Source organism: Lutra lutra, chromosome 1 (genome assembly GCF_902655055.1).
Source record: "Lutra lutra chromosome 1, mLutLut1.2, whole genome shotgun sequence".
Lineage (NCBI taxonomy): Eukaryota > Metazoa > Chordata > Mammalia > Carnivora > Mustelidae > Lutra > Lutra lutra.
The window spans coordinates 59,407,088-59,537,593 of record NC_062278.1 but is presented as its reverse complement, the minus strand read 5'-3'; the positions used below and the strand labels follow the sequence as shown (position 1 = coordinate 59,537,593).

The window sequence follows — 130,506 nt, the reverse complement described above, 5'->3', positions numbered from 1 at the left end:
CACAGAGGCGGCAGAAATAGGGGGAGTAAGAAGGCTGAGAAAGGTGAAATATATCATATTTGGATGACAACCTCTAGGATGGTTTGTTTCAGCAGTTACATAATGATTTACTTACACACCTCTGAGCCCCATCTTACAGGGGAGGGAATAATGATGATTTCTATTTGTATTACTCAGGTATTTGAAACCTTCTTGCAAATTCTTTGTCCCATTTGATCTTCACAGGACCCCCATAGGGCAGGGCGGGTGGTGGATAGGATGCCCTTTTCACAGATGAAATGGAAGTTCTGGGGCGTTCAGAGAGCAGCTGGCGCTATTTGGAAATGCCATTTTAAAAGGAAACCCTCAAATCCAGAGGTCTGTAAGCACACAAACTCATTTCCCTGCTTTCTTCAATATTCCCTACTCCTTCAAATGGTACTTTTTTATGGTGGTGTACTATAGGGTCTCTAATGGTATGAGAACTTTGCACAGCAATAATCAGAAACATCCTGGCCAACAGGCAAAATCAGAACGCCCCACCCCCACCCAGGACCTTGATAGTGGGGTCCTGGAGGGCTTCAGGTCAGGCAGCTCCTGGGTGACTCAGGAGGGGCTTATGTGAAAAGCAAGCAGCAGGCTTTGCTAAGAGAAAAGTGAAGGCTGACATCCAATCACTGACCAGCCCACTTCAACTCCAGGGTAACTCCACAGGCCCCTGCAATGCCTGTGCCCTAGGCACCTCTCAATGCACATAACTCCTCCTCATATTGTCCCTGTGGAGGCCAGGAAAAACAAGGCTTGTACCCACCTCGAGTCTAGCCCTGACATAAGTACAGCCATCTTGATGTTCCAGATTATCAAAATATTTCTTGGGTTCTGACCTACTCAGGTTAGCACTTTAAACAGTCCCTCTCTCCTTTAATAATTGATTTAAACCCCTGGACTCAGCTGCCTCTGTCTTTCATAACTCCCCTACACATTCCCCAACTGATCAATGTTGACCCGAGTAGGTAGGGACAACTCTACGCCCCTACTCAGCAGGAAGAAATTCCAGAAGATGAGACCTTCCACCTTCAGCAACCTTAAAGATTTAAGGGTCAAAATTGTTCAGGGGGAAATGTGGAGTCCGAGAAAATTAAGGCCATCCCACCTCAGGTTTAGCTGATGTGGGAAACAGAGGCAGAAGAAAATCATTAAAATTCCTTACCTACTGACAAGCCCTTGAAACAGAGTGGCTCTCCCCTGGGGACTTAACTGCCCTCACCTTGAGGTTTTGCTAAGGACAATCCTAGCCTGACCAACCCTCTACCCCAACAGGTCCAACCAGGATCCTGTAAGTCTACTTTAACAATTCCTTTATCTCTAAACCTCCAAGATAGTGTCAAGAATCATTCCCAAGTATATGGCCCACTCATATACATCTAAAGGGTCTCTCGAGAAGACTTTTATTATTGGTAATAAATAACCCTTCTCCCAACAATAGCTAGCCCCCCAAGGTCCTGGAGACCTTGCTTCCAAAATTCCTTAGAGACTTGCGCCATCCCTAATCCCCTTTGTCCTCACCCACCGCCCAGTCCACCCCTACTCTGCCTTTAAAAACTCTGACTATAATCTGGTTCGGGGTCCAAGTCCCTACTCCGCTGTGTCGGGTATACTTGGGCCCAAGCTTAAGCTTGTCAAATAAACCCTCATGTGATTGCATCAGTGCTTGGCTCCTTGGTGGTCTCTCAGACATGAAAACTCGGGCATAACAGTCCCCTTTTCCTCTTCCAGGTTATCCTTAACATTCATTTGAACCTGCTTTTCAGTCCTTTGAGCTGCCTGGTATTACAGGAAATTTTTGTTTTTGTTTTCCTGGAGGAGTATCCCATCGTTAATAAAAAGAAAGTGTTCATCACGTATCTTCTGGTGTTCAAAGGGCACTTCAATATAGTGCTCTTTTTTCCAAGTACACCATGGCACGTGTTTGAGTTCACATTTAAAAAAAATTTTTTTAAAGATTTTATTTATTTATTTGACAGAGAAAGACACAGTGAGAGAGGGACCACAAGGAGGGGGAGTGGGAAAGGGAGAAGCAGGCTTCCTGCTGAGCAGGGAGCCTGATACTGGTCTCAATCCCAGGACCCTGGGATCATGACCTGAGCAGAAGGCAGATGCTTAACCACTGAGCCACCCAGGTACCCCTAGAGTTCACATTTTTTATTCCTCATAGAAAAGTCACTCCGTAAAGAAATATCCCAACATCTACTTTTGAAATGTCACCTTTCTGTGTTTTTCTTGAGTTTAACACCCTTTTAAAAATTCCTAAATGCAAAATTTTATTGAAGCTGGCTAAGGCAAGCAAAATGTGTTCTTTAAGCTCTATGGTGGTATGTTAATTTCAATGCAATTTTCCCCTTGATTTTTTAGCTCTTAATGGAAGGAGTGAGCATATTAAGAAGGCATTAAAGGTGGGGGGGACTTGGTGGCATGGTCAATTAAGCATCCAGCTCTTGGGGTCATGATTTCAAGGTCTTGAGATCAAGCCCCACTTCAGGCTCCAAGCTCAGCTCGGAGTCTGCTTAAGACTCTCTCTCCCTCTGCCCCTCCCCCTCCAATAAATAAATCTTTTTTAAAAAGAAAACATTAAACTTTAGATTTAGAGATATCACTGTGTGAGAATTCAGAAACAAGAGAGGTGGAATCACTTAAGACTAGAAGTTTTGTGTCTCCATGAAATTGGCAGCTTTTTTGATCACAACGACTTGACTTTGCCAAGAAAACAGTTCAGAAGAAGCCAGCGCTCTTCTTCATAGATTCTTGGGTCATCCTGGGAGAAATCTTGGAGATGAAATCATAGCGTGTAGTACAGTTCTTGGCATATAGCAGGTGCTCAATAAATGTTTGTGAGAAGGAGACAGATGCTTGGTAAAACATGCTCCGTGGGGTTCTAGGAAGTGTCTGAGAGTAGGGTTTTTAAAAACATTAATGTGTAAATCCATCATATTTGGGTTGCATTGTTCTGAGATGGGCTCAGATTCTGCATTCCTAAATTTCTAGCTGTGCTGGTTCAGACCACACTTGTAGGTAGCAGTGCTTTAGAAAACAGGCTCATGTTTCATAGATGGGTCCTTGTATTGCTTTTTCTCTTCATTTTCCAGGGTTTTATTATATTTTTACATCACTTTTATAATTTAAAAAACTTGCATTAAGAATCTCAGCTAAGGGGGTGCCTGGGTGGCTCACTAGGTTAGGCATCTGCCTTCGGCTCAGGTCATGATCCTGGCGTCCTGGGATCGAGCCCTGTGTCAGTCTCCCTGCTCAGTGGGGACCCTGCTTCTCTCTCTCCCTCTGTTTCTGCTCCTGTGCTCTGTCTCTTGCTCATTCTCTCTCAAATAAATAAATAAAATCTTAAAAAAAAATCTTTAGCAGGTAACCCACCCACTAAGGGGCGCCTGGGTGGCTTCGTCGGTTAAGCAGCCTACTTTGGATTTTGGCTCATGTCGTAACCTCAAGAGCCCCATGTTGGTCTCTGCACTCAACCTGGAGTCTGCTTGTCTCTCTCCCTCTGCTCCTCACCCCTCTTGTGTGCTCTCTTGCGCGCTCTCTCTAAAATAAGTAAATACAATCTTTAAAAAAAGAATCTCAGCTAAGAATCTGTAAGTAGAAGAGAATAATTTTTCCTCTCAAATAATGTAATGGAAACCAAAATATTGGTGGGATTTTTATACTATGCCACAGATATTTGGGGAAAATGATTTTAAAATAAAAATAAAATTTAGGATTTGGTTAAGTAGTATTTTCTTACATGCTGGATTATGAAAGTTACTGAAGGGTTGTGGGCCTAAACTAACAGAAGGAGTAAGATAATAATTACAATGGATGGGAGTGCTTATCATGTACCAGTCGTTGTGGTAGGTGCTAGGAATGGAGGAAAAGTTAAGTGAAAGCCGGCATCTGAGGAACCTCAGATAGAATATAATTCAGGAGAAAAGAGAGCGAAATATGTGAATTACACATTGTGATGTGAAGTGGGAGGAAGGGATAATACAGACATGTAGAGATGGACAAAGAGGTGCACATTTTGATGGGGGTGGAGAGGGCCAAGGGACATGTTCTCAGAGGAGGCATTCGAGCCCAGACTGGAATTCTGAAAAAGGTCTGCAGGTGGAAAACGGGCAGGCAGTTTTGGCGTGAGAAAGAGATGTGCTCTGGGGAAAACAGCAGCAGCAAAACTGTGACTGTGAGTAGGAAATGGGAAACAGGAAAGCTGCTAGAAGGGCAGCTCGAGGGATAGGTGGGAAATAGGTCTCATTCATTCTTGCTGAACCTTCACAAGAGGCCAGTGAGTTAGGTACTATCTTTATCCATATTTAAAGTGGATGCTAAAGCTTCAAAACGACACAATTCTGCCCAAGATGTCATAGCTAGTTAGTGGCAGAGCTGTGACTCTAAGTCTCTTGATCATAGTGCCAGTGACTCTCACTAGGGGTTACCTGTTCATACTGTAAACTTAGTAGAGTTTATAATAGAAATATATTAAAAAGTTTGAACCTTTTCTCCCCCATAGACAAAACAGGCCATTGAAGGTTTTGAGAAGAGACTCACGTTGTACTTTAGGAAGAATGCTTGGAGAAATACAATCCTTTAAGGAAATCACTGAAATCAGTTATCTAAGCAAGAAAAAGGTAAGAGAGCACGGGGAAGCTCTAGCACACAGAGACTAAATGCATAGACTTTCTTAATGACAGTGCTTGCTTCCCATCCCCCCTTCTCACCTCCATGGACCCTGAATTCAAGAGCCCAAGTGGCCTAGCTCTGAAATTATTAATCACTTGCAAGTCTCCTTAAATTGTTCATGCATTTCTTGTTATATACAACCAAACCTGTTTCTAGGAGAATCTCTACAAATTAGTTTTCTTTTCTGGAAATTTTTCTATTACTTGATCAAGGACACCACTGAATTCCTGAACAGTTGACTGCAGGCTTTGCCCTCTTTGGGAGGCTACATTATATTTTGGCAGTGTCTAAAATGGCTCATGTTCTTTGGAATTGTGTCATAAATGAATAGTCGGGTCCCAGAGCCAGCACCCCAAAGAACTTGCCATTTGGGCATTTCTGATTGGCAAGGCAAGATGGCCTGGATTTTAGTTGATTGAAGGCACCCTAAAAGCCACAGGGGAAACACACTAATTTAATGACAGTACATCCAGGGCTGTCTCTGGCCCCCCAAATCTAACACCCGATGCTATCTTACCTCCCAGTCTATGTGCTAGATGGGAAAGGAACAGATCTCAGAGAGAATCAGAATCCAGGCACTTGTTTGGTCCAGGGACATTGCCTAGAGGAGAACGAGGAGGCGACAGGATGCTTTGAGTTCCACATTCACAATGTTTTTCCCCCTCCTGGCTGGTGGGTGTGGGAGGGTGAAGGACGGAAATGAGGAGGCGGGTAGACGCACGCACGGTGGGATGTAGCCTGCTTTGTTTTGTGTCTCACGTCAGCAGAGTTTATCCCTCGTCATCTCCGACCTTCTTTTCCCAATTTAAGCCAGAAAATTAGACGACAAGGATGGGAGTAGGATGGAGAAATGTCCCCAACATGGGTGGTGCTGGGGACATGATGACAGCAGCAGCAATTACCTCCAGGAAGAGTGACATCATTGCAGGAGCTTGAGACATTCAGGAGCCTGCAAGGAAAGGCAGGGAACCAAGAACACTGCCTCGTGAGCAGACTTGGGAGGGCAGAACCAGGAGCTGGGGATCCAGTTACTTAGTTGATTAGGGCTGGAGCCAGACTTCGTGGCACTAGGACCAATGCCCTGCGAACACACAGGTGAGTGTCCTTGAACTGGGGAGGAGAGCAGTCAGCAGAAACAGGAAGTGGTGGCATGTGCTTATCATCTCCTGCCTGTAGGGGGTTTATGGCTCCCAATGGGGATCCTGGTAATGAGACAAAAGAGGATGGCAGGTAGGAGCTGGCCAAAGGTTGTTTCTCCCAGGTGGAAAGGCTTGGGGTTCCAGAAGATGCTGAGAGCCTCTGAGTCTATTCTATTTATCCAGGTTTTCTTAGTTTATTTAGAAGAAAATGTACTTAAACGACGACACGGTGTCTCTACAATCATTTTGAGAGGAGCTAATAGCAAGTGATGATCGTAAAATTAGTTTAATATCCCTTTATTCCTCCTATCCCACCACACTCCTTGCATCTTCTTCTGCTCCCCTTTCCACCCCTCCCTTATCTCCGAGAAAGTAATTGAGAGAAAATAAAGACTCCGAGGCCAGTTTTCCAGCTAGTCTGCTAGTGGCTGAATGCCTGATTTAATATGTTATAGAGCCACCTTCTGGTGGTAAAGGTACATTTCACGCACACAGTACAATTCCTTTCAGTTTCAATTACCCTAAAAAAATGTTCCTCCAGCACTGACACCAGTAAGACCACTGGGGAATTTATGCAAGAATACGGATTCCTTGGTCACACTCCAACCCTAATGAATTAAATCCCCTGGGGGTGACACCTTTCTATTCCATCTTTTTAAAAAGGTCCCCAGGGGATTTTAATGTCGCGAAGGTTTTATTTATGTCAGGACTTTGAAATGTCGAGCAATTTCTCTTTCGTAAAAAGTTGGAATAGGAAGAATGGCAAAGTAAGCAACTCTTACCCATGTTGTGTGTAAATTTATGCAATTAGAGGAGACTGTTTTGGCAGAAATTCTTGATCTCGGCTGAACTGGCAGGAAAACCAAACGTTCTCCTTATTTGATCCACCCCAAGGTTCCTGGGATCGAGAACGACATCAGCTATGAGGAAAGCTTGTGTGTACTCCTGTATATTAGTAAACACTTGACCTTCGGTCACAATTAGAATGACTTCTCTACATTCATTGTTCATTGGGCAAATTCGATCTTGAAAAGAAAAGCATTCTTTTTTAATGACCTGACTCTGTGTTTGGGGTTGCAGACATCATTTGGAAATAGCATGATGGCACATTATCTAAGGAGTAAATATCGGAGTAATTGAGAACAGATATGATCATTCTCTGCCAACTTTATTACTAAAATCATAAGTTTGAGAAATTGACTTCAACCAATAAAAGTCATTTTTTTAAACAAGGTAACCAATTTTAGTGTAAATAAAAATAATGAGTCTTTAGTGTTTTTCCCTTAGCAACTCTCTCTGTATGGTAGGTTATAGTCAAAAGCTGTTAGCATATTTCTCTGCAGTTTGATGATTTGGTTTCAAAGGATTCTGATCTGTTGAAGTTTCTGCAGGTAACCTCTCAACTCAGACACATGCATTGCTTCGTGGAGGAAGTCATAGTTTGTCTTAACAATCTATCAGTGCCCACAGCTTCCGCTTCCTCTCAGTAGCAGAAGTAAGAAAAAAAAAAAAAAAAAGCAAAGTCTATCCCACAAATCTTTGTTTCACCCACGTATAAAAATGAATGTTCTAGGGCTCAGAGTTAGGCAACAGAATGCAACAGAGGAAGATAGGAGTCCCTGCAATGGAAATATCCAGCCCAAGTTTGGCAACAAGAAGATAGTAATGTGGTAGAGGTGGGGTTGAACGAAACATTTGCTCGAAGATTACACTAGATGAGTTTTATGGTCTCTTGAACCATCTTGTTTCCCCCATCCCTCCTCCAGCTGTAGATCCTTTTTACCTTTTCACAGTTAGGCCTTTCTTTCCTCTCCTCTTTATTATCTTTTCTTACTTAAATCTTCCACTACTTTTGCTGGAACTGGGTCCAATGGAATGTCTTCTATATAAATATGGACCTGATATTTTAAAGTTTACTGCTACCAGCAAAACCTTGACACTGTGCTTTTGGGAGTTTTCTAATAAAGACTTTACATTTGTCACACACTCTCACCTGTGGGACAGCTCAAAATATTCTCTACACCCTCCTCACATTCAGTACCCAGGATGAGATGCTCGGACCTCAGGAATTGAGGCTCAGGAAACACTTACTAAAAGTTCTCAGAATGAGGAGTATAGATGGCCTGGATGGGAGTCACCTCTCTGTGCTCCCAGCATCCTCACAGTGGTAGGACTAGTGTGTGTGTGCAGTCCTAGGGCAGAACTTCTCAACCTCTCCTCCTGAGATGCCCCAAGCATGAAGAAGAATAAATGCACACTTTCCAGAGCCCTATATGGCCAGCACTGAGCATAGCGTTTCTTTCAAGTGGCATGGTTTTTGTTTTTGTTTTTGTTTTTACAAACCCATTCAAATTTTGTTACATATGTATATATAATTTGAATAAAGTTGAGATTCTAGAGGTGCTATGTTTATCTCGTGGCTTTGAGTCCTACCTGGTGCACATCCATATCCCTGGGCATTCATGTTCCCTAATGTGAAAGTCTCAGGTCTGAGAGAAATGCACCATGAATCCAATTATACACAGTGAAGCTCTCTTGGTTTAGTCTCCAACCTGGTTCAGCAAAGTACAAGACTACAGGTGGATTTGAGGCCAAAACCTGAAATAGTGCCCATTTTCCAAACCTTGGGCAAAATGGGGCAACACCTGGCTGCGAATCGGGGACATGGGCCCAATTTTTCTTGCCACGAGAGACTCAATTATAAACTTAAGAAGAGTAGAGGACCAAAGACTTCCCATCTGAGACTTAACTCTCTGCTCTTGACTTGATCAGGAAAAAAACTTCACCCATAGAACTGACCCATACAACTTTGACCCACTGAGATCCATTCTTGTTCTTAAAATTTCAGACCAAAGGAGGGCTCAGTGGGTTAAGCCTCTGCCTTTGGCTCAGGTCATGTTCCCAGGGTTCTGGGATCAAGGTCTGTATCAGGCTCTCTGCTCAGCGGGGAGCCTGCTTCCCCCTCCCCTCTCTCTGCCTGCCTCTTTGCCTACTTGTGATCTCTCTCTGTCAAATAAATAAATAAAATCTTAAAAAAAAATTTTCAGACCATGGTTCCTCACTGGGCTAAGTGGGGTTCTTCTTTGTTTTCCAGGTTTACTGAGATATTACTAACACATAACACTGTATAAGTTTAAGGTGTATGATGTAATGATTTGTGAACATGTATGTCCGGGGAAATGTGGATCACAATAAGGTTAGTTAACACACCCTTCACCTCACATAGTTACATTTTTGGTGTTGGTGTGGTGAGAACATTTAAGATCTGTTCTTTCCACAATACAGTATACAATACACCATGCTATTTGCTAGGTCCCCAGAACTTATTTCTCTTACAGCAAGAAGTTTGTGCCTTTTGACCAACATCTCCTCATTTCCCCTCACCACCACCCCTGGCCCCAACTGTGGTGTTTGTGTTTACTTAGTCTTCACATTCCCAGGACCTGGCCTTTTCTCAGCACCCATGGATACAGACCTGATTCTACCAATCTGAGAGAAACTTTGACACTGACCCAAAGGCAAGTTCAATCTAAGGCATCTGCCAAACCACCCAGATTTGGGTCCTTACCTGACTGACTTGCCACAATAAGATTTTGAAGAACACAGATGTCAAGGAGATGTATTCATTTATGACACAGATTGAGTGAAAAAAAAAAAAAAATCTCAGCTCACCATGGTGAGTGAGAGACTGTCACCTGTCTCAGCTAAACCCTCTGTTCCATGAGGCATTTTCCCCTCTCTTATGCACTCACTGGCCATCACCAGTCATTCACTCACACAGTACTTGAGCGCTAACTTGTCCCAGGCCTCGCCCTCCTCTGAGGGTGCTGAGGTGTACAAAGCTACCTGACACCCTTGAGGACATTCCAGTCCAACAGAGGAGTCCTTGGCCCTCATTTCCTTAACGGCAAATTTTCACTGAAACATTACACTAAAGCAAAACCAGCAAACGAAAAAGTTTGGTCTCAGGAAAATACGAGAGTATCTTCAAATTCACTGTTTATCGAATTAACACATACCGGTCAAGCTATTTATTGAAAATTTGGGGAGATGGACAAAGTATTCTAGGAGGGGAAGGAGAAGTGATTGCTGAGCCTTCTAGCCCCAGCACCTGATTGGGGAAGCCGACATGGGCTGCCGCCCTGAGTGCTGGATGGGGAGGCAGGGCCTGCTGTAAAGCATACACTGTTTCCGTGACTTTCAGTAGGGTGTCGACAAAAACTGCTCCCCGAGAAGCTGTCTCTCTCTTGGGTGATGTCTGGAGGGACACAACTTAGTCTCCTTTGACATGAAATGGTTTAATGGTGAGAGGAAAAGCTTACCCTGGAGTTCTAGGAAAATCAAAGGGCTCTATTCACTTCCTTAAGAAAGAAAAATTGATTGAAGTTTTGGTGGATCCCAGCCAGTACCCAAGGCAGGAGAAGACCCAGAAATGAAACAAAAACAGCCAGCTTGCATGATGAATCCTCATTTATTTTCTCCTGAACTTTCAGATTAACTAAGTCCCCAGAGAACAAACAAAACTCCCTTGAACGAACAGATCTTTGCCTCTTCTTTTTTTTTTTTTTTTAAGATTTTAGTTATTTATTTGACAGACAGAGATCATAAGTAGGCAGAGAAGCAGAGAGAGAGAGAGGAGGAAGCAGGCACCCTGCGGAGCAGAGAGCCCGATGTGGGGCTCCATCCCAGGACCCTGGGATCATGACCTGAGCCGAAGGCAGAGGCTTTAACCCACTGAGCCACCCAGGCACCCCCAGATCTTTGCCTCTTGTCATACCATCTAAGGGTTGCAATGTTTGAAAAAATAGGCTCGTTTGAAAAAAAAATAGGCTGGTTTAGAGTCAATTACGCATTACTTACTGGGATCTTACTTAAGCACTTAAAAAAAGTTATATTTGGAAATAATTTCAAACATTAAAAACGATTGCAAAAATAAAAACAGAAAAAACCCCCACATACTCCTTTTACCTAGATTCATCTGTTGCTAATATCTCCACCATCTGTTTTTCTATGTATTCGTGTATGTGTATGTAATATACGTGTATTGCATATACACTCACACCCATTTGAGAGTAAGTTATATATATCATGGTCATTTACCCCTAAGTACTTCAACCTGTATTTCCCGAGAATAGGAATATTCTTTTACGTATAGCCGAGTTACCAATACTTTTATCTAGTCTTCTGCCCATATTCCAATTTTGTCAGCTGACCTGACAAATGTCAGATCTGATTGGTCAGATTTTCTTTGTAGTTTTTCTTCCCCTGCAGTAAAAAGGATCCAGTCTGGAGTTAGATATTTGCCATTGTCACTTTTAACTTCCTTTACTCTGGAATATTTTTAGAGCCTTTCTTTATCTTTAAGGCATTTTTTATTTTGTATTTATTCAATGTCTCTTTGTGACTGGATTCAGTTTATTTGTTCTCTGCCTTAATACTGCACAGAGATATTGTGTCCTTCCTGGTAGGACACTGGCGGGGGGTGGGGGAGGGGGTATTCATCTATTCATCTATTCCTCACTGGTGGTGTTCATTTCGACCAATCCTTTGGTCAAGTTGTTCTCCACTACATAATTACCGTGTCATTTCCCTCCCTTGTCACCAAAAAGCATACTTCTGGCCGATCCTTAGAGACCATGAAAATATCCTGTCATCAAACCTTCCTGCTTGATTTAGCTAGCATCTGTTGATGAATCTAGCCTGATCCCATCTTTACTACAATTCCTCCCCCACCTCTGCTTTCTCTTTTTCTCTGTCTCAACTTACCTATATTTTGAGCACCTATTTCTGGTAAGGACTCATAAATTCCTGCTTTTTTTTTTTAAGATTTATTTAATTTTGAGAGAGAGAGACAGAGAGAGAGAGAAAGCATGAGCAGGAAAGGGGGAGGGGCAGAGGGAGAAGCAGACTCTCTGCTCAGCAGGGAGCCCCCTGCGACACTGGATCCAGGACTTTGGGATCATCACCTGAGCCTAAGGCAGACCCTTAACCGACTTGAGCCACCCAGGTGCTCAAAATTCCTGCTTTCTTTCAATGGTTTCTAATTTATTAGTGTACTTAATTAGGTTGGTGCTCAAATTATCCCAGATTTAGCCAGTAGGAGTCCCTTCAAGTGGACTCTTGCATCCTCTGATAAACCCCAGCATTTTTGGAATAAGTTATTATTTTCTGACATAACAAAATATTTCGTCTCACACTACATCATATTTGCCCTTAATCAGAGATTTCTTTGAAAAATTCTGCTTCCTTTCCACAGGAAATTATCTTAATGAGCAAGATCTGACCACCAGCTGTGCTCTCTGCTACTGGAATATCTTTGCTCCTTGTTCCTTTCAAAAGACGTATCTGGGGGGCGCCTGGGTGGCTCAGTGGGTTAAGCCACTGCCTTTGGCTCGGGTCATGATCTCAGGGTCCTGGGATGGAGCCCCGCATCGGGCTCTCTGCTCGGCCGGGAGCCTACTTTCCCCTCTCTCTCTGCCTGCCTCTCTGCCTGCCTCTCTGCCTACTTGTGATCTCTCTCTCTGTCACATAAAAAAAAAAAATTAAAAAAAAAAAGACGTGGGGCGCCTGGGTGGCTCAGTGGGTTAAGCCGCTGCCTTCGGCTCAGGTCATGATCTCAGGGTCCTGGGATCGAGCCCCGCATCGGGCTCTCTGCTCAGCAGGGAGCCTGCTTCCTCCTCTCTCTCTACCTGCCTCTCTGCCTGCTTGTGATCTCTCTCTGTCAAATAAATAAATAAAATCTTTAAAAAAAAAAAAAAAAAAAAAAAGACGTATCTGGGAAAGATAGGCATGTATGTATATAGACTTACAGTACAACACTCACATACATAATCAAAATTAACATCACCAATAAGAGACAGTTGGACATCATATTATATAAATTATATATATTTGTAATTTTTCCTTATTTCTTACACTGGTAGCATATTCTATAGTCTTTGTACTTTGCTTTGCTTTTCCTTCTTAATACTATCTCCTGGAAATCACTCCATACCAGTCAATGGAGACTTTTTTCTTTCCTATTTTGACGGCTGTACAGTCTATTTCCTATTTTGATGGCTGTACTTACTGTAGTTTATTCTACCAATCTCCTATGTTTGGACATCTGGATAGTTCTCAATACTTGGCAATTACAAATTATGCTGCCAAGAATAACTTTGTGCATATAGTGTTGGAGGTAGAGCTTCAGGGTAAGTTCCTGAGGAGAAATTACTAGGTCAAAGGATAATGTAATATGCAGTTTTATTAGATATTGTCAAATTCCTCTTCATAGTGATTGTGTCATCTTGCATTCCTTTCAACAACATATGAGGGTACCTGTTTCCCCATGGCCTTGATAACAGAGCACATTGTCAAAGGTCTGAAATTCTTCACAAGTGGATGAGGAAGAAATGATATCTTAGTGAAGTTTTTTTTTTTAAAGATTTTTATTTATTTATTTGACAGACAGAGATCACAAGTGGGCAGAGAGGCAGGCAGAGAAAGAGAGTATGAAGCAGGCTCCCTGCTGAGCAGAGAGCCCGATACGGGGCTCGATCCCAGGATGCTGGGATCACGCCCTGAGCCGAAGACAGAGGCTTTAACCCACTGAGCCACCCAGGCGCCCCGTCTTAGTGAAGTTTTAATGTGCTTTTCTTTTCATATTATTGATTGAATTTTTTTCAAGTGTTTTAAGAGTTATTTTTTTATTTTTATTTTTTACGAGATTTTGTTTATTTGCCAGAGAGAGAGAGAGTGCGCGCACACAAGCCGGGGGAGCAGCAGATAGAGGGAGAAGCAGGCTCCCCACTGAGCAGGGAGCGTGAGGTGGGGCTGGATCCTAGGACCCTAGGATTATGACTTGAGCTGAAGGCAGACACTTAACTGACTGAGCCACCCAGGTCCCCCTCCATAGGTTTTGAAAGCTTATTTATCCTCTTTGTAAGTTCTTTATCAGCTTTTATCTGTAATATATGTTGTGAGTATTTTCACCTAGTTTATCATTTGCCTTTGACTTTGCTTTCTTGCCATGCAAATTGCTTTTATTTTTAAGTAGTCAAATGTATCCATCTTTGCTTTCCTTGTATCTGGAGACACACTCACACACACACACACACACACACACACACACACACATATAGAGAGAGATTTTATTTATTTATTTGTCAGAGAGAGAGTGCTTGTGCACAAACAGGGGGAGCAGCAGGCAGGGGAAGCTGCAGGCAGAGGGAGAAGCAGGCTCCCTGCTGAGCAAGGAGTCCAAAGCAGGACTTGATCCCAGAGCCCTGAGATCATGATCTGAGCTCCTGAGGCGAAGGCAGGTGCTTAACCTACTGAGCCACCCAGGTGTCCCTGGACACATATATTTGTAGAGTTATATTTGTAGGAATAGTTACAGCATGTATGTACGATGACTATAGTGTATATTACAGCACATATATATCTGTGTGTGTATGTACTGTAGTATATGTATATATATATAACTAGTTATAATATCTATATACTGCACTAGTGTATGTATATATGTTATATATAAATACATATATGCACATACATATTATGTATAAACATATAGTTAAGACAATATACCATTTTCTCAAGAGTTTTTATTAGGAATGGGCACTGGATTTTGCCAAAGACCTTTTAAGCATCTTCATCTTTTAAGATTAATCGTATGCTTTCCCTCCTAAGCCCTAATTATATGGCAAAATATTAAGAGATTTTCTGTTATTGAACCCTTCTTGTGTTCTGGGTATGCATAATTCTTAGGTAAGATTTTCAAGTCGGGTTACTATGTCTCAGTGCCTTTGTCTCTTTGACGGCTCCTTTCTGAAGGCTTCTGAAAATATTTCTTACATTCTGTCTCTGAAATGATACCCTTTTCTTTATTCATTCCTCTTCTTTATACATACTTTTATTTTCACATGTATTTATTTGTTTAAATGCTATCTCTCCCATTAAACTCTACACTCACGGAGGGTATGGAGGGTGTGGTTCTTAGATATTTTTTAGATCAGCTTTTTTTTTTTTAAGATTTTATTTATTTATTTGAGAAAGAGTGAGCAGGGGGCTGGGGAGCAGAGGGAGAAGCAGACTCCCCACTGAGCAGGTAGCCCAATGTGGGGCTCCATCCTAGGAGCCTGGGATCATGATCTGAGCTGAAGGCAGCAGCTTAACTGACTGAGTCACCCAGGCACCTCCATGTTCTCTTCTTTACGTTGTGATCTTGGTTATGTTACTCATATCCTTTAATTTCCCCAGTGTGCCACCATATAATCACAATCTCACAGAGCCTTTGAGTAGACATGAGGAATCTGAGTGAGCAGGCAAGGCAAAGAATATAACAGAAGTTAGAAGACTATAGAGATGCCGGTTGGGGAGAAAAATTGTATTCAATCATTTCAAAGGTGTTCTCTGTCCCTGATCTTGCCCAAGGTCATAATCTGCTCTCTCTGGTCATGGCTTCCTGGCTGCAGAATGCCGCCTTGTAAGTAATCACAGAATCCAGGGAAGAAAGCCCTTTTGCAGAAGCTGGGAAATAAAATGCCCTTCTCTCACCATCTCATCTCGTGTTTCTTCTTGCAACATCAGCCCATTTCTCCAGTTAATGTCTTTTTCTCCCACGGGGGTAAGTTTCACTCACCATTTCAGCTGTCTCTGCTGGACACTCAAGCTTTGGGTGGTCGACATAGCCATGACTGCTGTTATCAAAACTCAGGGAACAAAATTTCTGTATTTCTGCAGATTCAATCTTCAAGTGTAAGTCAAAGCCAACTCTCCTAGAGGGCTGCCTTCAAGAACCTCTTGCTGGCTCTGAGTTTCTGAGACAATGCTCTTTCAGGATCTCTGGCTTTGGTCAGATTCTCTAAACTTCTTTTGGTGTCTGGTCTTGATTGCTCTTTTTACTTTTTCTTAGTCTTTTTTTTTTCCCCCCACACTTTCTTGGCTATTCTACCCTCAGGGGTCAATTATTTCTCCTTTTCTTTGTTTTCTGTCAACAATTTGGGCATTTAAAAAAAATCAATATTTACCTAAATGTACACAAAACATCTCTTGTCTATAGTAAAAAGAGACACCAAAGCAATGAAATATTATGATATAATGGAGATTGATCACACCGTGGACTGGAAATCAGAGATGGATTTCCATCATTTTGGCTCTATCCCTTCTGATTATGTGATGTTGGACAACTCACATTCACATAGTGTCTTAATTCCATTTTTGTAATAGGACCTCTAATGCCCATCCTGGCAAAATGTTAATGTTTTTAAAGACCTATAATGCAAAGTATATTTGGTCAAGCCAACCGTATGTTCTTCAGTTAAAATAAAACTTCTGCTGGATCCAAAAAAAAAAAAAGGCGACTATTCTTGACAAAGGCACATATGAAGCTAGTCTTATTTATTTCTCAAGAATTAATGAGGGGGGCACCTGGGTGGTGGGTTAAAGCCTCTGCCTTCGGCTCAGGTCATGATCCCAGGGTCCTGGGATGGAGCCCCGTATCGGGCTCTCTGCTTGGCAGGGAGCCTGCTTCCTCCTCTCTCTCTGCTTGCCTCTCTGCCTACTTGTGATTTCTCTCTGTCAAATAAATAAAATCTTTAAAAAAAAAAAAGAATTAATGAGGAATGGAGGGTAATTAAGGCAGGCAAACATTAGTTTATTTTTTCCATTCATTGGGCTGTATTAGTTATCTATTACTGTGTAACATGTTATACCTAAAGACAGTGGTGTTAAATAATGAGTATTTATTATCCCGCACAGTGTCTGTGGGTCCGGAAACCAGAAGAGGTTAGCTGAGTGGTTCTGGCTCTCATGAGGTCCCAGTCAAAAGATCAGCTGAGGTGCAGTTAACCAAAGGCTTGAGTGGGGACTGGAGGACATGCTTCCAAGATGGCTCGCTCATATGGCTGGCTAGTTGATACTTGTTAGCAATAGGATTTTGTTCCTTGACAGGGGTCCCTCTCCACAGGGCTGCTTGAGTGTCCTCACAACATGGCAACCAGCTTTTTCCAGAGAGACCGATCAAAGAGAGATCAATGCAGAAGCTACCATGTATCCTATTACCTAGCCTTGGAAGTCACGCTCTGGTGACTTCTGCATATCTTATCAGTTATACTGGGCCAGCAACCGGTACTCACAAGATTGTACAAGTACATGACCCTGGATTTGAATATCTCCTTAAATTTTATACCATAGTTGTCTTCCTTGCCTTACCCTAGTCTTGGCCAGCTATACAAATTAGTTGCATTTGGTATCAGTGGGGACTATATAAGAGGCAAGAATCATGACGGACACATTAGAGGCTGGTCACCACCAAAAATAAGTACCTAACGAAGATTCTGATTAATGAGAAGGGACCTTGACTGGTTCAGCAGTTCTCAACTTTGGCTGAACTCTCAAATCACCCGGAAGTGCTAACGCCTCAGCCTCACTCCACAGGGATTCTGATTTTATTGTTTTTGAGTGGGACAGCTCTGGTGTTTAAAAAAAACTCTCCAAGTTATTCTCACATGCGGTCAGGGATAAGTACACTGCAAATGAACTAAATGTTCCTTTTGAGACTAAAGTCCACACAGCATTTGCCTGTCATATCTGATAGCAACATCTGTTGCTCCTTCCGAGGGTAGGGTGTTTGGGTGGTTTAGAAGAACAAGGAGCATCAGTAATTTACTCACTCAGGAACTCTTGTTGAATACAGAACAGGTGTGGCTAACTAGGTTTCTTTTCCATTACCTATATGTTCTATCTGAACTATTTTATAAAAGAGTGGTAGGAACAGGATTAATTCAACAATGCTAGTATGATTTGAGCCTGCATTTATCTCAAGACAGATAAAAACATGCAGACTGGAGAGTTCCCAGGAGAGTTCCCAGAAGAAAATGAGAATAATAGGATTTGCAGAAATTGGATTGGGGTTAGGGTGCCTGTTTACTCATGTAATAGTTTGACGTACCTATGCACGCACAAACACACGCACGCACACGTGTGCAAGTGCACACACACACATACACACACACACACACACACACAGGTAAAGCTGAGGATGAGACCAGACCACTCTTAGTTCATATCATTTTAGAGGCCAATGAAGTGTTCCCTATATCTACGAGGCTACTTGGTTGCTGGCCAGGTTTCCCTTTGATCCCTCCTCAATCTATGGGGCAGGAGGCTGGGCAGAACATGGTGGGAGGAAGGGGGACTGGGACTGGCATCTTGTGCAAGGTATTACGATTTCCTCTAGTGAAAATAAGCAAAATATTTTCCGTACGAGGACTACTTGCACTTATTTGGAACTCTTTCTAGAACTTTCACATTTTCTTCTTTTTGTAATTTTCCTAGGGAATGCAACAAACCTCAGGGATGATCATACTTTTGGCAAATAGTTCAGAATGTTGGCAGATGCCCAAATGGAAGAGGATCTGGCATGGACATATGCTTGAAACCACTGTCGTCACCTCAGTCAGTGAACTAAAATGAAAAATAAAAACACTGCAAGTACTTTTTTAATAACAGCAGCCTCATTTGCACTTCTTACATAAGCAAGAACATTCCTACAGATCGCATGGGGTATGAGCATGACTTCGCCTCATTCTTGCTCAGTTTCAGGCATGCAGATGAAAGGGGCTGAGTTGCCGGGAAAACAGGTCACTCACTTCTGACATCCACTGCAGCTGCAGTAAAGGCTCGGCTAGAGGACAATTATGTTAATAAAGCACAATATCCAGTTTCTCGCAGGATTCTAGCAGAGTTCTGTGGCAAGTCTCAAGCGGCTCTTAGAGCGTCTCCATCTCGTGACAAGGCAGATCATTTCCCGTGGACTCTTGAATGCAAGTGTACTTGATGGGAGGTGGAGGTGGCTTGAAAGGCGGGGGTCTTTCCATGCTAGGAACAAAACATTGCTCTTTCAACGCTAGGAATGTGAGGTGGTGATTCAAGGATATAGGAAAATAGGACACAGAGAAAGAGACATCCCCACCAGTTCCCTCAGAATTTTTCCTTCTGTTTATTAGCCACGTTATAATAGCATTAATATTTATAGGTATTATATAGTTTGCGAAGCATTTTTATCATAACATTATTTAATTTGCATCTAGGGATTGGACATTATTGTCATCATTCTACTGAGGAGGCTCAGAGGTCTTCAGCAACTTGGTAAAGAGAACCAGACAAGCGATTCTGGTCTTTTGACCAGAACCCATATTCTCCATGGAAACTGTCTCCTAATAGAAGAAGTGTTTCTCTTATGTGGGTTAAAATACTCCTCCAGAGACAAAATCTTTAAATTCTGGGACTAACGACTGAAGGTTTTCAAATAATCCCTTTGCCAACCTTACCCCCGCCTTCACCCACACAGTCACTGTGCACTGTGAGGATAGGGCTGAGATGGGAAGAAAGGCTCTACGGAATCCTTGTATTGGTTGATACTGGGTGGTTAATGTCAGAATCCCTTACATTTGAATCAGTGAACATTCTTAAAGTCATCTTTATATCAAAAGTACTGTTTTATGTTAGCACAACTCTTTGTCTGAAATGCATTAGGCATACATCTGAATTTGGGATTTAGCTGTACAAATTCTCCAGCTCTCTTGATAATCAAGACACAGAAATTCATCTGTGGACAGATGTGGACAAAAGAATTTTTGTCCTTGACTCAAATCTGTAACCCCTTGCTGTGGTATAGAGATAGAGATGGACATGGACATGGAGAAGGACAGAGAGAGAGAGAGAGAGAGAGAGAGATTCTCATCTCTATATGACACAAATACTGGATTACAGAATAATAAAAAGAATCAATTCAAAATTTCAGATTCCCGCTTTCTTCTTTTAATAAAAATATCTAATGCCTATTACCTGTTTTTTCTTTTTTCTTTTTTTTTAAGATTTTTATTTATTTATTTGACAGAGAGAAATCACAAGTAGGCAGAGAGGCAGGCAGAGAGAGAGGAGGAAGCAGGCTCCCTGCTGAGCAGAAAGCCCGATGCGGGGCTCGAATCCAGGACCTGGGATCATGACCTGAGCTGAAGGCAGCGGCTTAACCCACTGAGCCACCCAGGCGCCCCTTACCTGTTTTTTTCTGATGCTTTGATGCAGATAATATATTTCAACAGGTAGATAAAATTCTAAGAAATTTGCACTTCTGTTGTTTCAGGGAAATTAGGAAGTCCTCAAGGTCATATGGTTGCCAAAGTGTAGTCCTTGGACAAGAGTCCAGAATTTCTGACTACTGGTTTAGTGTTTTGTTTTTCACCAGGAAACTCTTGCCACACATGGATATAGAGTCTTCAAGGACAGTTTAAGTAGAAGGTACCGCACAGTGGTCATTGGCATTTTAGACAGTAGCAGTAAGGAGTGGGAGAACATCTCTGTATGTTGTAGGGGTCTCCTCCAATCATGGTCTACTCTGGATCCAAAAGAACCAAGTCAGAAAAGTGAGGCTTAATCTGACATGTCATTTCAGATGGCGGAGTGGAGGGAAAAGATTCTTGGAAGATATTTCAATAAGACAAAAGAGGGGTAACCCACTGTTTACTTTCTTTTGTCCTTGGGGAAAAAGAAAAAGGATGGTAAAAGCCCATTCTGCTGAAAGCAGCTGGGGTTTCTTAAAATTACCTTTCTTACTCAATTTCACACTTGAGCATCTGGGCCCAGCTGGGCCCAGGCAGTTCAGAGATGCATGAAAATGAAAAAGTAATGAAGATTAAAAGAAAAATCAGTTTTAGTGTTTGAGGTGAGGCAAGGCTTCATTCTTATTTCATGCCCACTGACTTGCTCCATCTGACGAGTCACTGACTGAGCAGGGAAAAGGGGACACCAAGGCAGAAGTTGCACAACTCATCCCAGCTGGGTGGTGCTGGGCAAGCTGGGGAGCTTCTCTGAGCTTCTCTGAGACTCTTTTCCTCAGTTCTATATGAGAATGCCATATCCGAGTGATATTTAAAGTGCTGAGTGAGGGACACCTGGGTGACTCAGTTGATTAAGCGTCTGCCTTCAGCTCAGGTCATGATCCCAGGGTCCTAGGATTGCGGGAGGGATTGAGTCCCGCATCGGTCTCCCTGCTCAGCGGGGAGCCTGCTTCTCCCTCTCCCTCTGCCTGACACTCTGCCTACTTGTGCTCTCTCTCTCTCTGTCAAATAAAGAAATAAAATCTTTAAAAACAAACAAACAAAAACAAAGTGCTGAGTGAATATGTTGTGCTGAAAAACTATCTCTGTTCCTGCAGATTCAGGATTATACTCACATTTCCTTCTGGTATTGGCACCACCTTCTCACTCCGAGACCAAACAGCGCTACGCAAAAAGAGAGCAAAGCTGCTACAATCACTGGCCAGGACATTCCATCTTTAGGTTTATTGACCACAATGCCTGCAAAGGACATAATGAGAGATGAACTTTCATGCCAAACTTTGGCAATTTCAAAGCAGCATGACTTGAACCCTCTCTCCTACCTGTTTTCTCCAACGGCCCTCACTGACCACAATCATGCTCTGGGATCATATCTATGCCTTGTTCTCACTTCCGTTTTTGCACGTCTGCAGTTACTATTTATGTGAATGTCTTTCTTGTTATAATGTTCCAGAATGAATCTTTTTTTTTTTCTTTCTTTCTTTTTCCCAAGGCCTTGGACAATTCCTGGCACATGATGGGCAATGAATTTGTAAAAATGAAAAATAAGAGGGATAAGCTCTAAATCTGTATTCCAAATTTACTCCAGTAAAGGAAACTTTATATGTGAAATAATGGCCTAGCTTTGGCTTTGCTTATTCTTTAAGGAGTCATTATATGCTTTATGGAATATTAATGTATTAGGAGGAGGAAAAAAGCATTATAACGTCATAACATTCTGATGCCCTGAAAATCCCAAACTGAGAAGGCCTGGTTAGTACGCATCGAGTTGTAGTGCTCAAAAGATCATCATCCAAGACTTTTCATTTGGATGTCACGCAGGAAATAGTGTCCAGAATAGAGATTTTCTAATCCTTTCTACCACCTCCCTTCTTTTCCTTTCTCTCTCCTTCTATGCATTTCGGCAATAGAAAGGAGAGAAGTGACAAAAGGAGTAAAACTAAAATCAGTTATTTTGCTCTTTCTATGGTCTGCAAAGGGAGGAAGTCCAAGTAAAGGTCTGGCGGGAATTATATTGGTGGGTGATAAGCAGACTGGTTTTTCTTACCCCTTGATTATATCCGCACTCAATTCATTCATTGCATTGCTAGCATTTGTACACCAAGTCAGACTGTGTGAATCAAAGACTTTCCAGTATTGTTGACTTAGACCAGAGGCAATGTAAATATCATATTCTGGACTGTTTTACCTTTTTTCTAACATGAAGGAAGAATTAAGAAAATTAACTCTCTTAGGAAGTAAGATTGATTCTACTGCAGAGAATAAAAGGGAATGTTTATAATTACACAGTTACTTAATATTTTCCTTTTTGAAGAGCATTTTACAATCATGTTAAAAATTCAAATAGTACAGAAATATAAAGCTATAATGAAAAAGGAAGTGTCTTTATGACTTCAGATGCCAGTTATCCATATTAGAGGCAGTAACTTTTAATAGTTAACTATGTATCCCACTAGAAATTTTATACACATATATAAACATGTACATGTATAATGAATATATATCTCTTTTTCTTAGAAATGAGGGCAATACATATTGTCCTGTCCCTTGTGTCTTTCTTAAAAAAAATGCTCTTGAAAAAAAATAAATAAAAATTTTCAAAAAAACACTCTTGGAATAATTTCCATGAAATGGCATAAAGGTAAATCTTTAACTTCTTTGATTAAATGAGTGGCTAGTTCCCCAAAATACAGATGTATCATGGTTTATTTACTCAGTCTCTTGATGTTCAAGGGTTAAATTGTTTCCAGGCTTTTGTTATTTCTAACAACACCCCAGTGAAATTCCTTATACATTATGGATAGATCTTTAGCTCTTCAGATTATGTAGATCATTTGGGCAAAAAGTCGATTTTGTATTAGAATGATTTGGATTCATTTTCTTTTATTGTTTCAACTAGATTGTGAACTGTTTGTGGGTGGAGAATAGGTTTTTAATTTCTCTAATTGCCTCATATTTATTATAGTGCTTTTTATAAAGCAAAGTCTCAAAACACATAAGCCAAAAGAGATGGATTCAAAATATTAGTTACCAAATCTTCTCTATGTTTAACATAGTTTGGACTGCAGCAATATGATGTTGTCATGTTTATGACACACATCCAGAGACCTGGGTTCTTCCTGATGTTCACCCAACCTCAGCCTAGTCTAAGCAGATGCTTAGGTTACTCTGGAAGCCCATGTAGTACTGCAATACATACCCATATGCTATGTTGTATGTGCAGGTGACTAGTTCACACTACTTCACAGTAGCAGTAGAACTGTGAAAGACTAGAGTATTGTGATCATAAAAGAAACAATCATACAGATGATTAACAAGAATACACAAAGTTCTGTTTTAGTCAAGTCAAAATTTACTAGGTTCTACATTGGTAACATGGTGGGATATAATATTTTACCCCTAAAGTTTCAGAGAAATAAAAGAACAAAAGGTTTTAAACCAATGCTTAAAATTTTTCTCCCTACCACACACAGAAAATGAGACCACTGACTTCAGGAATGTCTCAGTGGAGAAGTGGAGCTCCATCTTGCCCCATCTCTGAACTAGGCAGTTTTTTAAGGCACCAATATCTGAAACGCATGGGTAGGACTTCAGTTTGTTCTACTGGGATGTTGTATGCAGGATGCTCCAATGATCTGAGGACTGGATGACCTCTGATACAGAATAAGCTGAGAATTCAAGTGGAGTGTTCACCAGTCAAGAGAATACCCTCTGAAGTGAGTTGACAATGCCTCTGCACTTACAATCAAGATCTGGGTTGGGAAGATCTTGATATCTTATATATAAAACAAGAAATTATACTCAGTATCGATAAAATTTTATTAGTTTAATTACAGAAATACTCTTTGTTCCAACAATCTTTCTTTTTTTTTTTAAGATTTTATTTATTTATTTGATAGACAGAGATCACAAGAGATCAGGCAGAGAGGCAGGCAGAGAGAGGGAGGGGGGAAGCAGGTTCCCCGCTGAGCAGAGAGCCCAATGCGGGGCTCGATCCCAGGATGCTGGGATCATGACCTGAGCCAAAGCAGAGGCTTTAACCCACTGAGCCACCCAGGGGCCCCCCAAAAATCTTTCTTGTCTCAGATATATTTTCATAGGATAAAATGTTTCTCACTTTTTGCCTGGCCAATTTTTATTCATTTTTCAGATTTTAATTTAAATATATCCTTAGAGGATATATTTATCCTTTCCTGTTGCCAGTTAAAATTACGTATTTCTGTTATGTTCTGACAATACCTTATATTATGTCACAGTATATCTGTCACAAATTTATTTAATTATATGATTTTTTACTTAATGTATATCATCTTCAATAGATTATAATCTTCCGAAGGTCAGTGTTTTCAAGGTCTCTCTGTATACAAGACAAGAAAGATCTACTTCTTTCACAGAGTATACCCAACAACTGGTACAGTGTCTGGCAAATGGTAGGTACCCAACAAATATTTGTTGAGTGAGTAAAACACAAAACTGAGAAAAGAGTAAATGACTCACCAGTGATATGGATGTGAATATTTTTAGTAGATCCATTGGTAGTTGTGGGAACTTCTGAAAATGTCCTGATTGTGCTGGTGAAGACACCACCTAGGGATATACAGGGAATATGTGAACTGATCCTAACAGCCATCTCAACCCAATCAAGTGGTGTAAGATGATGATTGGATCTCACTAGTGAAGGAAGAGCTCAATTTTAATGGCCTAAATGCTCCTAAGTACTATGTATAAAGTTTACTAAGGACCAATTTATATCAAGACTTGGACCTTAGAAACTAACAACTACCAAAAAAGTGAAACTCTCTATAGGTTTAAAGAGGAAAAGAGAAGCTGTACAGCATACATAACAGAACAATATTTGCTAAAGAATCTCCATGAGAAATTTACATGATTATAGGAAAATGTCTTATGTTGGACCCATAGAAAAATGGGACCTTTCTGTATTCTCCCAATGAAATACCATTTCTCCCACTGTAATGTGTTTGATAAAGTCAATAAAACTCTCTTTGCAACATTCTAGTAGACAATTCCATGTTGACAAATCATCTCAATTTCTAATGGGAAATAAAAATTTAAAATGCAATTTTAATGGATTTAATTAACCAAGAAATGCTATTTTGTAGATTTCATTTTGAAATAAAATAGAGAAAAAAAATCTAAGACTTGGTCTCTGACTAGCTTCTTTGAGTGACTGTGGCAGGGAGAAGTTTTGGTTCTATTCATTGTCATTTTCATCATCAAGTTGCACTTTTTATACCTGTCTGAGGTTGGTTTCTTACCAGTTCTTGTTTTTCCACCTCTGCCAACACCTTCCCGACCCTAAATCTACCCCCCCCCGTCACTCACCATGATTTGTTGAATTTGCCCCTGAGGGGGATGAACTATATGTTTCACTGGGCATCCATGAAGCTGTTAAAGGAAGAAGATATTAGAAGAATCAACCTGATGTGCTATGAAGTGTGTAAACCTGGAGATTCACAGACCTGTACCCCTGGGGCTAATAATACATTATATGTTAATAAAAAATTTAAAAATTAAAGAAAGAAGAGTCAATCTGTATAAGACTAGTTATTTTATAGCCTCTTCTTGACCTTTAATTGAATCTAATAATTTATAATAAAATAATAAAATGAAAAAAGATTAATGAATATATAAAGAAAAATCACTGAACTATTCTGCAGCACACATTAGAATGTCACAAAATAAAGTGGGAGTTGAGGGAAAACTTGTGATTCTGATGTCTCAAATAGGGAAGATTTTGATTATAGCTACTTAGAAGCAGGAAGAAGGAACAGAAACATAATACTAGGAGAGGTTTTCCCAGCTACAGAGAGTGCGTCGTAACTATTCTTGTGTTCATCCAATACATGGGAGAGAATGAAAGCCCAGGTGTGTTATGGTGGCCTTTAGTCAAGCAGAGGTGCCAAAGGGACTTTGAAGACCTTGGTAGGATATGCATGAGGGAACAAAATAGTGTGTACTTGTGGATAAGTTGATATTCTTGTTTGGCTATGTCAAGTGAACTGTGTCAACAGTGAATTTTCAGACCCTTCTAGTCACAGGCCTCACTAGCTGCTGTGCTGAGTCATCTTGATGGATTCAGAAGCAAACCTTCCCCTTGAGTGGCTGGTAGCAAACTCAGGCAGTACCTATGGCTTTTGGAGTAGATCTATCAACTCATTTTGTCTAGTCCCCCTCTCTGGCAAGACAGTTCCACTTCTTGGCAGGCTCTGCATTTCTGTATTTGACAACAGGCTTATAATGTAGTATAAAGTAAAATAGATATAGTTACGCGCAGTTGCAATCAGTAGAAAAACATTATGCTCCTCTGTTTAAAACATTAGCATGTGTGATTTTCCAAGTTAAGTGCTTTCTCGTGTGTCAAGACCAGAACAAATAAGCAAAACCAAACCAAACCAAAACAAACATTAAAAAAAAAAAAACCCCAAACAAAAAACTCTTAGTCGTTTCTTTCCTTGGTTTTCCCCCTAAATGTCAATGGCAGTTGCAGCTACAGACAAAGGTATGTTATCAGGTCCTTCAGGAGTGGTGTACCTCAATGCTTTCCAGGGCGCTCTCACAGTACAGTTTGTCATAGCTAATTGACTTAGGGTCACCCCAGAGGTAAGGGGAGTTTTACACACAGCAATTTTGATTTGACTAGGTCAGGGAGATGTTCTTATTTTCAGTATAATTATTTGACCCTGAGCATGTGATCTTGACCACTTTTTGTTGGTGCTGTTCTAGATAGAATACCAAGGTCAAGAGATGATGGATTAATGTTTTTTCAAAAGCCAATTTTTAAAGGCTAAGCCTTAGTGGTGGGGATTTGAATAACAAAGAACAACAACTAATTAAAAAGAAATTGGGACTAGGCCTGGATTTAGATAAAATTACAAAGAAGGCAATTTGTTTTGGATAACCTTATAAGATACTTTGTCCAACATGGTGCCTCTACATAACTTGTAATTTTTAGGGCTTGATACCTTTATTTTTTATATTTTCAAAGTCTGTTTGCAAGAAAGGATGTGATAAATTAATTTATGCTAAGATATAAGTAGTTGAACAAATGCTATCCCTTTGCGGGAATTGGGTATTCAATTTTTTTCCATTTCATATTTATCTCATCAGCAGGTAAATACAGAAAATTATTTTTAAAATTTTATTTTTTGATCATCTCTACACCCAACACGGGCTCGATCTTCCAAACCCAAGACCAAGTGTTACATGTTCTACCAACTGAGCCAGGCAGGCGCCCAGATACGAAATGGTCAGTTACATGTGGGTACCAACAGTTTTTTCACCCAATATAGAATGCCAATCTTTTCTTCTCAATATTAATTTTCCCCAGGCAAAATAACCAAGCATAGCACAATTTCAGGAGATGGTGATACCATCAGCAAGATCCACCCAAATTACAAAAATGGCAGTACCTAAAATTTTGTAAATTAGTTGGCCATTTTTAAAATTTTCCTTTTTAGACTTCTACTCCTCAGAAACTGTGTGATAAAATTAAGCTACAGAATCCACTTTGGAAAAGCAGGGAGTTATTTTTCTAGTTTTGGTTTTAAGATTTGTCTTTATTCTGTTAAAAAAAAATATAGTGGGGAGTGTATTGAGAGAGTTGAAGAAAAAGGAGATTCTGGTTGATGGATTCAACATGTCTGAAAATATTTCAGTATTATAAAGAAAAAAAAACTTCAAGAGCAAGAATGTATTATACGTAAGAGTCTTTCAACAAGACAAAGAGATGGGCCATTCTTATATCAATTGCTCCCACAGGAAAGAGGTCTTCCTGAAGAATACTTACTTATAGAATCCTCAGTAAGAAAGACTTCACTACTTCTAAAGATTCCTCTTTCATTAACATAATATTTTTCTAAAAGCCTATCCACTTTATCCAAAGATATCCAATTTTCAGAATGTGCTCCATATTGGCTACTTGATCTGCCATTCTTAAGTCTCCTTGAGAGTCTCTCAGCAGAATTATGTTTTTATGTCTTTTAATTGATTGAAGTATTCTGCGTTCTTCATACCACCATTCTGTTTGTTAAATACATGAGTTAATTCTTCTTTAAATCTTTTGAGACTCCATTTTCATCAAAATCCTTGAATAAACACTACTTTGACATTTGGATGATAAACACCAGCTTGATGGATAACCTCCTTGAATACATCACCATTATCAGCTGAAAATATTAACATCAGGACGCTGTGTTGCTAGAGTTTCTCAAATAAATTTTTATATCCTTCCTGGAGCATAACATTGGATTTTTCTATAATTTACTTAAATTTAGCATTGGGTGAAGCTTATTCAACAAGAAAACTATCTGCTTTAGCACATCTTTCCACCACAAAGGGATATTTTCATCCCATGGTAAAAACAGAATCAATTTTGACAACATAGTGTTTTTCCTTAGTTGGAAAAACTTGACCATCTTTTGTAAACAGTTTACAGTGGTCAGTAACTGTTATGATATGCTGGGCATCTTTTCATTTTGTAGGAAAATCTACTTAGTGTCATACCAAAATCCATGGTTATCTGAAGTTTGAAAGCTCCTTTTCTGATAAAACCACAGATAATTTTTGTTATTCTTATAGAGTAAGCTGAACTTCTCTGGAATTTGGGCATCATTTCTACATGTACATTCTACATGTACATTTACAGAGACTTGTCTCAGTTACCCAATCTTCCTTAAGACATTCTGAGTTCTTCTGTCTCTGATTTTGTCCTGGAATAATGGCATGGGTGGCAAGCAGGACTTGGATACAGGAATCTCAGGGATCTTGGTTTTCTGCACCATCCTCCTCTTCAGGGTGAATATGTACTGGGCCAGCACCACCCCTTACACCAAGAACACGCTGGCATCAGCTACCCTCTTTGTTCTTGCCATGACCACCTCATCTATAGATGGGACCCTCATGCTCTTCCTGACCATGAAAAAAAGATGACACTCATGATCTTTGGATATGCAGGTCTTGTGTGCTAGCTGTGGAGAGACCCAGGAAGCCCCCAGAATTTGGTATTTTAACAGAAAATGGAACTTAAAATCAGAGAAAGAAATCTTGAATTTGTGGTTCACCTAATCAGGAACTAGGTAACAGAATTGGAGAATAGTGTTTTAGAGAAGAGGAACATAGAATGAGAAGTGATCTGAGATACATAAGATTTTAGAATTTGAGATGAAGAGTGGTGAGTTTAGAGATTCAGCATCTTAGCCAACAGGGAGCAGCAGGACTACTGGAAGAGGAGCAGGGCCCAACATTGCCGTAGGTTCTGGCATTGCTATGTCCCTGTAATTGACTCTCAACCCCTCAACTCCAGCCTCTCCATCCCTTCTCCCTATGGAAAGTAGAATGGGTTGCTATGAAATTATTAGGCAGAGCTACCAAGAGCCTGAGAAGATCCAACCAGGACCAAGGACAGGGTAAAAAATACAATTGCAAAATTTATGAAGAAGGGTACATAAATTTTGAAGCATAGGAATGTATGGTCAAAGAATAAAATAGAGACCCTATGTGAGGTTTTTAAGAGGTACTATGGGGTCCCAGGTGTGTATGTGTGTGTGTGTGTGTGTGTGTATGCACGCACTCGTGCACATGCACACGCACAGTGCACACATGCATGGGCACACGTGGTGAGGTAATGATAAGCTTGTTGATTTTGGTAATGGGGCAAATTGGAGGCATAGGGGCCTATGGAGAATCATTTCATTTTTCTGCTCCTCTAACTTAGCCAGACTGACTGATTTCAATGTGGCTTTAGGCTCCACTGGACCGGATGGATGGCAGGGAAAAACAAAGAGAAAAGTAAATAAGCTTCCCTTTTCTGCTCCATGGCCTGATCACCTGAATGTCAGGATGAGAACATCCAGGATGTTATTAGCCTTATACACTTGAGGTATTTAGATGGCCAGAGTTGATAACCCCATTTCATAGGTGGTTAAAGTAAAATATACATTTCTGTTCCAGGCAGTTGGAAACTTGGAAGCTGAACTAGGATTAGATGCTAATATTCTAAAGTTGATAAAATGACAAGAAAAGAATATATTAAAATGCATACTTATAAATTTAATAGAAATGCAATGCACCCAGAATCTTCTAGTGACATCCAAATATATGTGAGCTACACAAAATGCATGTAAAAGCAAATATCCCATTAGAATGTGCTCACAAATAGGAAGAGCTTTAGAAACACTGCTAGTGGGTATATTTCACCAGAAATCCATCCATTATCATTCTTTTTCTATCTGTGAACATTTCATAAATCTCTTGAAATAAACATACTGGAAGGAAAAAAAAATCCCATTACCAATGCCTGTCATGAATCTTGCCAAATACATCATCTAATATTGGATGTCACATTATAGTCCAATCCAACCAGTAGAAACATGTTTCAAAAATAGTTTGGGAATGAGCAATCAATATTAACTTGTTGGATCCAAATGTGTTTTTGTGAATGATTATAAATAGAGCAACTCACTGCAGGGAATTTTTTTTCTTTAAGCTTATGGATAAAAAATGGCAACTAGTAAACAAGATATTCTTTTTTGCATAAGTAAGAATGTGAGTTTTCATGGTGAGGAAAATTTTGTTTGTTGGGTTTTAGAGTCTCTTCCTAGATTTCACAATTTCTAAATCTATTTCGTGGTAGAAATGATAGAGAGATGTCAAGTGGGGAGGACAGAAGATGTGAGGAATTGCATAGTTCATTTTATTATGAAATCCACTAAAAAGACCAAGAAAATACTTGTGTAAATTATAAAGCACTTTCATGCAAGACCTTTCAGTTTTCCAGTTTCTAGGGCAGAAAATATTTTGGGTAGTCTCTTTGCTTCATAATGACATGATGCGTGGGATAAACAGGATTTCTTTTTTTTATTCTGGATACACATATTATTGTAATAACAATTTAAATAAAGCAAACAAAAGGTTCAAAAATTTTATTTAAGCAGATCATTTCTTTTCACTGTGTATGTTTGTGTGTGTTTTCTTCCTTGTCCCTGTCCATATGTACACATATTCTTTCAATTATTCAAGAAATATTTGCTGAGCACCTACTGTATGCCTGCCACTGCTACAGGCATTATGATATTATAGTGAACGAGACAGGAAAAGGTTTAGGGTTCCTTTTCTTGTGTATCTTAGATTTCAGTATAATGTCAACAAAAAAAATCAAATAAATAAAATAAAGGAAATCATTAGACACCAAGTATTATGCTGAGGATGAAAATATGGGATTATATATAATCATAGCATAAATTTAAATTTCAGTTCCATTTTATCCTATAATATTGTTCAATAATCTTTTATTTTTTATTTTTAAAAGATTTTATTTATGCATTTATTTAGAGAGAGAGAGGTGGGAGAAGCAGAGGGAAAGGGACAAGCAGACTCCACACTGATCACAGAGCCTAACACAGGGCTGGATCTCACAGCCCTGAGATCATGACCTGAGCCAAAATCAAGAGTGAGTCAGTGCTTAACTGACTGAGCCACCCAGGTGCCCCTCCAATAATCTTTTATCACCATTGCTACATAATTTCCCTTCATAACCAACAAATATTGATTCATTTATCTATTCAGCAATATTTGTGGAGCACCAACTATATGCCAGACATTACCACAGGCACTGGGGATACAGGTAAGCAACAACAAAAAAGATAAGGAACTTAACTTGTGTTATACCATTGAGAATAAAGAATGGTAAACCAGAGTAGGTAAAGGAGAGTTTCAGCAGAGTTCATTACAAACTTAATTTTATGTTAACACCATATAGGATAAATGTTAATGTATTAAGTATGGACTTTCACCCCCATCTATATAATATTTTTATTTTCAATTTATATCTGATGGGTGAAAATTTTCTAGCCAGTAACCTTGTCTATACAATAAGACGTACTGGCTAGCTTAGTACATTATGGCTATTGTTTGGATTGACTTCATAATATTGCATTGAATTACTATCTCATCCTATTTTACATTCTCTTGTTATTGGATATATTTTTCTTTAACACCCTCTCACCCCCACTCTTACACACAGACTACTGGATTACTGTAAGTAACATTATGTCTTCTGACATTTTAACTTCTAACACATGGCTCATCCCTTGTATGCCCATTCCAAAGCAAATGCTCTTCTGAATGTGTCTATTATTCACTCATTTATATAGTTTTCTAGTTTCTATCACATATTATGCCTAAGCCATATGGTGTTTGGTTGTACTTGCTTTAATATTTGTTTAAAAATATCATTCCAGGGGTCCCTGTGTGGCTCAGTCAGTTAAGCATCTGGCTCTCAATGGAGCCCCATGTTGGGGTCCTCTCTCAGTGGAGTCTGCTTCAGATTCTGTCTCCTTCTCCCTCTGGTCCTCCCCGCAAACCTTGTGCTCTCTCTAAATAAATAAATAAAATCTTTAAATATATATATATATGTGTATATATATATATATATATATATATATATATATATATATAATTTCATATATTGTCACCTGGCATTTACTTTTCTGACTCAAGACAATCTTATTAAGATCCATTCATACTGTTGTATATGGCTATCATTCATTCATTTCTCTTTGCTCTATAATATTATATGACTATGCAATAATTTATTTACCTATTCTCTTGGATATGATGATTTAGATTATTCAGAGTTTTTACTATTATGAATAGTGTTTTCCCCTGACATTTGTGTGCATATCTCCTGGTTACATATATTATTAGTATGTATAGAGCAGTGGAGTATAAATCTAAGAATGGAATTGTTGGGTTGTAGGGTATGAAATTGTTTGGCATTAAAACACCATATCAAGGGGCGCCTGGGTGGCTCAGTGGGTTAAGCCTCTGCCTTCGGCTCAGGTAGATCTCAGGGTCCTGGGATCGAGCCCCACATGATGCTCTCTCCTCAGCAGGGAGCCTGCTTCCCCCCTCTCTCTCTGCCTGCCTCTCTGCCTACTTGTGATTTCTCTCTGTCAAATAAATAAATAAAATAAAATTTAAAAAACCACACACACAACAACACCATGTCAAAATGGTGGAAAGTGATGGTACTAACTTGTACTTTCACCAGCAACATATAAAACATTATATTGATCTATATCCTATCTAACACTTGACAATTCCAGACTTGTTAATTTTTGCTGATTGATTATATGTGAAACGGTTATCTGATTCTCATCTTCATTTGCATTTCCTGATTGCCAGAAAGACTAAGCATCTCCTTGGATGTTATTACATCTTTTGTGATGTTCTTCTCTGCTCATTTTCTAATGCTTTTATATTTTTAAAAATTGGTTTTAGCCACTCTTTATATACCCTTGATATAAAGTTTTGATTCTCTGTCAATTATATATTTCTGATCATTTTTCAATTACATCTGTTGCAAATATCTTCTACACTATAGCTTGCCTTTTCTTTTTAACTTCTGCTAAGGTGTCTTTTGATAGAATTTTCTTAACTTTATGGTATTCTACTGTTTCCACCATTTTTATGGTTAGTGCTTTATTTCTCTTCTTTAAACCCTTCCTCACCTCACAGCCAGAAAGAAATTCACCTTTATTTTATTACGTACTTTTAATGTTTTGCTTTTGACAAAAAGATCTCATACTCTATGAAGCCTATTTTTACGTAATGTGCATGGCAGGCATACATTTTAATACTTTTCTTCTTGTAAATAATCAAGTTTTGCAGATCTATTTGCTGACTGCCTCTTCTTTTCACAGGAATCTGCCATGCCACCTCTGGCATCTCTAGGTTATGCTTATTTGTGGCTCTCTGGGTGTGCTCTCTCTTCTGATACTCCCCTTTTCATCTCTCATATTTGGGCACTGAATTCACAGGTGTCTTTTATATTATTAGCATATTTGTTAAAAGAAATATGTTAAATTAAATTTCAGAGGGTCATACACAAATGGTCAAAGTGTGTCATGAATTAAGGATTATGATTAATCCAGATCTGTGAACTTGAGGTCCATAAAAGAGATAAAATAAATAACTAATGCTACAAAGAGCAATATGATACATGTTCCTCTTTGCTATTTGATTTACTTCCTAAGGACACATTCCCGGAAGTAAGATGACTGAGCCAGCAGGTATAAAAGACTTTCAGAGATTTTAAATGTACAACTGAAATGCTTTCCTAAAAGAGACACATGGATTTACTACTCTTCGTGGCTAAGGGCCTAGCAGCTAAGCCTAGAGTTCTGCACTAGCAGCGTCTGGGATCTTAGCGGCAGCCACATCCCTTGCCACTTCCCTACCATGCAGATCTCCGTCTTGTACCACTAAGAGGCAGTAGACTTTCCCTTCAGATGCTGTGGATACCTGCTAATGCGGTATCAGCACACGCTGCTGCAGGGTGGCCAGATTAAATGGCCACCCCAGCTCTGTGCCTCACACGGGGCTCCCTCTTCTCACTTCTTTCAGTGACGTGTGTATTCTGGCTAGCTCACTCTTTCCTCAGTTAGCCCTTCCATCCCCGTGAGTTATATCTTTACTCAGATGTCACCTTCCTCAGGAAGGCCTTGCAAAACCCCCTATTGAAAATGGCAACCCCCTCTCCCACCAGATCTTCAATGCCTCCCTTCACTGCTGGCTTTATTCCCTATCACTCATCACCATTTGCCTGTCTCTCTTCCCCCAGAATTTGGAACTGTTTTTGGATCTGTTTTTGTTCACAAATATATCCCCAGCAACTACAACAATGCTTCAAACACAGTAGACATTTTGTAAGTATTTGTTAATATGATTATGAGCAGACCACGTCGTAGTTGTTCATTATACATGTTGGATGAATTAATGAGGCCCAGAAGACCCCGAGGGACTCATGGTTACACTTACAGTTTTTGGTATCTTGCCCGCTAGGGGTCCAGGAGTAGTTGAAGCCTTGAGTAGTCACACTGGAATTGCTGGCTGAAAGACAAAATTCTCGGAATCCAGCCTTTTTATACAGCTGTAATTTAACTTTACTTTGATGTGCTGAATTTTTAATCTTTGTGACTTTGGGGAAATCTGAAGTTGAAAATATGCTTTCCTACACAGGAACACAGCTGGCATATTAAGCGAAAGCTCTGTAGTTTATGTTTAATGCCAACTTGTCACTGCTTTTCTTTCTTTTTCTGTTCTTGTCGCCAATTCAGATCACTGGGAGTACTGTCAAGACTACTTTCATGTTATCTTAAAATTCCATGAGAAATGAAAAGTATAGTATAATAATTCACCAACCCATATTTTAAAGATTATACTGATTGTCATGTCAATGTATAGCCACCATTTAGATTACAATTTGCCACAGAGCAACTCAAAACCAAAATACCAACATCAAATGAAAAATACAGCCTTTTGCCAAAACCTCAGTGTTGTCAGAGCTGTAGTAAAGCTTGTGTTTTGTTTCTTTTCAGTCACTATACTCACTTTGAGGGGTGGTATTTGGAGTTGAGGTATCTACTTCTCCAACGGCTATGGAAGATATAGCTGGATATCCTATTTTGAAAAGAAAATTCCCAAATTAAACACCAAACATGGTGTTTACATTCCCATGTTTAATATGCTGCTGTAACTAACAAGGGTGGCATGTAGAGCATAGAACATTAGAGAAGGAAAGAATGTTGGTGAATACATAGTCTAATGGCTTCATTTTATGAAACTGATTCCAAAAGGCATATGCTTGTGGCACCATAGCCAATATTCAATATCATTTATATGATATTAACTCAGCTCTCCTAATTCCAAGTATATCACATTCACACTTTCAAAATATGTTGTGTTAGTGTCTACTCTGTGCAGGACTCCAGTCTACACACAACAATGAAGACAAGGTCCTCACTCTCATGGAACTTACCTTGCAGTGAGTTTTCACAACTGTACATAACATTTTCATATGTGCAATATGGTTACTTATCTACTGCAGTTCTTAGCTTTCAAAATCATCTCCATCTTTCTAGTTCATCATTTTCCATTCTTCTCCTCTCTCCCTCTTCCTCCCAAAATGAAGGACTAATTCATATTCCTTTGAAAATATCCCTAGGGTTGAAGCAAGGCAGATTGAAAAAGAAAAATACCCAATACACTCCATTGAAAACATGGTCATACCTCTTGGAAAACAAATATATTTAAGGTCACTTCCATAAATACTCAATTCAAGAAGATACCAGGAGTAGATAGAAAGGGAAACTAAAGGCAAGGAAAATAGAAAAAGTATGTTGATCCCTGTCAAAATCTGGGGGTGGGGATAGTACACAAAATCCATTTCTTGATGTCCTGTACTCTTTTTTTTTTTTTTAAGATTTTTATTTATTTATTTATTTGACAGAGAGAGAGAGAGCACAAGTAGGCAGAGAGGCAGGCAGAGAGAGAGGGGGAAGCAGGCTCCCTGCGGAGCAGAGAGCCCAATGTGGGGCTCAATCCCAGGACCCTGAGATCATGACCTGAGCCAAAAGCAGAGGCTTAACCTCCTGAGACACTCAGGTGCCCCATGTCCTGTACTCTTAACAGATATGGGTCCCACATTTAGTCGGAACTTTCTGGTAACGATGTTTAAAAATGTTAAGCCATTAATGGCTATCATAGGATAAAATCAGCCAATTTTCAAGAGACACACAGCCTTCTTTTTATTGTGATTAACAACAAATTTCTCCTCAGTCTTTTTTAAAAAATATTTTTTAAATATTTTATTTATTTATTTATTTATTTATTTATTTATTTGAGAGAGAGAGAGAGAGAGAGAGCAAGAACAAGCAATAGAGAGGGGCAGAGGGAGAGGGAAAAGCAGGCTTCCCATTGAGCAGGAAGCCCAAGGCAGGGCTCAATCCCAGGACCCTGGGATCATAACCTGAGCTGAAAGAAGACACTTACTGACTAAGCCACCTAGACACCCCTTCTCTCATCTTTTGAAGAAGTATACTGTATACTGTATCTGATATTCTTAATAATATCCTTATAGTATGATAGTATGCTCACTCCCTGTACGCTTGAGTTAGTAATGAATGGGATCCCACCTTCCCAGGTATCTCAGTTCTGGAAAATGACATGCTTAAATTAAAAAAAAAAAAAAGATAATAAAATCTCTGAAAAAAATATATGTAGGATATATAAATAAATTGGCATGATGGTTTATGCCAATCATCTATAAGTGGTTTACAGAAATGATCAACAATAATCATTTTGCAATGCAGGCTGCTAATGGGCATCAAAGACACACTTTACCTGAGCTCCCAGAATACAGTCAGACATGGGGAGATGCGTTAGAGGCTGCCTCAGATGGTGCTGTATGAGGAACTAAAATGGGCAACCAGCATCAGGATGGCAGATAAAATGTTTTAAATACTGAATATGCACAGCTTCATTTATCCAACAAATACTTACTGAGGCTCAGTGTATTTGAGAATTGGGGATGAAGGAAAGAGAGAAATATTGCTCTTAGCCCCACAATTTAGTGAGAATATAGGTCAGCATGTCAGACTATCAGCTTGTCACCAAACCCAGTCTTCTCTCTGGTACAGATGAACTACATCTCTTAGCCTGGTTGGTGGTTGGGTAGGTGTGGTTGATTAGGTGTGGCCGTGTATGAAGTCTAAGCCAATGGAACATGAGTGGGAGTGATGGTTGTCATTTCAAGACCTGATGTATAAAACCTTCCTGTATAAAACCCTGTAAGATCCTCCATGACCTTTCCTCATATGCTATCTGATACTATGAAGCAGGGGGACTTATAAATCACAACCTAAAGGTGACAGACCTGCTAGAAGCCTGGGTTCTTGAATGACCGTGTGGAACAGAACACTGTCACTGGATCACAGAGTGAATCTGAATTTTATTTCTCTTATTGAGATGGCTTTATCTTTGTCCTTATCTGCAGCAATTCCTTCACTAACCTATTTTATTTATTTTTCAAGTTTTATTTAAATTCTAGTTCATTAACATATAGTATAATATTGGCTTCAGGAGTAGAATTTATAGTGATTCATCACTTACATATAACATCCAGTGCTCAACACCAGTCCCTTCTTAATGGCCATCACCCATTTGGCCCATCCCCCCATCCACATCCCTCCAGCAACCCTCAGTTTGTTATCTATAGTTACGAGTCTCTTATGGTTTATTTTCCTCCTCTCTCTTTTTTCCCCTTTCCATATGTTCATCTGTTTTGTTTCTTAAATTCCACATATGAGTACAAACGTATGGTCTTTCTCTGACGGACTTATTTTGATTAGCATAATACACTCTAGTTCCATTCACATCATTGCAAAATCTACTCTAACCATTGCTATTTAACATAGTATTGGAAGACTTACCCTCACCAATCAGACAACAAAAAGAAATAAAAGGCATCCAAATTGGCAAGAAAGAAGTCAAACTTCCACTATGTGCAGAAATGATACTCTTTGTAAAAAACCCAAAAGACTCCACCAAAAAATTGCTAGAACTAATACACGAATTTGGCAATGCTGCAGGATATAAAATCAACCATACAGAAATATGTTGCATTTCTCTATGCCAGTAACGAAGAAGCAGTAACCTATTTTAAAATTTAAATTTAAAAAAGTTAAAGTTAAATTTAAAATTTAACTATTTTAAAATTTTTGTATTATGTTTTTTAAAGTTACTTCATATCCTTTTATTTTAGTTTATTTTTTTGTTGTCATTGTTTTATTTTTATTTTTTAAATTCATTTTATTTTTTTCAGGGTTCCAAGATTCATTGTTTATGCACAGACAAGTGGGTTAAGAAGATATGGTCCATATATACAATGGAGTATTAAGCGTCCATCAGAAAGGATGAATACCCAACTTTTGTATCAACATGGATGGGACTGGAGGAGATTATGCTGAGTGAAATAAGTCAAGCAGAGAGAGTCAATTATCATATGGTTTCACTTACTTGTGGAACATAAGGAATAACATGGAGGACATTGGGAGAAGGAGAGGAGAAGTGAGTTGGGAGAAATCGGAGGGGGAGACAAACCTTATCCTTTTAAAAATAAGGCAAGACAAAAAATGTACAGAGGGATAGAATGACTAGTCATGAGTAATCTTTGGATATTAAGAGATACTGAGAGATATGTGTTTCTCCTAATTAATACAGTAAGAAGAGGTGAGAGAGCTAGGGAGAAGAGAGAGGAAAGAGAAGAAAGACTCTGTCCAGGTTTTAAGAGATTCTCAGAAGGATGAAAAGAATGATCCCTTTACCCTGGAACTCAATTCCTCATGTAGGAGGGAGTGAAGCTTTCACTGTTGGTCAACAGTCTCTTAGCTTAGCTCCCATGAAGGAGCTTCTTTCCTTCCTTCTTTCCTCCCTCCCTCCCTCCCTCCCTCCCTCCCTCCCTCCCTCTCACCCTGAGAACTGACCTCCATAGAATTCACTGAGTGATTTAGTAAGTGAAAGCAGAAAGGAATGGTTTTATTTATTTATTTATTTATTTTAAAGATTTTTTATTTATTTGTCAGAGAGAGAGGGAGAGAGAGCGAGCACAGACAGACAGAATGGCAGGCAGAGGCAGAGGGAGAAGCAGGCTCCCCGCCAAGCAAGGAGCCCGATGTGGGACTCGATCCCGGGACGCTGGGATCATGACCTGAGCCGAAGGCAGCTGCTTAACCAACTGAGCCACCCAGGCGTCCCGAAAGGAATGGTTTTAAAGTAATGATGTGATAACAATGGTGAGAATAATGATAAAGAACTGAGAGGTAATTATCAAGAGAACTTTGTATTTTATTTGTAGGCAGTGTTACTGTTACCTAGAAACCTCAGTCTAATAAGCAACTGCCAGTCACCTATTAAAATATCTCTTACTTGACAAGCAATGGACATCATCCCCAGCCAATCCAATGACCCATACTGACCAATAGCTCCATGTGATTTAATTCTGTCAGGAATCAGTGGAATCCTGATGAAGTAAGATAACTTTTTTTTTTTTTTTTAGATTTTATTTATTTGACAGAGATCACAAGTAGGCAGAGAAGCAGGCAGAGAGAGAGAGGAGGGGAAGCAGGCTCCCCGCTGAGCAGAGAGCTCTATGCGGGCCTTGATCCCAGGATCCTGAGATCATGACCAGAGCTGAAGGTAGAGGCTTAACCCACTGAGCCACCCAGGTGCCCCCGAAGTATGATAACTTGACAGAGAATTTCATTTGTATTAATAAGACTGATTAAATTTCTTTTCTGGAGAATCAGAAACTAAGGTGACATAAATCCTTGCTTACTGAAACTTTATTGCAGGGAAAGGAAAATTCATTCATTCATGAACATGCTGTTCTTGGACCACATGGGAGAAGGAACAGTGAAGTGTCCCAGCCTCACACGTTGCCTTGATCTTTGTGTTACTGTGCCTCTTGCTTGTCATAGGTATCAGTGCTGCTCTATGCTTCCTCTCACAGGCCTGTTGAGTATATTGAGGGCTGACTGTGTGCCAATAAGTTTGGAAACAAAAGGATCAATGACACCCCATCAATATCCCCAGGGAACCTAAGCTCATTTCAGTCTTCTCGTTCTGCTGAATTTTGTTTGGGTCGTGGCCTGAGGGTCTGTACCATGTTCCACAGGTTATTGAAAAAAATGATCCCTTTACGATGAAACCTTGTTCCTTACATGCAAGTAGCACTAAAGTCATTTAGAAAACTATCTACTTCTTCAGGTGAATTAAATCCCACCCACTCCTCTTGGCTCTACACTATGCTTCAAGGTTAAAATTCCTTGGCATTACATGACCTGACCTCTAACAATCTCCACATTGTTATCTCTTGCTTCTACCTTCCTATGTTCTTTCATTTATTGACACAGCATTTGGGAGCCTCTATCTTCCAGGCATTGCATTTGGCACTGGGGGCACAATGATCAACTCCCTTGGAATTGGAATTCATAGAGGAGACAGACATCAACCAGAGAATTACAGAAAGCAATCCATGTATGAGAACACGTGAAAGAAGGTATTGTGAAAGAAGGCCTTATTCAGAGTTCCAGGAAGGCTCCCCTGCGGATTGGGGTGGAAGAGTGGGGGCAGGAGAGGGGAGGTGGGAGCCTCCGGGCAGAGGACACAGGGCAAAGACCCACTGGGTGGTCTCATACACTGTTAGTAACAGCAATGTGTGGTACCTATGTGTCTATTCAGGACTGGGCCTTTGTAAGCCCTCAACGAGGGTTTGTGCTGTGTGTTGAACTGAGTATGAGACTGTAAGGCATTACTTGTCACAGTGCACACATGTTGCCCCAGCAGCAGACAGTGATCAAACTGTGACATACCAGTAGCAGGAACACTGCTTCTTTCTCAGGGGTGTTTTGTGTGCATGTGTGTGTGTTTTTCAAGATTTCATTTATTTGTCAGAGAGACAGAGAGGGAGATGCAGGCTTCCTGCTAAGCAAGAAGCCTGATGTGGAACTCGATTCCAGGACCCTGGGATCATGACCTGAGCCAAAGGCAGATGCTTAACAGACTGAGTGTCTGTTAAGTGTCCCTGTTGTTTTGTTTTTAAAAGTGTCTTCCTAATGCAAGCTGGTACAACCACTCTGGAAAACAGTATGGAGGTTCCTCAAAAAGTTGAAAATAGAGCTACCTTATGACCCAGCAATTGTACTACTGGGTATCACAAATGTCGTTATCTGAAGGGGCACGTGCACCCGAATGTTTATAGCAGCAATGTCCACAATAGCTAAACTATGGAAAGAACCTAGATGTCCATCAACAGATGAATGGATAAAGAAGATGTGGTGTATATATAGACAATGGAATACTATGCAGCCATCAAAAGAAATGAAATCCTGCCATTTGTGACTACGTGGATGGAACTAGAGGGTATTATACTTAGTGAAATAAGTCAATCAGAGAAAAACAATTATCATATGATCTCCCTGATCTGAGGAAGTTGAGAGGCAACGTGGGGTTTTGGGGGTAGGAAAAGAATAAATGAAACAAGATGGGATCAGGAGGGAGAAAAACCATAAGAGACTCCTAATCTCACAACACAAACTGAGGGTTCCCGGGGTGGGGGAAGGGGGGTGGGGGGTGGGGTTATGGACATTGGGGAGGGTATGTGCTATGGTGAGTGCTGTGAAGTGTGTAAACCTGGCGATTCACAGACCTGTACCCCTGGGGCTAATAATACATTATATGCTAATAAAAAATTTAAAAAAAAAAAGTGTCTTCCTAGAGTCTGACCTGGAGATCTGTAACTATAAAAGGACATAATTGGCTCTCTTTTGACATCAAATAGAGCATTTTATAAGAATTATATTTACACTCCTCTTAGCCAAGTCTTTCAGATTCATACTGATCATCTATTTCAGCATATGAATGATCTGTTTGTCAAGCTCAATTGTTCAAGACTTTGCCTTATTTCCATGTAAAACTGAACCTGGAATTTAATTTATTTCTTCAAATAGTAATATTTTTACTTGACCTTCCACCTATTGACATACTGTCTACCCACATAGCCACCCAGCTTCCTTGGCAAATGTGTAAATTGTACTCCATCGATTCACCTGCAGCTCAAAGAACCTCTAAACCCATAATGACATTAGCTGGAGCGCCGCACTTAAAAGAATATAGGCCGTCAACTACATCTAAACACATCTGCGCCGGTTCACCAATCCCTGATGTCAGGATTAGAGGGATATTGACCTTCAGACCAGCATAAAGGAAATATATGGTGTGAAATCTTGATCTCTGCCCAAGACTGTTTGCCCAGGGGAGGCAGATTATTTGAGGAACATGTGCTCACTGAATGGCTAAGGCAATGTGTATTGCTGGATTACGGGTCTGGAAAGGATTTTCAGGACCACCCCCACACCCCCGGGGGGAAAGGAGAGTAAGCAGGACAGAGTTCATTACATGTTGTGTGGTGTGTTTACACACACTCAGTACTTTATGAAATGAATGCAAGAATAGGCTGGCCAATAGCTTTTTTTCTACAGCTATCTTGTTCCGAAGAGTGAAGACTGGATAAGCAATACTCGATACTTCTGCTCCCCGCTGTGATTTACATTTAACAATCTTGTCCAATGGGATATCTTCCAGTGTAATCCCCCAGCCATTCTGACATGATTTCTCATAAATCAGTTTTGTTGCTTCCCCTAGGCAGCTGCTTCCTTTAGTCTGTACCCTTCAGTGTCTGATCCCCACCTACTGAGCGCTAAGTGTCCTTACTTGTAGAGCTAGCCAATGGTTAGGGTCAGACTGGACCTGATATTTTATCTGAAGTGTTCAGGAGTAGAAAGAATCTAGACTGTGGAGATTAGCTAAAGCTTCAGAGAAGGCTAAATATCAAAATCAACACCATCAGGTCCAAGGGTTCATATGCAGACAAAAATCTGAGGCAGAGCCCAAAGGCCTGTGGCCTGGTAGACAGTAAAATGGGAAAGTAGGCAAGTTGGTCGTGCTAGAAATGCGAGCTCTGTGTAACTGGGGTCCTGCTTGTCTTGTTCGTTGTTGTATCCCAGCACCTCTTAAGTTCCTGGCACCTTTTAGGCACTCAATGTGTATTTGTTGAATGAATAAATGTCTTGGATGATTGCCACCATCGGGGCTGGCATTTTTGAGGCCTGTTCTTTTAGTCACACGCCCTGAAGCTAGTTCAAAGCCAGAGTTCGAAGGCACAGGGCCCTACTCAGAGCACCAGGAGCGCCTGAGTTAAGTACTGCCTCACCTGAGACTGGTCAGGTGTCTCCGATTGTTCCACCCCATCAGGTTGCCTTGTCTCCCCATTTAGCTTGTCAGTGTCATGTCTTTTCCTAGGACAGTGCTGCAGATGCAGCTGGGACTCAGAAAACACCGATCCGTTCAGGCTGAATTGTGCTGGGCTCCCTGGGTAACTCCTGCAGTTTGTTACGAGGCTCTCCTTCTCTAGTCAAAGAACATTGTTTGCATTATCTTACATTCATTAAAAAAATATCCTTAAGCTGAGGAAGAAAAAAAAATACAAACTGGATGTTTGCAGCAAGACATGTAGCTTAATAATTAGGACTGAATTATACAGTGCATTCCATAGTAGAATTTGGAATGAAACCACAGCCTTTTGAAGCTGGTCTCCATGACATGTTCCATCGTGTTTCCTTTCTTAAAAGAACACAAAGGGTGAATCCTTTTAGCTTCTGAGACATAAGGCAGCCAGTCATCATGTGATTTCACAATGACTCTCCAGATTACCAAGACAAAATTTGGATTTTTCAGTTGTAATTCAGTGTTTCTTCTAAGAAAATAAGTTTTGTTTAGCCTAAAAGAGCCACTGATTTAACATTTTTTGACATTTTAGACTGAAAATTGTTCCAAACATAATTTGTTACTCTTTTGACAGAGGTCCAGATTTTATAAAGTGAGAAACAGCTATTCTCATACCTGAGCCTTGATCCTAAAATGGTTTCTCAATCTCAGCACCACTGACATTTTGGACCAGATAATTCTTTGTTGTGGAGGCTGTCCTATCCTGTGCTATATAACATGTGGCATTCTTAGCTTTGGCAGGTGGCACCCTCCCCACCAATTGTGGCAAACAAAAATGTCCCCAGACACTGCCAAATGTCCCTGGGAGAGGGGGTGGCCAAGTTTCCCTGCTGAGAACCACTGATCTACAAAAGTCCTGTGGTTCAGTGTGGTAGGATCTTATTTTTTTTTTAAATTTTTTATTTTTTTTTTTATTTATTTGTCAGAGAGAGAGGGAGAGAGAGCGAGCACAGACAGGGTAGGATCTTATTTTAAGGAGCTCTTGTGACTCTCCAGAAATTTCCCAACCATATCACTTTAGCATGAGAGTAGATCAGATTTTCTTCCTGCTTTTTAATGAGTATGTTCATTTGACTGTATTCTCTTTCCCTGTCTAATACTAGAGCTACTTTATATTGCAGCCTCTTTAAGGTAACAAATGTTCTTTTTCTTTCCTTGAATTTCTTCACAGAAATAAGAATGGTATTTGGTCTGATGGATGCATTTAATGTATTTCAACTAACCCTGTGGAAAACTCGGTATGAGAAACTCATTTCTGCTTTCAGCTGGTAGAAGGTTAGTATCATAAGGGGCATAATTGTTTTCTTTTTTGGTCACTGTCGGATTCTCAGTACCTGGAAGAATACCTGGTATGTAGTCATGGCTTAATAAATATTTGGTAAATTAATTATGTCACTTCTTTTCTAAAAAATATTTACTGGGCTCCCAGTCCCATTTTCTAAGGGATAACACTGAGAATTCTTGGGCTGGAGCTTAACACTTTCTTTATTCTGCATTTTCTAATCTTCTTCTCTGCTTCTCTGCTATATAATCCCATCCTCTGACCCAAACTTATCTCCTAATATTTTCTCAAATTCCCACAAACATTCTTGCCAATGCACAAATTACTCACTTTGTTCTCTTTGCTTAGAATTTTTTTCAAGCTCTCAACTGAGTCAAATAAATGCAACACATCCTTAAAAGGTCAGTTATCTTATTTCCTCTCTTTGGTAACATTTCCTGGCTCCAAGAACCCACAGGGACATCTTCTTATTCAAAGTCTAAAATTTGCTGGTCTGTACCTCTCCCTGAGTATTTTAATTCTATAAGATGCAGCACCTTTCACTATACTATTTTTGAATTATCATTTTTGTGGGCAGATATAATCTCTTTCCAAGTACACTGCAACCATTTTGAAGGCAGAAATAAATTATCATCTCTTGTTAAAGACATCATACAGTATATTAAATGACGCTTATATAGTGAAGGAGCAGTATTCTCCTTAATTCTTTTATTCAACTAGTACTTTTTTCCCCTCATTTTTAAAATTTAATTTCTTTTCAGTGTAACAGAATTCATTGTTTATGCACCACACCCAGTGCTCCATTCAACTAGTGCTTTTGTGCATCTACTCCATGCTGGGTATATGTCCCCTGTCCTCACAAAGTGTTCAGGCCAATTGGAGAAACCCTGGTATCAAATGTGGCAAGAACTAGATTTGAGTCCAAAGACTCTGGTGTGAATACTAACTTTGCCACTTACTAGTGGTGTGGTCGTCTCAGTGACTTCATCTCAATGACTTCATCTGGAAAATGGGGATGATAATGCTTGCTCTGTCTACCTCCCATAATAAAGATCAAGCTGTATTGCATTTTATGTGCAAATATTTTCTAAATGACAGGATATGGTGGTTTTAATTCATCCACAGTTTCTTTAATACTCTTCCCTTCAAGAAGTGGAACCTAATTCTCCTCTTGAGTCTGAGCTGGACTTAGTGACTCGCTTCTAATAAAGCAAAATGATGCGTGCAATAAAACGGCAGTGCAACTTCTGTCTTGGTTACTCTGTTTCTTGAATTCCTTGGTCTGAGCAAGGGCAGCTGTTCCAATGTAAGAAGCTTTCTGGAGAGGCCCATATGGTGAGGGACAAAGGCCTCCTGACAACATGCTCAAACTTGGAAGCAGAACTCTCAGCCCCAGTCAAGCCTTCAGATAACTGAAGCCACAACCAACCCCATTTGACTCTAACCTCATGAAAAGACCTGAAACATACCATCCAGCTCAGCTGTTCCTGGCTTTCTGACCCCAAAATCATGTAAGACAATATATGTTTTAAAAGTTGCTAATGTCGGAGATAATTGATTAGGGAGAGCTGGGTAACTGGATAATATGTAGAGTACTAAAGAAATTTAAGGTATTGTTTTTGACTATGCAAATATTTGTTGAATGAAGGATAACATAATCTACTGAGGCTTATTGCTGAATGATGAGTTAGGAATGGAAGAAAAAGCAGCTTCCAATAAAAATTGCAAAACATTAAGAACTAGGAGAAATCAGATGAATGTAAAATTTCTGCTGGGTGATCTGCAGACATTTCCCGCCCTGCCACATACTTCATTTTCTGAGAGGTATCAACCTGTGACAGTGACTGCAGGCTATGTGCCGAAGGGTATAGGCTGAGAGAATTGTTCGTTTCCCCTGACTGCTTTTGTTTTATTTCATTTCCCATTCTCATTTTGAGCTAAAATTGGTAGTTTTAATTAAATAAGAAACGAGAACTGTACTTCTCCTTTGTACGGGATATATATATATACTAAAGAAAGTAACCATGGTTCTTTGTTAAACACAAAGGCTATAGGCGTGGGAATTTATGATTTGTTTGCATCCGTGCGACCTTCTGAAAGCCACTGCTCTCCCTTTGCCAGAGTAACACTGACCCAGCCTGGCCCCCATTATTAATAATGCCATGGGGAGGCTGAATTCACAGTCCTCACCAGTCAACTTTGTCAAAATTAATATGAACTAGAACAAATTTAAATTTAAAACTATCTAACTACATCTGGTCCACAGGATGCCCATTTATAACCAATTTCTTTTTTTTTTTTAATTTTTTTTTTATTAAATTTTTTTATTTTTTCAGCATAACAGTATTCATTATTTTTGCACCACACCCAGTGCTCCATGCAATCCGTGCCCTCTACAATACCCACCACCTGGTGCCCAAAACCTCCCACCCCCCACCCCTTCAAAATTCTCAGATCGTTTTTCAGAGTCCATAGTCTCTCATGGTTCACCTCCCCGTATAACCAATTTCTTAAACACCCCACTGAGAACACAGTTGTGGAGAAGACTGTCAATTTATTAACCTATTTAATAATAAATACAGAATTTAAATTTCTCACTGCATATTTATTGACCCTAATTTTGCCAGGGTTTCAAGTGAAGGGCTTTGGAAGCTATGTTAACTCTTTAAAGCTGTAAGAATAGTACTTAATATATTTGCCTAAAATGTTATAGGTAATAAAAGAATGTGAACCATACAAATTTTCTGAAAATGTTTTCTTTATCAATCTGCTTGGTTAAAAGATTGATAGCTCATGGAAAATAAAACAGGGTAGTCACTCGTTGAAGATGACATGCTACTATATATAAAAAATCCTAAAGACACCACCAAAAAACCACTAGAAGTAATAAATGAATTCAATAAAGTTGCAGGATACTGAATTAATACCCAGAAATCGGTAGCTTTTCTATATACTAATAAGGAAGTCTCAAAAAGAGGAATTAAGAAACAATTCTGTTAGCACTGGGTGTGGTGCAAAAATAATGAATACTGTTATGCTGAAAAAATAAAAAAAAAATAAAAAAAATAAAAAAAAAATTAAAAAAAAGAAACAATTCTGTTTATAATTGCACCAGAAATAAAAAACAAAAACAGAAAAACCTTAAGAATAAACTTAACCTAAGAGGTGAAAGACCTGTATTCTGAAAACTATAAAATACTGATGGAACAAACTGAAGATGACACAAATAAATGGAAAGCATCCTATGCTCACTGATCAGAAGAATTAATAGTGTTAAAATATCCATACTACTCAATTCAGTTTATAGATTCAGTACAATACCTATCAAAATACCAACATCATTTTTCACAGAACTAAAAGAAATAATACTAAAATTTGCATGCAACCACAAAAGACCCCAAAATAGCCAAAAACAATCTTAAGAACAAAGCTGGAAGTATCACAATTCCAGATTTTAAGATATACTACAAAGCTATAGTATTCAAAACAGTATGATACTGACACAAAAACAGACACACAGGGATGCCTGGGTGGCTCAATGTGTTAAACCTCTGCCTTCAGCTCAGGTCCTGATCCCAGGGTCCTGGGATCTAGCCCCATATGGGGCTCTCTGCTCAGCAGGGAACCTGCTTCTCCCTCTTTCTCTGCCTGACTCTCTGCCTACTTGTGATCTCTCTCTGTCAAACAAATAAATAAAATCTTAAAAAAAAAACACCCAGATTGTGGAACAAAATAGAAAGCTCAGAAATAAATCCATGCTTATATGGTCAATTAATCTATGACAAAGAAGGCAAGAATATACAATAGGAAAAAAAAACTCTTCAACAAATAGTGCTGGGAAAACTGGAGACCTACATGTGAAAGAGTGAACGTGAACTATTTTCAAACACCATACACAAAAATCAACTCAAAATGAATTGAAGACCTAAATGTGAGACCTAAAACCATAAAAATCCTAGAAGACTACATAAAAATAAAAAGCTTTTGCACAACAAAGGAAGCTATCAATAAAACAAAAAGTCAACCTACCAAAAGGGAGAAGATAGGGACGCCTGGGTTGCTCAGTTGGTTAAGCAGCTGCCTTCGGCTCAGGTCATGATCCCAGCGTCCTGGGATCGAGTCCCACATCGGGCTCCTTGCTTGGCGGGGAGCCTGCTTCTCCCTCTGCCTCTGCCTGCCATTCTGTCTGCCTGTGCTCGCTCGCTCTCCTCTCTCTCTGACAAATAAATAAAATCTTTAAAACAAAACAAAACAAAACAAAAAAAACCAAAAGGGAGAAGATATCTGCAGAAGGTATATATGCAAATGATATATCCAATAAGAGGCTAATAGCCAAAATATTTAAAGAACTTATAAAACTCAACACCCCAAAAATAAAAATCCAATAAAAAAATCAGCAGAAGACATGAACAGACATTTCTCCAAAGAAGGCATCCAGGTGGCTAAGAGATGTATGGAAAGATGCTCAACACCTTACACTCAACAGAATGGCTAAAATCAAAAACACAAGAAGCAGTAAATGTTGGCAAGGATGTGGAGCAAAAGGAACCCTCATGTACTGTTGGTGGGAATGCAACTGGTGCAGCCGCCTTGGAAAACAGTATGGAGGTTCCTCAGAAATTTAAAAAGAGAACCACCCTATGATCCAATAATTGTGCTACTGGGTATTTACCAAAAAACCCCACAAAAAACACTAATTCAAAGGGATACATGTTGGCAGTGTTATTTATAATAGTCAAACTATGGAAGCAGCCAAATTTCCATTTATCCAGATGAATGGATAAAGAAGATGTGATATCTATTACTATATCTATATCTATATTTATATCTATACAATGGAATGTTATTCAGTCATAACAAAGAATGAAATCTTGCCATTTGCAACAACATGGATACAGCTAAAGAGTACAATGCTGAGCACAATAAGTCAGAGAAAGACAAATACTATATGATCTCACTCATGTGGAATTTAAGAGACAAAACAAATGAGCAGAGAGAAAAAGAAAGAGAGAGAAATTAAGAAACAGACCTTTAATTATAGAGAAAAACTAATGTTACCAGAGGGGCGGGGGTGGGGGTATGGGTGAAATAGGTGATGAGGGTTAAGGAGTGCACTTGTCATGATGAGATGATGAGCACCAGATTATGTATGGAATTGTTGAATGACTGTATTGTACACCTAAAATTAATATAACACTATATGTTAACTAACTGGAACTAAAATAAAACATAAAAAATAAAAAAAGAACTTATACAATTCAATACCAAAAAACCAAATAATCCAATTTAAAAAAATGGGCAGAGAACCTGCAAATATGAAAATTTCATATTTTTTTCTACAGAAGACATACAGGAAAATGCAAATCAAAACCACACTGAGGGGTGCCTGGGTGGCTCAGTCGGTTATGATCTCAGGGTCCTGGGATCGAGCCCCACATTGGGCTCTCTGCTTAGCAGGGATCCTGCTTCCCTCTTTTTCTCTTCCTGCCTCTCTGCCTCCTTGTGATCTCTCTCTGTCAAATAAATAAATAAAGTCTTAAAAAAAAAAAACCACACTGAGATATCACCTTATCCCTGTCAGAATGGCAAAATCAAAAAGACAAGAAATAACAAATGCCAGAGAAGATATGGAGAAAAAAGAACCTTTGTGAAAATACAGCTACTATGGAAAAATAGGATGAAGAAAAAAATAAAAAGTGAAGTACCATATAATGAATTCATGAAAACATGAATTTGAAAAGATATACGATAGGCACCCGTATGTTTATTACAACATTATTTACAATAGCCAAGATATGGAAGCCACCCAAGGGTCTACTCAATAGAGGAGTGGATAAGGAAGATGGATTATTATGTATCCTTAAAAAAGGATGAGTTTGTGCTATTTGCGACAACATGGATAGAGCTTGCGGCTATTACGCTACATGAAATGAGTCAGACAGGGAAAGATAAATACCGTTTGATTTCACTTATATGTGGACTCTAAAAATAAACACAAATAAATAAACAACCAGGACAAATCAGACCTATAAATACAGAGAACAAACTTATGGTTGCCAAAGGTGGAGGGGGTGGGAATGGGCAGAACTGGCGAAGGTGAGTAGGAGATACAGGGTTCTAGTTATAGAAGAAGTAGGTCATGGGATGAAGGGCACAGCATAGGGAATATAGTCAGTGTTGTATTTTAACAGTGTTGTATGGTGACAAACAAGTGGCTACCATTGTGCTGAGCACATCATAACAGGAGCTGAATCACTATGTTGTACACCTGAAACTAATATAACATTGTGTGTCAACTACACTCAAATTAAAAAAAAAAAAAGAATTTAAAAAAAAAGAAAGTAAGACTGAAAACATTCTTACTTGTAGGAGACATGCTGTTGACTGGAGAAGGTTGGGTGCCAACGGTTGATGTGACAACGTCAAGCAGAGGACCTACGGAAGGATTCACTGAGCCTGAAAGGATGAAATGAATAATGATGATGAACAAAATATTGTAATAGAAAGATGATGTGTTGACCTAATTTTCCCCACAACTTTATCCATTTATCTCAGAAATCGTTACTGAAGGTCTGTTACATTAAGGCTGTGGGACATGGTGGTGGAGGACACCAGACCCTAGGTAACAGGCAGGGAGCCAGGCATTGTGTTGACTGTAGGGCACCACGGGGTTGCAAAGAAAGGGCACCGGCTGAGATTGGGAAGTCAGGAGAAGCTTCCTGGAGAAAATAACATTTAACCAAGCACTGGTAGAACAACTATAGCAGCTAATATTTCAAAGTATTTGCAAAGTAATCATACAATCTACAAATCTGCAAGCCTGTAAAATTTTATTGGCAAGAGTAGAAACAATGATGTAACTATCCAACCGGAAGTAACATAAATGAGCCTAAGATTAATGGTATTATTACTGCCATTTCTAAAATGCCTGTTTTTGTCAGAAAATTTTTATCTGGTTATAACTTTTCTCTGTGTGTGTGGGGGGGCAGGTAGGGATGAAAGGGAGGCTAGAATATATTGTTTTATCATATAATACATTTATATCGGTTCCTTAAAGCTCCCACTATTCAACTGTAAAATAGTCCTACTAGCAGTATAAAACAATCTACAAATGCCAGAAGGATCTATTGACTTTAGGAAGGTCAAGGTTAAATATGGTTAAATGATTTTGAGGCAAGGGAATTTTGCAACTTTCTAGATATAATGACATTGGGTAGCGTGTCACACATCTGATGAGCCGTGTCAATTACTTGGACATTTAATTATAAAGTATACTATTGGTTCTGTTCTATAATTTATTTTAAGAGAAAAGAATATATTCTATAAATTGTGTCACCTGATAGCACATAGTACATTGGAAGGGATCTGTGTTTTGTAATCAAGATGTATCTGTGTTTTATTTTCGGGGTTGGTAGTGTTGTTGCTGTTGGCTGTAGGTGATGCTTACAGCTGGCTCTGACTTGTTATCATATAAATGATCCCTTGCTATTAAGCTCTGAGGAGGTAGGTATGGGATGGGTACAAAGTTACCTGAGAGCATACAAATAGGCTAGTGGAATCTTCTTCCACCCATCCCATCTGAAACATATTTGAACACTTCAGCATGACATTCAAATCTGATCATTATTTTCCTCCCCCCATTCCATTCCCCACTTCATTTCCCGATGCTGCCTATCATCTTTTACATCTCAAATCATCCGCTCAATCCAAAGGGTGATATTTCAATCTCCATGGATTCTTGCTTTGTGTGCATGCTGTTTCCTTATACTTTCCCATTGCAAACAGCCTGGTATGCACCATCTGAAACTTGAAGAATCCCAGGGATCTTTGTGATGTGCTCAGAGTCCTAATATTTAACTTAGCAGGGGCCTTAGTACTCTACATCATCAGTATACCCCTCAAGAGAAGTGACTGTGTTGCTCCTCATGGTATTTCTGGTTCCTGGCAAATGCAAGTGGATGAATGAATGCATATGGATTCCTTCTAAACGTTGAAAGAGAGAAGACCAACTTTAAGTGCCTATCTGATGGCTGGTGCATAATAAGCATCATCTGCCAAAGCAGTGACCTTAATAAGCATGGGCCTGGAAAAAGAATGCCTTGGTATTTTGCTCTGTAGACTGACTGGAACAGAGGGTGGCAAACTATGGCCCACAAATCAAATTCCACCCATCACCTGTGTTTGTAAATAAAGTTTCATGGGAACATAGCCATGTCCATTTGTTTATGTAACGTCTATGGCTGTTTTTGTACTACAATGGCAGAGCTGAGTAACTGCGATAGAGACCATATGGTCCACAAAGCATAAAATATTTACTATCAGGCAGATAAAAACAGAACATGTTTGCTGATTTCTGGAAAAGAAGATGTTGGTAGGTTATGCTTAATCCTAGATTTCTGCAAAGGGAAACATTTATTTTTCATTTACTCATTATTTCTATTTTAAGATATTATTCTGCCATATTTAACACCACATGGCTTTGTAATCTGAGGGGTTCTCAGCACACATATCCTTACAATGTATTAGGAAGTTGCCACTGCAAGATTTGTATTTAAAGATGAACTCTTTGCCCTGTAACAAAAATGATGCATGGCTTTCAACATGAAACCTGCAGCCAGAAAAAAACAACAACAACAACAACAAAAAAAAACCATTCCTTCTGGTTTCAGATTGTCTTGTAAAGTAGAAACTCTGCCTTGGTCAAAACAAAACTCAGAGGGTGTAGAAAGAAGTGGCTAAAACCTAACAGGAAATAAAAAAACAAAACAAAAACAACAAAACTATTTCCCAAAAGTCAAAAGCAGAATTTAGCAGAAGCATGTCAGTCAGTTTTCAGACCATCACACTTGGCATCCGGTTCTAAGGGATTAAGCTGCTGGCCTAAAGCAACTTCATCTGTTCCTGAGTGTGTCTCCTCTGCAGCAGGCCTGGCAGGATGCTCAAGACCACCCTCATGGGTAGCAGTGGCCAGGTGTCTGTCTGTCCCACAGGGCAGCTGGTCAGTTCTAGGGCTTCCTCAGAGCTTGGATCAGCCCTTAGCTGGTCCACCTAGAAATGAACCAAACTTCAGATCTTGCTAGATCCTTGCTTGTCAAAATGTAGTCCATGGCTTCTCTTAGGAGCGTGTTTAGAAACGTAGAATCTCAGGCCCTCCCCCTCCAGCTCAACTTAGTGAATCAGAATCTTCTTTTTAACAAGATTCTTGGGTGATTTCTGTGTATATTAAAGTCCTTAACTGATACCCTTAGGATCCCTAGGATCAGACAGGGTATGAGAAAAATCATGAAATAGGAAGGATTTGGCATATTCTGCCTCAATATTCAGTTGTTCTCTTGCCCCACTATTGAGATATCCCTTTCTGATCCTTTCTCCATATTCCAAAATACACATGCACCCTCAAACACACATGACTCATCAACCCCTAAATCTCTCTCTATCCCAAATGGAAAGCCATTTAATGATGAATAACAGCTGATGACAGCAAGGACATTACTCACCCCAGGGGGTATTTGCACTCAACTTTTGTTTTAAAATTAAAAAAAAAAAATCACCTCCACCTCAAAACAAAACAAGACAAGGCAACTCTGTATATGCCAAAAAAGTTGACCCAACAGTGCTACAACTTTAGACACTCTGGTAAGCCAGGATAGCAGTGAAGCAAGCTACCTTGGCCCCTCCTGTTAACCTAGTAGTCTTTGAACTTCAGCAAATGCCCTTAGGCCATGTGATCGATTAACTTTCCTTTGAATAGCTATAGATCTTGCATTCATTCTTTCCTAGAAAGAACAGAGCACTCCTACACCTCCTGAAACAGGAAGCAGACCCCCTTGCACAACCCTCCAGCGCTGAGATAAGGTCTCTAGCTGGGACCACCAAGTCTGCATATCATCAAGAAATGTTACAGAGCACTACATTCCCTTACCAACTAACTGCCCGGAACCCCTTTAAAAACTCCTGGGCTAGGGAGAAAGCCTTTGGACAAGAGTCCACCTTCTCCCCAGGTGGCCAGTCTCTTGAATAAAGCTCATATTCCTTTCTTGTCAAAACTCCTTTTTTTTTTTTTTCTTTAAAGATTTTATGTATTTGTTAGAGCCCACAGGCAGGGGGAGTGGCATGCAGAGAAGGCAGAGGGAGAAGCAGGCTCCCTGCTGAGCAAGGAGCCTGATGCTGGACTCCATAGAGCACCCTGGGATTGATTATGACTTGAGCCAAAGGCAACCGCTTAATGGACTGAGCCACCCAGCCAACCCCAAACTCTCTTTTGAGTATTGTCCTATTGAGCAAGGGGCAGCCAAACTGGGGTTTGGTAACAGCAGGGTAGGATATTTTGGAAAGAATCTTAAAAAAAAAATGTATTTATTGTTGAGTCACAGGAATCTGCAAGCCCTGGTATTCCATGTCTGCTGGATGAGCCACTGATCACCCGACCCTGACCCCTCCCCTTTTCCGAGTTTACTAGAATAAGAATCACTGAGCATTTGAACTTCCTGGGAGACCGTGAGGTAGGTGGGGAAGGGACTATCTCTGGGGACTGTTAGCTTGCAGGCTTCCAACTCTTCTTTGGGAACAAAGGGCAGCAAAAGCTCCTCTTCCCTTACTAAATCTCCTTTTTGCTCTGTAATATTCTCAGAATTTCTCCACTTTAGATTTTTGTCCTGTATTTTCATATCAATATCTGACAACAGTAATGGCTTGATAAAGCAATAACTCTTGCACAAGGCATCAGAAGTTTTCCCAGTTCCCAGTTTTTCCCAGCTGGGTTCATAAAGCACCCAGCAGTACTACCATGAGCAAAAGTACATTTGGAAGAAAGTGTTTCAGAACTTACAACAAGTAAGGGAGTGTGATCCAGTGATGATACTGCTTTACAGAGTCTCCACATCTTCTAAGTCATTCCCAAAGATCCATGCTAGAATGTGACTAGAATGTAAGCTATAATTTTGGGAAACTGCACTCTTTGAGATTTATTGGCTTTAATATTTGATCATAAGGGCTAAAAATTCATTTGACAATTTAAAAATAACCATTTGCTCAGAACCTAAAATTATACTAGATCAAGGGCTGTCCTGTAAAACTGGAATTGTGGTATGTTTTGGGTATCAGGATCAGTGCCCTTCCTTATTATCCTAAAATTAGTCATTATTTTCTGATCTTAGGACTTAGCATAGTTCAAGAAAATGTGAAGACAAGCCACAGATTGGGAGGAAAATATTTGCAAAAGATTTAACTGGTAAAGTACTATTATTTGAAAAATACAAAGAACTCTTGAGACTCAACAGTAAGATAACAACCTACCTGATTTTAAAATGGGCCAAAGACTTTAATAGACACCTCAGTAAAGAAGATAAATGGATGGCAAATAAACATATGAAAAGATGATTCGCATAATATGTCATCAGAGAAATGCAAATTCAAACAACAATGAGATATCATTGCACAGCTATTAGAATGGCCCAAATCCATAACACTGACGGTATGAAATGCTGGTGAGGATGTGGAGCAACAGGAACTCTCATTCGCTGCTGGCAGGAATGCAAGATAGTACTGTCACCTTGGAAGAGAGTGAAGTGTCTTCTTACAAACCTAAACATACTCTTACCTGCAGTCCAGCAATTTTACTCCTTTCTATTCACTCAAAGGAGCTGAAAACTCACGCCTACACAAAAACCTCCACATGGATCTTCACAGCAGCTTTATTCATAATTGCCCAAACTTGGAAGCAACCAAAATGTTTTTCAGTAGGTGAACAGATATATAAACTGCGCCATGTATAAAATTGAATAGTATTCAGTACTATTAAAAATCAGGCTACCAAGCCATAAAACAACACTGAAGAACCCTAAATGCACATTATGAAATGAAAGAAGCCAATCTGAGAACGCTACATACGGTATGATTCCAACTATATGACATTTGGAAAAGGCAAAATTGTAAAGACTAAAAAAAAAAAAATCAGTGGTTGCCAGGGATTGGAGTTGGGGGTAAAGGATGGATAGGAGGAGCAAAAAGGATTTTTAGGGCAGAGAAAATTAAAGGCTGTTTGAAACCACCGGCAGGTACATGTCATAATACATTTGTCCAAACCCATAGAATATACAATACCAAGTGTGAATCCCAAAGTAAATTATGGACTTTGGGTGATTATGATGTGTCAGTGCAGGTTCACCAGTTGTAACAAACGAACCATTGTGTTGAGTCAAGCTGATAGCGAGGGAGAATGTACATGTGTGGGGGAGGGTATATAGGAAATCTCTGCACCTTCCTCTTTTGCTGTCAACCCAAAACTTCTCTAAGAAAATAAAATAAAATAAAACCTTTAAACCAAGAAAAACTCAGTTTTAATGTCAGGAAAGATTGGAATTTTCAACATGGTTCTGTGATGGGATTTAGGAATTTAATGTTGTTTGGGTGTTAGCTCATGTTCTTAGAGTCTGCCAAAGTTACTGGCAAATCTACATGAGAACCAGTTACCTTTACCCTATTCTAAGACTGTAGCCCTTAACTGTGTCCAGCCTTCTAGAAAGGACGTGCATTTATCTCTGAAGGAACTAGACAAAACTGAGTATGGATGTTCCAGTGTAAATCCATGACCACTTCTGAATGATTAACTCAGAGTTGTATAGGGAGACATGTGTGCAGCATTATAAGCACGATGCCACTGTCCCAGATTCAGAACGGCACCTGCTCCTCAATGGTGGATTTGCTTTGAGCCATGTATCCTTCCCATCCAAGGCTCCCAGGAACCAACTGCCTGCATTTATGAAAGGGCTGGGTAGGACCCAAGACACAGACAGTGGCCTTGAAGCGAAGGGAAACTTTTCCTTATAAGCTATCCTGGATTTTACTAGTATGTTAAAACAGACTACATTATCTCTGAAAATAGGAAGGTGGTAAAAGATGTTAATGGTCTTGCAGGGTTGTGATAATGGCTAACAAATCTGCTTAAGTATTACTTTACTGTTATCTGTGCATGTTTGATAGTTGTCGTTACAAACTTCTATTTTTTATAGGCAATCTGTTGTCACTGTATTTGTTGAGACATTTGTTCACATCTTTTAGGTAGAAAAATCTCCATTATTTGGTGAGGTATAGAGTAGTGAATATTCTGGTTAAGCAAATGTTGTGATAAGTAGAATGATCCTGCATATCAATTTTCAAGTCATAAAAATCTTCAGTGTGTCAGATTCTGTGCTTCAACCTAGGGGCATGAAAATCATTAGGATAGAGTCCTTATCCTCAAGCTATTTATATCTCATACATGGCTTAAGTATTAAAATTATAAATTCTATATATAATTTAATACTTAGGTATTAAAATTGTAAGTTCTATATATATAATTGAAGGTTTTTAGTGACTCAGAAGGGATTGTAGGATTTTAAGAATCTCTCTTGATCATCAATATATTAGTGTTAATTTTCATTATATGGTATGTTAGCAAAAAGCTATTATTAAAGAAAGTTGAAAAAAATTTGCCATATTCACCAGAAATTCTCAGAAACAGGAATCAGCTACTTTTTATTTGAAGAAATTCTTTTAAGTGCAGTCCCATTGTTTTGTCAAAAAAGTTTTGATAGTATGAAATTTAATAATTTTGAGTGGTGTAGAGAGTTTTCCAAGATTAAACTACCATGGAAATAATGAGCGTTCTATTTATTCTAATTAGAAGGGTTCTGAGTTTATGGCAGTCTTGATCACCCCTGGTTGACCTTATTAAATAGACAACTCACCCAAGGAAAAAGTGATCTTTTCAGATGAGATATTCCACACTTCATTTCCGGGGACTGGAGACAGAGCCATACACCAGATGGTCAGGTTGTTTGATTCGGCTGGTTTATTACCATACACCCTTTTCAAAACAGACTTCAGCTCCAAAAATCCACCTTTGTCTTTTCTCTCTTCATTAGTAATGTATGTTCCTACAAGACAGATCCGGGACAAGATCAGTCACCAGTGTTTTCTGTATGAGCCATAAAATGATGTCGAGGCATGGCTAGGGATGGCCCAGTTTACAGTAATAGTCTAAAATGGTCAAGTTACAGCTTCTGCACACTGAGGGTTTATTCCAGCAGGTCTAAACTGTTAACCTAAACTGTTTTGCTCAAGCTCCTGCATGGTATTGATCCATGGTCAAGGCACAAAATGTATCGATTAATAGTGTTGCTTTATTTGTGACCATGGGTCTGAGGGGGTTGGGGGCCAGCTGTCCTAGCTCACCAGCATTGTTTATTGGAAACAGTGAGATTGATCATTTGCACGTGACCTGGGCTAGAACCCGGGAAGGTTTTATTGTCGAGTCTGGTTACATAGCAGGAATATGTCTAAGTAAAATACAAAACAACCTCAGCCAAGATTCATTTTGGGTTCCCATTTCTGAGGTATTCTCTGCCATATTGGTCATCCCCTCCCTTTAAAAAGAACCCCATGCCTGATTTCACTGGCCCCCTTGCTGTAAATCTAGACACGTGATATGTACCCTTACTTTAATGGTGTTTTTATATTGTATCTTTTTTCCTGAAATAAGCTATAGATTTATAACCATTGTCATTTTGGGTCTTGTGAGTCTCCTTTAGAAAAAGAAACTATTTAACTGCCACTGTTAGTCCAGCCTCCAAATAGCACACATGGCAGCAGGAAATTAATGTAAAACCATCTGTCACTGTAGGCCAGAACTTTCTGGACTCTCCATAGCTTTTTTACATGATGGGCTCTAAATGCTAGTTTTGAAGTTGTTGCTTGCCAAAATAATAACTAAACGCAGTTTTACCACACTGCCTGGCCTCATGGTTAGGAGGGTAACCCAGCACATCAAGCCAGGGCTTACTTAACAGGAGAACATATGTCTAATGACCTTTAAGAGGTATTTTCAGGATTGCATCCATTGTTATTAAGGGTGATTTATTTTCAAGTGAGTAATAAATCCAGTAAGAGTCTAAAAATGAATCAAGTGGATTGATACAATCGTTCATCAACATGAACTTTTTATTTTATCAGTTAAAAGTAATAATGTAGCAAGAGCTATGGGACTCAGTTACTGTTGAAAACATATTGAGCTTTGAGCAAAAGAATGACTCAAGAGAAAGGGGAAGGGCTGTTGTCCCAGGCAGGGAATGGCTGGGATCGTCTGCCTGTTTACTACCTCTGAAAAATAAGGCTTTGTACGTTCTCACCTGAGCTTGCCTCTATGTGTGTTCCAGCTCCAAGACTTTTTAATCCTCCTGGAGGAGTGCCTTGTCATAAAGCCCAGTCCTTTATGTATACTTCCTCTAGTCTTCCGCACCCCACCCCACTCAGAGCCTTACAAGAGAAAGTAGAAAGTATTTGTTTATTGATTTAAAGCAGTGGTGCTAAGTTATCTGATAAATGAAATTATTAATAAATGTATGTTGAATTAAACTTTTTTTGCCCTCCTATAAGAGATCTGCTTTCACTAACAGTTAAATAAAACATGAGCATTTATATGTGAGTTAAAGAAATCAGGTGTGGGGCTCCTGGGTGGCTCAGCTGGTCACTTGATTTTGGCTCAGGTCATGATCTCAGGGTCCTGGCATCGAGCGAGGAATCTGCTTCCCCTCTTTCTTCCCCTCTGCCCTCCCCCTGCTCGTGCACACTCTCTCTAAGAAATCTTAGAAAAAAAAAAAAAGAAAGAAAAAGAAGAAGAAGAAGTCAAGTGTATTTTTTAATTTTGGGAAATGTGACCCACTCCGGTCCTCTTAGAGGCACTAGATACGGTATCAGAAAATAGCACCTGGGAGGCAAGATGATGTTTGTTTTGGAATGAGAGTTGTTTTTAAATGCCAAGATCAACCTGGTCAATGGTAATTTCTATTCTTCTTTGTTTTCTTTTTTTTTTTGCCAAACCCATTTCCACTGACTGATTTCCTTACCTTCTTTTTCACCTTGAGGAAAGCCTCCTTCTATAAACCATGTGAGATTTGCTGTGGGAAATACATTCCTCAGGGAGCAGGTAAATGTTCTCTGGGGGTAAAGGCAGAACATAGAAAGGGTTATTTGCAAATTCAGAAGAAACTGGTACCCCTTACAACCCCACCAACTCTTACATGCCGCAAATTGGCAGGAAAGGATTTTCTCCACTTTCGACAAAGCTGTGTTTACCTTTCAGAGGTTATGTGAAAATGTGAGCTACAAATTGGCTGTCTCCTATAGAGATGTCATGAATTCAGAGCTGGAATCATAGGTTAACTTATGAAGAATCTAGGATTAGACTAATGTTGCAAGTTTGGATTCTGGGTTCTGGAGAAGGCAGATCACAACTGCATACAGGAAGAATAAAATAATACTAGATGGAAGCCAAAGACTAGAAAAATGGAGAAGCTCCAACAGGCAGAAGCCAGAAAAGAATATTCTGTTAGACTAAAAGCTAAAAGATATCCATATTTTGGTTGTTTCCACTCCCAAAATAATGTAAAGTACTACTTATAGCCATAACCACAGACACCGTTATTATAAACATCTCACTTTTGACTTGTAGAGAATTTATGTAATTGGTTTTTCATTTTATCATCTTAACAATCCTAGAGGGCAGGTAGGACATGCCTTATCATTGCCATTTGACAGATGGGGAAAGCAAGGCCCCGAATCACAGAATAGTGAAAGGGAGTGGAATGTAGTCAATGGCACAATCGGGAACTCTGCCACTCCAGTCCCAGTCCAAGATATTTCCTCGTAAGACACATTGTACTGAAAAAGCTTATGTTACAAAACCAGAAAGCTTAGAGGTAGGGTCAGTTATGTTTTACTTCCAACACCGTATTTGCTCTTTGTGAGATGATAGTTTATTTCAACAGCCTGGTGAAAATATCCAATAAGACTTTATAGGACCCTCATTATTTTATTGGAGACACTGCAAAATTATAATCCCATTTATAGTTTTTTGTTTTCTCATCAAGAGATATATGTATTTCACACACAGCCAGCCCTGGTTCTTGTTCTCAAATAATTTCCACAATGGATGGATTCACTAGTTAACTAGTAAAGAACAATGAACTATACGTAATACTTGGGGTGCCAATTTCCCCACAGACTAATAATACCCAGAGAGTCTGGTCCTGAGCAGAGTTGAGAAACCAAATTTAAGGATACTAGAGTAGCATTTTCTGGTGAGGTCCTACGGAGGTACAGTTTAGCACCCTCCCCATATATCCCTACAAAAAGCCCAAGGAAATCACCAGACTTTCAGAGGGGACTGTCTGTGAAATGCAGAATGGCACGTAGAGAACACGGCAGCTGCCAGTGTTTCCACTCATTCTGCACTTGACAATGGGGACATGTGCGTGGATCAGCCACACAGACCCATAACATAATGTCACTTTTTGTCCTGGAAAATCAAATGTAAAACCAGGTCCCCTAAAATATAATTTATTTAATAAAGAAAAGAGGGTTCAATTTCTTTAATTCAGTAAAATGCCAAAGATTGATGTTCATCTTCAGGTGGTCCAGGAAGGGATGTAAGAGTTACAGGAAATGAATTTTTTTTTTAAAGTGGTAAAGGTTTTTATTAACGGCAATACTTTAAACCACTCTCGTGACTCATTTTCTCCATGCTCGGTTAACCCACCATAAGATGATGATACGGTAATATCAGGAACAAGTAAGGGTTCCATTATTTTATAAAGGCAACAGGCTTCCTGAAGAAATCTCTTGTCAACATAATAAAAGTATTAAAAAAAACTTTAACTCTTGTGGATTCTCTGAATTCAGATTTTATGGAGTGAGTCACATTTCAAATACTCTCTTACCACCTCCAAACTGTGTTCCAAGATTTTTGTTTCAGAATGTGGTTCTTGTCCTGAACTCCTCCCTCCCAGTCTCTCTAAATTCGAAAAGCCACAGACTTAACCAGCTCAAACTGAAGTCAAACCTCTTATGAAACATCGAGTTTAGAGGGTTTTGCTGAGCAAGCAGAATTACCGCTGTTTGGGAACTTCCAAATGAGTCAGAAGAAAAACATGTTAAATTAAAAAAATATATATGAAATAAATATGGACAAGAGTTTGTGTGTATACACCCATGAGTGTACACACACAATTTCCTCATTGAGAAGTCACAATCACTCACTCACTTAACGTGCGGCTGTTGCATTCAGGAGACAAGCCAAAAAATTGGTTTCTCTAACACATTATTCTAAGTATACACAGAATATCTACGCAATTGCACAAAGAATGATGTAGTAAGTGGCAGAAAATATTTGGGCAGTTCTGTAGGACAGCAGAGAAGGGTGAACTCTGGGAATCGGAGAACAGAGTTGTATTTTGCAGACAGGAAGAGAGGGGCCTGGACTCCACAGGTGGGCTGTTGCGGAAACTAGTGGGGAATTCACAAAGATGGAGAGATGGAAAGGGTTCCTGTGAGTTGGGGCATTTTCCTGGCAGCAGAGGGAAGCCGGCGGGAGATTGGAGCATGAGACTGAAGAGTCAGGAAAAGTGAATTCACATCTGGCTGTAAGAATAATCATTTCCTTTTTTTCTGTAGATGAAATACTGAAATGCTGACCATTTGTAAATTAGCTCAGATTCAGTTTGCCTAAATTTGGAAAGAAACTTTTCAGAAGGGCTTTCTGCAGAATCATTAAAAAAAAATAATTTTTTAGTTTAGAAAGAGGAATCTTTTTTTTTTTTTTTTTTAAAGTTCTCCTATTTGTTTACCAACTCTTCATTTCTCTTTGGAGTCTTTTCTCCCCTCAACCTTCTTTCTTCACTTGAAATTCATCTTTCAGTCTCTGTTTTCTAGTCTGCCATTTCCATCTTTTCTATAACTCAAGCATTTTCCTTCTACAGACACCTTCTTCAAAATGTTCCTGTCTCCTCTTGGTAGGTTCTCCTTCCTAAATATACATATACATAAATATAGCATTTATGTCACTATTATGTGACTATTCTTTTATTTCCCTCCAACTGAGAATATAAGCCAATAGCAATTCAACCTTGCCAATTCCAGTTACATAATATAATAAAAAGCAACCTCAAATCTGTCTCTCAACTTCTCAGATTTCTTTAAACTTGGGAGGTTTCCTTTCACTTAATCTTCCCTTTTCTGCAAGTTCTTTTCCACTGACTGTATTTACAATTTCCATAGTTTCCAAACCCAACGTTGAGACTCATGGTCTAACAACTGGACAAAATATTTGAAAGCACAGATGTCGTTGAGGCCTGTGGTTTCTCTGCTGAAATCTCACCCTTTTCCCCCCTTCAGTATTTTCCTTTGCTTAAGAGGCCAGATGATCGAGTTATCTGGAAACAGAGCTAAGACTTGTAGGTGCTTGACTTACTGTTTTATTACCAGCCCTGTTCCAGGAACCTCTTTTTTGGGGTGCGGGGGACAGAGACAAAGTTTGCCTCAGTGTGTGGGCAGGCTTGGACACACCCACCTGGAAAGAAGGCTTCCCTGGATGTGGGAGGGAACAGGAACTGTAGGTGCCCTCCCCCTGGGGGCAGGAGTCAGCTAATAGCTACCCACAGCATGCAGGAGTGCTCACCCCACACCAGAGCCCTCAGAGACACGTTCAGAGCCTTGCTTGACTGTAAGTACCCACTTGTAGGGTTGGGGAGGTGGGAGTGTTTCCTGACTCTTTGGGGTTGCAAAGCTTGACAAAGAAGGCTCTCCATTACTTAAGAAATGACCCCCCAAAAGAGAGAGATGTCAGGCTATTTTTTACAATGTAATTTAATTATCCATCTATTTATTTCGGCAGGGGTGAATCAGGCAAACATCTGGAGCAAGCTGCCATCGGGAAGGTCTTCTCAGCTATTGGCTTTGCAGGTGATGGTGCCAGGGAAGGCGCAGTGTAAGCTACTTGCTGAGGACTGTCGGGCGACAGGTGTGTGGAGATGTGATCCACCTCCTTCTCCTCTGTCCATGCCAGCTTGTCCTGCTGAAAACAGCTAAGCCTGCTGTTTGGAATTCTTAGAATCTCATTCCCAGAGGGACCTACCGCTCTCAGGGGCAAACTGACCTCACACCGGGAACTTTATTACCCAGTGTTTGGATTGCCTGTTGCATCAGTTCTCAGGATGTGCGAGTGTCTCCCACATGAGCATCTCTCTGGGTGTGCTTCTCCCTCCTCTGAGGAAGGCCAGTGACGCTCCAGCCCTGGACGTCGTGAGCAGCCTGAGGGTTCAGAGCCTCCAAAACCCATTTATAGGCATCCACGAGCACAGAAACAGTGGAAGCAGCGAGGAGGGAATCAAGAGAAAACCCGACATTGCCAATGTTCGGAAACGTGTGGGATGGTGCTTGATCTGTAGAGGACCCTGAATTCACTGAAGAACTTTGTGATTTCTGGGCTTTGCCTTTCTGGTCTAGACAAGGAGGGATCAATACGCATCTGGGGCCTGGAGATAATGTACATGGGAGCCTCGGAGGGCTTTTCATGTGGCTCTGAATCACCCCGACTCTCCTGTGAAGTGGAAAGGAGGAAACACCGCACCACTCAGGTGTGGTCAGCCTTTGACCACTGTTGTGAATGCCCAAAAGTTACCACAGTCCCTTCCCAATTACTCATTTTGCTTTAGCTGTGGTTGAGCTAAGACTTCTGGCTCAAGGAAAGCTGAAGAAGAGGAGATAGGATGAGACGGGAAGAGGAGGAAGAGGAGGGAACCAGGATGAAAGCAAAAGGAGACCTAGAGATGAAGGAGGAAGAGGCAGTGAGTGAGAAGGGAGAACTGGTTGGCCCTTTCATGAGAGCCATGCCCACCCCTCTGCCGCACAACAAGGGGACCCGGTTTTCAGAGGTATGGGAGTACTTCCACCTGGCCCCTGTTCGTGCCGGCCACCACCCCAACCAATACGCCACCTGCCGCCTGTGCGGCAGGCAGGTGAGCCGTGGCCCCGGGGTTAACGTGGGCACCACAGCCTTGTGGAAACATCTGAAGAGCATGCATAGAGAGGAGCTGGAGAGGACTGGCCATGGTCAGGTGGGGCAGCGCAAGGACCCGAGGCCCCAGGGGCCCCAGCTCCCCATAGGGATCGAGGGCGACTGGGCCCGGCTCCTGGAGCAGGTGGGGGCCCTGGCGTTGTGGGCCAGCCAAAGGGAAAAGGAGGTGCTTAGGAGGGAGAGGGCCGTGGAATGGCGGGAGAGGGCAGTGGAAAGGCGAGAGCGAGCCCTGGAGGAGGTAGAGAAGGCCATCCTGGAGATGAAGTGGAAGGTAAGGGCGGAGAAGGAAGCCTGTCAGAGGGAGCAGGAGCAGCCTGCCTTGGCTCATCCCTTCCATTTTGTGTAATCAGCCTGGGAGGTATCTGTTCGGAAAACACAGACTTGAGGCTCACAGCAAAGAGCCACGTTAGTGTAAATAGAAAGTATTTTGTTTTTAAGAGACAGAGTGCACAGTAGGTTAATCTCAGCAGGGGTGAGCTGACCAAACACTTATGTACAGGGTTCCTAAAGCTGTCCTGATCAAAACTTCAAAATGCATTAACTGGAGATAAATGCTATTTTGCCATCATGGGTCTGTGAGTTTGGGTAGGGAACAAACCACCCTGCTGTGTTGCTGAGTGAAAATAATGGGATTTATGCTTTGTACTCGGTTTTGGTGGAGCTGAGGGTTCTGACAGGTGGGGCTGGACAGGTGGCTGGAATGTCCCTATGTAACCAGCTCACTCTAAAGAGACCCCACCAGGAGCCGAGCTCAGGGTTCCGGGGGCCCAGGCCTTTGCACACATCCCGGTGGTCAGTTGAGAACTGAGGACGGAGCTTGTTCTGTGTGGCCCAGCTGTGGATGGACATAGAAGCCTGATCCTGAGATCTCGGACCCCATCTGGTGCAGGTCTTTCTCCCACTGGTGCTGTGTTGTACTACCCGCTCATATTAAAGCTGTGTCACCAGCACAACCTGTCTGAATCCTGTAAGTCTTTCCAACAACCTAACACATACGTCATTCATGTGCGATTGGCACAGAGAGAACTGAACTTTTCAGCTCACTCGGATGAAACAGTAAGAACAGAAGATATAGAAACTTATTCATAAATATTTTAAAATATAATCCAATTTCATATTGTCTGTTGAAGATAGGTTTCATGAGGAAGAGATGAGAGAAACTCAGAAAGGAAAAGGGAAAGGTGGAGAGATGGGGTGAGGAAGGAGAAATAAGGAACAGAGGCAGCAAACCAGAAAAGAAAGAAAAAGGGATAGAGAAGAAGTGTGAACACAGAAGAGAGACGGATCCCGTCTCTTTTTCACCTTGAGAAGATGAGAGACTTGGGAGACTGAGGGACAGAGAACATTTTCCTAGGTTCTGAGGTCAATTTTTAACACTTAGGTTGCATTTGTTTTGTCCCCACAGACCCCTCATTCACTTGAGCTATAGGTTTAAGATTTTATCCCTGTCTTTGAGATGCTGGCTGCATGCCAACTGTTCCCTGATTTTTTGAAAAAAAAAAAAAAATGTTCATTTTTAAATACTCAGAGATGCTTTGAAAAAATGGAAGCTAATAGTCTATAGGGAGAGAACAATTCCCTGGGCTGTTGAGAATACGCCGAATATGCTGTTCACTCAGGAAGAGAATAAAGCCAACAAGGCAAGGAGTGTGGCCTTTGTGCTGGAGCTGACTTTTATTTTGAATGATTCCTCTAGAACCTTTTTTTTTTTTTTTTTTTTAAACTGGGTTGGGGGTGGGTGAGGGGTGGTGGGAGCTGGGAGACAACAGCTAATAAACACAGTCTTTCATTGTCTCATAAATAAGCCCAAGCCCTTTGCGGGCAGGCAACAACCTTCTAGAAAGCAGACTAGATCCTGGTATAATGATTCCTTCTTGCCTGGCTCTGTCCTTACCTGTGTGTGGCTCCCTCTTAGTGCTTGTTCTTAGACTGTCTGCAGTTCTAACAGCCACATCTGTCTTCTCTGCAAGCTGTTTGTAGAACAAGCACAAGTCCAAACACAAACTTGTGAAAAACCCAGACTGTACTGCAGACTTTTAATCTCCCTTTTTTCTAGAAACCAACCTGATATTAGAGATTTCACTTCCCATATGGATTCCCAAAGGAGTATGGTGCCATTTTAGGGCCCTCTTCAGCCGGGGTGCGAGCTCAGGGACTCACCACCGCAAATGATGAGGTTCCACTGGGAGTCCCGTGGCTGGACACTGGAAATCAGAGCCTTATTGTGTCATAAGACAGAAAAAGAAAGAAAGAAAGAAAGAAAGAAAGAAAGAAAGAAAGAAAGAAAGAAAGAAAGAAAGAAAGAAAGAAAGAAAGAAAGAAAGAAAGAAAGAAAGAAAGAAAGAAAGAAAGAAAGAAAGAAAAGAAAGAAAGAAAAAGAAAGGAAGGAAGGAGAAAGGGAGGAAGGAAGAAAGGGAGGGAGGGAGAAAGGGAGGGAGAAGGAGAGGGAGAAGGGAGAGAGGGATGAGGAGAGGGAGAGCAGAGGGAGAGAGGGAGGGAAAGGAAGGAAGGAAGGAAGGAAGGGAAGTTGGAAGGATGGACGGATGGAAGGAGAAGAAAAGCTCTAACACCTAATCTTAAACCCATACACACGTATACACACGTACACTTGAAATGGAGTTTAAGAAGGACAAAGAACCTACAAAGTTTCAGGCTTTGCAAAATCACAATTAAATAAAGGGCAGCAGTGAAAATCTTCAAAGAGCCACCAGAGTCATACTGCTGAATGGTAATATGTGTTTTTAGAGTCTGGCATCTACTTCATATGTCTCCTATGATTTTAGCTTCTCTTCATTTTCAGGCATTTTTTTTTTTAACGATTTACTTATTTATTTTTGAGAGAGCATGCACAAGCATGGGGGAGGGGCAGAGGGAGAGGGAGAGAAGCAGAGCTGAGCTTGGAGCCTGACACAGGGTTCAATCCCATAACCCTTAGATCATGACCTGAGTGGAAATCAAGTCTGATGCTTAATCTACTGAGCTACTCAGGTGCCCCGTTTTCAGGCATTTTAACCCCAACTACCTTTGTTTCCTGTTTCATGTTAGGTAGCTCTTCTTATATATATTTTTTTCACCTAACTTTTGTCAAACATAATAAAGGTAGAGAATAACAAGGACAAGATCCACAGAGATGATGGTATTAAAGCAGAAAGCACAGGAATGAAATAGAGACACATGTGGCTCGTGGAAAGTCCGAACTATTGCATAAACTCTGGAGTTTTCATGCATCTCTCTTGTGCCTTTGTTTGCTGCATCATCAGAGTACGGTATACAGGGCCGGGGCTGTGAGCTGATGGCTCTCTAGGCCATCATCTTTTATTGGAATACAAAGTCTGGTACAGGAAGGGGCCCTGTGGTTTCAGTAAAGACTCCCTTTCCAGGTCAGCTGCAGGGCCGAGGCTGTGTGCCACGCTGGGGCCCTGGTTAAGCCTTGCCATGGAACTCACAAGAATATGACACCCACAGGTGTGACACTCTGCTTGGACAAACCTGGCATGTCAAAGCCTGAGAAGCATCATTGTTAGGATAATTGGGGGCTTTTCTATTTTGCAGGAAAAACGAATTAACCATAAACATAACTCATAACTGACCAAATCCCTATTACTTTAACACCAAGGGCTGCTGGTGTAGTGAATACATAGCACATAGTAGGCATCTCTTAGGAACATGTTGGATTAATTTCTCAGGAATGAAGAGGGGGTTGGAAATTACCATGAACCAACCCTATGGCTGCCAGATGGTAGATACTTTGCATATGTTCTCTCACTTAATCTTTATATCACTCTTGAGGGGTTGGAATCATTGTTCCTGCTCACTGATGAGGAAGCTAAGGAATCAAGGTCCCAGGTGCCAGAGTTAACAAATGACGGAGAATTCAGACCCAGGCCTGTTGGATTCCACAGTCTATGTTCTGTTTTTTTCATTATCCCACACTGCCTCCTAAAATCAATCACATGGGAGATTTATGAACATATACTCAGATGAAGGGATGGGTGAAAGAGAATAGGTGAATGATAAATAGTGGGAGGAGGGAAATGCTCCCGAGACATCTATCATGGGCGAGGTACTCCATTACTGTGCATACATTTAATTCACCCAAGAACCCTGTGAAATATTAATCTTAATCCCAGTTTTAGATGACTTAGCTGAGACTTGTGGAGGTTAACTATTGGATGAAGATATGTAGCCAGGAAGTGGTCAGATTAGGATTCGACATAAGTTCTCTGTGTCCCTGAACCACAGGCTCCTCTTCTTACATTGCCCTGCCTGGAATCAGGGATGCCAAATCCTCGTCCTGGCTCTGCCTTTTATCAGCAACTTAGTCAGTTGTGTAGACTCTCCAGGCCCCAATTTCTCATCAGTAAGATGACTCATGCTCTACCTTTTTCAGAGGCTCACTGAAAGCATGACTCGATAAAAGCATGTGAAAGCACTTTGAAGAGTTAAGAAGCTATTAAAAATACAATAGGGACTCTAAGAATATTAGGATAAAGAATTACTAATGTTTGGCAGAAGCCTAAAAGATCCACAGACATGCTGTGTCCTGTCTCTGGTTATAAAGAGTCGGTGAGAGATTACTCACTAATTCCCCAGGAAGGAAGGTTCTCTGAGTTGTCTAGTCAGAACCCAGGTAAGCATGGGTACAGAAGAGGAAATCTGATAACATGTAAGAGAAAGTCTTTTTTTCTCTTTAACCAAAATTCTTGGGTCCAATCTTATGGTTCCGTATCTGGATTGAGTCCTTAGTACCTGTAAACATGGGCATAAAGGACCTTCAAGAAATCCTTATAAGAAACAAAAATACCTATCAAACATTGTGCCATGAGTTTGTTTTAGTCAAACTATTGAAATGAAATCCACTAATAAAGTTGGGATTAATTGCGGAAGAAAAAAATTTTAATCTTTTTTACATACTCAGTATTATAACACCAATTATCTAAGAGACTAACACATAAAATCAACAGCAGACACAAGTATATTCTATCTAAAACCATCCCACAGAGTCTGAGCTATGATTTGTATGCAGTTGTCAAATTAAATGACTGACATTCAGCAGGACCAGAAATCATAAGTTATTTAGTGTTCGAAGGACTAGAAGAAACTAGAATATGAGTGTAATTTTCTCTCATCCCATGTAGCAAGAAATGTTTGAGAATTTGTGGGAATATTTATTTTACAACTTGGGATTTTGAAAAGCTTGAATTAAGTCGAAGTGTCCCAAGACAGCTGATAGTAATAACAATATAGCAACAATCATAATGTTCACTGATGCTTAGTATCTGCCATATTTATACTAAGAGCCTTCCACACATTATTTCATTTAATTCTTAAGAACAACAAGATGCAGATACCCTTCTTATCCTCTTCATAGAGATAGAAAAACTGACTAAAAAGATTGAAGTTTTTTGCCCAAGGTCACAGCCAGCAAGAAGAGCTGGCAAGTGAGCCCAGAACCCAGAGACTTGAGGCTGGGAATTACCTACAAGAAGCTAAAGTCAGATGGCCCTACCCGACTTCCCTTTTCCACCTGCCCTTTTTCCTACTGCCTGAGGAATAGCCAGGATTCTGAAGGAGTTAGAGAAGGGCATCTTTCCTCTTGTTACTTCCAAATAAAAACTACAGGAAAGATGCTATAGGAAATAGATTAGAACAAATTAAATGCAGCTGAGCAAAGGTCTCATTCTTATACCAGGATTCACACTGCTTTCTGTCCTACTTTTCTTTCACTATCTTCTCCAGTTTTTATTAAGGAGAAATTTAAACTATTGAGACAATTTTTCCAGAAAATTTAAGGATTAATAAGGATTACAGATCACATGTTCTAAGAGCCCGAAGTCAGAAAGTAAGATTCCCATTTGGTTTCTAGGTTCAACTCAGTTTCCCTTCTTCCTCACCAGAAATTAATTGGCTGAGGGCCAAGGATTAAGGTGCTTTGAGAAAACATTCTGGACAACGATGCAACAAAACACACCTTGGCATATTATACTACAGATTTTCAAAAGCTTCAATGTGACTCACCTCTCTCAAGACATCCGTAGAGTTATTTTCCACAATCACGGGAATTTCTGGCTTCACTTAAAGGCAAACAAAACACAGTTAGTGGCACTGACTGTCATCTGACCTGGCCATGAGTGTGTGTGTGTGTGTGTGTGTGTGTGCGTGTGTATGCGTGCACATGTACACATGCATGGGTGTGTAAGATTCATCATCAAATATTTATTAAACACCCACCACGTGCCCAGCAATATGCTAGATGCCTAGGAAACAAAGGTGGACAGATCAACTTCACTGTCCTTAAGAAATTTACATTTTCAGGGAAAATATAGATCTTAGAAAGCACCAGAGAATATCTCAGTGATTCTGATGTGCTGCTAGATCGGAAGTGCCTAGAAGCCAGGCTGTTTCATTCATGTGTCCATCTCTAGCACTTAACAGTGCCCAGCACAAAACAGGCACTGGGTATATTATGTTGAACTGAAGTGACTTTAAGACCGTTCTTGACAGCAGACAGAAAGCCTGTCACAGGTGCTGTCAGTGCCTGGTACAGCCATGTGGCACTTTCTTCTATGTGTTGAAGACCTTTCATTGGGCATACCTCATGAGTCCCTCCTAAGGATTTATGGGAGCACACTTAGTCCACAAGTAGGGCAAACTGTAAGTCTAGAGAGCTAATGGTGATAACAGATGGGGAGTGGGCGAATAATACTCCAACTTCCTTGCCTTTATCTGGGAGAGAACTCTGATGTGTGTTCTTCCAGAGTTCCCCTGTGGGAGTGAGTTCTAAGCCCACACTGGTAACCGGCGTGGTCATGTACATTTCATTATCTTCCTTCCGTTTCTTGGCTTTTCCACTCGTCTCCTGATGTTTCCGTCCATAAATTCCCTCAATATGTAAATCTCAAATAAATTAATTTAACTCAAATCCTGTCTCCATGGTTTCTTTCAGCGGAACCCAAACCAAAATACACCCTACAACACTAACGGGATGAGGGGGATTCTGACTTCATATTAGCAACAAATACCATCGAAATGAAGGACCTGAAAGGAAGAATAGGTACTGAAAGCTGCAAGGGTGCTAGAGAGACATTTCTTTTGAGGCTCAGGACAATTGGGTTTAGGGGTCAGGTGTTAGGAGGGGGCAAACCTGTGATGGCAGGTTCCCTGCTAAGGAAAGTAAAGTCAGAGGAGATTAGTGAGAGAGGGGCAAGAAGTAGCAAGGATGCTGGGGAAGCTTCTGTTCCCTGGACTGTTAGAGAATGGAGGCATTATTAAGGAAGAAGAAATAAGCTGGATTTAGGGCATCCAAGCTGGAGTGGGTCTGTGCTACACGTGGGTATTTATGTCAAGGTTTTCAAGTTTTAATTTTTGGCTTGTTCTATTTTAGGAATCACTGAGGGATGCTGAGTGGGTTCTGAATAAGACATGTATTTTCCTTCCATGCCAGGGCCACTGTAATATGCACTTGGTGGCACACACACACTGTCTAAGGACTGGATGAGACCAGCCAAGCATAGCCTGGATGGCCCATTCGCTAAAGGGGGAAAGCCAGGAAGCAGGGAAGAGCTCATGAACGAGCAGGCAGAACCTCTTATTTTTAAGCATCTACTGAAAGGAGATCAAAGACGAAACTGAGAGAGAGCTGTAGACACCAACAGCGCCAGAAGAGCGAGACGTGAAACAGTGAAAAGCACTCGAGACGAAGATGGAAGTATCTGTTGCAGAGAGATACAGGGTGCAGTTTAAGTGTTGACAAGGCAGTTAGATCACGCTGAGGAGCTAAAACCCTTGGTCCAATGGGACATAGTTCGTCTAACTTAGAATCGACATTTCTTTTCACATTCTGGGTATCTGCCTTCATTGATTTGCCGAAAGTCAGGCCAGATGAGTCCGTTTCATGTTGGGTCGAAGACAGTCACGCCCCAGTAAGTGAGCGGAGGGTAAAATTGATGAGAGATGAACAGTCTCTCCCACCACTTCACAGAGCACTGTTCAGGCTCCATAAGCAACCTGATCATCAGGGGTGATTGATTATCTCTTAGCCCATCCCCCAAGGAGAGACGGAGGGAGAGGGAGGGAAGGAGGGTGAGCCAGAGAGCAATATAGGAAGGGCTATAAGCCTAAGACTTCAAACTACAGAAGTCTTGGCTGCAGCTGCTTCCGTCTTTATACACCACAGAGTCTGCATTTCCCTCAACATCCTGAACTCTCTGATCTTTAAAAATAATGCAGTAAGATTCTAAGTAAAAACAAAGATGATTCACTCTTCCAGTCATTCAGAGAACTGAAGGAAAATCTAGTAGCTCATGCCCTTAGATTCTGTGAAGTTATCTTCTTTGTTTACCTCATTTGCAAAAATAATTAATTACTCCTCCACATCACTGCTTTTCTCTTTGCCTTCATTTAAAAATGATTTTTTTAAAAAAACACAGTTCTTGGAGACAACAACAACAAAGGGGTTTGTATTTATTAATATTGCCATGCATCACTGAGCAAAGTAGGATTTTCACATTTCCCCCAAATTTCCTCCCTGCAGAGTCTGTGCAATCTGAGTGAGGCCGCGGTGGATATCTCAGCTCTGCTCCACACTTCTGTGAATGCAGGGACAGAGGGCCATCTCCACAGGCTCCTTTGCTGAGGCCCTGGCCCTGCTGGGGGTGGAGGAACTCCTGCAGTTTCTCTGGAGCTGTGTTTATCATTTTTCTTTTCTCGTACTGGCCCTATTTCGCCTTCCTCCCACAAGCAACCAAGACAATTAGACAACTAAGTAATCAGACTTTGGCAGTTATAATTAAAGAGATTTCTAGTATTCACAGGAAACATTAAAGTTGTAAATAAGGAGTGGTCACCAAGAAATTGGTCAATCTAGGGCCAATCACTCTCTGTGTGATTTTATTCTATCAACTCAATCATTGTTCTTTAACTTCTCTCCTTATCCCACCCTTAACATGAATGACACCCTTAACATGCCCTCTCAAGGGCAACAGTTACCCTGGGGAGCTGCTCTCCAGTTAACAGGGCACTTTCTTTCCAGAGTGGAGCAAGGCAGGAGAAATGGACAGGAAGATGGCAGGGAGCCCAGAGAACAAAATCTCTTACCAAAAACCTTGACTGTGGTGGAACGCCTCAAGATTTTGCCAGATCTGACCACAACATGGCAGGAGAACTTCCGGTCATCATCATGGATTTGGACTGGAGAGAGGTAGAGTTTATAGTCTGTGCCTAGCTTGACTCTGTCTTTAAACAATGTGGAATTGCCGATGGAGTGACCTCGGGTGATGAGCGTTTCCCAAGTTCCATTATTCTCCTGCTGAAAGAAACAGTCACTAGTTACTGAATACTCAATCATGTCAGCTCTGGGCTAGATGTTCCATATGCATGAATTCATTTATATCTGTAAAAATAGAGATGATGAATGAAGAAGTGAAATTAAGAGATATTTATCATCGCTTGGGGCACCTGGGTGGCTCAGTGGGTTAAAGCCTCTGCCTTCAGCTCAGGTCATGATCCCAGAGTCCTGGGATCGAGCCCTGCATCGGGGCTCTCTGCTCAGCAGGGAGCCTGCTTCCCCCTCTTTCTTTCTGCCTGCCTCTCTGGGTACTTCTGATCTCTGTCAAATAAATAAATAAAATCTTAAAAAAAAGAGAGAGATTTAGTATATTACTAGAGAAAAGATCTTTACACTTATCAGTTCACAACTACAGTCACCTTCTCCTAAAGTGAGTAGAAACTTGATGATGTTCTGACTAGAACTTTCTTTTCACAATTTTCCATAAGCTGCGATTTGGAGGGCACAGCACTGGGGGCTAATGAAAGACCGTAGTTCTTATTTTAAGTTCAAGAATCTTAATGCTAAGATGTCCTGTATTATTTTGTTTTAAATCTTCACTTAAACTGGATTATAGTTGTCCTCCCTTCTATCTTCCCTTTAGAAAAGGGCTCCTTTAGCTCCCCTTGGGGCCAGGACTAGGATGAGGTGAAGAGACCCCCCAGGGCATAACATTTAAGGAGGTATTCAGTCTCGGGATCCTGTAAGTGCAGGGTGGGCGTCTGAGAGTAAGTGCTCCTTAAATTTTGTGCCCTAGGTGCCTCCTAGTCTTGGTCCTTGCCCTTCTGTCTTTATTTCTGTTACCTTCAATGAGGACACATAAAGGGTAGACTATAAATGTTAATCTGAGTTCCACAAATCATAATTTATTTGAAGTATTTGGTTCTTCTATTCCATATCCTTTCCTGGGTCTGTGAAGAAATGCTCCTATTATTCTTGCCATACCCAGAATTTCCATGGACAAGATCCCTGGGATATCACCATGCTGGTCAGTGTCAGTATATGTGCTAAGGGCCAGTGAGGAGGGGACTCTTGAGGGGCACAAGGGTAGAGGAGGGGTTATGCCCTCATTCTTCTTTAGTATAACTTAATATTCTCAATTGAGTTGCTTTGAAAACATTCTGATGCCCAAAGTCTGTCCTCTGGAGATTCGACCTCAGTTGTTCTGGGATGAGACTCAGGCTGGGGCATTTTTTTTAAAAAGGTCCTCAAAGGATCCAGGTTTGAGAACCACTGGTCTAACTCTAAACAACAGATGAATCATGACATGCAGAGATCAGTGGGAAATGAAGGTAACTAAGATGAAGAAGGTTGAACAGCAAGTAGTACATTTGATGGGGAAGGAGTCACACACACACACACACACACACACACACACACACTCAAATGAAAAGAAAGATCTGTCGCTTGGAATCTCTGGCTTAAATCTGATAAAAGGCCGGATGATTCAGAGTAGTAGAAATGGAAGCTAAGTGAGTAAGAGAATTCAAGTATGAGTGAGGAGCAGAAATGGTGGAAATATGAAGGCAGACTTCTTAAATAGTTCATACAGGTATTTCCAGAGTATATTTCATAGAACGTCTTCTGTAAGACACCATTCTTTAGGGTCATATGGCTAGGACTGGTATCAGCTTTACATACCCATACGTAGTTAGTGCCCCTTGCAAAGAATGATACCCTGCTCAAGATATTCCTCCTGAAACAATGTACATATCTTTGTCCCCCCAAAAAGAGGGACCCAGGTGTCAATGCTGCTATCTTCCTCATGAAGATGCGCACAGAAAATTAAAGGGAGAGAGCTTGTATCCTGGAGACAGGGCCTCTGAAAGGAGTCCTGAGTATTGGGTGGTATCAGAAGACCGTGGAAGGCCCTTCAGTCCATGGCTGCTGATCTGGAGGCCAATCATTAAGGAAGCAAGCTCCCCCTGCAGGTCTCCACAACCCGCTCACTGACACAGCTCTTGCTTCATGCACAGGTTCTGTTTTTGTGAGGATCTTAAGAGTTCAAAAGGCTTCTTGGTCACTGAGTAAATGACTCCCCACCTGGAACATTTCCACCTGCTACTTTGAGTGGGAAGAAAGGCAGTCAGAAGCTGAGCTTGCAGACTAGGAAGACAAAAGCTGCCTTTCCTTTATTGTGTAGCTCCGTGTGGCTGGCCGGCATAGTTTAATTGATGTAGGAGTTAAATAGGGGGCTGAGGCAAGAACCTGCGTGTGAATGGCCGCCTTCACAGAGCAAAGGGGAGAAGAGGTGGGGAGAAAACGAGCTCAGGCGAACAATGAGACGTCTGGAGCTGGAGAGGGGAAAATAATACTAATATTATGTTACCACCACTACTAAAATTTTATATTCTTACTAACCATAGTTTAATTTTATTTAGCACCTACTATGTTTTAGACACTCTGAAAAGTTCTTTTAAGTCTCATTTATTCCTTATGACAATCTGGAATAAACTAAAACTAAGTAATTTGTGCAAAGGTCAAACAGCGCAAGGTATTTGAGTCACAGCATCGAAAAGCAGAGACGCCCAGGTCCAGGGACAATTAAGCCTCAGAGACAACATGTACTAATAAAAACCAACCATCACAAAATAATAAAAGGAATTTTTTTTTTTTTTTGAGTATCCAGAATGAGAAATTTAAAAGAAATTCCAGGAACCCGAAGGCCTTTATACAAATTGCTGATTGCAGAGGTGTGGGCAATTTGTTGATTGAAGGAGCTCTTTTATGATATACTGATCCACTTTGGTGATAGGGGTCAGCCTCAACTCTACCTGATAATAATGATCTTAGGTAACCTGGTTTGCTGGAAACAGACCGGTAATTGGTCTCGTACCGAGTCTTTACTCTTCCCTGTTTGTGTTTTTTTCTTGTTCTTCAAAGAAAAAAAAAATGACAACTTTTTAAAATGTTAATAAATATCCCTAAAACTTAATGGGATATCCCTAAAACTTAATCCTCAAATTGGAGGATCCATATGATTTAATGAGGAATGCAGCCTGAACTGGCTAATATATATGGTACACGTGTGCTGGTCCTGACACTCAGTAGATACCCAAGTAAGACAAACTCTCTGTCCTCCAGCCTCACTGATGATCGTCTCTATTTCATAAGAATTCACCATCTGCAAGGCTGAACTGAAGAATCACGGAGAGTCATAAAATGGATCCTTTAAATATGAACTTTAAATATGTACTGAGTACAGGTACTATGCTAAGTTATTTAGTTTGTGTTACCTTCTTTATACATCACAATACCACTGTCAGGTCCATACTATAATCATCCCCTTTTACACAGGAGGGATCTAAAACTTCGTTAGGCAACATGTACTAAGTCATACTGAATTCTGAGACAAAAGGAAAAATGTACACCTCTATATACTCTTCGTAAAATATTCTCCCGTGTTTTGACCAGGTGGAAAAATTAATAAAAAATCTACAATTAGGAAATTTTTATGACTGTGTAAAGTTGTGCCCATGGGGGACACGATACCATGAAGTCCCAGAAACCACAGGCTAATTGGAAAATACTTCGTGAATAGCATAACTGGGTCTCAAAGCAGACAAAAACAACAGCTTACTTTTGTTTAAAATTTTGATATTTTGTTCACCATGCATTTTCCCTAAATTTTGGTTTTAAAAAAGTTCATTAAAATATGTATCTTAATTACTATTTTGGGGGCAGTCCCTTAAATTTTGTACCTAAGGAGAGGATCTTGCTCACCTCACCCTAATCCTAGTTCCGAGGTCACACAGTAAACAGAGGAACCAGAATTTGAAAACAACAATTTCCTTCCCAAAACTCATGCCATTAATGATTTTGCTATACTCAGCCTCATAAAAGTAGTAGAACAAACAGTCCTTGCTTTTCCTGCTTCTAGTCTATTTGAGGAGAAGAATAAATTCACAAAAAAATCCCTCAAAATCAGGACCCATAGAAGAGAACTAAATGTATAATTTAATTTTGGGCAGGATTTGGATAAAATATTTGGCATGATGAGGGTTGGGCAGGGTCATAATGAATCATGAAAACTCTTCTTATATGTCGCTCAATAGACCTTAATGACAAACCTTAAAATAATTTGTGAAGGCTTTCCTGTTTTTGCTCTAGAACCAGAATTTCCAATACAGAAAAGAGACCTTGGTACTATCTGATTTAGTGATGTTATCTCATCTCCAGGCTGGCCTGAGCACCATGTCAGACCTGGCTGTGTTGACCACAGCCCATGTCAGGTGTTGAGTGTATAGAGCACATTCAATAAATTCTGTTAATTGTATCAGCTATTACTTCTTTATCTCCAAACTGCTTCCTATCTTCACATTTCTTCCATTTATTTTCCATCCAGTCAGTGCTGTCAAGGAGGGCTGCTCACAAAACTCCCCATGTCTCCTTTGTAGAGCACCAGAACAGTATTTTTCCAATTATCACAATGGGTTGTTAGTCCTTTGTGGGTTGGCTACTACTCTATTTCCGATTACAGTGAGGACAATTAGGGTCAGCTGCCATCAGGTAGAAGGTGAGTCTTGCTTTCTGAATAGCTAGGCTTCCCACAGGCATGGGAAGCCAACATTGATTATAATTCCCGTTCACTTTTTCTTTAAATATAAAAGATTACAAATATTGAAGAAGAGTATATAGAAAAGATTTATTTATAGACAGAAATGCAAGGAAATATAAGCATATAGGTTTTAGTTATGTGTCCTTATCACAAATATTGAACTGAGTCTGATATAGACTTCTTTTCATGATTTTAAGGAGAAAAATCATGGGTTTCTCTTTATCCACCAACTTTGGAATCAAACATTTCTTTGATATCTCTCTCTTCATCTCCATTTCCAACTTGTACTCACGGTCCCGGGGTCTTGGTGTAGTACATGTCTGATGTTTGCTGGCCAGCTGTTCTTTAATTATCCAGCTCAAACATAAGCTAAGAAGCTTTTCCAGGTCCATTTATGCAGAACCAAACGGTTTTCCCTTTCGGCTGCCATTTCTTATGTTTTTATTAAAGCTGTATTTCATGGCAGGAAATATATGCGATGTAGTTTTGTATCCCCACAGGACCTAACACTCAAAACAGAGTCATGTATGTTTGTTGGACTGAACTTAAATTTATGCTGTAGGAAATCAGGGTGATACCCTGGAATGAAAACAGAATATCAGACGGTATTTAGAAGCTCCCAGGATAAGTCTACAGAATTTCCCGGATGACTCTATACGTGTGCGTCAGAACATAAACTGGGAGAAGTATTGTTTGTCCTTTACCCACCAACTGCATACCATCTAAACACAAACATCCTATGACTTCTTAATTCATTATCCCATCATGTACATAAACCCTCAGTGTCCACTGAAGGATTAACCTTTCGTGTTTATTTAATTACCTCTCACACTAGATCAATGTAGGATACACTATTTGCATCTGATGACTTTTACTTCAATGTAGTTGCCATCCTGGAATGTAACTTCCCCAATGCAAAGAAACCACCCCATGAACACATTTAACACAGCCTTTGCATGGGGTCAGGTACAAATACTTTTTTATAACTGAGGGATCTCAAAGACCACCTTTCCCATGAGTGTCATAACAGAATTAATTAGAACTTAAAAAATCCCACATACAAGAAGACATGCCTTTTGTTTTTCAATGACCTAGATTAAAATAATTTTAGTTTATAAAATTGTTTCCAGGGATGCCCGGGTGGCTCAGTTGATTAGGCGTCTGCCTTCGGCTCAGGTCAGGATCCCAGGGTCCTGGGATTGAGTCCTGCATCTGGCTCCCTGCTCAGTGGGAAGCCTGCTTCTTCTTCTCTCACTGCCCCTGCTTGTGTTCCTGCTCTCGCTATTTCTCTCTATGTCAAATAAACACACAAAATCTTAAAAAAAAAAATTGCTTCCAGGGCTTAGTGCGGCATTTGAAGGGGAGGGGGGCACTTTGCAGCTTTTGAGCTCGGTCCAGCAGGCTCCTGCCCTCCTCAGCTCATCTTTACCACCTCCGCTCTTTAACCTTTTTCTAAAAGCCACATTGTGTGACGTTTTTAAAAAAACAACTGGCTTCTTATGATTACTACTACCAGTTTAACAAGAGATAAAAGAAGGAAAATATGGACTGAGGGGTATTTGTGTCCAGCTGCTGTGGATTCCCTAATATGAGCACATCAGCGGATTTCCTCTCAGACCTGCAGAATCCCACAGCTGCCAACCGTGCGGAGCACAGATGTAAATCGGAGGAGCAAATAGATTTTGACATTTAAAAGGGAATGTGCAGTAGGAATTTCCTCGGCACATTTGCCAATACGATGTTCCCTTTGAAGAGAAGTTTCTTTCAAAAAGATTCCTCAAGTCATCTGTATCATGGTACATCCTTCAAAGTGACAGCGTGGCTGGAGGTTCTTGAAGTTTAAGATTGCCTCGCTGTGTGACCTTAGGTGCACTCTTTCCATCCCTTATTTATCTTACATGCCCTGGCAAGATCCACAGGTAATGTCTGCATAGCCTTCTTCGTTTCTTTGAAGACAACCACTGCATAGAAGATGCCTTATCAGTTATCTAGTCATTGATACCTAATGAGATGCTCATTAACCAGTTAAACAGGCAGCATGAATTTAGTGACCACCATTTAATATGAGGCCAATGAATAGGACTGTGGGGGAGAGGGACAAAGAGAAACAGATCCATTCAATTATTTATTGAGTCTGTGTTGAGCGCCTATGTTCTAGGTACTAAACGAGAGGCTAGGGATTTTTGAAATGAGTGGCATAGTTTTTTGCCCTGGAGAAGCTCATAGTCACACAAAAGACACAGGCTGGCTGAAGTATTGACCTGTGCTTGGAAAAACAGATAACCCAGCCTTTAGATAAGATAAGAACACTATAGATCAATTTACTAGCCACTATCAATCCCTACAGTCAAGCTTTATTAAACTGTATTATTGTTACTATTAAACTTGATGATTCCCCTTGATAGTGAAATTGTGGTATTAGAGTGGAAATGTTTGCCCTGGGGTGGAAGCTATGAATAACGCAAGCAAGGTGTAGTGACCTTCCATTGCTGTCATGTCTAGGACAGCCAGTTCCTGCCCTCTTGAGATCATGTCCTCTTTTCAACTTTTTTCTGAGAGCCACTTTGTATCATGTTTGTTAAGAATAACTGACTTATACTAATGATAGATGTAATGATAGGAAGATCTACGTTTTGGAAACCAAACCGTACAAAGGGGAAAGAAGGTGTTTTTTTGACCGAAGACAAAAAGACACTGTAGATTTTAGGACAGTCTGAGAAAGTTATTTTAGAACATTTTTTTTTTTTTTCCTTTTCATCCTACTGACTATCCAAAAAAAATATATCTAGACACTGAAAACTCATCAGTAGGTTGTGTTCTGAGGCCTCCTTGCAAGTCCATTATTTTGGATTTGGCACATTGTCAGACAGATCTTTGTATATGAGGGGTCTAGTTTCTAAGCCGGTCCACAAAAATTTAGGTAACTCATAATATGAGTGATCATTTATGTGGATACAACATTTTGCAAGTGTATCAGCCACTGTATTCATGGAGATATAGGAGTTCGGCAAGAATTTTTAAATCTTGTGTTTTCATTTTGATGACAATCTAAAAATAATCAAAATCATGTTCATCTAAAACAACACCCCATTATGTGATTCTCAAAACAGCGCTTATGGTTATCTTTGTGTTAGTCTTGTGTCATCAACCAATTTAACAATATTAGAGGTTGACTATAGGTTTAGATTAAAGCTAGCTGCCATTTGGTTGGATTGCCTTGGGAAGTTTTTCACAGAAATCTAGGTTTCTGGCTTCTTTTTCTTTTTTTTCCTTCCTTTTCTTCCTTCTCTTCCCCTTCCCTCCTTCCCTTCCTCCCTTCCCTCTTCTCCCTCCCTCCCTCCCTCTCTTCCTCCCTCCCTTCCCGTGTCAGAAAACATGGCAGCTATGGGCCTGCCCCAACCTGTGGCGATAATACAACTGAGCTGGCTGCTTCTCATACAGTCCTGCTTCTCTTGTGTATGTTTCCTCCTGTATCTTGTAAGCATTAGAGTTTGTGTGTCCCCATCTAAAGGAATGTTGTGTATTCCCTAGGATGTAGCAGCAAGCATTCTAGGAAAAGGGGTCTCTCCCTCTGCATATGTTGTTTATAAGACAATTATTTGTATGTAGGGGTTTCTGCTGCATGTGGCTCCTCTCCAGGACACCATCACACTCTTTTCTCTCTGTAATCAGGGTTTGGTATATGGCTTGATATAGAAACTAACCTTTAGGAACTAATTTTTAAATTACTGTATTCATAGACCCAGAGGCTTGCTGAGTTGGAAGGAATCTTAGTACTCACCCTTCCTTCCCCTGCCAGTCCCCAACCTTCTACCTGTGTGCTTCCTTCCCTATTATTACTTGTTATTCGTTTCTATTTCATTAATATTTAAAGATCATTGTAGTTATTCTCTGAAAAGGGCAACACTTACCACCAACCATGCAAAGGTGAACTCAGACGAAATTTCTGAGGAGGTGTTTTGAAAGCATGGTATTTCCAGAGTCTGATTTATCTGTACTTCTATTATATGGCTGCTTCTCAATTCATCCTGTGTGACTATAACAAAATATAGGTGAAAGAGACATGAATATGTGATCGGTCTATAAAATGCTTTTTGTGAAAGAAACAAGGACAGTTTTAGTGGAGAGCTTCATCTGCTCTCAGGAGACACCTAGGACAAGGCAAAACCCCACTATACTCCTCATTGTATAAATGGCAAAAAGGAACCACTGAGAATCGGAGAGCTGCTTATCACTGAAAAATTACAAGGAAACTCCCCTAAAAGAGTCCAACTCACAATCTGGTATGATCCTCTGCTTTGACCCCAAAATGGTGCTTTAGGATTCAGATCATATCTTTTTGATCAGTTGGAATATAAAACTTTATAGCCTGGCCTCTAATTGTCTTATGAAAAATCCTAATAGGTTTAAAGTTTTTTTTTAAGAGACATTTTAGGTTCATAGCAAAATTGAATGGAAAGTACGAGAGTTCCTATACCTCCCTTGTCTCCCTTGCATGCACAAGCCACCCCTCCCCCCTTAACATTCCTAATCACAGTGGTGATTGTATCGTTAAAATTGATAAAGCTACATTGACACATCATTGTCATTCCAAGCCCATAGCTTGTTTACATTAGAGTTCCTTCTTGGCCCTGAACATTCCATGGGTGTTGAGGGCTGTATAATGACCTGTATTTACCATTGCAGTGTCACACAGAATAGTGTCGCTGCCCTAAAAGTCCTCTGTGCTCCACCTATTCATCCCTCCCTCCTGCCAGACTCTGCCGTTCGCTGATCTTTTTACTGCCTTATTGCCCCTCTGAGCTGTCTTTTTAGAACTTACAAATATTCCTCCAAAGAGGGAATGATATAAAAAGATACATAAGGAAACTCTGAAGAAGGCACTAATGCTAATGGATTATTTATTTATTTATTCTTCATTTTAAAGGTCATATGAGACAAATATCAGTTTCCCAGGCTCTCCTTGCGAAGTCATACACACACACATACGCATTTGTGACTAAACTACAATAACATCAAAGAATAGTTTACAAATGAACTCTATCATCTTAATATTCCGAAAATCTGATTTTCTTTTTTCCATGTCTATACAACTCTTGTTTGTATGCATATGTTTTCTCATGCTTTGCAGTCCTTTTAACCAACAAATGTTACCCGTATTTTTGCTCGATTTTTTTTGCTGTCATATATATACATCATCATTTGGTTTGTCATTTCCAATTACTGAATCATACATTCTTTCAGTTTGGGTTTTTAGTTTATTTAAACTACTATAACCTATATAGCAAGGATTATCCTTATACTAACAGCTTTCTTCTGACCATTCAGCTACTTATTCTGTGAATTTTGGGGGCACCTGGGTGGCTCAGTGGGTTAAGACTCTGCCTTCGGCTCAGGTCATGATCTCAGGGTCCTGGGATTGAGCCCCACATCAGGCTCTCTGCTCAGCAGGGAGTCTGCTTCCCTTCCTCCCTCTCTGCCTGCCTCTCTGCCTACTTGTGATCTCTCTCTCTGTCAAATAAATAAATACATTTTTAAAAAAATTCTATGAATTTAATGGGTATGAGTATCCTCATTATTATTAACGGCATTTATTTTTAAGTGAAATATTTCTCAGTTTGGTTTATGCACCCTGTAGGACTTCATTATATTCCAATGTCTTAGCAATAGAAGCTTTACTGAAAATTCATTCCTCCTGCCTTCCTTAATTGAAACCAGGCCTCTCCATTAGGCACATCTTTCCTACATCATTCTCAAATAGTGGCTGTTTATTTTCTTATGCCCTTATTTCCTCAAAATGAGGAGGTGGGACCAGCGCCTTTCTTGCTCCTCATTACCACTTCCAAATATTATTCCAATCCCATTATTAAAAGAAAAAAAAATCCTGTCTTTTATGCTTAAGACAATTTAGCTATAACAGTACTTCCAAATTAGAGTTATTTGTATACTACCACTGAAACTGCTTGCCAGGACTGCTTACCATCATTACTATCATTACTACCATTTAATTTTATTCCTGATATTACTGTAATTGTTTTTATAATTGTTTTACTTACATAAGTTTATTTTAAACAAAGGATGGTCTAGGCACTAATATTTGAGAAGTGCATGAAATCCACTTGATATGTTAATTATATTTTAATATATATTACCCAAATATGTAAGTATTAAATTTTTGTAAAGTTGATCCAGATTCTGGGAAGTTGGGAATGCAACCAACCTCACTTTTTAAATATTCCTGAAACTCCCTATAAAAACAGACAAAGTAACTAGAGCAGCAAACCTAAAAACACATAGGAAATATGTGTAGGAACACTCATTAACAGTACGTCCCCATTAATCGATGGGGACATATCACTGGACCACTGCAGTATCAGCAACTGAGCAGAAATCAACAAGGAAAATCGACTGGGCTTCTTATTTCCCTCAGAACTAGAGAACTTCTCCTCTACCCCCTCCCTCACCCCCCAACAAAAGCAACTGGAAAGACATGCAGACTAATCTGAGAACAGCAGCAGAAAAGTAGAAAGGAGTTTGCAGGCATCAGATTTTTTACCAGTACCTTCAAGGGAAACAAGAAGAGGCTTGTCAGTGCTGGGACAGCGAGTGCTTTTTAGACAGATCCCGTACTGGGAAGAAAACCCTGGGAGTAGAATCCAAATTAAACAGTATAGGTCCAAAAGGAGAAAGCAAACAAGCAATTTAGATAAAAGTGAGGGATAGAAGGAAAAGAAGCGTATCTCAGAAAGTACAATAGCATATTATTTACCTTGAAAATAACAGAAGAGAGGGCTCTAGAGATGCTGGAGACTTTAAAAAAGCTAGCCTGGTCCACCCTTCCATAGCAAAAATCAACATGCATTTACCTTAAGCGTGAGCAATAGAAAAGGAATGGGGTAAAATCACACATAAAGAGACCATGAGAAAAAAGAGAAGAGAGAACAAAAGAATATCCCCTCAACAATGGCAGCATAATAGAAAAAGATAATTTCACAGTAAATAAAAACTGTAGACTAATAACTCAAAACGAGGTGAAAGAAATAAGGGAAATGATATGAACTGCAAAAAATTTTAACAAGACTGCTAAATGAGTCAACTGGAAGGAGGGAAGCTCAGCAGAGACAGGTGAGAGAATCCAGGAATGGGTTGGAAATAACACCTCATTGTAGAAATTAAGAGCAAACTAGAAGAAAAACAAGAACATATTGGCCCAAAAGTTAATGAACTAAAAGAAATTTTAAAATCGAATAAAAGGGAATTTTTAAATAAATTAATAAATAATAGATTTTAAAAGAAAAAGTATCACTTTCAAAGAAAATGATAAGCAAAGAAGATTGAAAGTGTGTATAATAGAAGGCACTGAAGTAAATAAGCAGTAGACAGAAAAAAAGCCTAAAAATTGTAATTCAAGTACAGTTTCTTAAAGTAGAAAATGATTAGCAAATACATATTAAAAGAGTATACTGAAAAAGTAGGAAAATAGGCTCAGAATAGACATTAAGCAAATTACTATAATGGCATTTTTTAAAAGTCAGTTATGGAAAAATAGGATTATTATTAACTTTTTGACAGCAATTCTTTATGCCAAAAAATAATGTAGCAACATATTTAATGTACTCAAGGAAAGAAAATGTGAGCTAATGATTTTATATTCAGCAAAATTAGCTTTTTGATATGAAGACTACATAAAACCTGTTAGAGCCATGTGTAAGAAGTCAGGGAATATTGCTCCCATGAGCACTTCCTGAGGATTCTCCAACAGAATACACTTTAGACTGGGAGAGATTTATGTAAAGTCTGGGGTGAGTGTTGAATCTATGTTCACCTTTAGCACTAAAAATAAATCATTGTTATAAGGAAGAGAGTAGTAATAAATACATATTTTAAAATAATGCAAAAAGGGCACCTAGTGGCTCAGTCATTAAGCTTCTGCCTTCAGCTTAGTCATGATCCTAGGGCCCTGGGATTAATTCCCACATTGGGCTCCATACTCAGCGGGAAGCCTGCTTCTCCCTCTCCCACTTCCCCTGCTTGCATTCCCTCTCTCACTGTCTGTCTCTCTCAAATAAATAAATAAATAAATAAACTTTAAAAAATAAAATAAAGAGAAAATATAAGGATCACAAATGGGGCAGGGGGAGGATTGAGGTGCTTGTGGCTATGGGACCACGAAAAGGTCAGTGAGAAAAGACATGTATGAAACTGAGCAAATTATAAAAACTATCATTTCAAGACCAAAGGCAAACATGTAATTGAGAAACATCTCTTCTTAGAAAAACGCTAGAACTTCAGTAGAATAGCAGGAGTCTTTACTCTGCTTGCCTAGGAATCCTTCCATTTCCCTTCCCCAGTGTTGTCAGTGAGAAAGGTAGCTTTACCATCTTGGAGATGGCTGCAAGAAACAGCAGCTTTTCTTCCAGAAGAAGCAGACTTAAATTAGATCTGAGTGTGTAGATCCTTCACTTTGTTAGCTAACAGGCACAAACTTAGTAGGAAAACAGAGAAAAACTGAAGCTTGGTTAGCATGGGTTTGCAAATCCCATTTGGGGTGAGTAGCAGACCAGACGGACATTTAACATGGAGAGTCTGGAAATTAGAGAGTCATGGAATAGCTAAGATAAGTTGTCTACCCATCCCAGGCTGATTGGGAAAATACACAGGTGAGTGGGGAGACCTCGGGGAGCTTATTGAAAAGCAAAAGCCAAGGGAGATCGTGTTACGGTCTGCAACTTTGAACGCACCCTCTAACCACCCCCCTCAACCCAGCACACACACATCTATATGTAGGGGGTGGAAACCTAACAGGCTTGAGGAATTTGAGCACAACTTTTGTCAAATTCATTGGTGGACCAATAAAGGGGCTTTGCTAATGCAGGGGCAATTTGTTGGAAACTAAACTAAAGACATAATAAGTATAATAAAAAGCTGAGCAGAAAAATCTTCACACACTGACGAGGAAACAGATTTTATAATTTAGGTATGGTTAGTTATCAAAATTAAAAAAAAAAGGAAACTTAAAAAAACTCCACTGGATTTAGAGTTGTCACATTATTATTATTATTTTTATGCCTAGTTTTCAACAACAACAACAACAAAAAGATGATACATGAAGAAAAGAGGAAAGCATGTCCATGCTCAGGAAAAAAAACAGTTAGTTGAAACTGATTCCTACATTGGCTTTAACAGACATTAAAGCAGTTCTTATAAGAATATTCATGGGATTAAAACAAAAGATGATGAAATGACTCAAAAAATAGGGAATCTTAGTGGAGAAATAGAAAACTATCAAACGAGCCAAATAATTATTCTAGAGTTGAAAAGTCAGTAACAAAAAATAATGAAAAATTTACTAGGGATGGTCAACAGCCAATCTGAGAGGGCAGAAGCTAAAGAATCAGTATATTTGAATATTGATTAATATAAATAACCTAGGGGCACCTGGATGGTGCAGTTGGTTAAGCATCTGACACTTGGTTTTGGCTTAGGTCATGATCTCAGGGTCATGAGACCGAGCCCCACATCAGGCTCTGCACTCAGCGTGGAATCTGCTTAAGACTCTCTCTCTCCCTCTCCTGCTGCCCCTCCCACCTGTGTTGTCTCTCTCTCTTTTTCTCCCAGATAAATAATCTAAATATATATATATTTAGATTATTATTATATATATATATATATATAATATATATATATATATATATATTATATATATATATAATCTGAAGAAAAGGGAGAAAGAAGATTGAAGGAAAACAGAGCTTCAAAGCCATACAAGACAATATCAAGTGTCCTTGCATGTAGGCAATGGGAGTCAATAGCAGGAGAGATGAAAGAGAGTGGGACAGAACAAACGCTTGAAGAAATAATGGCCCCAGACTTCATATTTGATTTTTTTTTAAAGATTTTATTTATTCATTTTACAGACAGAGATCACAAGTAGGCAGAGAGGCAGGCAGAGAGAGAGAGGGGAGGAAGCAGGCTCCCTGCTGAGCAGAGAGCCCGACGTGGGGCTCGATCCCAGGACCCTGGGACCATGACCCGAGCCGAAGGCAGAGGCTTTAACCCACTGAGCCACCCAGGCGCCCCTCATATTTGATTTTTAAAAACTTTCTGTGAAGTTAGTCTACCTCCAGGGTAATCTAACCTCCAGGAATCTTAAAACTCAAAGAAGTCAAACACAAGGAGAAACCCACCCAGGCATATTATACCTGCTGGAAGCCAAAAGCAAAGAGGGAATTAGGAAGCAGTAAGTGAAATAAGCAAGAAAAATGCAACAAAAAAGAACAACCACCTGCAGAGACCAATAATACAATTAATGGCTCACTTCTCACCAGAAAAAACGGAGATCAGAAGATATATTCAAAATGAAGGCTGAAAGAAAAAGCAGCCCACTTAAGAATGCTGCGTTCAGTGAAACTATCCTTCAAAAGTAAAAATGAAAAAGCAGGATTCATTGCAAGTAGATTTGTCTTATAGGAAATTCTAAAGTCCTTTATGCTGAAAGGAAACGATACCAACTAGTAACTTCATGAGGTGGAATGAAGTGCACAGGAAACGGTAAATAAAAGGGTAAATAGAAAAGATTACATATATAGTTCTCTCTTTTTTCCTCTTAATTTAAGAACAGAAAATTTTTAAACCATTAATTTTAGCACTGTTCTGTTGGGCTTATTTTATTAATATATAATATATATAATATGTACATTATATATATGCTGACTGTAATAATGAAAGGAAAATATTTGCTGGAAGAAGTTGCAAAAAGAGAAGAAGAGAGAGAGAGAGAGAAAATAAACATAGAAACAGACATAAGAATGATCCTGACGTTGAAGTTATCCAACAAGAATATTAAAATAGCTTTTTTAAAAATTAACATATAATGTATTATTAGCCCCAGGGGTAAAGGTCTGTGAAATCGCCAGGTTTAAAATAGCTCTTTTTAATATACTCAAGAATAGAGACAAAGATAAGTAAATGAAAGAATGGACAATTTCATCAAAGAATTAAAAATCTACCAAAAGCAGTAACTTAAAAATATTAGATCAGAAATTAAGAACTAATTTGATTGGGTTGAAAACTTAATTGGACATCACAATAAATACGATTTGTGAATTGGAAGTATAAGTCAAAAGAAAATTTCTAAACTATAGAAAGGAAAAACAGAAAATATAGAAAGTATTAGAGAGATACAAAAGTAGAAACTTAGGCACATTTTTAAATACTTGAAATCTGGCATCACAAATGTAAATGCTAATAAAAATCCATGCAAGTGTTAGAAATAACGCTGAGTGAATTTCTATATAATCTGAGAATGGGGAAAACTTTTTCCATAAAAGTAAGAATTACACTGCATTGGAAACAGTATCATAAGCAAGTAAGGACAGATGACAAACTTGGAAAATATCTGCAACTTATATCACAGAGCACTAATAGATTTTACACACATGACATTTTCAGCATAACAAGGATAATAACCATAATGAACTGAAATTCATCAATATGTTCAAATTCACATGAATTCATAATACGTTTTAAAAAATATTTTATTTATTTATCTGACAGAGAGAGATCACAAGTAGGCAGAGAGACAGGCAGAGAGAGAGGGGGAAGCAGGCTCCCCGCTGAGCAGAGAGCCCGATGCAGGGCTCGATCCCAGGACCCTGAGATCATGACCTGAGCCAGAGGCAGAGACTTTAACCCACAGAGCCACCCAGGCGCCCCTGAATTCATAATACTTAATACAAAATACTTTTTGATCGCCTTATAAGAGTGCTAGTGAGCCAACTCATTTTTAAAACTGATAAATAAAGGGAAAGAATCAAGCATCTGTTTGTTTTTCTTATACCAACTGTACATCTATTAAATAATTGTCTCCTGAGAGGAAATTTCTCTATAAGAAGACTTCAGGTAATAAATACAAGAATGATAGAATTTGAGCAACACTCTTTGTCAACCCACAATGAATTAATGGATCTAGGCAATACTTATCAATGGCGCTTAACATCACATAACCAGACATTATGTGCGTCTGATATAACTATGCAATATCATCTATGAAGTACTTGTGCCAAAAAACACAAAAAATAAAAACAAAAAGTTAATGTGATCAAATCTCTATATTCGACAAAATAGTAAACAAGGAACATGGAGATACCAAGGGATACAGGAGCAAAATCCAGGCTGTGGCTAATTTTACAGGATAAAGAGCCAAATTTACTTAGCAAATATTTTGGAGAAGAAAAATATATAGAATATAAATATAAAATATAAATAAATATAAAATAATCTTCAGATTAAAAGGGAGTTTTGGGGTGTCCTGCTCTCCACTTAGCAGGGAGTCTGCTTCTCCCTCTCCCTCTGCCTCTTACCCCCTACGCACATGCTCTCTATCTTTCTCAAATAAATAAATAAAATCTTTGAAAAAAAAATACAAGAGGGGCGCCTGGGTGGCTCAGGTGGCTTGGAGGCTGCCTTGGGCTCAGGTCATGATCCCAGGACCCTGGGGTTGAGCCCCGCATCAGGCTTCCTGCTCAGCAGGAACCCTGCTTCTCCTTCTCCTACTCCCCCTGCTTGTGTTTCCTCTCTCACTGTGTCTCTCTCTGTCAAATAAATAAATAAAATCTTTAAAAAATAAATTTAAAAATTAAATTAAAATAAAAAAATAAAAGCGAGTTTTCACATTATCACAGTACTTTGAATTGATGTGAATCCAATTTAAATAACCAAAATATAAAAATAACAACTATGAGGTCAACTGGATATTTCACGGTATTAAGAATTTACTAGTTATTTTTAGTTCTGGTAGTGGTATCATGGTTTTATATATATACATCATTTTTAGCTTTCAAAGAATCATTCTAAAATAAATAAGATATTTTGGAACAGTTTAATCTGGGAGGTGGTAGTTGCTAAGGGTAAATGAAACAAGACTGTGAGTTAATAATGACTGAAGTTGCATGTTTACTCTGTGGGAGCTCATTATACTATAATATATAATTTTGCATGTTTGAAACTTTCCACAATTAGAGGTTTTAAAATCTTTTCATAAATCATCTGAATTCATCTTGAGTATTGCCAGCTATATGTAACATACTTTGAGAAAAACTAATCCTTCTCTCTCCAGATTCACTGCTATTATCCTCTTACTCGGTGACTGTAAAAAACTATGGCCTGTGGGTCAAATCTGGTGGCTGCTTTGGTAAATCAAGTTCTGCAGCAACACAGCCAGTCCCCTTAGCTTACATATTGACTGTAAGTACTTTCATGGTACAGCAGAGTTGAACAGTTTTGACAGAGGTTGTACAGGCTGTATGGACAAAGCCTGAACTATTTGGTATGTGGTCCTTCAAGTTTGCCAGCTCCCACTCTGATGTCCCAGTCCTCATCCATTATTCTTTGAAGATCTCCGTTATCCAGATTGCAACCCTGATACAATCCCAAGTCATTTCAGTTACCGTGCCATTGCCCATCGACCACCTGGCCCCTCAGTCTGCCACTGTTATCCCTACTGTCTCCACTCCATTTCTGCTGTCCACTGTCACGATCCCGTTTGGAATCTCTGTGCCACATCTAACTGCTCCACCTACAAAATCACTACAAAAAACACTCCTGCTGGTTGTTTTGTGCAACTCATTTTGTCTCAACTGTTCTTTGTCCTCATTCAGTCTTTAAATGAGTTGATTTCTACTTTCTCCCAATCCATGAGCTTTCTTTGCTTTACCTCCCTCATTATCTAGAAAAGATCCACAGTCCATCATTACAGTAACATTCTTGCTAATATCCCAAATCCCTTGGCTCTTTCCCCTCACCCCTTGCTAATATATAGGGAATCCAATAGTTAACTACCGCTATCTACTTTTTAATGCGCAGACCCAAGCAGCCAAGCACTACCGGTGAAAGGAAATTGTCTTCACTACAACTTCTTACCATACTCACACGTATAATCTACACTAACTGAAAATTCAAATACATTTACCGAGTTACCTTATTTTCCCTCTATTCATAGAGGGAACTTTGGCCAATCTCTTTTCTGAAGACTCCTCCCCTCTCTCTACCTGAAGAAAACTTTGTATCCTATTTCATTTAATTTAATTTAATTTATTTTTGAAGATTTATTTATGAGAAAGAGAGAGAGAGAGAAGAAAAGGAGAACAACCAGGAGGGGCAATGGGAGAGGGAGAGAGTATCCCCAGTGGGCTCCACAGTGGACTCCACACCAACCCGAACCTGATGCAGGTTTGTGATGCAGGGCCTCCATTTCATGACCCTGAGATCACAATCTGAACCGAAACCAAGAGTTGGATGTTTAACCAATTGTGCCACCCAGGTGCCCCATGTTTCCCATTTTAGAGAAAATAGAAGAGGGCACCGCCCTCATCATATGCACTTATTCCAATTTCCTTCTTCCTGTTACATAATTTTAAAAAACTGTCCTTTTGTCCAATTTCAGGATACCTGTAGTACTGATGTTATAGATCTCATTGCCCCTATATTCTCAGAAACCTTAGTTTATTTATTGTAGTTTTTCTATGGTTTATTTAAACACTCTCTTTCAACTCTGACTTGGTTTTGAAGCTTAGCCAGTCATCTTGCATTAATTAAAACCAACCCACTACCGCACAACGCTGACGCAAACCCTCATTTGAGCACTCATACCGTTCCCCTTAGTCCTGACAGGTTTCTTAGAAGTTGTGTCAACATTTATTGTCTCCATTTCCTTGCCTCCTACTCACTCCTGTGCTCCCCTGAGTCTGACTTCCATCTCTCTTCCGTGCCACAGAAACAGCCTCTGTTAAGGTGATCAATAACATCCTTGTTCCTAAATATAATCCAATAACCATGTTATCCTTTCAGAAACATCAGAATTGATAGTTACTCCTTTCAGGAAATATTATCATTCTAGTTTTTTTGTGAGTCAAATTCTCTCCCGGTTTTACTGCTGCCTCTTGAGTCTCTCTTCTAATCCTTTGAAGATTTATCTTTCTCCATCTATCTCAGCTGAAGGGCTACATTGCTTTTCTCACTTGATTTTCTCTGCCTACATGAGCTCTTTCACTCCCCAAACCTCAGTTAGCATATACTCATATAGTTCACCAATTGGTATCTTCAGCTTAAACCTCTCTTCTAGAACAGGAGTTGTATATCTCTTTCCTTATCTCCTCAATGTGTCAACTTCCCATGTAACTCAACATGTACAAAATAAAATTCAGTCCAACTCCAAACAACCCCTGCATGATTGGGTTGTCCTCCAGTTTTTCCTAACATAAGGGGTCATCCCCCGATTTTTTCCTGTTCCACACATTCAAAACCAAAGTGTCATTCTTGATACTGCTTTTTGTTCCTCATTCCACGCATGCAATCCAACACCACATCCTGTAGGGTGAATCTCTTAAATATACTTCTAATTTGAACACTTCTCCCCAGGTACCTCACTGCCACTCTACTCAGTGTTATCTTGCTTAGATTTCTGTCCTGTCTTAACTTACCTACATTATCCTCTCTATCTTTTCTCAATCAATTCTCTATAATCTTGCAATAAAGATCTTTTGAAATGCAAAATTCAAAAAAAATCAACAACCACCTTCCAATTAGTTTCCATAGCTCCTAGGATAAAGGTAAAACTTAAGTTTCTAACTAGCCTCTTCTTCAAAGGCTTCCCTTTTAATCCTTCTGCTCAAGCCATACCTTTGAAAACGCCCCATACTTGCAATATCTCCTAACCACCACAGAGCCTTTACACATCCTGTTTTATGTAAAGCTGTCTTCACCATATTTATCTAGTTAATTCCTGCTCAAGCATCACTTCCCCAGGAAACCGTTCCTGATTTTCCTATTACATCTTCTCAAAACACCACTTTCTGACTGCAAGAGCACTTTTCACTGTTGCAATTTGGCCTTTGTTTGTTTGTTTTTTTGGTTATTTTGTCTCTTCCCATTGAACTTCATGATTCCTGACGACAGAGTCATATCTGGATTGTGTCCCTGTATTTTAAGCACTCAAAAATATTTGTTGGATAAAGATTGAATATAAGAATTTAAGAAGAGCCAGCATTCAAGCTCAAGAACAAACCATGCTAAAAAATAGACACATACATCAGTGAAAGAGAGTGCCAGAAATAAACCCACATGTAGGATCAATTAATGTATAACAATATTATTATGAAAGGAGCCAAGAAGACACAATGGGGAAAGCGTAGTTTCTTTGAACAACGATGCTGGGGAAATGGGATAGCTGCATGCAAAAGAATGAAACTGGACTCCTGTCTTCCACCCTACATAAAGCCCAAATCAAAATGGATTAAAAACTTGAACGTAAAACTCCAAACATAAGACTTGTAGAAGAAAACATAGGAGCAATGATTTTTTGGCCTTGGCAATGATTTTTTGGATTTGACACCAAAACCAAAGGCGAAAAAAGCAAAAATAAGCAACGGGACTGTATCAAACTACAAAGCTTCTTCCCAGCAGAGGAAAACATCAATAAAGTGAAAAGGCAACCTATGGAATGGGAGAAAATATTTATAAATCACATATCTGATAAGGGGTTAATATCCAAAATATATAAACAAGTCATACAACCCAAAAATAACAAAACAAACAATCCAAATTAAAAATGGCCAGAGAAACTGATCAGACGCTTTTCCAAATAAGATATCCAACCAAGTATCCAGGGGCGCCTGGGTGGCTTAGCAGGTTAAAGCCTCTGCCTTTGGCTCAGGTCATGATCCCAGGGTCCTGGGATTGAGCCCCACATCGGGTTCTCTGCTTGGCGGGGAGCCTGCCTCCCCCTCTCTCTGTGCCTGCCTCTCTGCCTACTTGTGATCTCTGCCAGTCAAATAAATAAATAAAATCTTAAAAAAAAAAAAAAGTTAAAAAAAAAAAAGATATCCAAGTATCCAATAGGCAAGGAAAAGGCCTCCCCATCACTAAACAGAGAAATGCAAATCAAAACAACAATATCACCTCACACCTGTTAAAATGAATATTATCAAAAAGGTAAGTTAACAAATACTGGAAAAGATATGGAGAAGAGGAGGCACTTGTGCATTGTTGGTGGAAATGCAAACAGGTGCAGCCACTCTGGAAAACAGTATGGAGGCTCCTCAGAAAATTAAAAATAGAATTATCAGGGCACCTGGGTGGCTCAGTCAATTAAGCTTCTAGCTCTTGGTTGTGGCTCAGGTCATGATCTCAAGGGTGGTAGGATCAAGCCCAGCCTTGGGCTCCTCACTCAGTGGGGAGTCTGCTTGAAGATTCTCTCTTTCCCTCAAACAAATAAATAAAATCTTAAAAAAAGAATAAATAAAATCAGGACTACCATATGATCCAGCATTTCCACTTCTAGGTATATATCTAAAGAAAATAAAATCACCACCTTGAAAAGGTATATGCATCCCCATGTTCATTGCAGCACTATTTACAAGTGCCCACTCAAGTGTCCTCCAGTGAATGAATGGGTAAAGAAAATATTCTAATATATAAGTAAATAGTATTCATTCATTAAAAAAAATGGAAATCCTACCATTTGTGACAACATGGATCTTGAAGGCATTATACTACATGAACAAAAGAAAGACAAATACTCTGATTTCATTTCTATGTGGAACTTTAAAAACAAAACAAAATAATTCATTGGTACAGAGAATAGGTTGGCAGTTGCCAGAGGTGGGTGTGGGGGTGAAAGGGGTGAAGAGGGTCAAGAGGTACAAACTTCCAATTATGAGATATATAAATTCTGGAAGTAAAACATACAGCTTGGTAATTAAAGTTAACAATACTGTATCATATATTTGAAAGTTGCTAAGAGAGTAAATCTTAAAAGTTCTCATCACAAGAAAAAAAATTAACTCTGTGAGGTGATGGATATTAACTAAACTTATTGTGGTGATCATTTCACGAGATGTATGTAAGTATCAAATCATCTGTTGCACACCTAAAACAAATACAATGTCGTATGTCAATTATATTCTCAATAAAACTGGAAGAGAGTCAAAGAGCACATTATGCTTCTAGACAGGGTAGTCAAATTACCAAGATTATATTATCAAGATAGTATATTCCATTACTAGTAATATAATAGTTCTTTTATCATATTCTATACTACTTCTATTATCTACCTCCTCCTCCTTGATTACCATTACTTCTTCCCCTCCTATTGCTTCCAGTCACAACGTTAATGGCCCTCTAAGGCTTTTTCATGATCTGGGAAATTAGAGTCATGTTGCCCTTTAATAACAGAAACTAGTAACTTCAAATTTTAAAATACATCAAAAATCCTACAATCTCAGGCACTTATATAAGAAAACAAAATCCAGGAAACCTGGATTAATTATAGCAACTAAGGGTTTAGCTCAGAAAACTGCATGTCTCGGGGTAACTCGAAAGCTAACCCAGGAGGAAACGCTGTCAGGTGAAAATGAAAAAGAAGCAAAGCCCAAGTGTTCATTATAATTTCTCATCTGCAGCCTCAGAGCACCAGCTCACACAAAGGAACAAAATACTGTGAAAAGAGAACAGAATCCCTTCTCAGGCCTTCCGGAACATGGGGACAGACACTGTTTTATGAACAGACGGGGAGGGGAATGGCTCAGAGGACAAGAGAAAGGAGACAAAAGGTCCCAAGCGCCTGCGGTCCTCCAGATTTTCATATTTAGATTCTTATACACCATCTCAATTTGCCTCCATTCATGTGCTTTGTAAGTGTTTACACTTCGTATGTGCTTTGCTTACCCACCTAGCTCGTGAACCTGAAGATCTCCCAGGGGTATACAAGGGAAATGGCACGAGTGAGAGGAGAGGGAAGATCAAAGGAATAATGGGGGACTAGATGTGTCATTGGGGTGGGGACTTGACAGGGCTTTTGAATGGCACTACCTCATCTGAGTTCAGTGTCTACCCTTTCACTCTCCACCAGGCTTACACTTTTGGTCACTCTGTAATGAAGGATGTTTTGTCCCTTTCTGTTTTGCTCTTTCGTATGTTGCTCTCTTTGTACTCGGTATCTAATATCAGAACTCTTTCTTTAATACTGAGGCCATTTCTTTTTTTCAATCTGGTGCAGCTGACAAGCAGCAAAGTTACAATCAGAAGACTGGGAAATTTCTAACCACAAAGTGTGTAGATATGGCTTCTGCCTCTCCAGAGATTTGCAGTTTTTAAAAGCTAAACTTGGCTTCTTTGAGTTGCCCGTTATTTTAAGAAATATGCCTTCCTTAAAGGCAATGCCACTCTCCTTTCCCAGTAACGTACTACCTCTTCTCCAGTGCTGTCCATGTGTTGAGCTGTCCCCTATCCCTTATTTACTAGAGGGAACATCAATCCATCTTGCCAGTTCTCAGGGGAGGCTTTAGATCCTCAGAGGTGCGATAGTATATTTTACAGATTTAGACAAAAGGTACAAAAACTTTATCTAAAACCAAGGTCACCGTGTACCTGTGCTAATGTATGTTCAATGTTCCACTGGGTTCCATAGTAGGCAAATATTTAAAAAAAGAGGGAGGAGGACCCATTTTAAATAAGAACTGATAAATAGAGTTCACACATTATCATTATTACTCTTCTTAATGAAAACTACCCTTTTCCAAACTCTGACTCTCCGGCAGGAACTATGCTAAGTGCTTTACACAAATTATCCCATTTAATCATCAAAATAATGGTACCTATAAAGGAGGTCTATAATTATCCATACTTGTTATATAAGAAAACAAAAGCGTAGAGACTTGAAATAACTTGACAAAGATGATATGGATATATAGTAGACGACAGAGCCAACACTCAAATCCAGGTCGCTGTCTCCAAAGTATGTGTAACGAAGCACTATTCTACACAGGTCTCCTTATTTTTCTTTGTTCAACCCCCCCCCCCCATGCCCCCCCCCCCCCCAATTTGAACTCAAGTGTTTCTTTTTTCCTGGAAAACAGCAATGGGAATAGGGCATCGTAAAATAGTGGTGGAGGACCTCCCAGTCTCCAGATGGACTGTCCCAACACCTTGGTCTTATCTCTTGATAAGAGATGGAGAGGAGGTAATAAATCCATCCCTGTTGCCTGATCTGGGCAGTCCTGTACCTCTTTTAGCACAGCCTTCATGAGTTAATTTTTGTTGTTTTTCTCTTACATTACCAGGCCACTTTTCCCCTGACTTAAAAACATTTCATTTCCAGTGCATTTTCCATTTGTTGGCCTTCATTTTCATTCTTTTCCATTAGTGTAAATGGAAATCATTTACTGTAGGACCAACTAATTTAGGGTAGGCATTATTATCATCATTTTCCAGATGGGCTCGGAGAATGTACGTGACAGTCCCCGGGTAAAATTTATTTCTGTCCAGAAAGGAGCTAGAACTTAAGCCTAGGATTCCTGCCTCCAAATGCAGCCCTCCAAGGCACATATGTGTGAATGCTACCTATCCAGCAGCCTCCTTGGTGCCTTTGCCTGCCCAATACTAAATAGGCCATATACCCAAAGCCACTTGCATACATCCCCCCACAAACATACTCTGCTCCCTATGCCTTCAATGAATGGCACCTCCTCCCATGTCACCTTAAATTTTTCTCTCCCCTTCCTTCATACTGCCATTGTCCTATATCCACTCTATTAGCAAGTCACACCTATTTTACGCCCAAAGCATTCAATTTGTTGTTTCTCTCTATGTCTACCCAAACTATCACTCTGTCTCCTCTGGGCTACTGGGACTGTCTCCTAGCTCGATCCCATCATTCCCTTCTTGCCCATTTTTGTTCTATTCTCCTACTGAAGCTGGCACGATCTTTTTCTGACACAAGTACAGCCAGGCTATAAATGTCATGCCATCCTTTTGTTGTGAACACTTCAATGTCTTCCTATGGCTCTTAGATAAAAATCAAAACTTCAAATATGGCTGACAAGATCTGACATGATCTGGTCCTTGCCGTGTCTCCCACCTCATTCCTTAACCTCTGCGCTGCAGCCCCGCTGGCATTTTCTCATGTCCTCAAACACTACAAAGCCCTCTCACAAGCTGTTCCCTCCCCCTGGATCACTCACAAACTTCCCACCTCCTAAATGGTGTTCATGTCTACCCTTTCTTCAGACTTCTGCTCCTGTGTTGCTTTCTCAGGGTCAATTTCCCTGGCCCTTATTACATGCTCTTTCACAATACCTTTATCACTTATCCTTAACACTTGTCACTGTTCCAATTTTACATTTATTTGTGGAATTATGTGATGAATTTCTGTCTTCCTTTCTGGGCAATACCTCTTTCTGCCCAACCTCTGTGTACTTAGCACTGTGTCTCACACACGCTTGGCACATAAGACACATCTGTCGAATGAGTGAGAGCTGAGTGAAAGTGTGTGCTCCTTTCCCTCTACAGTTATGCTTACCACTTGTCTGAAGGATTAGGTTGTAGATTTTAGTCCGAAAACCCTCTGGATACAGAGTAAAGCTACACTCATACTTCCCAGTGAGCGAGGATGACATGTTCTTTAAGTGCAGAGTCCACGTGGACACATTTCTGGGAGTTTCTGTGAAAGTCACCAGTGACTCACAGGGACCGCCATTACTACAGTGAAAGCCATACTGAGGATGATAAAGGGCAATCAGATCCAACTTATCAGTGACCTTGGACCACTGCATCTGCACCAAGAAGCCTTTCTTCCACGTTTGACAGGTCAGGTTGACATCAGAGCCAGGGGAAGCATAGATGTCTTCTGTATTGGTTGCTTTTTCCCATACTCCTGAAAAGGAAGGACATGAGCCATTCGCTTACATGATTCATGTGGGATGACTCTTATTTAATTAAACCTTGGTCACTTTGGTGAGGTGAGAGAGCAACTAAGAAACTTTCTCTCTGGCTGCCTTACACATAGGAGGGAGCCAGTGCATGATCCCCATAAAGGAGCAGAGACTCAGTACAAATGAGGAGGCATTTGCTTAAGGACTCTAGAGAGATAGTCTTCTCTTTTGTCTGTTGGGCTGTCCAAAGGATAATTTAAGTTCTCTTACCACCTGTGAATAAAATTAAGCCTACTAGAAATTGAAGTCCACCAGCAAACTTACTATGACAACTACTTTTACAATGAGTATTATTGATTTTTTTTAAGAGCTGCATATAACACACCAATAATATTTTCTGAAACTGAAAAAATAACTGATATGTGTAGGGCTGTTTTTAAAAATCTACGTTCACAAGATGCTTTTCCATAGGCTATTTCATTTAATCCTCCTCATGTACCACAGAATGATGTTAAAACTCTATCAAAGAAGAAACTGAGGCACAGGGTGACTAAGTGACTAGCTTCAAGTCACACCTCAGTAAAAGAACATGCATTTGGTTGCCTAAAGTCCGCGCTCTTTCTCTAACCTTCATAACAACCCAACTGCCTCCCAAATTGGTTGAGAAGAGTAAGAAATTTGATGTTCACTATGAACATCAAAAAGACCTCCATGTCCATGCAGTTAGGGCTCCTGAGGGGAGGAAAGGAGAAAATACCTCAAGTAGTTTCCACTGAAGATAAACTATGGTCAGCATCATCTGTCATCAACACTTTGAAATACTAGACATAAAAGAAGAAGATCCTCTCCCATCAGCTCTCTGACCACATAGTACAAGGCACTTAAAATATGTTAAGCATTGAGCCTTTGACATGCCTTCTCTAGTGGAGGCCTCCATTTTAGCGTTAATGGAACACTGTTCCAGGAATGATATATTATTATGACAAGTACCACTGAAGCTCACAAAGGAAAAAGATAAAAAGATGACAAGCAACAGAGAAGAAACAATTCTCTCTAAGGTACTTGACAAATGGGAATTATTACACTTTCATGGATTCAAAAGTTTGGGTAGGCAGAGGTTAGTACAGTTTAATGTCGCTCCCTGTAAGCTCTCCTCTGCCTGATAATATGCCTCTGATTCTATCCACAGCATTGTATTCCCAAGTCTCCTTTGATTTAGAAATTCTCCTTAAGATCTTTGTAGCTCTATCTGTAAAGCATAGTTAATTCTTAAGACACTCAGGCTCTCTATAATTCCCTCATGGTATGGAATGCACAACTAATCTTCCCTCCTGCTATTTTTAAATAGGCCCTAAAGGCACTGGTTCCCAGTGTTGTAAGGACCCTACTTTGTCTTCCAGGTCCATATCTACACGTGACTCAGTAAAATTCAACATATGTTTAAATCCCAAAGACATTCATATTTGGAGGAGTAATACTTGTTATATACAAAAGAAAAAGGATCCTTGAGAGAGAGAAAAAGTTGAGCAGGGATCCCACAGCACTGGTGGCTTTGTGATTTTTTTTAGAATTCGGGAGTTGTTCTGACGACCATGTGGATAGCATTTCATTTCCAAAAAGCATAATTTCCAGTTACTCTAGAGATCCTCTTAGGAAGGAAATGGGTGAAAATGTCTCAGAGCAGTGGCACAAACCACTCATCCCCTTCTTGTTTTTAGTGCTCATTAGTAATCATTTCTAGACTCTAACATCTCTCCGATAGCTGCCACTTAAATTTGTAACTGAAAACCTTAGCAATGATCTGCCTTTGGTGATCAATGTCAGCAGTAGTCACAAGCTTTTTAAATGAACAGAGGCCCCACACCCCAAAGCAGCCGGTCTGACAAGACAGGACAACTGGAAGGCTTACCCCTGACGAAATGCATCTGGATGATGGAACAGACAGCACAGTAGGTCCATTTTTTCTCCATCATCTCCTGAAGGCCTTACGCCAGCATTTCCATGATCATGGACGTCAACTGATGCCTTGAAGCAAACTCTAGCTCCCCTATTTGTGCAGAAAAACCCCAAACCTACTGCATGCCTGGGTCTGTTTATCACTTGGCAAGACCCCAGGAAATGAAACGTAGATAGGAAAGTAATGTGGTTCAGAGCTAAGTATAACCTTCACCAGAACAATGTTGAAACTGTTCTCTGAAATTTTGTGTATCACCTTCATTAAAAGACTTCTCAGGATCCAAAGATTCTCTCCTTCAGGATCTCTGTGTCAGTCATGCTGCTTCTAAAATCCAAACAGAGGAAATCCATGCAGAGCGATTCATAATGTGCTTTTTATACATTTCTTTTCAAGAACACAAAGTCATTTAACAAATGTGAGCTTCGTGTCTTTCTCAACAGTTTTTCTGTTCACTTTTAAAATATGTTTTCTTTCCAGAATGGCTCCTGGGTGAAAGAACAAAGAATTAACACACTTAATTTTAATAAAATCTGAAAAGTAACGGAGGGTAACATCAGCTATCAAACCGAATTTTATTGTCACGCCTAATGCAGGAAAGTCCACATTTCCTGGGTGGGGGGGAGGGGTGTTGAGAAGGGAGGGCTCCTTTTCCAACCCCCATCTGGGTTAGGCTGGAGGTGAGACAGGGAATCTCTCACCCCGGCAGCTGGAGGATTTTTTTGTTTTTTCTTCCGACAGCAGAAGAACTTGTCTGTGTCCCAGCCAAAAACCAGAGAGAGTAAGGCCGAAACAACCTGAATCCAAAGGCAGAGAACCTCCTACCTCAGCCAGCTACTAGGCCTGGGATATCTGCCCCGTCACTTCCATTTACAGAGGACTGAGACTGGGGCTTAGGGAGGCGACTCCTCATATATGATGGCTTCCTCACCAGGTAAGATACCACATACTGGTGTTTCTAGCTTGAAACAAAATAACCTTCCAACCTTAAGAGAAGAAGCATTGGGCTGAGGACTACAGCATAGGGTTGATGGACAAAGAATAAGACCAAAGAAATACATGTGTTTACACGCAACCATATGAACCATCGGTGAAATATTCTGTGACCCTGATTTCACTACCACAATAGGGCGGCAGCCAGCAAGCCTGAAGACAACATGAGATGGCGGAGCTGTGTTCCTAAGGTCATTGTTTTATGGGGGTCTTGGGGAGAGAGAATTCTGGCCACGTTGTTTTCATGTATATTGTCATCGTGTATCACGACATCGTGTATCACGACATCGTGATACACTGATCTATCTTGTACATACTGATCTGTCCCTGCAGGAGGACTTGGGAGGAATATGGACGATGCTAAGACATAAGGAATTACCTCTGCCATTTAGAAGACCAGAATTTAACTGGGAGAACAGAGATTTGCATGTGGTGAAACAGGGGTTCTGTCCTGGATGTCCAGACTACCCTCCACCCTCTACACCAGGATACCCTCTGTACCACCACTGGGAACACTCGCCATGACAACTATCATTTCAATTTCTCACCACAAAGCTAATGATGTTTCTTGCAAAGGCCAGAGGATGGAGTTACTTATTTCCTAGCTCAGGGCTCCTCAGACCTTTATTCTCACCCCCATGCCCACCTCCACACTTAGTTTCAGATCCCTAGAGGTGTTGGGCCAGGTGGTCTTGACAGGGATGCTTTCACGGAGGCTGGGGAGTGCAAAGACTTTGACTGGAAGTCAGGAGATGTCCCTGTTCTGACTGCCTTTGTCTCTTTCCCTTAACCCGCAGAAATTCTAGTAAATCACAGTGATGACATATAGTGGCAAACATAGGCTAGGAGATCTTGATATGCAGGTTTGTGTTCCCATTCCGTTGGGACACATGACAACCCCAGGGAAGGACTTCGGTCACCTCACTCCACCAGTCCTATTAAGAGGATTTACCAACATGAAATCCATAAAAATCTAAACTTACTGAATTCTCTAAGAATACGTCCTCTTGAAGCAGTTATGCTCCTAGTGCTTTAAACTAAAACACCTCTTTAAAAAAAAATCCCTCAAATTCAGAAAAAGGGAAAACATCACTTATTTTCCAGAGCTACAGACACTTGGAATCCTTGCCTTCCACTGGGGTTGGGCAGCTGGGCAAATCTGTCCTCTCAGGGTGTGTCTTAGAGAGCTTGGTCTGTGGGTTTTGGAGCTAGAAACCTCTGTGGCCTGGAGTCATCAGATTTGACTAGCTCTCCATTGGAGTTCACCCAGGCTCTAAGAGAAGAAAAAATTGCAGATGCCCACAGAATATTAATGGAAGACACCTGGTGTCCTCCAGCTACAAGCCCCATGCAACAGCCCCTCCATGCCCATGTGCATGCAGCAGAGGGCAGCAACGCCCTGTGGACCGGCACTGTTCGCCCAGGTGATGGGAACTGCCCCCGTGGCTTTTCAATTCCAGTAACGTTTTCTAAAGGTCCTTTCAGCATGGGGATAGACATTCTCTGTACTTAAAAATAACTCCTCTATGGAAGTTTTGAAAATCTCTATTATCCTCCCTGCTCACCAAATCCCAATTGCACAGCATTTCTTCTGCCTCAGATTAGAGTCGGCTGCATATAAAGAGAAAACAGAAGCCGTCCGTTTCACACACACAAAGAAATCTTGAACTTCTTGAACTTCAGAGGCAAATTCAATTATTTACAAAGAGAACCAGGGGCACGCATTATTTCTGCTGGAGGCAAGCCATAATTGTGTGTTTTGAGCAAACTTTTTAAATGCTTCATCTAAACACTGACACTCAATGAGGAAAGGACATTTTCAGAAGTAGGAAGTTGGGCAAAAGGTAAACTTATATTTGTGGTTTGCACAGAGGTTAACTCATTATTACTGATTTGTATTACTGATTTGTCTTGGATTTTTATTCTTTCATTATTATATATAAAAATTCGAAAGTGTAGTGTTACACCCTTGTACATGCAGCATGCTTAGAAAACATGCTGCTTAATGTTTCAATTAATCAAGAGGTATTTATTGAGTGCCAACTCTTAAGGGATTACTGAAGAGGCATAATTATAGGTGATTTTATGTGATTATTTATTTATTTATTTTTGAGCAAGAGAGCTGGCAGGTGTACAAGCAGAGAGAGGGCTGGAAGAAGAGACAGAGAATCTCAAGCAGACCAGAGCTCAGAACAGAGTCCTGTGCAGGGCTCAGGACCCTGAGATCATGACCTGCGCTGAAATCAAGAGTCAGACGTTTAACACTGAGCCACTCAAGTGCACCAGTTTTATCTGATTTGAAAATGTAAATGATGAAACACAACTCTTGCTCTTACTGCATTTATTATTTTGCTGAAGAGAAACATCCCTGCACACCATAAAGGAGTCAAGAAACATAAGGCACAGAACTGAATGAGTAGGTAGCCCAGGATTTTAGGAGAGGAAAGGTATAAGGATCAAGTCAGTAGGGAACCTAAACTTGGCTTCTTACTGTAAAGACAAGTCTGGTGGAAACCACAAGGTAAGTCATTTCAACCACAGGAAACACTAAGAGCCATCAGTTGGAACTGCTTAAGTTCAAGGCCAACTCTGTGAGTCAGTTGTTATCATGGAACAGAGGCTTTATTGAGGGGCTTGGGCCCAAACAAAGCTGTCCAAGGGGTGAGATTAGATGATGGAGGGCTTTGAATTCTGAGCTGTATTTTTTCTCCATGTTATAGGTCTTTCAACAAAAGAGTAACATATATAAAATAACCTTTTAGAAATATGAATTGAGTGGAGTTGTGGATAAAATAAGGGGATAAGAGAGAGGAGGAAGACCGGTTGGGGGTCTTGCATTTCTTTAAGCATCGGAGGACAAGAGTCTACTGATTCGTTATGGCAGAGTGTGATGGGGGTGCAGACATTACAAGGAAAGAGGAGGTAAGCCTTGGTGTCCAATTGGACAGGGAATCAAAATCTGCTGGGAAGTTTCATGCACCAGACTGAGGAGAAATGAAAAACTGTAGAAGATGTAAGGGCTGTAAAACCATGGAGAAGGGTCATGGATTAAATGTCACGGGTCCCTGCTGGAAGAGCCGCCTCCCCAAGGAGCAAGAGTTCACTGGACTTTGATGGAAAGTGAGGGACAGCCCATTAGGTAGAGGCCCCGCCTTCATGAGAAGCAAGTTCCCCCTTTTGGTTTTCACTCAGATTTTATGAGATTTAAGAAGTGCCCTCTAATGGGAGAGAAAGAATTTCATGACACTTTCAGCAGATGGCAATCTATTTAATCACCATCATTTCCACCATGCTCAATGCCATCCATTAAAGACTGATTTTAATGTAATATGCTTTTTCAATGACAACATCAATATCTGTTCATAACCACAATGCATTTTAAAAGGGTTAACAAAGAAAATAAAAATCAGCTGGAATTCTAACCACCCACAGACAACCAGGATTTCTATTTTTGTCCTACATCTCCCTGGATTTTACATAAATATGGATGTATGTATGTATGAAGAAAATTGATTTTTACTATGTTTACCACATGTACTCCAGCCTGTCCCTTTTGTTTTACTTCATAATATATTGCAGACATATACATGTTATAAAACAAAGATAAACCTCCTTCTTTTGAAATTGTTGCATGGGATTCTATTGTACAGATGTTCAAAACAGAATTTTTAAGTAAGATAAATATAAAATTTCTACCTACTGTTTTACATTAGGAAATAGAATTTAAAAATTCAATTGAATAATTATAGTTAGTAACCTTTAAATGATTTTCAGTGGCAAGCTAAAATAAGGAAAGAGAGAAAGGGCCACTGACAGAAAGGAGAGAGAGCTTGGTTTTGCCAAAGACCTGGGAAGCTAATGCTAGCTCACTCATAATTTATTAATGTTGACTTTTGCAGGAATATATTTTACAAACTATTAATATTACTAGGATTAACACACAATAAAAGAAATCTTATAGATTCTATGTCCTACCCAGTTTCAAAACATTGAAATTTTCTTAAAACGTCTCTTCCAAATGCAATGAGAAGAAAAAAGTACCACCTGAAAAACTGAGAAGTGTTCCAATTGATTTCAGAGCTTAAAAAAAGATAGTTAAGGAGCCAAGTCACATACTGTGATGCAAATATATTCTTAACCACATTGTGTTTTTACAACTATGGATTCACATACAGATACTGCGTTTCTATACTTGGTGAAAACGACAGACTAAGTCAAGTCAACCATGGACTGCATCTGATCTTTTGGACGTAATCTGTCCCACCAATGATTTCCTTTTTCAAATTTATTTATTTACTTATTTATTTAGTCACTTAAAACAACATAAATTTATTATTTTACTGTTCTGTAGGTAAATCTGACATGGTCTCACTACTCTAAAACCAAGGTGTTGGCAGAGTTCTGTTTCTTTCTGGAAACTTTAGGGAGAGATGACTTTTCTGGCCTTTTGCAGCTTCCAGAAGCTGCCCGCATTCCCTGGCTCAGGAGTTCTGAGTTTGAGAGCGAGAGCCAGAGCCAGAGCCAGCGAGTGAGAGGAAGACAGAGGACAGAGGCCACTTTGGTATTTGCTGTTTTTTGTAATGCTGTGGCTCAATACAACTTCAGTTAGGTAATGTTATCAGGAAATAGGAGATTGTGATTAATAGCATTTCCTGGGTAACTGAGAGCTAAATCAAATACTTTTCATAGGGGAAGAATTGTGATGGGAAGGTTAAGTAAGTGAGGAAAAAGTCCTCACTGCTGAACATCTCTTAAAAATGTATTATTTCGGGACGCCTGGGTGGCTCAGTTGGTTAAGCAGCTGCCTTCGGCTCAGGTCATGATCCTAGCATCCTGGGATCGAGTCCCACATCGGGCTCCTTGTTCATCAGGGAGCCTGCTTCTCCCTCTGCCTCTGCCTGCCATTCTGTCTGCCTGTGCTTGCTCTCTCTCCCTCTCTCTCTGACAAATAAATAAAATCTTTAAAAAAAATGTATTATTTCACCTTTCTGGCTCAATGAAAACCTTGCAATAAACATCACTCCACTTTATTTGGTGACTGAGGATCTTACAGAGACCACAGACATTCTTTTGAACCTCAGACCCCAGAGTGGTCTAAGAACATAGAGGATTTTTGTGAATAAAAACATGCTCCCCTTCTCCAAAAAAAGAAGTCTAACTTTTGAAAAATTTGCCTTCTTTATGAAGAGTCAAAAACAGAGGCATGAGCATGCCTCGACACAAAGGTTGTCTGTTTTCTGCCACAATCTTTAGAATGTTGAAGCTAGAAGGAGCTGTACCAACGACGATCTAGCAGAGCCAGAGCTCTTCATATTACAGATGAAGAAACTGAAGCTCCAGAGGTGTCTTGGTCAAGGTCAAAGAGTTTGTTGTAGAAAACCCTGTACTACATCGTACACTGAGACGCAGAGTCTTCTCTTACACTATTCAACTATTCAGTGAAGTATGCTCAACAGCTGAAGGCAACCATTCCTCAAAGTAAAATGCCTCTGATATCTTAAGAAGTAAGAAACAATCTAGAAATCATTTGGTTTTGTTTGTTCCCATTACATTTCTCTCTACTGAACTGTGGTAGTATGTCACAGAGGAAACAATAGTGAGCAATTTCTGTCTGAATGTATAGATGTACACACACATATTCGTTTGAGAAGTTTCTGTTTGTGTATGTTTGTTCGCTTGCTTGCTTTTCAATTTAATTTCCGGGAGGAATTCTGACCAGCTCTCTGGGTGATACCACAGGGGCCATTTTTAAATAGAAGGTATTGAGTTAACTTCGCCTGGTATTATGTAACTCAGCATCGATTTTATTTTATTGCCACTGTTCTTTCACTATTTATTATGTATTTTTCTCTTTCATTTTGCTCAGAGAAGGCACTATAGATCTCTTATTTATTTCTCCAAATACTTTTCTTTCTCTTTGTGGCTTCTCCTCTCTCCTCAGTGCACACAGCCGGCCTATGGGGAAGCTGCTCTAATTACCCAGCGCCCAGCTGGGAAGGCCACATTTCTAGAACTGGATGACGAGGCAGACAAATGAACAACAGAAAACACTGTGTATGGAGAGTCCTCTGAAGCAAGCAGAACATCCTCAAAGCTTTATTTTCTAAAACAAAATCATGACTTGTCCCTTTTGAGAAAGTTGGAAAAAGTTTTTCTTTTCTTTCTTTCTTCTTCTTTTTCCCTAAAACCAAATCATGCCTTGTTGCATTTGAGAATGTTAGAATCTACTTGGAATTACCAGCATTTGTATCAGTTTCACACTCTAAGCACAGTTAAAGACCCTGGAACTTTAGAATCATCAACCCCTTATTTTATAAACAAGGCACCTGGTGCCCAGTGAAGGGAAATGATGAACCTGAAGTCACAGAGCTATGCATACCATAAATATTGAACTCAAAGGCATGGCTTTAACGTGGGCCACTTTTTCATACAGAAACAAAGGCTAATCGTACCACAAATATTGTTATTTACATGATCCTGAGAAAAGAACCACAAAACCAGACTGAACTGTCAACTGGGCTCAAGTCCCAGCAAAGCCATTCACCCCCACATACCAGCCTCACAGGTCGTGTGACTCAAATGTGTGCCTTTGGGACATAAAATTGCATAGAACAATGTGTCAGAGATCTGGCAGTTACTTGTAAGAGGTACAAACCTTAAATGCCAGCTTTGTAAATGTCTAAGCTCCTCTTTCCATACATCTCTAAGGCATACAGGTGCTTGAGAAGAACTCAACACCTCACTGTGGTTGGCCAGACTCTGCACAACCGACCACTAAGCCCCTACTCCACTGTCTCCTCCCTTCCAGCCCCAGAGGCCCTCATTCACCACAGTCCGCCCCCTCTTTCCTTTCTGTCCCTCAGGCTCTCTCTGTTCTTTAAACCCCAGGGTCTCTGCGTGAGCCATGTGCTCTGTTTAGTACTCTTCCACAGCCTTATTACATGACTGGATTCTGTCATTCTGGGGTCACCCTTCCTCTTCAAGGACGTTTCTGACCCCCATGAGTGTACACAGGAGCACGGCCCCTCTCCCCACCCATGGGTCTCCTTCACATCAACAGCAGTTATTCCCTCCATGGTGCTTATCGATCTACTAAGAGAAGTTAGGTTGCTGTCTTTCATGTTGGTGTATTGTCACTTTACTTTCTTTTAGAATGTAAGCTCTGCAGGGACAGGAATTTTGTGTATTAATCATCTCTTACACCTCATCCTCTCGACTTACCTTTTCATTCCAGCTGTTGTGGAGGCAACCAGCTGCTTACATATACAACCTGAAAGCGCCTCTCCTCCGCTGCCTGGAATGACCCTCACTTTCTGACCTGGGTGTCTCTGGAGCAGAGACACAGTGCCTCATCCATTCTGAAACATGAACAACCCTGAAAGGTAGTTAACACCCCATGGGGCAACACGTGGCCCATGAGGAGCAAGCATCTTCTGATGATCAGGTGAGTGATTCTAAGGTGTGTTCTACAGGACTCTTTAGAAGGTGCCCGGAGGGACCCAGCCACATCTGTCCATAGTGCAAGCTGCTTAAAAATATGCCTTTAGATTGGTTGTTCTTCCTTCCCTGCTTTACTCTTCTCCATCCCCCATTTCTGTTCCAGAGAATGACATTTTAAGGTAGCTGTAAACAGGCTCTTATCTCATGCTGTGCCTTTGGGAGGAATGCATGTCAAAGCTGTCTTCTTCTTTTTTTTACTTTTTTTATTTTTTTATTTTTTCAGCATAACAGTAGTCATTATTTTTGCACCACACCCAGTGCTCCATGCAATCCGTGCCCTCTACAATACCCACCACCTGGTGCCCCCAACCTCCCACCCCCCACCCCTTCAAAATTCTCAGATCGTTTTTCAGAGTCCATAGTCTCTCATGGTTCACCTCCCCTTCCAATTTCCCTCAACTCCCTTCTCCTCTCCATCTCCCCTTGTCCTCCATCAAAGCTGTCTTCTTATTTACTGCTCTATCTCCAGCCCCCAGAATGGTCTTGGCCACATAACAGATACTATATTAAATTTTTTTTTTTTTTTTTGGTAAAACTCTCTTTACTAAGTAACATCATTTCCCATCAATGGGAACAAATTAGCACACTCCTCTCACAATGTCCACAAAATTGCAATAAGCTAATCAGATAGTCTTAAAAATAATATATATCCTTTTTTCTGATGAGTTTCTCAAAAAATATTGGGCTCCAACTACATGCCAGGCACTAGAACCGATCTACAGAGACAAAGATAAAGAACCTCCCCACTGATATCGTTTTAACATTATCAAGGAGAGGGATGACCACTGTAAGTATGAGCAGCCCAAGGACACCCCATAGGTCCCCCACCAATTATGACCTTTAGGTCCACTTTAAAGTATATAAGGAAATCAGTAGCTCATAAAAGGGCAGACAATATACACCTTGACAATGTCAATATAAATTTAAAGACATTTCATGGCTGACCTGCCAAATGCTCAAATGAACTATAGAAAATAAAGAAATCCTTGTCACATGAGCCATGGAATTCAACAGCAGTACTTAAGATAGAAGTGACAAACCTACCTCTACCAATGACAAGATTCTTTTCTCTGATAGCCAGAAAGCTAAGGAGTATGATGCTATAACTCTGGGGAAATGAATATGATAAAATCTAGGTCTCCTACATACAGGCAGGTGATATTTTAAGTATCAGAGAAGACACAGTACAACTTCTGGTACTAGTGGTTTAGCTCTCACTGAATTTCTTGTTTCTTGGGAGCTGCATTACCCCAGAGTTGGTAAGCCAGTATCAACCCATCAGAAAACAAAAGGCATATCCAAAAGTGATAGTTGAGTTGAGTTTAATGTAGGGTTTATATATAAGGCACGGTAGGGTTGTAAAGGCCTATTTAGCCAGAGCAATTCTACCCGGTTGAACAGCCATTTTGTTGTTTATGCAATAAAACTTAAACTGACCCTGCCCCCCACCCCCCCACCCCCGTCCAGGGGACTTACATAAAAGTAAGTCTGGGAAACCAGTAAAATACGGTCGACCAGTCCCAGGTAACAGAGCCCAAATACAAGGGCTGGTCAGGCCAGGTGGAGACATCCAATCAGTGAAGTGCGCATACTGTCTCCCTAGCTACCAAGGAGTGTGGGCTCCGCCTTTTGAGTGCCAATTCTGACCAAGGTGATAGGCTAGTTCAAATATCTACTATAGGGTAAATTGTAATTCAATTGGCCACCCGTGTGTGACCTAGCATGACTGTGCAGCTTTCTCTGCGTGTTGCAATCTCATTGGCCACATGTGTGTGGCCAGGCTCAACCACACGGCCTTTGCTCTATAAAAGTTTGTCTGTAAGGCAGGGAGGGGTCGCCCTCTCTGTAAGAGGCGGCCCGACCTATCGGTTTGATTCTCAATGCTTAGCACGAAATAAAGCTTTGCTTGACCTTCGCTTTGTATCAGTCTCGCTCCTTTGATTACGGACCCACCAGGGTATAGGGGAAATAAGAAGGGATGGCATAGTTCTCAGGGCTAGTAACACTGGGGAGCCACTTCCTTTCCCAGGACTGAGGGGAACTGGGAGAGGGTCACGGGAGAGAATAACTATAGGGAGAGGGCCTCCTGACAGGAACTGTGGCCTTTTCAGTATAGAAATGCAGGCAAGCCACAGCAACTCTTCACACAGGGAGCTGGGGACATGAATATCTCAACCTCACTTTCCATAGAGGGAGGAAGGAGAGTAAGGTTGAGACATTTGCAGAACCAGAGGTCAAGAGAGCTCATTACAGTCCAGACAGCTTTGCCTCCTGGGCCAATAAACATGATAGATCTGGAGAGACCCCCCCCCCCCCCAAAAAAAATGTAGTATCCAGCATACCAGCCAATGTGGTCCTCAGTTATTGTAACAGAAAAGGCTGTAGGCTTTCTTTGATGCTCACTGTTGAGTGCCCAGTCTCACAAGAGTCACCTCAGAAGCCACCAGTCAGAGAATTTTCAGCATGGTGGTGGATGAGAGCTTGAGTTGAGGATCCTCTCCCTTCCAAGAAAGGCTTCAAAAGATGTCACTTCCTTCAGTCCTGTGCAATAGGAGGTTAAGTCCTCTTGTGAGAAAAAGCTCCCCCAATTGGCAATGTCTGTAAGATCTCAGATCTCTCGGAAGAAACAGTTGAAATCAGAAGAATGTGTCATTATGTTCTGCATATAGAGTGACTAAGACATTGTTTGAGGCTCTGACCATTGTGCAGTAGGATTTAGCTCTTGATTTTAAAGACAAACAAATGATCAGCACCTTTAAACTTCAGCTTCACCACCTCTTGTCACCTTCTTGTATGTTAAGAGCATTCCCTGAGGAGATCAAATGCTACCACTTAAGAGACCTCCTCTTTTCCTTTGGTCTCAACATTCCAGGTAGGACCAAGGTTTCCCTGGAGAAAAAGCATGTGCACAGGTATCAATTTGAAATCTTTATCTAAGGAAAACTCTTGGATTTTTCCAAGGAATTTTCTACCTCTGTTATATGGAAAAGAAGCCTGTTGTGGGGCATGAAATATTACAGATCAGGAAAATACCCCCATGACCTATTAGGAGGGGAAATAAATACTTGAGAATAAGCAAACCAGAAATGGAGAGTTCAAAGTGGGTAACAGGACCCAGCCACAAACTATGAACTAAGACTTATAACTTTCTTATAATTGTCAAGGTATTCTGCAGCACCATGTAATGTCTGTGCTGTCCTGGATCCTGACACACTGTTGTCATAGTTTGCACTAAATCCATTGGACAGAGACATTGGAGATTATGGATTTTAAATATATAATTTCTTATGTAGGGATAAAATGGTTTAATATATTTGTTTTCTTAGGGCTGCATAAATTACTGTAAAATTGGTGGCGAAAACAACAGAAATTCATTCTCTCACAATTCTAGAAACCAGAAGTCCAGAAGCAGGTGTCAGGAGGGTTGCTCTTCATCTGAAGGCTCTACAAGACAATCTGTTCATTAATTCTTCAGCTTCTGGGGACTGTTAGCATCACCCAGTCTGTTTTAGTCTTTACTCGGCCTTCTCCCCCTTTCCTTGTGTCATCTCCTCTTCTGTTTCTTATAAAGACATTAGTCACTCGATTTAGGGCCCAAACTGTTAATCCAGGATGATCTCATCTTGAGATTTTTAACTTAATTACATCTGCGAGGACTCTTTTTTTGAATTAGGTCTCATTTATGGGTATTGGAGGTTAAGACTTGCACGCTTCTTTTCAGTGGGTCACCTTTCAAACCACTAAAGATATCTTGAAGCAAAATCATCTCAGATAATCAAGCATGCTCTCAGCACTGAGGAAACAGGCATCTTATAGTATTAGATCCTGTGGTGTGCTGACAAACTCTCTCTTCCAAGACTGGATCACGCATTTCCCCTGCTGCTGAAAGTGTTGCCTGCTAATGGCTCATAACTGAGTCACTCTCCAAGAATTTTCTTCATCTGAAGAGAGCTGCCTCTGCCAAGTTTATGCTTCCTTCCTGGGAAAAGCCCACATGTAATGAGAAGATAATGAGGGGCAGGTACAAAGGCCTGGTCTTTGCCTCAATTCTGGAAAACTCTGAAGGGTCATCCCAGCTCTAGAGCTCCCTTGTAGGACCGGCTGAGTCCTGTGCCTTAACTTTATCACAAATCAACTTCTTCTGCCCTGTCTTGCTTTCTCACTCCCTGGTAGGTGTTGTTCCCAAGAGCAGCCCCCATTACACCTCCTGCAGACAAATCTCACCACATATGTTTCCCAAAGACCCTGACCTAGGACACATCCTGACATGAGATAAACCATAGATATTCTAAGTAGCTCAGAAGGAGTCTTTTTGGAGAACCATCTGCTCAAGGGGCTGGGAGAGCCATTTGCATGATCAAAGGAGAACTTGGGTAAAAGAAGTCCTTATCCTCCATTGTGTGAGCTCTTTGCTCTATTATCATTCCTGTGATTAGAAACACGAAGTATGAAGTTACACACAAAATGAAAAGGACAAAACATTTTAAAAAATATAACTAATATTTTTCAAAAATTATGAGGCTAAATAGATGATTACCAGGTATGGAATATTAGTAAGACAAAGCAAACCAAAATCTTACCACGTTAATAAAAATTAGAGAATATATTTCTCAAACAGAGAAGGAAAGCAAAAGGTCCTGGATGTTGAGAAGAGAGAATAAGCCTTAGTCTTCTTACATACGAGGGTAATTACAATACCTAGTTTCCAGGGCTGCTGTGAGAAAGCACATGTGAAAGCACTTGGTACAGAGCTTGGCCTACAATATAGCTAATGAAGCCACAATAATGGTAATAACAATAAGATGCAAAGGAAGGGAGTCAGGGAAGACTTTCTAGCCACAGCTCTTCCTCAATTCAGTGATGTTGGACAGATAGGTCATTTAACCTTTCTGTGCTTGCGTTTCCTCATTAGTAAAATAGTAAACTGCTAAAGATTACAGAAATGAAAGTGGCCTTCTAGTTCACTGATTCAAGACGAGTCTAATGGTCATCATTAAATGACTTTTAGAGATCTCAACATTACAGCAGTCTGCTAGGAGTGCTATTAAGCTACAAAACATAAGATATCCATGAACTATTCAGAAGATGATAGACCATATAAAAAATAGAAAATTGCAATAAATTATATGGATGAATATCTAAATTCTGGCAGATGCAGCCTATAATCCCTTAATGTTTCCCCCCTCCCCACCGAGTAAGGAGGCTTTTTCTCTAATCCTTAAAAATCAATGCTATAGTAAATTAATCATAGCCTGCTGTAGAGATTGGATTAATGGAAAGATCTTGCCAGAGCTTACATGAAAGCCTAAAGTAAACAGCCACCCAATATACAGATGTTCTGGGCAGGGCATAGAGACACTATAAAATCCAGTTAAAATTGAATTAATATATCTATCTACTTACAAAGAAACCTTCTAAACTGGAAGAGGCTGGGATCTCAGATTCTTTACCTTTTTGCTTCCTTAGCAATTTTGCTCAAATAAAATTTAGGTTTTATTAAAACCACGGATTCCTTGAAAGTCTTCGGCAAGTTAGCCAATGCACCTGCCCTAATTGCTTCCTGGAGTGGTCTTGGTTCTGGGCCACTCCAGGAAGATGAATCTAGATCAGAGGAATGTCTCTGTCAGATTCATTTGGGAATTTAAATCAGTCCCAGATCATTCAACAACTGAGGGTTTAAAGCTAACCCTGCCGAAATCTTTAAGCTTCCTTAGCAGGGGACGACTGTAACACCGTGATAGAAGACAGCCGAGAAATTCAGTCTCCACGAATCTACATCCTTCAAAATGTTTGGCATAAAAGTTCAAGGAATGATGAGTCAATATGTACTTAGAAGTGGCCATAATGTTCTGATTTATCATGTTTCACTTTTCCCACAAAGCAGGTGACAAAATGGGAATAAAATAAAATGAATCTATTCTTATTAGATTGGGGCCACAATCTCATATAGGGTTTAGATATTGGATTTCCTGACTGCTTCCTGTGTTGTCGGCTTATTGCTTTCAAGGGAGCCAGCAACGGCCTGGGATAACAGAGTGTCTAGGATGTGAGACATCTTAAATGGATGACACAATTTCCCTGGGCTCTGCTGCCAGCGGAGTTCCCTAAGCAAGTTAGTGTTTATGTGTTGGTGATGTTTGGGGGCTCAGTGGAAACTAGACAGGAATGATCCTTGCCTAGAATAATGATACCATAAAAGAAACTGGGAACACAAAGATGAATACTCTTACTGATGATATTTACTCAGGTTCAGTATTGTCTGAGTCAGGAGCTGTGTTTCTTTGGGCTGAGAAAGACTCAAGGATTCTTTCTGCACTAGTCCCTGTTCCTTTCAGGGTGCTTCTGAGTACACTTTGCCTTGACTCAGTCATGGCATTCCTCTCTTACCCATATCAAATGTGACACATGCCCCTAAATCCGTATGTTGTAGAGTTGGTGTTTAATATCTTCTGACACAAGCTTGATCTGTCTGGCTCAAGGCCTCAGTGTGACAAAACAATAAAGAACTTTCTTCTCTATGAGTTTTACAGGAGCCTTGGTCTGGCTTTGCTTCTTAAAAATATAAGTTTGATGATAGGTCCTGAAGTTTGCTGATAGGTCAAAGATCAAGAATATTTTCATTAATTCAGAGAAAAAAGACATTATCTGAGACAGGCACTGAGAAAAGAGCAGACAAACTTAGATGAGAGCAAAACCTAGAAACTGATAATGCTGTTAAAAGTGAACCACCTGGGGCTAGAAGGTGTGGGTGAATGGGGGATTGTGGGAGAAGTGAGAGGAGACCATACTACCTAACCAGAAGGTTCCTTCACCCCTTAGTAGCTCCATCCAGGATTTCTGGACCTGCTGGTATCAGCAGCTGACTGGTCCCTCTGCCCAGCAGTGTATGGCAGGAGGACCAATGTCAGCCCCGTACCTGCTGCACTAGGATTCCACTGTTCAGTCCCACCAATTTGCCCATTAACTGGCTCTGTTAAGGGTCCACCTGGTTGATATGGAACATTGGCTCTTTTCTATCCTGATTCTCCTGGCTCAGAGGGTGGGACTGCTGGGAAACTTTTCTGGCTTCCATGGGCAAATCCAGGGCGGCAGTCTTCTGCTCCCATCCCCCACCCCACGCACACTTCTGTGGCTAGCCCTTCTCTATTTTTGCAAGCCATTCAACCTTCAACTCCATGATATGGGTCTTCCTAAAGTTCTGTTTTCTTTCTTCTTTTCTTCTCTGTCTACCCTCCCTTGCTCTTTTTCTCACTAGTAGTTTAAGCAGGTGGTGGAAGAATGATAGCATACTCAGAGGCTGAGCTACATTTTAGGAGGCAGAAAGAGTAGAGGATTCTTTTGAGAAAAAAGGGACAGTGTGAGGTAGCAGGAGTGGGGGCAGAGGGGAAACAGAGAGTGAAGAGAAAGAGATGACTAATGCGAAGAAAAAAAAAAAGGGAAAAGTCACAGAAAAGTGTCTGGGAAACAATGAGGAGAGCTGAGATCAGAAAATAGAGTGACCACACTGCAAAGGAAAAGGAAAGTGCTTCCGGTCTGATGGGGAGGAGAAGAAAAATTGTTGTAGGATTGGTATGTGGAGAGTAAGAAAGTTGGAGTTCAGATCTGAGCCCCCAGCCTTGTATATAAATAGAAAAGCAGGTGGGTAACTTGCAGAAAATTAGTGGTGGGGGGAGCCCTGAGGAAAGTGGAGCAGGGAGCTTTGGAATACGTATCAGAAGGATGGTGACAGGAAGGCAAGAGAAATAAAGAAAAGGATTCCTGAGCGGAGATGAGACTGTGGTTGAAGATGGTATGTTGACTTTGAACTGAAATCAACAATACTTGAAGTCAGGGACTAGGAGAGGAGAATGCATGACAGGGGGTTCCAGCTCAGCAAGGCAGGGTTGTCAGGGGGCTGAGAGGCCCACGAACAAAGAGAAGACAGAGGACAACTAAATTTGCTGATTATGGGGTATCTTGGGACAATGGAAACTGGAAAGTGCCTGAAGAATGTGGACAACAGGAGTGTTGGAGGGAGAAGGGAGGTAAAGAAGAGGAAGGTCAACTCTCTCTCTGTGCTTGCCGATTGTTCTCCATTCCTATCGTTTTATAGTTTTGACCCAATTTCAATAGCATTTTTTTTTAAAAAAGGACTCATGTGATTAATATCCAATTTAAGATTTGGCTACTCCTGATCCCAATAGCTCATTGTTGTAGCAGCTAACACAAATATATGTGGAAAAATGGCATCTGTTAGAAGGAGACTATACGATGTAACTTTTTAGTGGGCTGAAGAGAAAACAGGTAGTGCCTGCAGCCTAAGGTCAGCACACAGGAAATCACAAACCTTGGACTGGGGGGCAAGAGAGTGAGGGGTGATCCTTAGAGGAAGCAGAATGCCAAAGAATAAGCTTTGCTTACACCATTCTGGCTGTGATTTGTCTTAGGTATATCTGGCATTACGTGAGGTAAAGAAATGGTTATGCAATTCTGTCCAGTTCTCACCCAGAATCATGCTAGTGCTCAATCAGGGAAGAAAAAAACCAAGATTGTGTGGAGATGTGGGAGGGAAATCACCTGATTAGATCAAGATAGTTCTTCACATCCAAATACAAATGGTGCCAACCCTCAATTGTCTGATTGTCCTTGGGCAGCTGCCAACTTTCATCCCAGGAGGTCTTTATTTTCTTTCAAGAGACCCAAAATCAATCACTTAATTCTTGGTGAGGTTAAGGTGGAAGGTTAGAGTGGATTAGAGTCAATTATAAACACAGTCCCTTCTGCCATGCTTCCTGGGGACCAACAGAAGCTCAGCAGACCCCTCATTAAAGCGATTACTCTCACAAGCCAAAGATACTGTATCTACTTTATCTATTGGCCATACCTGAGCTTATGCTGAAACCAAACCAGAAAAATTAAGGGAATTAATAGGAAAAAAGCAGGAATAAAATAGAAAATAGGAAATAAAATACTTGAAAAACCTCATAGCCTCAGACTAGAAAGACCCTGCTTAGAATCTAGACAGAAAGACAGATAAATGAGTTATGTTTCTCTTTTTAAAGATTTTATTTATTTGTCAGAGAGAGTGTAAAGGGCAGGCAGAGGGAGAAGCAGGCTCCCCTCTGAGCAAGGAGCCCGATGTGGGACTCGATCCCAAGACCCAGGGATCATGACCTGAGCCAAAGGCGGATGCTTAACCGACTGAGCCACCCAGGTGTCCCAAGATACGTTTCTCTTAGCTCAAGACTGGTAAGATCCATTAGCTTCTGGAATTGGCCAATGTATATATTAATATTAGAGCAACATTTTCTGAGCTAAAAGAAATTGAAATGATGGTGGTGGTGATTGTAGAGGGAAAACTGAACACTAAGTAAATGACAGAACATCAGGGGCCAAGGAGAGAGCTGAGGCCTGAACACACTACTGCTGCTCCCCCACACCACATGAAAATGCTCAGACTTGATGTTGCGGTAAATGGCACGTCTGCTCAGTGGCTCCTCTGCCAAAGTAGATTCCACATGAAGAATGCCTGTTATGCAAAAGAATAGCTAAATGATTCACAGATGTGTTGTTTTAATGTTTGCCAGCTATCAGCTATGAATTGGGGTTTGACAACCTAAAGTCCCTACTGTGTGACCTCAGAGTCATTTCAAGCTATTTCCTCATTTTTTAAATGAATATTAATTCAGCCAATAACACCCTTATGTATTTCTTTTTAACATTTCAGGTCTTATAATAATGCTTCATTTGAATGTTTCATAAAATGGGAAAGAATTATGGTTAAAATTAATGCAGTCTCAAAATTGGTATTTTAATAATACAGAAAGGCAGAAAACATTAAGTTTTGACTCCCTGTTCTACTACATCCAATGTCCTAGCAGTACTTCGAATTTTTTCATTAGCTGGTACGGTATTAATTCCTTCTGCTAGTACAATGGGCTCGGCTATGCTCGCCTTGGGATTTTAAACCTGGGATTTTTACTGGCATTTACATGATTAAAAACACAGCATTAATTTTGTCTTAATACTTAACTATGCTTTATTTTTATTTTTCCTTTTTTTTTAAACATTTTTTTTTTTTTTAGATTTTATTTATTTATTTGACAGAGAGAGATCACAAGTAGACGGAGAGGCAGGCAGAGAGAGGGAAGCAGGCTCCCTGCTGAGCAGAGAGCCCGACGTGGGACTCGATCCCAGGACCCTGAGATCATGACCTGAGCCGAAGGCAGCGGCTTAACCCACTGAGCCACCCAGGTGCCCCTATTTTTCCTTTTTAAGGAAGAAAAGTTGGTGAACAGAAAGAGGAGACAGACATTCATTTGGTAACTCAGTCAGAGACTAATGTGAGCCTCATGGAGGACCCTGAAGGGAAGCATGAAATGAAGGGCAAATAGCAGAGCTCTCACAGGCTGTTATCCGCAGTCATTCTCTACCAAAGTGGACCAGTCAGTTAATTTACAGGGAAGGACCTCTTCCACCTGCAGGATTATAACAGAATTTGAGCTATCAACAGCACTGGGTTTAGCATCACAAAAACTTAACCTGAGCCCTACTTCTATCATTTACTAGCTCGGTGAACTTAGACAAGTTATTTTACCGTCTGAGTCTTCTTTTTGTTTCTGAAATGAGAATTTTCCAGGGTCTTCCAACTAGAAGAGGAATTCCCCCTGGAATTTTAGAGGGATTAGATGAATTCACAGAAGAAGAAACACCCAACACAATGCCTGGGGCATGATAGTCACCGAATAAATACTAGGCGATTTTCTTCTTTCCCTTTTAAATTAAGAACGGATGGCTTTTGAAAAATTGTTTCTAGGATTCACACTTCTAATTAAGAACATTAGCAGAGACAACATCGCTGTAAGTAATTTTGTAGCAATCTTCAAAGGACAATCCAGCATACACTACCCCAGTGAAAACGGGTCTGACCTTAACAATCTTGCAGTCCAATTCCCTCATTTTATAGACAAGGAAATTGACCCAGAGAGCTTAAATGAGACAATCAAGGTCACAGATATACATGGTGGCACAATCAGAACTTGAAGCCCAGCTCTCTTGCCTTGATCCTAGACCTCCCAATTACCATGTTGATACTGCTGTAGCTTGGCGAAAGAAGTGTGAATGGTCAGGGTGTCCATGAAGTCCGAAGGTTTAGGGACATTTGCAAGTTTTCAGTTAGCTTATTGGTCTCAGCAAGAGGCTGAACAGTTTTTACTCATATCAAACAGAAAATGAGCATTCATTCTGACTGACAAATAAATACTTCCAGAAATTTATGGAAGGGCTAAGACTAACCTTGAAACTAACCTCGAGCTGGCCTCAAACACATATCCCCATGGCCCACAGTGGTGTCTGTCCTGAATAGCCCTACCCAATGGTGGCAAAATGAGAGTCTAGACATAATGGATGGGATTGAAAAGGACTTGGGGGACTTCCAAGTTTAACATATATCATATTTCCCCCAGGTACCTCTTCAGGTTTGGCTTGCAGCAGAATTTTTAAAAGCAGGTAACATCAGGTGGCACATGTCAGGGAACACTTATCCAGCCCCACTGACAAACTGTATGGGATTTTGGTTGAGGCCATTTGGGGAGAACTCTCAGAGCAATGGTTTTCACCAAAAAGCCAGTATGAAAGCTTGTGTCAAGCTGGCTAGCTGTACTACTAGGGAATCCTCTGGAGAGAAAGCTTTAAGAAGCGGAGATCTGGGGCGCCTGGGTGGCTCAGTGGGTTAAGCCGCTGCCTTCGGCTCAGGTCATGATCCCAGGTCCTGGGTTCGAGCCCCACATCGGGCTTTCTGCTCAGCGGGGAGCCTGCTTCCTCCTCTCTCTCTGCCTGCCTCTCTGCCTACTTGTGATCAAATAAATAAATAAAATCTTAAAAAAAAAAAAAAAGAAGCGGAGATCTTCTCCTGGAGATCCTCTTTCAGTCAGTCTGTGGTGGGGCTTGGGCATCTCCATTTTTCAGAAGTGCCTCAGATGCTTTCATATTTAGCCATCACATTAACTCAAGGTGGGAGCATTTGAGGGGAGATAGTAAGAACTTTACAAATGGCAGATATGATGGCTTCCAAGTCAAGTGCCTCCCCTCATGGCATGGATGTGGTCACGTGCAAGAAATGACTAAGTGTCCTCACCTGTTTTGCTCTACCATTAACTGTTCCTCCCTCCATAGTCAAACTTAACTGCCCATCTACCAGAATGCAGGCATATACCTTGAGTACACCCCTACTTAGTATTTCTCTCTGCCTTGTGGGAGTACTATCTGTTCCCCTAATAGCCAGTGACCTTCTTGAGATAAGAATGGAGACTATGTATATGCTCCAGTCATCTCTGTACATAGTGCTGGCCCTGGCCCATGGCAGGAACACTATAAATACTGGAAACATGAATTAAATACAGCCTCCTTGTTATTGGGATATGGCATCACCTCTTCCTTGGCTTTAGGAGAAAAGAATATTGATATCCTTGGGGAAAACTTTAGGTCACTGAGAATTCTGAGATTTATTTTTCTGGGAAACTGATAGACTCAACCTTTGAGCTCAATTTCCATGAGACAAATCCTAACCCAATTAGTGATATAAACACCCACAGTGTCACTTCAGGAGATGAGCCATGTGACCCCTGGGGCTTCCACATGCTCCCATGATTCTGAGTGATTCAGCCAGTGGCTGTTAAACAAACACAGATGCCGATCTGGGAAGCAAAATGAGGTTAAAAGCTGGTGAGCCCACAAGTCTACAATAAATTTGCCCTTGAATCAACTGGGATACCTTGGGCACCATGTAGTCTTCTGATGCAGATTCATCTTCAGCTGTTCTGAATTAATTTGGGGATTATAAAATTGGAGTATATGAATGCAAAAACAATGGAAGTGTCAGTTTACGCTGGCACCCAAAGAACTTAACTGCATGAGCAAGAATAGCTTACCATGATCCAAGAGACAATTTTGTTTTTTACTGAAAGTGAGGATAGCTGAACCTAAATTCTTTTTGGCTGTGGCTAAGGCAAAGCTGGATAACTCTGGCCAACTCAAGAGTAAATCTACAATAAGTTTATGGGACTCTGAATAATCTCAGTGAGAATTTATCTCAGGAGAGCAGAGAGATCATCAGGCTCCACTTCGTAGTGAAGCGTCAGCCTCAAGAGGCAGCAGGAATTCTGTACACATCTTGGTGTCTCTCCTTCACAATTGACTCCTGACCTAGTCCTTCTGAACTCATGTCTATGGAAGGGGGAGAAATCGGGAGGGGATAGGATGGTGTGCAGTACATAACTATGGAAATAACTACACAGTGTGTGTAAAGCTGCACCTAGTCTAGACTGAAATTTAACACTTCTTTATCTTTCCAGCATCATGTGAGTAGAGAAACTTAGTCCACAGCCACTCTAACGAAAACTTCCTGATTCTTGAGCATCTCCAGATTCCTGGAAATTTCTCATTCTTGTATCTTAATAGAATTCTCTCATCTGCATAGTCTTGTCCTCACCATCCTGATCTATCAAGCTCCCCATCCTCTGCATAGAGCATTCATGATACACATCTGACATGGGAAATCCCTCTACCATATGCCCTATCTCCTAATTAAATTTGTAGTTCTATTTCCTTGATTGCTTTTCTCAAGCAATACACTTAAATTTTGTCCTTTATCTCTTCAGAGAGGAGGGAGGCAAAGAAGCTATGAACATCTATATGTTAGGTTTATTTTACCATAGCTGTTTGAATAAAAACACTGTAGTTTGGTACAGTCTCTTTTTTAATATGCCGCTAAAAGAAACAACGTAGGTTGTAAAGAAGAGATCTTTACAGTTTTTCCCAGATCCCAAATGGCTTTGGCCAGGGTTCCTTGAGGGTTCATATGCAAAAGCAGCCCCTAATGCAGGTGATGGTAGTCAGAGTAAGTGACAGAGTGCATTGAGACATTAGTAGTATATTGTAGCAGCAGCAGCAGCAACTGATAGCACTCTTTGAAAGAAGAGTACCAGGGACAGGTAGTAGCCATGCCTAGTGGCAACATCAGGGCCCTCTGGAGGTGATGGTGACATCCATGAAAGCAGGTGCACCCTGTAAGAGAGAATTACTGTGGGCTCTGCCAGCTGAAGCAAAGCAACTTCACACAGATCCACATGGACTGGAGGCCTTGGAAGCATACATCTCTGAGTGAGTCTGGAGCAGAAGAATAAGAAAAGGGCACATGACTTTTGGTTAAAAGTTCCCTTTTTAATATGAATTATTTTTGGAAGTTCCCAGGAATCTTTGATCAAATCTCATATGTATGTCCACTATCTGATTCAGTGTTCTCTTAGATAAAGGATCTGGAATACATGCCTTCCATATAGATTTTATTTTTAATTTTTTTTCAGTGTTCCAAAATTCATTGTTTGTGCACCACAACCAATGCTCCATGCAATAGGTACCCTCCACAACAACCATCACCAGGCTCACAGATCCACATGGATTGGCTATGAACATCTATATATTAGGTTATATGAACACCCCTCCAAACCCTTATGTTAAAGATAAGCTTTTAGTCTTTAAACTTTGAGTGCTTGAGAATTTGGTGTATTTATTACAGTATTTCTGCTATAAAAAATATAATCAGGAATAGCCTTCTAGTATTAACCTATATTTCTTTGGTTAAGGCTGGGTAGATGGATGGATGGGTAGATAGACAGAAAGATGAGTGAATGGGGGCTAATCTGTTTTAATATTTCATAGGATCTCTAACGTAGCTAACAACATCATGGAGTTTAGTTAGCTACTAGAAATGTTTCCTCACTTTCCATTCCTTGAACATCACTGACATTATAAAACAAGAAAGGAAGAATATTGGACTACAAATGAACAGATCTATGTCTGCAAATCTGGTGATTTGTTTGAAGAAACAAACATGTTTCTTCACTTCTTCCCAACTCAATTTTCTCATCCATATAACCAAAGAATTGGACTACATTGTCTCTTAAATCTCTTTTTGCTCTAAATTTCTATGATTCTGCTTTTCTTCAGTTGTTCTAAATTGGGTAGAGCAATGGTTTTCCAACTTTTTAAACTAGTGGTATCCTTAGTTCATATGGTATATAATAAATCTTAACATTAAAAAAAAGGCAGATGTTCTGTGGATGAACTGTAGGTATGAGGCAGATTTTACATTTTCTTGGTACTCTCTTCAACCCTCCTCTGGCTCCTCTAGTGTTCTATAGACACCAATTTATAAACTGTTATACTATGGAAGTAGGAGATAAAGCACTTGAAACTAGCTAAATACATTTGAAATGATGGAATAGAAGCCAAATCTTGAATACAGCTAGAGATTGGGGTGTCTGTGGTTCTGGTGAGTTCCAGAGTCAGTTAGGAAAAGCATAAAGGTTTCAGAGATATGCCCCATAAAAGAGGGGACTGATTTCTTTCCTCTATGACCAATTTTCTTTCCTCAATGACTTCAAGACCAAATTCTCTAAGTTTTGTGTCAACTTCACATTCCTTGAAAAATGAAGACACAAAATGGGGAGTGCCCCTAGAGGAGTTTTGGGCAGACAACCTTAAATCAAACTCAAGGGAAGAAAAATGCATTTTAAATTGTATCAAATAGCAGGATGCAATGACACATCAATAACAACTGCCTGTGGCCACATTTTTAAATGATAATTGAAATTTATCCCAATTTCCCTCCTCCATCTCTCTTAAAATAAATCGCAAGTAAGGTTGAGTGAGGAATGTCATTTATGCTTTTCCCATTCTTCTTCCATCCAATTCAGAAATGAAAATGATGTTGATGTTTTATTTTGGTCACCTTTTGTTAGAATTCTCACTGTAATCCATCATGTTCTCTAAAAATATTAGCAATTCCTTTTGACCTAGTAAAAGACGATGAGCTTCAAATTGACTTGTTGACGGGGGTAAGTGATAGACTATGGTACTTTTCAGTTATTTTAGGTAAAGCCTGTTCTTGACATACTCTGATGGATGGTAGTAAAACACACAATGGACAAGAATTAAAAGGGGCAATGAAAAAAAGTTATCATGGTATTTCCGCCCCCTTTCTCTCTTGTCTACCTCTCCACAAGAGAATGGTATGTCAGAGAGACCTTCACTATGAAATTTATAATTGTTCCTTTATTTAGCACAGCTCAAGGCTGTAACTGACTGTATCATCAGAGACTCAGGAAAACTTGAAATAGTCATAGAAATTGAAGCATAAAGAAAGAAAAAACAGAACTCCTAAGTGATGTCATTTCCTGCAAACAAGAATTACCATTCCTTTATGCCTTATCTACTCTTAATTTATCCCATCTCATCTTCAGCTTTGTTTAAATAAAGTAAGACTGTACTTATTTATGTTTTAGGCATATATTTCTCCTTAGTGAAAAATAAAAATCAAAGATTTCATTGCATAATTTGCCACAGTATTTTTTTCTTCTATTTACTTATCTAAACATTAAGAATTTATGGGTTTTGTATATGTTAAGCACTATTAATTGATGGAAAGGAAAAAAAGGAGTAAGACATGATTCTTCCCCTCAGGAAACTCACGGTTTGATTTTTCTGCATTGAAATCATAGCCTGGGTATCAACAGAGAAGTCTCTGAGCAGAATGTATTGCTCTTAATAGGAAGCTTAAAATAACACCAGAATAAATTGGGAATACTAACAGGAATACAGGGAGAGAATAATCAGCTAATTTTTCATTTTCTATTATAGTTTACTTATTTACGATGATATTCTCTCATTCTCTCCAGTCTTGTCTAGTTGGGAGGTGCAATGCTGCCCTACCAGGCCAGAGCCTCCCTTCTCATACTAATGAAAAACATGAGCAACACCTTGAGGAGAAGCAGCTTACTGGTCCTCCCTTTCTTGAACTAAATGTGTGTAAGGTTTTAATGTGAAATTTGAAGGGAAAACAAACTCTAAGAAGAAAACTGTACTTTTAAGTCCCTTGTAATTTTTCTCTCTATTCCACTTTTAAATAAGATTATGACTTTTGGTTTTAGCTCAGGTCATGATCTTGGGGTCCTGAGATCAAGACCCGAGGTGGCCTCTGCCCTCAGTGAGGAGTCTGCTTAAGATCCTCTCTCCCTCTTCCTCTTCCCCTCCCCTCTGCTCTCTCCCTCTCTCTGAAGTAAACAAATATATCTTAAAAAAAAAAAAAAGATTATGTAAGGGGATCATTTTTACATGTACCTGATTTAATCCTGTCAATGTCATTGTGAAGGAGGCATTATTAATATTGAGATTCAAAAATTTGGATACTTAAAACATTTTTTAAACTCTGAAAAATCCCTTTTCGTTTTGAATAGTGCCTTGAACTTTGTTTTATTTTATTGTGTCAGGGAAACAAACATAACATGAGATCTACCCTCTTCACAAATTTTTAACTGTACAATATGGTAGAGTTGATTATAGGTACAGTGTGGTATCGTAGATCTCTAGAAATTATTCATTTTGCTTAACTGAAGTTTTCTGTCTGTTGATTAGTAATCCCATTTTTCCTCTCTTCCAGACCATGGCAGTCACCATTCTACTCTTTGATTCTATGAATTGGATCATTTCAGATACTTTGAATAAGTGCAATCATGTAGTATTTTCTTTCTATGACTGGCTTATTTCACCTAGCATAATGTTCTCAAGATTCTTCCATGTTGTGAAATATTGCAGAATCTCTACTTTCTTAAGGCTGAATGATATGCGATTGTGTTTATAAAATACATTTTTATCCATTCACCTGTCGATGGACAGGTTGTTTCCATGCACTGGCTATTATGAATGATGCTGAAATGAACATGGGAGTACTAATATCACTTTGAGATCTTGATTTCAATTCCTTTAGATAAATATACAGAAGTGGATTTCTGGATAATTTGGTAGTCTATTCTTAATTTTTTGAGTAACCTCTATACTGTTTTCCACAGCAGGTACACCATTTTGCATCCCCACCAACAATGCATAAAGATTCTCTTTTTTTCCACATCCTCACCAACACTCATTACTTCTTGTCTTTTTGATAACAGACACCTAACAGGTGTGAGAGGATATCTCAATGTGGTTTTGATTTACATTTCCATGATGATTAGTGCCATTGAGGGGTTTTCATATACCTATTGGTCATTTGCATGTCTTCTTTTGAGAAATGTCTATTCAAGTCTTTAACCCATTTTAGTTTCCTATTTTGGCCCCCTTAACTTATTTCTTCCCACCCCCACCCCTCTCCTCTGGCATCTACCAATCTGTTCTTTGAATCTATGGACAATTTTTTGTTGCTGTTGTTGCTGTTTTGTTTTGTTTTAGATTTTATATCTAAGAGAGCTTATATGGTGTTTGTCTTTCTCTTTCTGACTTGTATCACTTAGCACAATGCCTTCAATGTCCATAATGCCTTCAAGGTCCATCCATTTGTTGCAAATGGCAACACTCCATTCCTTTTTATGGTTGAATAATATTCCATTGTGTATATATACCACAATATATCTGTTGATGGTTCATATCTTAACAATTATAAATAATTCTGCAATGGACATGAAAGTGCATACATCTTTTCAAGTCAGTGTTTTCATTTTTCTTCAGATAAATACTGAGAAGTGGAATTGCTGGATCATATGGTAGTCACATTTTTAATTTTTTGAGAAATCTCCATATTGTTTTCCATAGCAGTTACACCAAATTACATTCCCTTCAACAG

At 40.1% G+C, this 130,506-nt stretch overlaps 2 protein-coding genes and 1 pseudogene across 5 annotated transcripts; 1 reads left to right on the top strand and 2 right to left on the bottom strand.

Annotated features, from left to right (window-relative positions):
• Positions 1 to 16,444: 16,444 nt before the first annotated feature.
• On the bottom strand, positions 16,445 to 103,522 carry CD96 (CD96 molecule). Of its 4 annotated transcripts, none has more exons than XM_047724205.1 (14): positions 103,317 to 103,520; positions 101,056 to 101,409; positions 83,612 to 83,736; positions 74,914 to 75,124; positions 71,836 to 71,891; positions 60,812 to 60,902; positions 58,655 to 58,843; positions 51,291 to 51,383; positions 35,354 to 35,422; positions 34,781 to 34,852; positions 25,286 to 25,348; positions 24,440 to 24,529; positions 21,058 to 21,181; positions 16,445 to 18,701 (listed from the first exon to the last, which is right to left on the bottom strand). In XM_047724205.1, the coding sequence occupies exons 1-14, from the start codon at positions 103,378 to 103,380 to the stop codon at positions 18,593 to 18,595; spliced, it is 1,710 nt and encodes a 569-aa protein (XP_047580161.1). In that variant the 5' UTR covers positions 103,381 to 103,520; the 3' UTR covers positions 16,445 to 18,592. The 4 variants fall into 4 exon arrangements, with proteins under 4 accessions (XP_047580161.1, XP_047580168.1, XP_047580178.1 ...); XM_047724212.1 differs by having other exon boundaries at positions 74,914 to 75,121; XM_047724222.1 differs by lacking the exon at positions 34,781 to 34,852 and having other exon boundaries at positions 103,317 to 103,521.
• LOC125096980 (cytosolic 5'-nucleotidase 3A-like) lies at positions 27,750 to 28,922 on the bottom strand (annotated as a pseudogene).
• Positions 65,391 to 66,633, top strand: ZBED2 (zinc finger BED-type containing 2). The gene has a single exon (XM_047724256.1). The coding sequence runs from the start codon at positions 65,510 to 65,512 to the stop codon at positions 66,161 to 66,163; it is 654 nt and encodes a 217-aa protein (XP_047580212.1). The 5' UTR covers positions 65,391 to 65,509; the 3' UTR covers positions 66,164 to 66,633.
• Positions 103,523 to 130,506: the final 26,984 nt, after the last annotated feature.

Excerpts from the sequence above, each read along its gene's own strand:
- ZBED2 (XM_047724256.1), top strand. The coding sequence starts at position 65,510 with ATGAGACGGGAAGAGGAGGAAGAGGAGGGAACCAGGATGAAAGCAAAA.
- CD96 (XM_047724205.1), bottom strand. The coding sequence starts at position 103,380 with ATGATGGAGAAAAAATGGACCTACTGTGCTGTCTGTTCCATCATCCAG. Across the intron at positions 101,410-103,316 it reads CCAGATGCATTTCGTCAGGG|GAGTATGGGAAAAAGCAACC; the intron begins GTAAGCCTTCCA and ends CTTCCTTTTCAG. Across the intron at positions 24,530-25,285 it reads GGCAAATTCAACAAATCATG|GTGGTGTCTTCACCAGCACA; the intron begins GTGAGTGACGGG and ends GTATATCCCTAG.